The sequence below is a fragment of the Lepisosteus platostomus genome, chromosome 4 (genome assembly GCF_059453375.1).
Source record: "Lepisosteus platostomus isolate fLepPlt1 chromosome 4, fLepPlt1.hap1, whole genome shotgun sequence".
Taxonomy (NCBI): domain Eukaryota; kingdom Metazoa; phylum Chordata; class Actinopteri; order Semionotiformes; family Lepisosteidae; genus Lepisosteus; species Lepisosteus platostomus.
In genome coordinates this window covers 16505657-16649835 of record NC_142614.1, presented here as the reverse complement: position 1 = coordinate 16649835, position 144179 = coordinate 16505657, and the positions used below count along the sequence as shown (strand labels likewise).

Below are 144179 nucleotides of genomic sequence, written 5' to 3'. Positions count from 1 at the left end.
AATCATTTACAATTAATTAACCTCCTGTAGTTTAGTGGGACCATGTAAAAGATGTTCACCTCTCGATTTCTTATAGTTTAGATAATTTGTATGACTAAATTAAATGGATGTGCTGATATCTTTCTGTAGTTCCTGGGCATTTGAGAACATTTGAGAACATGAGAAGTTTTCTGTACAATTTCCCAGCCATAACAGAACTGCTGAACATTAACTCCCTTTTGAAATGGAAGTCAGGGCATCAATGAACAAAATGGATACAACATTTGCAATTGCCCAGTCACTGAGTACACTGAGTACAATTCCTGTTTTTAGCGACACCAGATCCTACTGTAGCTTATGGTTTATACATAAAACTTCTCAGTACTTTTAGAATAATTAGGCAACTTATGCCTGGTCTTATTGTACCCTTAATACTGTACCTAAACCACTTGAGCCTTTTGGGCATTTCGTCAGTATCTGTATAAGTTAAAAAAATAATCAAAATATTTGCCGTAATTTTTTAACATCTAATATTTCCATCACATGTATTTTTGCTATTGTACTGTAATACTCATAAAATTGTTCTGTAGTAGTTGAGACCTCAATATCAATATTCCTTTAGACCTCACGTTTAGCTTTTCTATTGCCTCTTCTATATTGCACTTGCTGGCAAAAGCACTGTTTTATTCTTTATTTCATCTTTGTTACTTTCAGATGCTTGCTTTTGGAGTGTCCTCTTTTCCCTGGTGTTTTTGTTTCTTGAATTAACTGTAAAACAGATCATTCTTTTACTTATTTTGCTGTGTTCCAGTCAATTGCAAAGACTCTTGACAGAGCAATAACAAACCAGGTTCAACAACTGTTAGTTTCTGCTAACATCTGACCTCCTACTCACACCTTCCCAATCTATGTGAGAGAATTCTCCCCTTCTTGTACCATCCTGTATTTTGTTGTATAATAAAACATTTTTCAATGAATTTTGTCTATCACATACTCCTTCATTACTAGACCTTTCAGTTTTTTTCACTAGTTTGACCCATATACTAGATTACTGAGACATTTAATTTTTCAATAAAACTCTTGTGCTTACAGATATTTCTTAGTCTGCACTCCAGCTTTACTTTAGCTTGTTTTTGTCATGATCGGGATCCCTCCTCTTAAGGGTGCTCCGACCCTTTTGGATTTTAATTGATTATGTGCCCCTGCCACCTGTTTTGTGTCTCATTATTTAAGCCTGGCGCTGTTGCTGGCTCAGCATTGGAAGATGGACGCCTGGAAGCCCGCTTACCATCGGGACCAGGAGAGACCCGACGGCACATGCTTCCTCATGGCGTCCTGACCTTCTGAGACCGGGGCTCGGAACGTCTGGCCTTGTTACTTTCTTTTAACTTTTTGTTCCTTGTTCCAGATCCTGTTCCGGATTTTAACCTTGTCTTGGATGGATCACCAAGTTTTTGGACTTTGGACTTTGGACCGCACCCCAGATTTCCCATTTTGGACTTCCCTGGACCAGTTGCCTTCGCCATGCCCCCCGATCACCGGATCACTGTTGTCATGCCCCCCTGTCTGTCAACCTGTCCTATCCTGCTGTATCTTCCCCTGATGTCCTTATCCATTAACGTCTGGATTATACCGTCTGCATAGGGCCCTGAACTCTAGATCTCCAGATCTCTACAGTGGCATCGCTGCCTTATTTATTCTGTTGGTAGAAAGATCAGACATGACTACTGTATGCCATTGAAATAGGACAGCCACTGTTGTACATTCAGTGTGTGTGAAGGGAGCTACAGTACAGTAGTGATGTACTCTGCAGACACTACAGCAACTGAATCAAAATTAGCTCACACAACTGGATCTAATGTCTGTCTCATTGGTCTTTAACGGAAATACTATATACCGACATTATATTTGGCTCTCCATTTGTCAAAGTTAAAAAATCAAAGAAGTTCTAAAACTTTATAGTTGTCAGATAGTGCAGTGGCTTCTAGTTTTCAGATTTTGTCTACAATGCATAAAAGGACTAAAAGGTTTCTATTGAGCTGTTGTTTCTTGTTTTATTTTTTTTATCTTCTTTCTGTTCCTTTTGCCTGTGTGTTTGCATTCCTTTCTCACTCTTCAATATTAATGCTTCTGAATCTTTTCATTTAAATTTATTTTCTGTTCTTTACCATGGAATGTGTTACAGTGCACAAAGAAAATGAACCTGTTTTGGACACACCATGTCCCCAGCCATACACTGGGTCCTGGATTACTGTAGACTGTGTTAATTTGAACCTTTATAATCTTCAATTGAAATTGGTGTGCAAAGGTGGTAGACTTTGTTTCCCAGTAACCACACAAAATAACCCATGATGGTCAACTGCAGAGTTTGTCAGGTTTGAGAATTATGTCTCCTGGAAGATTTGAGGACTCTTTCTCAATGAATCAAGTAATCCAACTAATGCATTACGAATAGTATTTTGAATTAATATGTTCACATTTCTTCCCTATTGTTGGAAATATACTAATATAAAATAGTAAAATACTGCAGCAAATACTGTAAATTTCACCTTTTTTAAAAAAAGAACGTTTATTTATAAAATAATAAAGGTACTTTATGTGGTTGCTTTGTTACGAAAATGCACCAAGGCAATTTAATGTTAATGCAAAATTACAAAATTGCAAAAAAATATAGAACAGAAACACCTCATTGAATTAAATGGATCATTCTCCTCTGATCAAGAAGGGTACAGCATCAGACTAGGTCCTTTAACCATATACTATAAAGTAAGTCTTGCCCTATAGTGGCAGTGCTGTAAGCATGTGTGTAGAATCCAATACAATCATGTGGAGGGTGTTAGTATAATTTCAAGCTGGAACTGCATCAGTGAAGATATTGCATATAGAAGACAGAATTTTAAATCATACATAACTAAAAGAGAAAAACGTCAATTTGATTAAAGCAATTGTTTATCTTAAAACTTTAAAAGTTTTAGCTACAAAATGTACTGTAGCTAATATCCTATGCCTTTTGCTTCTGCTCTGCCCCAGTTATCTGTGATGTACAAGACAATAATGAGCCTAACCTTCCCTTTCCTGCACTCAGTGACTAAATTAAGAGACGTTAAATTAGTTTTAATTATTAAAATAAAAAGAACCATGTAGTTATCAAGTACAAGGAGTGGAAGATCGCTGTCTTGATCTTAATGAAGATTTATGTTAATTGTTTAACTACATTTCACAGATTTCACTCATACACTTTGCCACATGGAACCTTTAAGAATTGCAGTCCAAAAAAAATATGGTTTGAATGTTCATTTTTGAGGCATAATGTACATTGGGAATCTTCGTAGGCTTACCTGTAAACATTGAATATTTTCAGTAATTGAAGCACTGGTATATTAATGCTTCCCAGATTAAGTTCTGCTTAGTTCATTGTAATATTTTAAAACTAACAACCTCTGTGGATAATCTACAGACATTTACATGTACAATCAATGTATAATATGCTTTCATTATCCACATAATGTGTGAACAGTCTGAAATATATGCAAATCCCTGTCATCAGTGTGAGAAACAAATAATAACTTGATGAATTATTGCATGCGCTGTTCTCATTCCAATAATCTACTGCAAGAAGCAATGAAATATGTTTCAGTTACAGCTAAATACAGTCTGCATGATTGGTTCATTTGTTCAGACATTAATGTTTTTTAATATTTGTTTGCCTTACTCAGTTCAGCATTTAATTTTTCAAAGCATTTTCTTTATAGCAGTTTTGCAGTTAAAATTAAAGCAATCAGCATTTATCAGATGCCCAGACGTCCAGTTTATTGATGGCACCATCTATAAAACTTTGGAATTCTACTCCTCATTTACTGCACCTGTCTACCTTGTCTTAGAGCACTGATGTGGTTTTCTCCTTGGAAAGGTAGTGTAGAAATAAAGACAGAGTTGTTTACAAATCTTTGTGCTTTTAATATCTGCTTTAACCATGTGAAAAAAGAATGCCAAAACGGCTTCATCAAGGAATTTTCATATAACTGTGGAAGCAGGAAATCTGAAGTCATTCATATCATTCACAATTCCCATACAGTATATTGTGTGCTTTGTTCCTCACATGCAGCACAATTTCCCTTGGTGACAATTTACCATCATTAGTTAGAAAACCTACATTAGTCTATGCTTGACAAATAAGTTTATACTTCAATCTAGAGATAGATTGGGGATCAGGGAATCTACAGGACTGAAAACATTAACAGCATTATCAGTTGACTTTATCAACAGAGACTAATTAAAGTTCCAATAATTCTAAGCAGCTTAGAGGTTAGATCTCAAATAGCCTATTAAAATTAAATAATCATTAGAGATAGAAAGATAAAATACACTTTTCATCTTATTTACCATAGGTTTTCATGCTGATACAGTAATCTGTTAAAATTAGTTCAGCTATTTTATATTGTGGTTGGTTATTTCCTCTTTAATACCCTCCCATATAAATAGTATAAATGTGTTTATGTATCAATTTTGAATGTTCTGTATATACATATATAAGAGATTATTTTAAATCATGGTGTGGTCACCTTTTAGAGTGAATATTAATTTTGAACCTTTGTCATGTCATTTTTTTTATTGAAAAAGAAACAAAACTGTAAGGAAGTGGCTAATTCGCATTGCAAAATGTTTAGAAAATATCCTCAACCTTCAAATTCAGCTATAAGGAGCAAAACTTGATACTGTAGGTTTGTTAACACACACTGTAACACAAGAGAATCTTAAGAGGCCAGATCATGTTAGAAAATAAATAATGGAAAAATGTGGATCATATCCAATGTTATTTCAAAATCACATGCTTTGATCAGTAAAGCTGAACTCTGTGTGAACTGGTAAGGAGGCAAGCAAACAAGTCACACCTGTCACAGCCTTTCCCTCAGTTTTATACTTGCTTTATATGAAATATACAAAAGAAATGTTTTTAATTACTAGTTGTAGTGATTCTAGTTTTGTTGGGTAAGTCCATCAAGCAAAAGTGTCAGAATATTTCAAAACTGGGAAAAAATGTACATGACGACAGACACTCCAGCTGTACTTCTGCCAATCAACCCCAAAGGTCTGAGAGTACTGTGTCTGTTCACGGGTTGCAGCTGGCTCTTCTAAGATCTCAGTAATATTCACTCCTCCAGCCTGAGCCCTCTGATGACTCGCCATCAGACCTGTTTGAAAGAGACCTAGCGAGCCCTCCTTTGGTTACCCTCCTGGGACTGTCCCCCCACGAGCTGAGTTCCCAGGGGCTTGGGTCAAAGGTGCCTGTTGCTCCCCTCTGCAGATATTTCCCGGTTCATTCGTTGCAGGAGGACAGTGCAATGAAAAGGAACGGCCACCAGGTGGTGATAAATGTTAGCACCATGCTGTCCTGGGTCAGAGGCAGATTTCTTTTACAGACACTGAGAACTTTGCCTGCCTTTTCTGACAACTGTGTGTGAAGAGTGAAGGCTGTGCCACCTTCCACGTACTGTATTTATGCCATTTTCTTTGGTGATTTCAACACCTTTCGTAATATCCTGTCGATGGAAATCGTAATCCTACAGGAGTTAGAGGAGGCTAAGATTTTAGTCTGATGACAGTGAAATTGATATTTTGGCATAAAATATGTCCATAATCTCTATTCTCTACAGGGATTTTTTCTTCTTTTTTCTGTTGAGAGTTAAATGAATGATGTATCTGTTGAGCTGTGACTAACGTAGTTTGGCAAAGTTCATGCGGTGACTGAGATGTGCATCATTATTAGCTGGGCTTTTTAAGGCTGTTAGCATGATAGAAAGAATTGTCTTTTCAGCGTGGAAGATGGCCAAGTTCTGAGCCTCATGAACGCATGAAAAACATGCACCTGATTAATAAGAAAAAATATTTTATATTTAGGAAAAAATATTGGTTCTCAGATAATCAAATTTTTAGATTTTAGGTTCTCTTCCTAATATTTCAAACATATGTAGTCAGAGCAGGATTTTCTAATGAGCTTTTCCTTAGGGAGTGTACTATAGTATGAATAATCTAAAACAGATGTGGACTAAAGAAATAAATTGACAGTCCATTGTACAAGGGCCGGTTGAAAACTTTTGTATTACTTTTCAATACTAATTGAGAAGAATGGATGGAAGTGACTAGAATGTGTACATGCAACAGTTTAAAGAATCAAAAAATATAAACAGCGTTATTATATTTTAGAAATCCCCCCAAAAAGTTATTCTCTGGAAGTTCATTGCCTTCTGCAATTGGATATTTGTATGTGATATCCTAGGGAGTATGAAATAAATGCCTCTAGAAGAAAGATACAGTACATCTTTATTTGCACTGATATTTTGGAATTCCATAATTCCAAGGACTATGACAGTGAAAGGATATGTGTTTGCACTTACTAAACAAGAGACCATGAAGCACAGACCTGGTCAGCCTCTGGACTGATTGTCGTGAGATATTTGGCAACTCTACTTTCAGGAACAAGTAAAGGTTTATTCCTTGCTGAAAAGAGAAGAAAAGAAACACAATGTTTCAGCTGTGGGGACTTCCTCAGGTGTGAAAAAGGCTCCACTGCCAAAATGTTCTATTTCAGCCTACGCATGCTGCCGCAGCTACCTACTTGAAAGTCTACTTTCAGTCAGCTGAAGGTACTTGAGCTGATGATTAGCCAGATCACAATACTGTATATCTTAGTTGACTCACCAATGCACCTATCATTATCTTACATTAATAAAGTACTGCACTTATCCACACTGAAATATGAAACTTGAACACACATGCTTTCAGGATCACATGCTCTAAGGAAGTAAATCGCGATTTGGAAACAGAAAGACATAAGTACCCGCTGACCCTGCCAAGTCCTTCATGAAGTCTAGGAACAGAGCTTGCCAGTCCGAAGCAAATGCAGCAATTTCACTTATTTTTAGCTTTTGCCAGAAATTTCCAGTCAAAAGAGGTTCACGGTTCTGGCACAAATCTGCAATATTTAGGTATGTACAGTTCATCCTGAAAACATTACTTGGCCAGCTATTTGGGACCCACTACATAAAATAGAAATGCCAACACTAATTTGATCACCTCAAAGCTCTCCAAAATTATCCATAACCTAAGAAAATGCAGAAATGAAAAGCAAACCAATTTTGTCCTCCCACAAAAATATGTACCTAGTCCTGGAGAGCCTGTACGGTATGTCTTTGAACTGTGGGAGAAAAGCAGAAAACCTTGAGGAAACCCATGTGTACATGGGGAAACATGCAGTACAAACTCCTCACAGATAGCACCAAGTATGGAACTGAACCTAGATCCCCAGTGCTGCAAGGCAGCAATGCTGTTATTTTTTTAATTGGATCAGTTAGCTGCTTCTCCCAAATGCTCAGGTGCTGGTGCTTTAAAACCCTCAGGATCAGGACTGAGGATCCTGCTACAGACACAAGAAAGGCTGAAAGGGAGATGAAATTAGCAGGTGGGTTAGTTATCTACAGAAGAGACACTCCTGAGGAGTGAGGCAAATGAAGTAAGACCAAGAACTAAAAACTGCTGGGCCCTTTACTTTTTGCTTCTCTGTTTTTCCATGAGTGTGTTTAGATGCAGGTGGCTGTTAGCAATGGGAATAGCAGGGCCCCTGGGTCGACAGGCTAGTATTTATGTGTTGTTGGGTTCTAAGCAACTCGCTAATGATATTGTCAATAGATATGATGGCAGCAGGGAAACACAGCTGGATCACTGTCGCTGAGACATCACCGTTTCTATTTCCACCAAACTTGCATAAACAGAAGACAGACAAGATCCGGGTGAAGAAATATGGATCTGTTCGAGAAATATAAAGGGTTTTTTTTCAAGAAAGTACAATAAATACCTTTGTAATGCTGCTTAAACCTGAGTTCTTTTAGTGCTTTATGCAAGAATAAGAATTGTGTATGAACTGCTGTTTATGACATTGGAAGTATAGAAAAGTCTCCCAGATGAGGTTTTGAAAAAGTCAACAGTGGGAGAACATGATGTGGACAGAACTTTGTATTACCACTTACTTCTGAAATGAAGTATGAAGCAAGCTGTACTTGCTGATAGGTAAGGAGCAGGTATCACACCTGAAGAAGGCTCCACAGCCTTTCTTTACTTTATCTTTCAGCATGGAATGGACCTCTATCTGTTCCTTTGCAGTGTATGCATGCTGAAGGATACTGTACCTAAATGAACAATTCCTAAAATTGAGTCTTGTTCCTGTAGGCTTAAAGTCTTCTGCTATCACAGAATGTTAAAAATATCTTTCTAGGACCTCCAAGGACTACCGCTCTATTTCCATTTTACTTTTCTTTCAAAACATCTACAAGTCTTGATAGCAACTAATTTACAATCTTATCATCTGATATGCTCTTTGAAACTTTTCAGTGAGGGTTTAGACAGAGACACATCATTGAAAAAAGACAGTTAATGATTTGCTAAATGCTTTTGACTCTGGGTCACTTAATATTCTTCATCTTCTGGATTTTGGTTCTGACAAGAGCTTCCTAAAAGATCACATGGATAATGATCTAGAAATTGCTGAGTTTCTTCCTTGTTTTGTTCTTTTCAAATTCCTTATTGGATTCACTTCTTTTTGGTTAAGAGGAGCCAATTTATTAATTTAGGTTTCTAAATCAAATTATAAATCTGATGTTGTATCACTTTCTCTGGGTGTTCCACAGGTTTCTGTGCTTGGACCTTTACTTTTAGGGTACTTACAGTACATTTTGCCCCTTTGTTAGATCTTTCACATGCAGATGCTGATGGACATGCAGATTTGCTTGTTAAGTTGTTTTTGGCTCAGGTGAGGACCCTGTCGATAACATGGGTGGGGTATGTAAACAGAATGTTACATTTTTCCCATGGACATCACATATTTATACATTGTCATTCCCCACAGTCTTACAGCCCTCAAGCACAGTCCAGCGCTGGGCAAACGCACAGTGCTTGATCCACTCACCCACACTCTTGCAGAATTGGACCTCACACTGAATGTATACTCATTTAATAATCTTTTTTTATCAGTAGGTTAGTGGAATCGCCATTGGCACCAGGATGGGGCTATGCTAATATTTTTGTCGGCTGGGTAGAAGAATGCTTCTTCGTTTCCTACACTGGCTTTATCTCTGACCTCTACAGGTGACTGCTTCGGTCCCACCACACGGTCTAATGACCAGCTAGAGCACTTCCTGCATCACTGCACCAACTTCCACTCGTCCCTCAAATATACAGTTAACATATCTTCTACTATTCTTACTACTCCTACAGATTCACACAGGTATCAATTCCAGATCACTCAGATGACATATTTTACTTCCGGCAACCTTATTTACTGCATCTCTTGTAGAAAATGCCCAGCTCTGTACATTGAGGAAACAGGAAGGAGACTCGGAGACCGTTTCAGAGAACATGTTAGGGCTGTTAGGATAAAAGATTTCTCCAAGCCCATAGTTTCTCATTTCACCTCTTACAATAATGATCACAATGATCTTTCCATCTGCGTTCTCAAAGAAACTAGGTCCATATTGTACCTTCTCCCTTCTCTCAACAACAGACTCGTTTCCTTCTAATCCTCTCTATTCTATTCACACTTTTCTTCACTTCTCTCGAATTCCCACCACCTGAGTGCCCACTCTGCCTCCCCCCTGCTCCTGCCTCCTCTACACCCCTGGCTTTTGTTCTCCTATGCTATATTGTCTCTGCTGACTCCCCTGTCTTTCTCACACTTGGAAGAAGGCTCCACAGCCGAAACATTGTGTTTCCTTTCTTATTTTTTCAGCATGGAATAAACCTTTATGTAACAAACAGTTCTTTCCGGACCCTATGCGGATGACACAATCCAAAGAAGTGGGGAAACACTGGGAAAACGTCATGCAGGAATACGGGGCTGAAAACAGGGGGGCGTGTCCAAAGTGCGCTGGTGCACTGGGAAGGTGTGGCCGAGGCAAACAATCCAAAGAATAATCCTTAGAGAGTATCCAAAACACAAGGGTAAGTCCAAAACCAGGAGATCCATCAAAACAAGGAATTAAAACCAGAAACCGGGTCGGAACCGGCGGACAGGGAACAGGAACAGGAACAGGAACAGGAACAGGAACAGGAACAGGAACAGGAACAGAGATCAAAACCTTAACGGGACCAGGCGCTTCCAGGTCCCAGACTCGCACGGTACGGAAACCAGATGCAGAGCCCGGATGAGCGTCAGCGCCTGGCTTTTAAGGTGGGCTGGGAATAGGAATCAGGTGCACAGAATAAAGTCTTAAGTGAAAGGGCTGGAGCACCCTTAAGGAGAGGGGACTATAATCGTGACACTTTACTTGTTCCTTAGTAAAACTTCAGTTGCACTCCAGTGAATTATAAGATTTTCTAGCAAAATGTAGTGCTAATTAATATGCCTTATGAGTTTTTGGTTTTTATGATTGTTTGAACAATTGCAGTGCTGTTTGTAATCCAATTTACTTTAGAAAAGCAAGGAGGCCAGTTTTGGTAAACATACTGATAAATGTACAATTGTTCATCTCTTTATTTTATGATGCATTGTGTTTTACTAATGATTATTTAAGTTAAATGGAGTTCACAGCTTCACCTTGGGAGGCTTCAATTGTCTTATTCACATGCATTTAAGGTAAAATCAGGTAACAATAACAAAACACACTGATATCTCGTATGCTAACTATATACAGTATGCTCACTATAGAAGCAACACTATAAACTGGATTTTTAAAGTTTAATTCTAGTCACATGCAATCCTTAAATGTTTTCCCAAAGTACAGTATATCCTCCCATTCTCTCGCAAATTCCTTTTCTCCTTTGTCTCCCACTGAATTCTATTGCTTTCTGTCTCCATCCCAGTGGTTACCAGATTCTGTCACAAGGCTTGTACAAGTATCATTGTCAGGTGTTAAGAAAAATATATTTAAAGCGTGTAGCTTTTAGTAGAAGTGGTACTAAATATACATTGAAGTCCAGAAGCAAAAGGTTTTCTTGTCACCTAGCTACATACAGTATTTGGATAAAAACCTAGAAACATTGAACATAACTGAAAGAATGGCATCTCAACCATTAAAACTTTTTAAACTCAAACTTTCTGTTTTACCTACAGTATGTGCAAAAGGAGAAGTCCAGAGTGCTCTGGTTTCCTGCCTGCGGTATCCTGTGTAGTTTAATTGGCATTTCTAAAATGGCCTTGTGTGTGTCCTTTGTTGGACTCGTGTCCTGACCAAGATGTTTCCTGCTTTGTGCCCATTTACTGCGCTGTTAGGCTCCAGCTTATTGCAACCCTGTTAAGTGACTTGACAGTTCATGAAAATAGATGAATGGTCAGTGCTATTTAATAGCCAAAGAGCTATGGAGGGAGGGTGTGCTCTCCAGCTCAGTATGTCAAGGACTGCTGTAGAGTATATGAATAGAAAAATGCAAATATGTAATTACTTTTTGTCCAAATGCTGTTGACCTTGTTTAGTTTTCTCAAATAAGAACATATAAATGAAAGGTTATCAATAAGAACAGGTATATGGGACCATCTAGCTCATTGGTTCTCAAACTGTGGTACGCGTACCGGCAGTGGTACGTGGCGTGCCGCCAAGTGGTACGCCAAATGACCCTGGAACTGTGTCGTGTGCGCTGAAAAATCAGGACGGGTTTTCATATTTTGTATTTTAATACGTGTCGAATACGCAGCCTACATACTACGATACAGTGCGCGCTAATAGTTCAGTGGACACAAGAGATACTCTGTAATTCTATACCACTCTATAGGAATGCGTGCTATGGATGCAAATGACCAATTGTATTTAAAAAAAGCTACTGTATCTCCAGCAAATAGGGAGAAAGGAGAATGTGCGTGATTTTGGAACAATGCTAACGTTGTAAACACAGGAATGCATAGAAATACGTGCTACGAACGCAGGTAATCTTGTGAGCACACGAAAGCGTGATAACAGAAAAATATTTAAGAACTGTTTTAATTTGAGAAAAATACACCGAGCGTCTCTGTGTTTCGCTCCCATGCGCATGAAATAAAAACTTTAAATAAATACGGAAATAAAAACGGAAACGCGGAAAAATGCAAGCTTGCGGATTGCTAAAGCAGGTAAGCTACACTATTTTTGAAGAACCTTATTTACCGTTGGCAAAAGAGCTGACACGTATTATGTGTAGAGAAAAAGCTGCTAAACAGCTCGACCTGCTGCCCCCCCCTCCCCCTGAAAGACACAGTCATTCATAGAATTATTGAAATGAAGGACTATATCAAAAGTACACTGATAGAGCGCGTTCAGATGAGCAGATGTTTTTCACTGCAATTAGATGAGTCTGTAGTCGATTTGGCCAATTTGCTCGTTTACGTTAGATACGAGTTTGAGGGCATGTCCCATGAAGACTTTCTGTTCTGTAAACCGCTACCAACAGGAACTACAGGAGAGCACATATTTCAGCTTCTGAATGAATTTATCGAAGAGAATGGCCTCGACTGGATAAAATGCGTCAGAGTTTGTACAGACGGTGCTAGAGCAATGACAAGCCGACATAACGGTGTAGTTGCATGAATTAGATTGGTTGCTCCAGAAATTAATGTACGCATTATGTACGCAACATCCACCGCGAGATCTTTGCCGTCAAGAAAATGCCTGACGATTTAATATCTGTTAGACTCCGTTGTGAATTGTATCAAGGCTCGAAAAATTAATTCACATCTGCTTTGCTCAACTTAACAGGCTCGCCCCTCTCACGGAAATGGTGCTTTTTTATTATTTGTTGTTAATGTTTTTTTTTCTGTAAAACACTTTGAGAAGCGCGCTCATGTTGGTCATTGAGAATTTCTTGGGTTCCTATGAGATGATGACTTGTAGGTGGTACTTGGATGCTTTGGTTGGATTAGGGGTGGTACTTGGTCCAAAAAGTTTGAGAACCACTGATCTAGCTTATTTGGCAACATCATAATGATCTGAGAAATTCAAGAAGGTGTTTGTTAAAGGATCCCACAGAGTTCCAAGCCCCTCAGTGTATAAAGCTGTATCTTTTTATGGAAACATATTCCTAAGAGTATTTTCCATTCATGCCCCTAGATCCTTGTATTGCCTCTGTTCTTGAAAAAGGTCCCATAGAAAACTAGAGAATTCACAGTCTACAATTATGCCGTATCTGTTTCATACTCATTCACAACAGAAGATGTGTCTGGGCAACCAAAGCAAGCAATATTTCTGCTGCTGCAGCTGTCAATCAATCTACACGTATTACCACAACAATGTGAAGTGGCAGGAAATCAGTCCTTCCCGTCCACTATTAAATCAGTACCTACAGTACACTGTGTTTCACACGCAAGATCTGATTTCCCAGTCATCTCTGCTCAGTTTCAGAAGGTCTTTATTCTAGTCTTGGTTTTCATGGTATCTCTTTTGCTATTTTTGTTGTTTTCTGACCTCCACTTGGATTCCACTTTGTACGGACATCTGACTGCCTGACTCCCTGCGTGCTTGCTCTGCCCTGCACCAGGGTTTACCTCACCATGTTAGGACATCTCCTTTTTTAAGGTACCATAAAAAATAATATTAAGGTTCTTCATGTCATTATTTTAAATTAATGAACACATTTTATAGTAGTCTCAGATAGTATGTAATTGTGGATATCTTCTAGTTGATTTCTTTTGTAGCTTCTGCATTTTGACCTTTGCTCCTTTCCTCTCTTTGTGTAAAAAACAGTAATCCTAAAAGGATACCAACTCAGTTTATTTGCTACCAAAAATGAATAATCTATCACTTTTGATAAGGTGCTAAATGAACAGTCATTTGTAAGATTGTATATTAGAAATGTAACCGACAGTACTGAAGATTTCAGTTTTCAAACACAATCATTTTATTTCATGTCATAACACAGGTCAAAATTTCACAATTCTGTGTTTTTCAGACACTGCTTTTTAAACTGTGTGAAATGAAATTTACATGCTCCTGTAAAAACCAAACCAACAACAAATGGCTTTAGAAAGGGGGAAATAAAACTTTAGTTGCTTAAAAAATAAAGTTTTGAAAGACTTTCCCTTCCCTTCCCAGTCTTCAATGTTATTAGACTAAATATTCATCATACAAATCTTTACAGTGTGCAGTGATAGAAAATTGGCTTTTCAACAGAAAAGCCGGTTGCTACGTTCCATCAAGAATGAGATTAATCGCTTCACCTCATTTCAAGTTTCAGCTCTTTCCCAGTGAGCTCATGGTGTGGAATGAAATAAAACAGCCCCCCTCCTACATCCACAATCCACTCAATGGGGCTAGACACAAAATAAATTCCTGTAGCTTGTATCCTGACAGCTCTCTATATTATCTGCTTTAAGAAAATGACATGAGTGTTCGGTATGGCATTTGTGATACTCACAAAACATTATTAATACAGCTAACTGAAAAAAGAAAAACACTATGTAAGATTATCAGTAATGTAACAGTGTTTACAGAGATTGCAATTTATGTGCACAGTGGTTTATAACTTAATATTTGAAGTTTATAAGCTTTGAACTGCTTAAATCACTTAGTTGTTACATATTAGTTACATATTAGCTTTTTGGAAACAATACTGTGAGTGTGCTATGGACAGCTATTATTAGCATATACAGTAAAGAAAAAAAGGTCGTGAAGAACTGATTAGGAAATGGGACAAAGCTATTGCATATGGTTCTGCATTCAACACACATTGTAAGAGGTTAACGACCTCCTGAGCTTTCCAAGAAGACACATGTTGAAGAAAACAGAAAAGTAAATATGGTCATACATGTGACAGTAACAAACAACATACAGTACATACAGTCTCAGTCCAGCTGAGAACTACTGATGCACCACTTAGTTAAAAGGGGATTTTTAATTTCTTAAAAATAAAAAAAGTTCTAAGGAGGTATCAGCATACTTTTAGTTCTAAGGAGTGTCTAAGTTTCTTCAGTTTATGTGTGTCCTAAATCCCCTGTTGAAGGACAGACTGAATGTTATCTGTTGTTCCATAAATACAGAAAAAAGTTCACTTGCAAACTAATACTTCAGTAACTTTCAAGTTTTCAGTTCAATTAATCATTGTAGTGACTTTAAAGGTACTCTTGTCCTCAACTGCAGGCAAAGCACATAAACTAAAACACCTTGAAGCAGTGAAATCCCTGTTTCAGGGAATAAATCCCAGGCTCAAATTCAAGATGCAGAGATTTAGAAGTAAATTGTTGTTGTGATAGCCATCCAAAACATGCTGCACATGATAACAACTGCTTTAAGTCAAACTGTAACAAAAGTGAAGGGAGAGGATATTTTAATTTCCAATTAAGCTGAAATTAAAGCTGAAACCTGAGGTCTCCTACTGCCCTCCTGGCTGTTTTTTTGGGGGGTTAGGCCATGTAGGCAGTTTTTACTATTCAAGAAGGAACTTCATTGACTGTTAGAAAGCGTCTATTAATAAATTACATCAGAGTTGTATCAAATCTAGGTCATCTCAAGTTCAGACTATGAGCAGAGTGAACTTTTTTATGTACAGAATTGATAATAATGAAAGTAATAATATAGCTACTATTTAAAGCACACAATCAAAAAAGGGAGATAAGTATTAGTATGCAGTTTGAGTTAGTCTGACAATTTACTGACTCGTGTAAATAACCAGGTGCTTTATATCTCATATTTATTATCTTCCTATGTTTCTAGAGTCAACTGTCAAGACATATGACATCTAATAATATTTTCATCTTATAATGAACATCAGTAACATTTATTCAAGAGCCTGAAATTCAAAAGCCTGAAATGGGCAGCTTAGTTCAATCATTTTTAATAAGTATTATATGTACAAACTATATACAGTATAACTTTTTTATTTTCTCAGTCTCTGAGTGGTGTTATATGAGCTCAGGGAGTCATTTTGTCTTTGTAAATAAGTGAAAGTTAAAAGGATAAGATTCCATTTAATTTAGACATTTAGATGTTCACAAAAAGATACACTATTTTGACTGGGATTGCTCCCTGTAACTTCTGTTAACACTTCTCAGATAATGCAATGCATTATCATGAAATGGTAACTTAGATGTGAACACAGTATGTAGCCTCCTCATTAAGGAATTAAAAAATGAAAACTGTGTTAGATCTACTGTATAATTTTTCCTGAGGTAAGCAATACTTACAGCATGTTCACAAGAGCTTCAACATTTTAATATCTTGGTAGCAGCAGGAGTTAAAAAGAAACCATTCTTTATGCATCAGGAAGGAATAGATTAGTCAGGCAGGGACAGTAAGGAGAAAGAGTAACAGCAAAACTGTTAAAAAAAGCAGAAAACATAGGTCATATATTCTTGGTAAAAAATGGCTGATAAGCATGACAGGTAAAATATTGACGTAAAGAAATAGGGCCTAATGAAGGCTCAGGAAGGGACTATCTGTTAAAAGCAGTCAACCTTTCACATCAATCTCATTTACCTACCCGTCCGCAATGCATCACTTTCAAATATTGTTTACTGGATATGCAAATGCAAGGAAAGCAAGCGGAATTAAACCTAGATGATTAAAAGCCTTAAAACATGATTAAAACCCCAGGTTAAAAAATGTTTATTACATTGCACCAAATGAAGGGACTCTACTTTACCTCTAAATTGCTCTGAGATTAAATAATGCAGTCTTGTTATCAGATGCCTAAGAAGCTTGAAAGCAATAAGTGCTAATAAGCTATTTCCTGGCAGCAGAGCCAAGGAAGCACTTCTGAGCCTGGGTACCCATTTGGCCCTGTAACCTTCAATATTAGAAACCTGTTCAATTTTCCTCCCCATGGTGTCCAGTCAGAGTGAATGTTCTAAGAGGTTCCTACACATGCACAATGTTTAATACTACAGAGTTTTCAGTTATGCCCTTGCATTTTTTTCACAAGCCATGCAATAAAATTATTTAAATTAATGGCCTGTGTATACCATATGTGGGCAACATTTTGCCAGAAATTAAAAGCACAAGCTCATTTCACTTTTACTGTCAACTCTCTAAGACTTAGTAATGAATACCAAACTGGTAGACCACACCTGCCTCAAGTCCCAGAGGTACCATACAACTGACACCTTATTAAGACCGTAAATAAGCTCAGAAAGAATAAGAAAGAATGAACAAATGCAGCACTTGAGGACTGGAGCACCACAGAGAATATTTAGAGCTCTGGTTGTGTGATGTTGGGACACTGATGTGTTGCTCTATTGCTTGCCGACACCCGAGTGAACAGCTGAACTGGATGGATAGTCTATCACTACCCTAAGTTTAGTCGTTCCAGGGGCTCAAAAGCAATAGGTAGAAAAAAACTGCCACTCGCTTCATATACAGTATATATGAGCTAGCAATGGGAAAAACACTCTCCGATTTCAAATATTACACATAACCAAGGTTTTCTGAATTCCCCGAAACCCCTTGGAAGAATAGAAGGACTCGCTCACTTCAGTGTATGTCCCTTCCAAGAGGACATCTTCCCCACATTCCCTTCATCAGGTGCTAAAGTGCCATGTAGCATTTTCTTTGCTTTATTACTGTATATCTTTGTGTGTGTTTTCTTAATCAGAATTCTTCAAAATGCTGGGACTGAGCCACAGGTGAGACACAAAAGAGGGAGCTCACTGACCAAGGAAATGGCTACAGATGACATGATATTCTGCGCCTAATTTTGCCATCAAGGGTATAAAGTTGATTCACCTCTCAGTGTCACTCCAGAGCTCTATGTACCAGGAAACCTATTAATTTCTACTGTGTTCAATACCCTGGTAGGATAGACTGACATAGTCTGTAGTCCTCATAATATTGCTCACTGGTCCCCTGTTGTCCCTGGGTAATAAGAATTTTCCTGCTGACACTGACTGCTAGATTGGCCCCTTGTCCTGTTCCCCATCTAAACTTTTAGAAATCCATTATTCATCACTTCTGAAACATTTTTGTTTGCTGTCTGTTGCAGATAGGTTGATCTTTCCACTAAATATTATTTGAAATGAGAATAAAAGAAAAAATGGAACACAGCAAAAAAGAAGGCAACAAGCACATTCTTGTATTGCAGTACTTTTAGTATTTTTAATGCAATGCATAGAAATACAGTAACAATGTATAGTTACAATGCAAACTAATTTGGACAAGAAAACACTTAGGAAAAACACAATAACAATTATGATACATGCTGTGTTCACTGATTTATTAATAACATCCTTTATCCTGACTGTTATAACAAATACATTTCTACATCAATAATTACTGTACCATTATTCCATTTACTATTTTCAAACACAATTACAGAGAAAAGAGCTTTGTGAATACGTCACTTTTTAAGTTCAGATATTACAGCAGATTTCTAGTATTTCACTGTGAGAATAAAACATGCCAATAGGATATACTGTGCAGTATGTGTGTCATAATATATTTTCCGTTATTTTCAGACCTATATGAATTACTGTATTTCTGCTACCTTGTGAGCAATCAAAATGTATTTCTTGAAAACTAGTATTTTTCAGCAAATCTAATTTAATATTGGTATAATAAAAATGATATAGATATTGGTGATTTTTAAGTTTTGAGCTTTTATAATGAAACCTAAGGCCAGTCTTGGAAAGGAACTTTCACAGCACCAAACACAAAACAAATAAGAAGGCTTTAGCAGAGAGAATAAGTATTTGAAGCTTGCCCATGAAACTAGAAACACTCAAGTGTGTAAAATGAAAGTGCCCTGTTCCAAACAGAACTGAGAAGATGTGTATGGAGTGTGAACAACAGAATACAAATTTCTCATGACATTCTTTCAATACTAACAGGCCACAAAGAATAAATGGACACAGATGTTCCAGATGTTCTGTATCTGAAAGAATGTGTACAGAAATGTATTCGGGGCATGAAAAGAAATATATCTTATGACTGCAACAAAATAACAAAAAAGTTATCAGGAAAATTTAATTTTTTTGTAATTTTTTAGGGTACATTTTATGCTGATTAACGTTTGTCCTTCAATCAACGTCTACTGTCAAAGTCACAGACTAATAGCATGTATGGGCATTGTTGGAGACAATACAAGCTGTACATCTGTGAAATACACTTTGCAATAGGTTGCAGATATCCTCTTATGGGATTCAATCTGAATCCTTTCACAGTGACTGGACAAGTACAGTAAGTACAGTACATGATTACGAGTCTACAAGTCCTAGAAGCCACAGTTATTAACAAGTGTGTTACAAATCTACCTTTTAGAGGGGATTATGACTTAACGATGTTTAGTCATAATCCCACAGGTGGTAAATTCTACCATTGGCTCCTTAGCCAAGAACAGACACCAAATGTCTTGGAAACTTACAAATATTCAATGGGACACAAATCATAATCAGGGCTATCAAGTTCACATCTCGCAAGACAGCCTCTGTTAAATGAGCAGTCTGAACAATCTTGTCCTGCTGGAATACTGTCACATCAGGATGATCCCAGTGGAAGGGCAGCAGGTGAAGTCTTTGATCAATGTGCAACAGCACCATGCAGTAAGGTTGATATCTGTTATCAGTTGCTATTAGCTATCAAAGATCTCGAATATGGACAATTCCCAAATTGTTGTTGATCATTGACATCCTGGTTTGAAAACCAAGTTCTAGATGATTTTATTTTTCTAAAAACAAATAAATGTTTTTTGATGCTTCAGTGTAATTTGGACAGTTATCTTTTTTTTTTTTAGAAATATACGAAAACTAGAAACTGAAGACATTTTATAAAAGTAGCCAGCATATTAAATCATTTTATTTACTTTAAATGTAAGTTATAAAAATGTATTTGCTCGTTTAACATTTTCTTTAAAATATATTATATAAAAATTACTCTATTCTTCTTCCAATCCACTCTGAAAGATCAGTTTTAAAAGGATGGGTGTGAAGTTGTTCTGAAAATAATAAGCCTTTTGATGCAAAGCAAAGAATCAAAAGAACTTACTACAAAAAAATTCTTAGTAACAAGTACCTTCCACCTTTGTCTCTGTAGAATAAAACACAAAAGAAATAAAAAGATTTACAGTCTATGATCATTCACATGAGAGAGACACACACTCTAAGAGATTAGCATCAACAGACAAGTATATAGTTAAAAGCTTGGTAAGATTGTATCAGAACAAATATTCACAGCCACCATCATTGTTGTATTTACAATTGCACTTAAATCATAAATCAAATTTGGGCATATACAAATTAATTTGAATGTTAAAAGATGAACTCCTAAAAACAGAACATTTTTATCTCACCCTAATGAATGTTCACTATTATGTAAGTGAAAAGTATAAATAAGTAAAACATGGTGAAATCATGGTAAAACAGGCATGTTTCAGAATTTTTCCTTCATATACATCAGATATCATATGTAAATGTATGTTTTGGAATTTTGTCATCATTATGTGGTAAATAGTTCTGATACATTAAAAAGTAAAGATATTTTTTATTAAAAATAATAAAATATTTATTAAAAGCTATATAGCTTGTTAAAAAAAGCACAAAATATAAGAAGAATTCTAGGAGAATGTAAATTAAAACTTCAATCCACCCAAACAGTACAAAATCAATATTTGTACTGTACCGTCCTGTGTCATTTTTTCCAAAGGTGCATTGCTGTTTATTTGATCAAGGAACATCAATGTGTTGTTCTTTTAAAATGTTTATAAAAGCTGACAATATGATTGTACATTTTTACAATTGAGGATTTTGCATAAGACATTGCTGACTTCTTTAAAATAAATGAAAAGGCACTTTTGATTTCTGATGCTATATGAAGCAGTGAGGGACCACTGAAATCTGCTTTAAGGCAAATCTAAATTTGCATCACAAATAATTAAATAAAGAAATTGGTATCAAAGTCATCGTCTCCCTTCCACTTCATAAGAACATTTGAAGAGGATTTTACAACAAAATGAACAAAGATGATGAAATTTCAGAGTGAAATGAAGCCCATCCGTTTCATTCACTGGCCAATTAATTGCTGAATTTGTTTGTTCATCTTAGTTTCACAAATAAAAAATTAACAATTAATAAAAAACAAAGTAAAATAAATCTTCTAAAGCTGACTGTCACGGTTATAGTCCCCCCTCCTTAAGGGTGCTCCAGCCCTTTCACGTGAGACTTTATTCTGTGCACCTGTTTCCTATTCCCAGCCCACCTTAAAAGCCAGGAGCTGACGTTCATCCGGGCTCTGCATCTGATTTCCGTATCGTGCGAGTCCGGGACCTGGAAGCGCCCGGTCCCGGTCCGCCGGTTCCGACCCGGCCTTCGTGTTTTAATTCCGCGTTCTGATGGATCTCCTGGTTTTGGACTTACTCGTGTGTTTTGGATTCTCTCTAAGGACTTCTCTTTTGGATTGTTCGCCTCGGCCACACCTCCCCCGTGCACCAGCGCACCTTGGACACGCCCCCTGTCTTCAGACCCCTATTCCTGCATGACGTTTCCCTAGTGTTCCCCCACTTCGTCGGATTGTGTCGTCCGCATAGGGTCTGGAAAGAACTGTTCGTTACACTGACAAATCACTCTACTGTATGGCTTCTGAATGCAGCAGATCTACCCTCAGTAGGGTGAAGCTCACTCAGAGTACACCACATTAAGGTCTCTTCTCGGAAGCTAGGGTTATAAAGATTTTAATTGCTAAGAATATGACACTTATCAGTGATCAATTCAAGAAACTTTGGCCAGTCTAGACTTAGTAGGACAATAACTTATTGTTAGTTATTTTCACTTCCTATCAGAAGCAAGTTAAAATAAATGTTTAAAAAAACATTGACATTGTTGACCACATAAAATCAGAGGGCTTTGCAGTTCAGGGTATCCAAATAACATCTGGCAGCAGGGATGGGTTCATATACCGACACTCTGTGGTGCAAACCTACCTGACCCCGCCCAAAACGTCCCTGTGAGGAACAGCATGGGAGAGGTGGTGGAGGAAGAAGTGTCTGTCTTTAATAAAATAAGATAAAGTTTTATTTCTGACAGATTGTGTTAACTGATGTGTTTGGGTGTGGTTCTTGGCCCCTTAAATCTCGGATATAACAGTGCGGCTTCTTGGGAGGAGCCACGGCGGACACCAGAAAAGCCAACGACCCATTTGAGGGGGCGGAGGCACGAGTACGAGGTCAGCAAAAGAGGGGAAAAAAAGAAAAATGCGCCACTTGGAATAACAGTGTCTAGACTGGACTGTCCCTATTTAGCGGGGTCCAGACTAGACAAAAAGGAGAACGAGACCCAAAAACACTCAACTTTCCCTGCTGAGGATACATAGCGGGACAGGAGAGGAGACTGTCAGCCAGGGCTGGTGAACTCTCACAGCGGGACAGGAGAGGAGATAAAACTAACAGAAACAAAAGATGGCCTGGCCTTTCTGCAAAATCCTTCCGTGACTGTCTCTATAATCTTCTCTCCTAGCAGAGATCTCAGGACTCGAGTCCTGCTTGCTCGTCCCTCCAGGGGAAGTGCTCAGTGTGTTCTTAAAAGGCCTCCACAGCTGCAGCGCGTTTTAAATTAGCCAGGTCACCTGTGGTGGTTAAGGTAATGCTTCACCCTTAACCTAGGTCTCCGCCTGTCACACTGAAGACTCCCCCGCGTTATGCCACGCTAGTAGCATAGTGGTTAAACCTGAGGTGTACATCAATATTATCTTTTGCACTGTATCTCATAGACTAGTATTATCTATGCAGTCTGTCCAGATCATTGGCAATTCTAAAAGAGGTACAGTATGCACACAATCTGATGGATTACAGACTATGTGAATGTGGTTGCTGTGGTTTGCTGGCAAGACGGCACATAACAATTTGTCTCATGATGTCTCAAGTTCAAAGCATACCATAAAATAATTATATGTGTTCTGCAAAAAAAAAGTATTTTCTCAGCTCCTTTTTAAATGCTGACACTTGCAATTAAAAATCTGGTATTTTGAGCAGTGAGGTGGCTTTCAATAGAAATAAACACAGGTAAGCAGCATGCAGATTTAAATGTTATCATAATCAAACCCTCACTTGAATTATTTTGTTTCCTTAAATGTGGCGTAAGATACAGGCTTTATCTGTGCTACAGTACAATACTGATGCACACTGTTGCATTAACCCATTTCCTACACGAGTAACTCTCCTTTGGGCTCACTCAAATAGTTACTTTCTCTAAGTATGTAATATTCGTGATGCAGATATGCTGTACTGTACAGTATATACCACTGAGCTTAAAACATGATCTAATAAGTATCTGAGTAAATACTTTGACCATATATATATTAGATTTTTTTTTTAGCAATATAAAACAGAAACCGAAACTCTCTCAAAGTACAGTAGTGCTGGGGTCCTAGAGTTATTTCCTAGAGAGTTTAATCAAGCACCTTAAACAAATAACTTTATTAAACTGGCCAAGAATGTCACGCTGAAAGATACAGTGCCTTGCGAAAGTATTCGGTCCCCTTGAACTTTTCAACCTTTTGCCACATTTCAGGCTTCAAACATAAAGATATAAATTTTTTATTTTATGTGAAGAATCACCAACAAGTGGGACACAATTGTGAAGTGGAACGAAATCTATTGGATTTTTGAAACTTTTTTAACTAATAAAAAAATGAAAAGTGGGGCGTGCAAAATTATTCGGCCCCCTTGCATTAATACTTTGTAGAGCCACCTTTTGCTGCGATTACAGCTGCAAGTCGCTTGGGGTATGTCTCTATCAGTTTTGCACATCGAGAGACTGAAATTCTTGCCCATTCTTCCTTGCAAAACAGCTCGAGCTCAGTGAGGTTGGATGGAGAGCGTTTGTGAACAGCAGTTTTCAGCTCTTTCCACAGATTCTCGATTGGATTCAGGTCTGGACTTTGACTTGGCCATTCAAACACCTGGATACGTTTATTTGTGAACCATTCCTTTGTAGATTTTGCTGTATGTTTGGGATCATTGTCTTGTTGGAAGATAAATCTCCGTCCCAGTTTCAGGTCTTTTGCAGACTCCAACAGGTTTTCATCCAGAATGGTCCTGTATTTGGCTGCATCCATCTTCCCCTCAATTTTAACCATCTTCCCTGTCCCTGCTGAAGAAAAGCAGGCCCAAACCATGATGCTGCCACCACCATGTTTGACAGTGGGGATGGTGTGTTGAGGGTGATGAGCTGTGTTGCTTTTACGCCAAACATATCGTTTTGCATTGTGGCCAAAAAGTTCGATTTTGGTTTCATCTGACCAGAGCACCTTCTTCCACATGTTTGGGGTGTCTCCCAGGTGGCTTGTGGCAAACTTTAGACGAGACTTTTTATGGATATCTTTGAGAAATGGCTTTCTTCTTGCCACTCTTCCATAAAGGCCAGATTTGTGCAGTGTAAGACTGATTGTTGTCCTATGGACAGACTCTCCCACCTCAGCTGTAGTTCTCTGCAGTTCATCCAGAGTGATCATGGGCCTCTTGGCTGCATCTCTGATCAGTCTTCTCCTTGTCTGAGCTGAAAGTTTAGAGGGACGGCCAGGTCTTGGTAGATTTGCAGTGGTCTGATACTCCTTCCATTTCAAGATGATCGCTTGCACAGTGCTCCTTGGGATGTTTGAAGCTTGGGAAATCTTTTTGTATCCAAATCCGGCTTTAAACTTCTCCACAACAGTATTACGGACCTGCCTGGTGTGTTCCTTGGTCTTCATGATGCTCTCTGCGCTTTCAACAGAACCTTGAGACTATCACAGAGCAGGTGCATTTATACAGAGACTTGATTACACACAGGTGGATTCTATTTATCACCATCAGTCATTTAGGACAACATTGGATCATTCAGAGATCCTCGCTGAACTTCTGGAGTGAGTTTGCTGCACTGAAAGTAAAGGGGCCGAATAATTTTGCACGCCCCACTTTTCATTTTTTTATTAGTTAAAAAAGTTTCAAAAATCCAATAGATTTCGTTCCACTTCACAATTGTGTCCCACTTGTTGGTGATTCTTCACATAAAATAAAAAATTTATATCTTTATGTTTGAAGCCTGAAATGTGGCAAAAGGTTGAAAAGTTCAAGGGGGCCGAATACTTTCGCAAGGCACTGTATCTATCGCAAAATCTCTGTCTGACAATCTCTGCTGCCTGGTTCCAAACAGGTTTCAACTGGACAGGTGGTTTCCTTTACAATCAAGGTGCAATGCCATAGTCCCCACCTCGCAACCTTCTCTCTTCTAATTCTGGTCTCCTTACTGTCCCCCAAGCCCATCTACATTGTATGGGTGACAGGGCCTTCTCCTGTTACGCCCCCAAGCTCTGGAACTCTCTCCCCAAGGATATCAGAGGGTCACCTTCTCTAAACTCCTTCAAATCCAGACTCAAAACCTTCTTCTTTAGAAGAGCCTTTACTTAACTGGTTCCATTCTTCACCCCTCTGCTTTTCTTAGTACCACCATCCATGGTCTCCTCTGTATATTGTAATTGTGTTTTATTTTGTGTATTCTTTTTATTTATTGTTGTTGTCATTCTGTAAAGCATGTTGAGAAGCCACCTTTAAAGGCGCTATATAAAATAAAGTGTTTTATTATTATACCATTCAGATTTAAAGTAAAGTAAAGTAAAACATTTTTTGAGTAGGCTTGGAGTCTGAAATTGGTTAGGGAACTTGTATCACATTCAAGACAGCTAACAGAACACATAAAGGGAAAATTTCATTTATCTATTTTTTAAACACTTCAGGTTCAAGGGGGAGCTGGAGCCTATCCCAGTTCATCATAGGGAACACACAAACACAGACAGAAACAGACACCCACCCACACCAGGTCCAGTTTTCCCAGAGGACAATGAACCCACCAGTATGTCTTTGGGCTGTGGGAGTAGGGGGAGCACCCTAACGCAAACAGAATTACAGGGAAGGTAATGTAAAAAAAATGAATTCACTACATATTGGTGTAGCAGTCCATATATTCTTTAATTTGTTTAATGTACACCTGATTGCAAAGGTATTTTGGATTTCGGTCCATTTCTATTAAATACCACAAGTTACAAGCAATATAATTTAATGCATGCATTATATTGTTTATAGAAAACTTAACCTGAACTGTACCTTAGATGGTAGAGGACGGCTTTCTTCTCTGTGATCTTTGAAGTTCAGTTGTCTAAGACAGATTCTGTTATCATTTTAGCATTAACTGCTGAGATTCAATTACGGTAGATTCCTTTCTTTCTGTTGGTGTTCATAATAAAGGATAGCATGCTGTATTATCTTTGTGATAGACCAATGAATTCAACCACTTTGGAGTGGAGTTGAAATTTTCCAAGTTAACTATATACCTGATTGAAAAAGTCAGTCAGGCAGTTGTCCCATTACACTTAAAAACTCCATGACAATCTGTAAACTCAAACATTCGTTCATAAAACTACAACCATCCCGTAAAGCACTGGGGCTTGAAAAGGAGGGCATAGCTTCTTTAGTGTGGCTTGTACTAGAGTGTAATGCTTTCACTACCTCAAGAGGGATTTTGCTGCATGCTAATGTTTTCGTGAATGGTTTTTGTTGGACTATTTGTACAATATTCATTTGCAATTTTATAGCAACAACAGCATCGGTAGACATTGCACACTCTAGCCAATATATAGATACCTTTCAAAAACCTTTCGAAAAGGTTTGAATGGGTGCAAGTTGGAGCCCTTTGAAATCCTAAAGATGTCTGAAAATGAAAAAAAACGTTTTATATGTTTTCTGCATCAAAGAGTAGCTTGAGTTTGACTCTGTGTTGTATGGAGGGGAGTGCTTAGGGTTTTGTTTCATGTCTCCTATATACAATATTATAAAACAGGCAGAAAGTTAGATGCTGGTACCATGAGGGTTGTGGGTTGTTGGGAAGGTACTATGCTGTTTTGTTCCTATTTTCTTCTGTTTTTTTTTAAATCCAACTTTAAATTAAAATTACATTGCCAAAAATGACAGTCATTTAAATAACATTAAATCCATTTCTCCTAGACAAATATAAATGAAAAAGAAAATCCAGCTGTTACACTGACAACCGCAAAACACCTCTAAAAGCCAAAAACAATTTGTATTATTCAATAAAATGTAGGATGTTCGCACAGTGAAATTTGTACATTTCATTTGTGTCGTTTATAATCTCCTCAGAACAAAATTACATGACAGCTCATTGCTATTTGCAAGTGTTCACTACACAGGGATACAGCTGCCTGTCCGACAGCCAAAGCAATGGCATTATTTGCTGAAAGCTTCTTTCTGCTATCCAATCCCACCCAGGATCCAGTTCTGTCTTAGTAATCGAACAAAGATTAATTCAGGTTTAGACACCTGAAAAAAGATACAGTATAATGTAGCAACAGAAGCCAAGGGAATTGAAGAAAAATATAATTTTGCAATAATTCCTTCAGCCTGAGAACTGAGTGTACGGGACCCAGATGTACTGGACTTGCTCACAAAAGATAAGTACCTTCCCTTTCTTCATATCACTCAGTTCTTGCTGTTGGAGTTTGGTAATTGTTATTTTCTGTGTTTATTGGACGGAATTTCTACATTACTATTAAACCATTGTGAATGATAATTAATGCATCATGCCTTAATGGAGCTCCCAGGCTCCTGCCTTGCACATGTTCTCACTGATACATTATTGCAAATTAACATGGTGCTCCTCTATCCTCTATCATCTATGAAGAGTAAACATGGTTTTGGAATGAGGAAAGACTTGATTTAAGGAAACGTACTGTAAAACTTTAAGTTTAGATATGATCATTTAGATGAGTTTCTATTATTGCTTTGTGTGAGCTTGACCAGGAATTATTAGCTCTCTGATGATGGGAGTTGAAAACAGAAGATTTATTTCACCTTTGCTTGTGTTTAAACTCTGTACAATAAGTTTAAACACAAGTTTAATTTCACTTAAAATCATAAATCAAGAGATTTCCTTAACGTTCTAGTCTGTAGCTGAGATATGTACAGTAACAATAAAAAAAGTCAAAGCACAATTTTACCTCATAGACATAACCACAAACACTAATCAATTACAACCATATACAAGTCTCAATCCATTCCAGGGTTAATTAATTAATTTAGTGTTCTTTACAGCCAAATGCTACTGCACTCTTGCAAAGCACCCTGGTTGTTAATGATTTAGGTCTAGATTCAATCAGTACTTTGACCCATCCACACACATTACTAACTTCACATGCAGTAATTAATTCTTCTTGTCATTTGATGGATACAATAAGCCCCTAGCAAACAATTGTCATTAAAAAGTCTGGAATTAAAATGACAATGTTAAAAAAAGAGGACTTCACAACAGTGCACACACTCTACCCTTTCTGAGATAGGAATGGAAAACACAATAGCTCACTCTTTGTCGAGATCCTCCTTCGGAATGTCATCTGTATTTGTGACACCTTGGCACAATATTCTTCCTTCAATCTGGGAAATAAGGAAACAATTCAAAACAAACTATATCCTTTCTATGAAATAAAAAATACTTTAAACTAAATCACATGATGATGTGCTTTACTGTATATAACATGACATGACTTACTTGAACATCTGCTAAATTATCAAGAATTTAAATGGGGAATTAGTGTGCTTCAAAGAAAGGGATTAGTGATTTTAATTTACTTGGTAGTAAAAGATTTATTTGAGCCACAATGGAGTTGATCTCGTCAGAGTAAATAAGTTTCTTGACTTACAGTAATGTCATGGGCAAAACAGTATAAAAACAGACTAAAATATGGAGAAAAACTAACAAATACAAAATGTTCTGTCATTTTTATCAATAATGCAATAGCATATCCTGGTTCTGAACTAAATTATGCAGAACATTTTCCTAAAACCTTTTCAAGGCTGAAATATGATTATACTATACTACGTAGTATATAATACAGTATATTATACTATATAGGATCTAATAGGTGTGTTAGCCTTCCTTTCAAACATCCATCACAGATTTTATTTTCAACAAAGCCTTTTTAAAAAAGGTATATTAATTCACAATTCCATGCTGAAAAGAAAAGAGACACTGTACATCTGGAAATAAATTGTGTATCACTTTTCTTTTCAGTATGAGATAGACCTTTACCTGTTCCTTTGCAGCCTACTGTATGCATGCTGATAGAGCTACCTACTTGAACGTCTTTATTCACAATTTGTTTAACTTTCTTAGAGCATCTACAGTACCATAACACATTTGGTTTGACACACAAACTATTTATTAAGGATTTCATTTCTTAATCTTTGTCATCTTATCTTTCAGAAAGCTATTTTAAAGTGCCTGTCATTACACTTGCTTTACAAAATTATTCTCAGTCTCCATCTTTCCAGAAGGAGTAGTATCCATCTGTTCTATTCATTACTAGAAAGATGCTTTTTTTCATGCTGAGGGCTGTGACAGCCCAGAGCCTATTCCTCCAATTCCTGGAGGTTCTGGTATCTTCTGATTTTGTGCCATCCAAATTCTCAGTTACTTAGCTAGTCTAATTATTTAATTAGCTGCATAATGCAATACTTCCAACCAATGTCCAGAGGAATTTAAACATGTGAACATCATGTGTAATCCACTGTAAAAAAATCGTATATGTGTTATTTAGTTGTTTCATTTTTAATGTTTAATTTAGGTTAATTGAATAAGCAGAGTGGAACAAAAACAGGCCTTCTATGTACTTCAGACCTCCAGACTAAATTCTTCAAGATCTATACAGTGACCTAAACACCATCGTAATAGAGACACAGGAAATTGAAATATTTGCATTAAATTATCAGCAATAAGAGGACGTTGGTGTAATGCCAATAATACAGATGGAAACTTTTGTTTTGAAAAAGTGAAGGTTTTTCAATTTGCTGTTGAGAAGCATAAAATAACAAGGCACATTATGTTGAATCCCACATAAACACTGTTATTATGGCCTAATAAAGGCTTTCAGCTACTGTACCATTTTAATGATTTTAACATTTTCTCTGTGTGGTTAAATCCCACAGATTCACAATCATCTAGAAAGCTGTGTTTTTTGGGTGTCTATATTGATCATTTTAAGACCTGGCACATTTTGAGAATTTGCTTGACAAACTCATTGGGCTGATCCTAGTTTTGGGTAGGGCAGGGGGCAGGCACCCTTGTAAGGAGCTGGAACTATCAAAGACATGGAGTGGCTAAATCTTATTTCCTGTTGGCATACAGTATGCAGCCAGGGCTTCTGTGGAAAAACTTCTGTCATTAAATGCCAAATTAAATGCAAATGCCAGACCTTGCTTCTTTTATGGTTTAGTGCAAGAATTTACTGTACAGCTTTCATTTAGGAAATATCGTGGAAATGAGCACCGTAAAGCAGCTTCTCTTCTGGAGATCTACAGGGTCTTCTGATTTGCATTCCAGCTGTCAATTACATAATTGTGCCAATTATTGACTCAATTAGTCATGTTCTATTTTGCCAACATTTAGAGATGTTTATAAAACCTGAGGATCTGTGGATCTCCAGGACTAGGATTAAAGAGCAAGGAGCAAAGAAATTATACTTAAATATTTAAACTATTAACATCCATTGAATAACTCTGTCATTTTTTTCTTACATTTTCTGTTTATGGTCAGAGAGAACAATGGTAGGTAACAACTGTTGCTGTATATTAAATATCTGTAAATAAAATTAAAGAGCTAAATATAACATTTTACTTCAGTTTAAAGGTTTGAGCAAATAAATGACAATGAAAAGAAAATGGAGAGAATATGTTTCATCAAGGACCAGTGAAATCTTGGTAATATAAAATGAAAGACCATTTGTTCATAATTCAGTGATCACTCACACAGTCTTAGCCTTGAAGCCTTGGCACTCTGTCGTGTTATATTGATCTGGTCAGAGAAAGTAACAGAATATAGAAACAGCAGGGTGCCAGAAAGCAGAAAGAAGTAAGATATTAATTAGAAAAAAACATTTGGAGATTGTGTTTCCTTTTTCTCCCATTTCTCTCACAGTGAATGCTCAAAGACTCAAGACATGTTTGAGCCCTCACAACAATGTGAATTAATGACTAGCATTTAATTTATTCATTAAGAAGCAAATAAAAGCTGAAGCATGACCACATTCAAAAAGCTTCCACTGTTCACAACATACAAAAAAGCTGTTAAAAAATCTAAAAAATAAGAAAATATTTGAACTGCTGGGTGGGATTTATAAAACAAGCAAAATAAAAGACAAGAGTGAGACTTTCTGACTTCAGTGTGTGGCTTTCTTTTGTTTGCTTTTGATTTTTTTTTATCAGGCACTTTATTCTAATGGAATAAATGCAAAACCTACAGCACAAAAAGGAAACTTGATTAAGAACAAAAGTCCGAAGGATGGAGCTGAGGTTTTGCCTGACAAGTGGCCATGTAGAGGATATACAGTTAATGTATATATTTGTTAAGAACGTGTTCCAGGAGTGGATACAGAATCCTGAAGATGGAGAAAAGACTGAAATTGAAGATGGCTGTTCGTGTTCTCCAGTCACATTTTGGCCTTGTGCGTTTTGTGTTTTTTCACTATGTCCATATTGTATGTATGGAGGAAGACACTACAGCAGGAATTGCCCGGCCATAAGATCCCGGTTGCCCAGATGTTACCGATGTGGGGAAAAGGAATGCCATAAGACTTTCTAGACTTGCCCAGTCAGGGTAAATGGTCCTGGCTCCCATTAACATGTGAAACCTTTCTTCTCCAGATGTCACTGACCCTCAGGGAATTACAAATGGGAGTGCGACATTGATTCAGGTGTCCAGGCATAGCTGTTTCATGCACAAGAGAAAGGACTGCTGTGTCTGAATCTGTGTATGAAGATCCGGTGTTATCTCTTGTTTTCTGATGTTGCCTTTAAGTTAGAGGCTGCCTGCCATCCTGTTTCAGCTTTTGTGCTGCCTCCTGAAGTATCTTTATTCCTCAGAAGCCATGCTGAAGCGAACGGTTCATTACATGGTGTTAATTCATTTAGACTGTCTTTGTGCAAGGCAGCTTACACTCAAAACACAGCTACAAACCTGTGAAGCAATACACAGTACAATAGCAAAATGTTTAACACCAAACTACTTTCAATATATAGTATTTAATCAAATTTAACATACAAAACGAGAGGAGGCTATTTCAACCATCTAATTTTGTTTTTTGGTAGCTGAAGATCTCATCCAGCTTAATCCTGAAATAATGGTATTAATAATGGTATTGGCTCTGCCATCGTGGCTAGATAACTTATCCCATACTCCCACAACCCTTTGTGTGAAGCAGTGCCTCTTGTGCTCAGTTTTACATGCATTTCTCATTAGGTTGTGTCCTCTGGTTTGTGTTTCTCTGTTGATCAAGAAGACCATAGGGTTAATGTTGTCAGTGTCTTTAAGGATTTTGAATGATTGAATTGGGTCTCTTCAATTATTATCAGCTTAATTATCATTAAGCCTGTCTTTTGTATATGCCTGCTGTTCTCTGGTCTGATCCCAGATCTGCGATATACAGTATAATATATTTTCTGATGAGATGAGTTGAACATAATAAAGGAGGTACTCATTCTTTGTACAATTTTAACATAACATCCCTTGGTAAACGTTCAATGCGTTTAACTATGTATCTTAAGACTGCCTTTTTTCTTGCTTCCCTGCATTGTCTACAGTGAAAAAGGTGCTTCGACATAAACATCAAAGTATTTTTCATATGTGGTTTCTTCAGACTCCTCAGCTGAATGATTGCCAATTGGTCACAGATGTACTGTATCTGTGTTGACTGACAAAAGACTGTTACTGCTTCAAACAATTGCCTCCAAGGCAACAACATATAAAACTGTTTTACTGCTACCTTCCTACAGTGGATGTGGAGACAAGTAGAGATAGTATAGGACAGGGGTGTCAAATCCTGGTCTTGGTGTTCATGTATTTCTGTAGGTTTTCAAGGACTCCTTAAAGTAGCAGCACATGAAGATGTCAGAGAAGCCATTAAATTGGTCCCATTGTGCTAGTAACAAGCCAGTGTTATTCATTAAGTGCCAGGTTGGCATGAAAACTTCAGACATATCAGCCATCCAGGATAAGGACCACACAACCCTGGTATAGGATTTTGTAATGAGTGTAGGAAGACAGGAACAACAACACAGTACTGCCACCTGCTGTACAAGAATAGAAAGGGGCTGAAAAATTTAAAAATACAATAAATCCACAAATGACTGTCACAAGCTACTGTGGAATTGTTTCTCTGTTTTAGATGTAGTCCCATACAGAAAGACGTTTTTGTTGTCATCAGAAGAGAAGAAAACAAGGCCCTTTGAAATATTTTGCTCAAAGCTCGCTCAAACAAAGATACAGACCCACGAAATATTGTACTCTTATATAAAAGGGTTACAAACTTTAAAAAATTCACACAGCTTGGCAATGGTCATTAGAAAAAGCCTTTGATCTGCATGGTTGTATTTTCTTTTTAAATTTCTGTGCTACTGTACATTCTTATTCTTTTTAATTTAATGGGAGCCGCCCAACAGATGTAGCAACACCACTAATGACAGCAATCTGATTTTCATTCAGAGTCTTCAATCCCAGAACTGATTAGACCCAGTTTTGCTTAGCTCCTGAGGACTTGCAAATTGGGCAATATGATGTAAATGCTGCTGTTTAGATACATTTACATACAGTAGGCTGAAAAAGGTAAGAATGCTTTGTGTTACAGACAGTCTTTAAGTGGTTAAAATACTATGTTTCAGTATGCTTTGGGCATACTTGTTTAGTAAGTAAACTTGCTGTTACTGCACTGTGTTTACATTTATATCTACTGTACACAGCTGCAGTACTTTTGCCTGAAATGCTTGGAAACAAATTATTTTTAATCATTTAATCTTATATATAACACAAAAATATTTTTTCAGTAATTTTGTACACTGGAGTTCAACATTCAACAGTTTTGTTGAACAAAAGATGCTTTATTTCAAAAGAGAACTCCATCAACTGATGATTACATTTGTGATCGTCTTAACAAGCACTGCCCTCTAGTGGATATTCCATTTACTTCATATAAAGGTTTTGTAGCAAAACTGGAGAACATTCAGTTGCTCAGAATGGACTGTATGTAACCACCGTGAATTCAGACAGTGCATGAAACAATGGAAAACATCCCACAGTGAACCAAGACTTGGCAGTTAAGAATCAGAAACAATAATGATAAATGATAAACAAAGCACACTGAGCCAGAAACTCAAACAATAGAGATGAATAACTCCCATAATGGCCCCTCTGTCCCATTCAGTTTTAAGATTTCTGTGCATCTAATCCTTCATTGTGCATGTGAATTGCAACAACAGGGACAGATAAGCACTTAAGGATAAAGTAAGCAATTGATATTATAGGATACTTCAAGTGCATATTGAAAAACAAAATGAAAGATATGTATAAGTGGATTCTCACTTCAGATCTGGGGATTTTCAAGAGCATGGAAAGCATTGCATCTCCCTTCTGTGAGCATCCTGTTTTATAACCAGTCAATAAAAGGTCTCTCGAGATGCTCATAGGCAGCTGTCATATCCCTCCTAGGACTTCCACAAATTTACCTCCATATTTTTCCAACCATTCATGCAATAGGAAGGGGTTACTTTAAAAGAAATGAGCTATGGGCACACAATGTTCTCATTCAACATTAAAGTGTACACATACCACAGGAGAAATATACAAAGAATTGCAGGTGTTCTAATAAATGCCAGGAAACTTAAAGATGTGATCCTAAAAATAATTCCTGAAATTCAGATCTTAAGACAGCTGTCAGAACAGAGATGTGTAGCCTAGGATCTGTAAAATAGTGATTAGAATGACATTGAGTAAATTATTATTTCTTTGTCTGATTACTCATTGTTCCTCAATTTGCGACACAAACCAGAAATCCTCTGGTTGCACAAAAAGACGAGCAAGGTACTGTATATAAAACACTAAAAACACTTGAAAAACAGTGAAGGTGTGCTGAAGCATATTGAGATTTAACAAAACCTTTAAATTGTCTTAGTTAACCATGGTAAATGCATAGTATAGGCATTGACTGCTCAGTTTGACTACAGCTATCTTGAGACTTCAAAATAAAGTAATGTCAGTTGGACAGAATGGGTGTAGACTATGCATTATCCTGAAATTGCAAACCTTAGCTACAATATAAACACAGACACAGCAGGTATTTTGCAGGTCTGTATTTTTGTTAGTAAAGGAAGCACCTAGGCTTTAAGCATCAGTCTTGTTTGGTTACTTGGCTTGAGGGCAACCTCTGCCTTTAATGCTTAGCTCCTCACTTCTCTCTGCCAGAGAATGTTTATTTTTGTGGTGGTGGAGTGCTATAGTGTGAGAGGATAGTTAGATAGCTGTGCTACATAATACTGAACTTCACAACTGATGAACAAGGTTAAATATGAGAATGATCTGTGAGCCATTAAGACATTGTTATCTTTTTATTTTGCTCAAAGAGAAATGTTGATTTTGGACAGAATGATCCTACAACAGAGCACCATTTTTGTCTTGTTGTGTTGTTGGTGAGTGTTAGAGAGGGCTGTTCCCTGAGAGCTTTATTGGGGTAATAGCATAAAGGAAAAGGGTTAGGGTTTTAATGGGGTATTCTCTGGAGAAAAGGCAGCTTTCCGTTTAATATACAGTAACTGGCTGGAGCTCCAGCCAAAAGTCTCTGACATACCTGTCTGGTATGTTAAACAGGAAAAAAAGGTATGATTATTTTATTTGCTAGTGGGCTGGGCTTATTCAAGCACACTTCGTCCAATGAAGACTGCTTTGAGCCTGTATTGCGTGCACTTTGTACAGCCCATGTGACCACTCAGAAAAGCAGGCAGTGACAAGTGTATTCCATGTTGATGTAAATTGTCATGGTCTTTGTTTTAAGGGATATTCTTTGCTTCAGAGTAGATGTCATGTACCATGTGCAACGATTGAGAAAGTATTTGAAGAGGTATTGAAATGGCCACATGGTGTACGTTTTGACTAACTTTACAGACACCAAAAACACAACTAAGATCCTGGAACATTAACAATCCCTCCAGGTCCTTTCTCTGTGTTGTATGATGTTTCAAAGGTTGGGGATACCCCATTCTACTCCACAGTATAGATCTAATGACTTTGTTAGAGAACGAGAAATATTTAGATGAGTTTTTAATGCAAATAGTTCTCTGCAATGTTCCAAAAAGGAACATGTTATTCATTCAGATGAATTAAATGGATCTTTTTCTGAGTTATCAGAACACTGTGCTTGCAGAATCACGACAAGGCTTATGCAAGTGACTGAAGCTGATTGCCATTGGTTCAAAAATTCAAAGCAATTTATTTCTGTCCTTAAGCAACCCCTTCATTTGTCTGCTTGAAGGCTCCATGGTTCACGACGCAAAGAATGGAGGCCGTGTTAACCACTGCACCCTGCTGTGTAAAATGAAAATTACTTATGTAATATAATTATGCTAATTCACTTTTTTCAGAAATCATGAACGGCATGTATTGGAATGAGAAAAGATCATGACTAAGCACAGTGGGAACCTTTACTCGATCAAAGGCCTTTGGCAAAATCATAAATTTTATTCTCAGCAAGAGGTAGGCTTTGAGCTATGTCAATCTGTAACAGTATGGCAGACATTCGGGGATTTGGCCAAGAAGCAGAAATGGATGCATGCTAACTCTAATCACTTTAACAAGAGCAGCATTTGCAAGGAGCAGACATATAAGATGGATATTTAATTCATGGTATGTTCATAATAAATTTGTAATGCAATGCAGAGGAAACCTGTTGCAAATGGCTATTACATTTTCTTCCTCTATATTGTAGCTCGAGACTGCAGACTTCAGGAGTGGAGAGAGAACAGAGGAACATTTAATACAGATTAGACCTTAGGGAACTCTAATATTTGTATTTGGACAGTGAGAGGGAACTTGAGTTGAAACCCTCTGTTTCACCACTAGAGTAAGGAACTGTTTGTTTAGCCAGATACAATTCAGGTGCAATCTGCATTACTCTAAACTAATTTTCCGGTTTTTGAGAGCCAATTTTTTTAGACACCAAAACCTACAGTACATGCCAGCATGCAGAGACAGCACACTACATGAATGTGCTATGCTACAAGTCTGTCAACAGTTGATTCTATTCTTAGAATTTCAGGCACCACAGCTGAGCATTAAACATAGGAGTTTTTTACTGATAGCATTACATGTTTACAAGTTCACAGGTATCTGATTAGCTCTGCTCAGGAGTTGCTGTGATGCAGCAAAGAAACTTTAAGCAACTTTGACTCCACACATCCCCTAGTTTTGTGAGTCAACTGTTTGCTAACAACAGGACCGAGATAAGTATAATGATTTCTGGACTATAGGGTTGCTCTTGGAGTTAAAAGCCTTTACTGACCCATTTGGATCTAAAAAATATCTTCTGGAAGGGGAAATGCATTGTGTGGAAATTCAAAGGCAGTAATAAGGTAACTTCACTGAGCTAACAAACCCCACTCCACAGGTAGGCAGTCATCTGTTATTGACTGCTCATAGTGATAAGACTGTGAGTGACTGATCACACCTCTGTGCTAACTTTGAACCACTTAACAAGTGGTGTCTTACTGCCCCTAGATAAAACTGTCCTGTGGGATTGTGTGGTCTTTGATCATTGGATAGTACAAGCTCACACAGGATTTTGCTTTAGATTTGAAAAAAAAAAACAGAGAGGCAGCTGGGATTGCTAGCTGGCTGGCAGCAGACAAAACAGAGTTGTGATAAGATGCTAGGCTTTGAATTTGGCTTGGGTTTCTCTTCGGTCCAGTTTGAGATGAATTGCTGAGCTGAGCATCTGGCCTTGGTCAAAGTGGAAGATTCCACCTAGTGGCAGTGTTGGGGGAGGAATTGACTACTCCTATGGCAAAGAGAAATGGCCAGAGATCCTTGCCACTTCCTGTTATTCACTCAAACAGGTGCATATGTGACAGTGGCAGCAGTGCCCCTGCTGGCATTTACACTGGCTGCCCCTCCCTAGACAGAGGGTAGCTCTGCCACTCCAAAAGACCAGGTCCTCCTGCCATGGTAGAGTTCTACACTGTCTAGACTTCAGAGGGGGTGACATCAGTTCTGTAACTCTGTTCCTTGATCCCCATTACACATAGCCTCTAACCGTCCACAGCTCCTCAGAAAAATCTCTTCAAAATAAAAGCAACCCCATGACCCTTTGATTTCTGAGTAACCAGAGAGCATAAGTAATGGGATTCCATAAAATGAGAAAATGGGGGATGCCAGGGTTTCACATTAAGAGATATTATGTGGGCAGAAACCCACCTGCACTTTATTACTAGGAGTATTGAGACTTATTTTGCTTTTAGTCAAACCATCCTCTGTTGTCAGTGAGAAAGCTGGGCTTTCCAGCATACAAAACAAGAAACAAAAAGACAACAAGCACATGTCCTCCAGGGGGCTCCTGTGCCCGTAGCTTTTTATTCCAGATTGACAGTTAATATCACATTTGGACTAATAAAGATGGAGTTTAATTGATCTTCCCAACTCGTGCAGATTTAAAGAACCCTACAAACCTTCTGGACTGTGGTCTCCAGGACAGAGGAGTTATACTCTACCCAAAAGGATGCATTATAAGACTCTTAGTTTCTTTTCAGTAGACACCCATATCACAAACAACAGGACAAAGGCATCAGGAAGACTAAGGCAACACTCATGGTTGTCCAGTTGGTTACTTGGGTTTCTGATGTGTAAGGTAGCTAGCTGGACAGGTTTGAGCACACTGTTACTTGAGCAAACCCTTAGTTTGTTCATTCACAGTTGGAGAGAAGAAGAGTCCAAACTGAGTACTTCAGCTGTGTGAAGATGCAGTTCTCTTCCAGCACATAAAGAGCTTTGATATCCTTTGGGATGATTCTGTCTCAGTGATAACAGGAATGCAGTGACATTCACGTTTTAATGACAACTCAGTGAAATCGCTAAAACATTCACTAAGGAAAATGCACTGCATAGCTATTTTTTTCTGAGAATTAAACACAGATGTGTCTAAATTACCACGGTTATGAAAAACAAAGAAGCCATACATTCAGTTCATTATCCTGTATTACCAAAATGATTAAAGTTCTGTAAGCAGTGTTAATACTACCCCCTACTGCAACAGAGGGTACTATCCCAGATGAAATATTACAAAGATAAAACAGCCCTACTGCACAAAAAGTACAGTTTTAAAACCCATTTGCATTCATATGAATTTTTATTCACTTACAAAAATTGATAATAAGCATAATATACATGGACTACAATACACTACTAGTTTTTGTCTTTCTCTTTTTATAAATAATGTATGGTTACTAACCAAGTGAAATCTCTTTAGGAGCTATACATTTCATATAAACTTTGTAGATACTCATAAAAATAAGAGACTTTTAGCTAAGCACCAACAGAAAGAATTGATCATGTTTATGCAAAAAGATATGTCTGGGATATCCTAGTAATGTTTTCTTCATTCTGTCCAGGGTCTAATTTACCTTAGCTGTTCGTGGACTGGGAAACGCGTGTGAGAAAGAAGGACAATTAAAGGCAGTGTTAAGGGTCCAAGGGCAGTGCTGGCTGTGCCAATCAGCTGACTTGCATCTGACAGAAATGATTATGGTAAATCTGAAATATTCTGTGCTCGTGAATAAATCCATCAATGCGACTGGACTCAAGAATGCTCACATCAAAGAATGAGGACAGGTCTTTCAGGACAGAAGCTTCCACTCTATAACAGATGCCAGATGCCATATAATGGATGCCAGTGCACACAGTTTACTAACTTACTGTGGGATTGTTCCATATTTTCATGTTATCACATGTCTTTTTAAACCTGCTCTCTTATTGACCGATTTCAGCTTTTCCCACCTCCCTCCAGAGCCCTCTTCCTGTGGTTACTCATTCTCACCTGTGTGCCGGTTCTCACCTGCTCTGTCCTGTGTTCTCCTGTGCTTTGTATTTCGGCCCTCACACCTGAAAGAGGCTCTACATTTTAAACATTGTGTTTCTTCTTTCTACTTTTCAGTGTGTAATTAACCCTTAGTTGTACTTTTATCTTTGACTGCATACACACACATATTTAAGGCCCATGTTTGTGTATTCATTTTCTAGATTTCCTTATAGTTAATAGATTATATTGTAGTTATAGTTATAGACAGTTAATGAGCTAAACACTGTAGAAGCCAAAATAGAAACAACAACCAACGAAACACATAAAACAGCGCATACAAGATGTGAGCTAAAAGGATTGGATTTGGCGATATGAATAGCTCCTTTAATCAACATAATTCTGTAACAGATACACAAATATGGGAGACAAATCCAATCTGTCATTAGGTTTGTATGTTTAGACGTGACAGAAGTGGTCATGTTCAGTATATGTGTGGGTTCAGCCAGACCCCAGATTTGACTCTCCTCCAAACTGAATCAAAGGGGATGTATGATGTAAATTGTATATTTTTCAGAAACTAAAAGCCACAGAGTGATCTTTGGATGTTTTTTTTAAATATACGAGAGTTCAACACTTCCACATCTACCTTCAGCATAATTGTCTGTCACTTCACAAGATACTGCTGTGTTTGTGTCTCCTCAGTAGTGTGTCTGGTGCTGTGCTGCAGATATATTATCACTGTATCAAACTTTCTCAACATGATAGGATCAAGTTTGTTGAGAAATTATAAATTTATCTTTAATGAGACAAATTGAAGAGCATCCATTGTTTAATTTATGTGCGAGGGAATGGTATAAGATAATTAGTGGCTCCAAGATAATTGCACATACTGGATGCTATTTTTAAACGAATGTTTTCTGTTCTTAATTTATTGGCTTCTTTCTCTCCACTACAGAGCCTGAAGTAAGTCTTGCTCCATGAGACTTCAATTGTGATATTTGTAAATCAATGTAAAATGCAAAATAAATTTGAGAAAAACTAAAAATTTAAAATTAGAAAACCAAAGCAAAACTAATGTGAAGCAGACTATGCAAAGAAATAAAAAATATAAATTATATTATGACCACAATGGTACACTATTTGTAGAGATACATAAATTTAAATACTTAATTAGTTTAAATGAAAGTGTTTGAGGCTGTTATCAAAGGATGATTTAAAAAGATCCAGAAGACCTGCTCCCCTGTAAGAAAGGTTCTGGAAGCTGTCACTGTAAACAGACACACTGCTAAGGCCAGGGTAAACAGAACTACTATCTTACCCATACTGTACATACATCACAGCAGTGGGAGATATTCTCTTTTATTTTCTTCATTCGAAGCACTAATTCAGTCTCACAGAATTAACAGACAATTGACTGAGTAAAAGAACAAGAAGAGTTTTAAAATGTGGGCATTCCAAGGTTTCAATAAAGAAACAGAGCTCAGGGATAATTGAATGTCTACAGAGCAGACATCATCTGTTCACCATATCCAGCCATGAATAGATGTTGTAATTGAAAGAAATGATAATCATATTAGGCTGTCTTGGACCAAAACCTCACAATGATGATAAACAGAGCACTGTTCCAAGGGAACATTGTTTGCAGTTCATAGATTAGGGTGGGAACAGATGTCTTGTGAATTGAGGATACATGTGCAAATTTGAAGAGTGATCTTGTCATTGCATATTTGCATTTAGCATTGAGATGCTCTTGCTTCTTGTGGCAGAAGCAAACCCTTCTGGGTTGACTTTGTCAGTGCTTTTGAATGTTTTTTAAACTTGAATCGGGACCCCTCGTAGTCTTCTCTGTTCAAAACTTAAATCGCTCAGTGCCTTCAGCTTGTCAGTGTTGATGGCAATAAGGATGTGATGAGAAAGGACTGAAGGTGAGAAAGAAGCTGTATTGTTACAATTATTATTAAAATCCATTATAACATGTTCTTTTTATATTTTAAACCATAGAAAAAACAGGTATTCACTAAGGATGCACAAAGAACACAAATGAACTAAAATATTATTGTGTTTCCAGAGGGAAATATACTTTGCCTCCTGCAAGCACACTGTGAAACCTCCAAGACATTATTTCACCTTCAAACGATAGTACACCACAGCGTGGGTGATGTAAACCTAACATAGATTGTACAGTATCTTCTGCACGTTTGAACAAACTTCCCTCTCTCCAAAAGCATTTCCCACAGAACAGAAACCGAATGCCAAGTGTAGTTCCCATAACAACAAAATACAGTACATCTGGCAGGATAGCTGTGTTATTTCATAAGGGAGTAGGCTAATTAGATACTTGAGCAAAACACTGTTAGACTTGCAAATAAATGAAGAAGCTGCTCTGACTGACTACCTTCAGCTTTTCGTAACGCTTCAAAGCCTTGACTCATTCAGAAACAAAAATAATAAATAAAACTCTTGTTGCACCACTTCTTTGGAAACAAACTTTGGAGTGTGTGTGTCACAGCGTTGCCCGGGGGCGAGGCGGCTGAGCGGCCAGACCCGTGGACAGGAGTACACCAACACCGCCTGACTGAGCCGCCGCTTTTGCAAAAAACTCGGCTGTGACGAGGGCAGGGGTGACGTCACCCTTTCAACCCAGGGAAACAATCAGAGCGCCCGAGCACTTTCGCAGGCCACTGAATGGGCTGAGCGGACTTAATACATGCGAGAGTGCTTGTCGGTGCTCCCCGAGCTCAAAGGAAAAAAAAGATTGTTTCATTATTATTTTTAAGCCTCGCTCTCTCCTCTTCTTTTATTTTACTCGGGTGAAACTTGGGAACTGTTCAACAGGTTGGCTAATAACGCCTCTCAACTTTTTATGTGGTAAGTCTTCAAAACATTTGGCGAAGTTAAAACATTTTTGAGCGCAGAGCTCGCTGGCTTGACGAATGAGAGACCAGAGGCTGTAGAGGAATGAATAGGGGTTTTGTTTTCGCGGAGCCGGACAGTGCTGGACAGACGGTCATAGAAAAACATAACCTTCACCCCCTTTTAAAAAAGTACATGTGTTTTATTGTCCGGATGGCTCTGTTAAAGTGAAAAGATTGCCAAGTAAAAAATATAAAGGGAGAGTGTACTAAAGCCGTAGAGAGCCTTTTTGTCATGTAATTTGGAGGAAATATGCTGACTACGAAGAGACGTCGCTGCAGATGTGTTTCTATCACAAAAGAAAATTAATTGAAGCAAGGTGAAATTTGAATCTAGATATGATTTATTGTTGTTAAAACATTTTAGCACGTGTAGGAACAATATATAGAGAGAGACCGTAATGCTAGTTACTTTAGACTAACAAAACGAAGAAACTAGCAAATGAACATTTTACGTTTGTTCATCTTTATTAAAAGAGCATAACGGTAATGCCGGTCTTCAATGGGGGCGCATGTGTTGAACAGTATCACTTGTTTGGTCTGCTATGACCGCTTGGGAGAGCACATTACGCCCAGAATGTGTTTTTTCTTTTAAGAGGAGGAGCACTCAAATTGACAATTGTACTTCATTCACACAGGCTTTGTTGACTTCTGTGAAACTGCATGTACAAAAATGAAGAGCCTTAAAGCAAAGTTCAGGAAGAGTGATGTAAGTACAGTTTTTTGTTTCCCGCTGCATGGTTTTGTGCTCACTGTATCTGGCAGAGTTGTCTGTGTTGAGGAACGAGGCGGATGGAAACTGGCCTTGACTCCTGCAAGTTGGAGCCAGGGAAAATGTAATTCTCTGTGATTTCTATTCTGCATGCCAGCACCAGCCACAGCAGTGTAATACAGAACATCTTAATTTCAAGGCTTATGTTTAATAGCATCGCTTGACCCTGTAGATCATGGTGTTAGAATCATCCTGAATTGCCCTGCCTTTTTGAATGTTATGCGTTATGTTTATTGCATACATGATTTGTTTGGTTCACCATTGGTAAGAAATGCATCTGGATGTCGGTTCAGATTATATCTCGTAAGGGGGAATGTTGAACTTGGCCTGACCACAGTGCACCACATGGTTGAGACACAAAACCAGGTAGGTGAAAAGTGAAGTCCTTTCAGATTGAGCTGCAGTACCCAAGTCTGTAGGTTTTGTGATTTCTATAAATTCAACTGAAGCAAGACAACACTGTTGGAATCGTTTTTTTCTTTTGTGGTTGCATGGTCCTTCCTGGTATTGATTGTTTTAGAGAAAAAAAAAACAGATTAGCTTCAGGAGGGGCACCAATGGACCGGGGATTAAATGTTCAAACATATTGCATCCTTCAAATGCAAGGACCTGCTTTCATGGACACGGAGATATTTAGCTTCAAGGAGTGTGGTGGCAAAATGGGTCCTCCTTCTTGGACAATAACGTTCAGTGATATGAAGACAAAGAGCTGACCAGCCTAATGATGACCAAATTTGAGCTAGTTGTTCATCTACAGTAAGTGGTTGGGGTAGAGACAGAGAGGTTTTTTGTTTCCTGGTTTAAGCTAGGACGGAATCACAACTTTGACCCTTTTAACATCTGCAAATTACAAACCCTGTTCTAAAGGAAGCCTCCCATTGGGAAGGGGCAAGTAGAAAGTCCATGAACAGGATTTGCGATTTTACAGTTCACTGGGGAGTCAATTATTTAATTGAATCCCTGCGTGAGCTATTTAAGTCCTAAAAAAACATTGTTTCACTGCAAATAAACTGGAGGATTCCATTTACAGTATGAGTGGGACACTGCTTCTAAATCTACAATATGTCTGTTTATGTACTAACACAAAAGGCACAACTTGTTTGGACAAGTGCTTTTCATCCTAACAAAGGATCCTAACACACTTTTGCAATCCTAATCCAGTTTGTCCATTCATCAGTGCTTCTGCAGAACTTTTCCAGTCTTTACCTCCACTGGTCTTGGTATTGATGCGCTCTACCAAGCTACAATAATGTTTTAATATACTAGTCATAAAATGGCACTGGGACATTCAAAGGATAAATCCAAGTTATTCTGTTGTTTTTTAAAGTATGACTTGCTGGGTGGTAAAGTATGAACATTCTGTGTTTAGACACTCCCTGGCTTGATCCTTGCACTTTTGTACTACAGGCACATTATGCTTTTTTCACCATAGGTCCTTGGGTCATTGTGAGTCGTGGAGTCTTTAATTCTTCTGAGTGTGTGCAAAACTATGGAAGGGGGACTCCTCCCATCAGGGAACTGAGTTTGTTGTGGACCACACAGAAATGTATTAAAGCAAGGGACGGCCTCTTAGGTTTTATTCTGCATTTTCAAAAATAAGATGTGTTCACTGAGTAAAAGTGGGTCCTTTTGTATTTCTGTCCATTGGCAATATCACTAATTGGAGCCAGAACAAGCATTCCAATGAAAACACCTCTTTTAATACAACTGCTTCCACTTGCCCATTCTGCTTTTTCTCCCTTCAGTTATTTTGAGTTCTGTGGTTTCCCTGCACATTCTTTAGATCCTTTTTTAATGTGATTTCAGCAAGTATTTGTAAGCTAGTCTTTATGTTTGGCAGTGATGTAAACTGTTGTTGAATAGAGTTTGAAAACCCATAGTGTTTCCTGGACCTCTGGCAAATTCAGCACGGAAAACAATAGCTGTCCAAGCGCAGAGTTTCATCCTACATGCATGTAGCAGTAGTAAAGCTGAGGCACTTCTCAAGAATGTGAGGTGATACAATCAAACTACTGTATATCTCTGTCGACCCAAGAAATCTGTGTAAAGCACCTTTCCAGGTCTGCATTAGAAGACGCATTCCATAGTTAACCAAGATTTTTGAAAACTGAGGAGACGTCTTAATGTTTCTTGTTTTTCAGCCAGGTTTATTGTTTGAGCTTTTTGGAGTTGCCAATTATTTAAATTACCCCTGTGCAATTTAAAATCATCATTTGTTAACCATTTCACCTTTAATTCCGAGACATAGATGCCACCAAAGGAAGGGATAAGAATCGTGTAAGCTGTCTTATGAAAGGTGCACTGTCAGAGCCATCCCCTTCTTAATCACTTTGCGAGTCACACGGCATGTATACAAGAATTAGCAGTGATTGAGAAGTGATGTTGAAAGAAATGGGACAATACAGCAGTCCAGTAACCTGAAAAAGGTTACTGTTACTGTAAACTCAACATATCGTTGTTGACACAAGTCCATGTAGCCATGATTGACTTTTTTGTACAATGTGAGGCTCTGCTTGAAGAGCTGAAACCACAGTAAACTAATGATAGCCCAAACTCGAACCAGCGATGACTTGTCTGCTGCATGGGTTCTTTTTTAACATGTTATCAAAGTTTTAAATGATTGTTCCAGAAACAGCTATAAGACCTGCAGGAGAATAGTCCTGTGTGCTTAAATCTGCTCAACTCTTACAGTAGTCTAGCAATTTACGTATTTTATAGATAAAAATAAAACTATTTCTCAACAGAGAATATTTCTATATACTTTATGCATCAGGTTAGAGACAAGGAGTGTTAGCTGCTCCTTTTTTATTTATTAGATACTGTATGGATAAAGTTACCTGCTAAGGCTTCTAGCACAATTTGCTTTGTTAGATTTGAAAGGTAAATTAAATATTTAAATATTACAGGCTGGGAATTTAAGATTAGACACCTTTTATATTGAAAAGGCCTAACTATTAAATGTGTTTTGCATGTTTTTCTTACACAACATTTTCATCTTTCTCACAGAATTCAGCCTAAATCTCAAAATTAATGGAATTATTTTGTGTACCAGAAAACAACATGGTTGGATTCTGGTCTGAGTAAAGCACACATTATGTCAATTTCTTTAGGTATCAAGGCATGAGTAAGGTCAGAAAAAGCTTAGTGAACACCATCTAGTGAACACATCTTCTCAGCCATCCTGCTGAAGGTGGTACCATCACTCCTTTCAAAGCTTGACTGAATGAAATCCTCAGACCAGTTAGGTACTGGAAGAGCAGATAAACTAAATGGGCCAAATGGCCTAGTCATGTTGAAGTTTCTGTTCTAAAATTGCTCTGTATTTGTTTTACTAGATAAACAATAACAAGTTTCACTCTGTGCAAAACACCTTAATTGTCCTGTTTATTGGTCATTAAGGAGGGTGTAGTGGATACATTGTTATTCCTGGTGATTTTACAAAATATTTTTTTTGTTTCTGCTCATTTGCTGTAAAGCATATACAACAAATCTCACAGTGGAGATACTCATCCTTATATCTTTATTTTACAAAATGAACTTGAAAAACCCTGTGATGTCAGTGATATAGTCAAAAGCTCCTTATCAGATTTCCCTGAAGAGAAAATGCTTTGGTGCCACATTAGCAAAGTATTTTGGTAGAGCCTTATCCTTTCCTTGCCTTGAAAACAGGTGCTGTTGGGTGATAATGCTTCAATCTTTGATAGCCAGAGTATCCATATAATCCAGTCTCTGCCACCCCTAGAGGAGTCACTCTGAGCTACACAATTTCAGCACTGATTTTGAAAACATGCAGGTGGTGGAGTCAATTGTAGAAGTTGGCTTTATTCCTTCCACCGACTGTGGATTAAAAAATAATATAAATGCGACACAGAGGCATTTTGGATTAAATCATAAATGTTCTACTGTACATTGACATTGGGAGTTTCCAGAAACTCTGAGGAAGTGACTCGTTTCCACTAGAATGACTCTTCATGCTAGGCATTAAGTCACAAGACGGAGAAGAAGGGAGTTGCCTTCACATGTGTCTACAGCACATAAAGTTACGTTAATAAGTATTTCTGTACTGTATGTTAAATCTAAGCCCTTAATAAATAGAATAGATTTGAGAACAAAGGCAGAGAATTAAAAACATATAGGACATGTGGCTGTTTTGCAACTGCTACATACACTGCTACTGGTAAAGTGTAGACTACAGCATACAGTGATGCCGGTAAACACCTTGTGTGCATACATGTATTAGAGTCTTTGACTATTCACTGATTCACTTGAATCTCATGTAACTATAGTGCTGTACCTCATTCATATTCAGAATCTCTGAAACCAGATACAGTACTGTAGTTAAAAGTACATTGAATTAATATTTTCTGTGTAATTACTAAGAAAAAAAGGGGGTTTAACTGTTTCTTTTATTGTCATAATGGTTTTATGATGGAAGCTCTGGAGTTCAATGTGTGTGCTATTTGCCATTATGTATTGGGGTCACTGGGTGTGGTGAGAGGAATTGACACAAGCCAGATCTCCTTGTTTTTGTCTCTCTTGTGTGGGTTGATGCTTTCTTCATGTTTCTTAGCTGTAAGGGACAGCTGAGGTAACTACCTCATTGCTCCACATACAGAGTCATCAGAGATGTTTTTCTTTTGGGATTCACAGCTATGCTTGTTATAATAATAAGCTTTACGTTTAATGTGTATTCAAAGTCTGTTATGGATTGCTTGTAGGTTTAGACAGCAGAAGTACACAGATTTATGTTTGTGTGAATATTGATGTCAGAAGTGTGGAGCTGCATGGAGTGAGTTGCTGTACAGATTGAATGACACCCTGTCTCTTGCACAGTGAGCTCCCAACACAGTTAAAGTGAAGTACCGCTTTACCACTGTGTACAGAGCGCAGATTGATAGTGCTCAAGTAGTCAGCTCTGGTTAGGAGAAGGGTAAGGTTAGTTAATGTTGTGCCCATTTTCTTCCTACATTAAAATGAAAAGTAAATGAAGGAAGGTGAGAAAAATGCCAGATGTTATTGGGAAATACCTGTTTAAAGGTCTTTGTAAACAAGACAGTAAGATGTGACACATACAGTCTTAGATTTCTCAAGTTTCTTCTAAGAGGTTGTTGTTTTATTTAAATGGTGTTGATGATGCAATAATTTAGCTTAATCATATAGTGATGACTGTATGACGGTTGTCTAACCATGATCCTGATTAGAATATAAAACATTTACTCACCTTCAAGCTGACCATAACCATCAGGTTTGGGGTTCGGAATTGTTGATTTGCTTGGTTGGCTGAATCTTTAAAGCTCATCTGTGCTTATGTATCTGTAGATGAACGTTTGTTTCCTAGTGTGAGGCTAGCAGGATGTTTCTGATGTGGATGATGCAGTTTTCCATGCCTGTTATTACCCAGCAAAAGTAAAAGAACACAAATGGACCCTCTGCCTAATTTACTTTTGTATAGCTGGTCTTATAAGTAATACGTTTCTGTTTGTCTTTTCTGTCAAAGCAGAGCAGACAAGCATACCAAGGCATGGATCTCATTCAGTGCTTCCTGAATAGCTCATATTCTTTGAGTAAATAAATCGTAGTTTATTCTAAAGTCTTGGCAGACTACTGATTTAAGTGTCATAACCTTGAAATTCATTACTTACTGTAGACCTACACCTTGAGACACGAGAGACAGAGAGACAGTTTAAATCCGTGGGCGTGTGGGAAACTTTTTTGTTTCAAGACTACAGATTATCTGTAATATTATGTTGAGAATAAAGTGAGCAGTCCGGCTGTTTTAGAGGAATTGTGTAAACCAGTTGTGAAATTTAGCAAATCCGCCCCCACAGAATTATTTCCGAGAGCTCTATTGTTCAAACATCAATTTGTAAGAAAACAGTGAGGGGAACTAAAACATAATTAATACATAATACAAGAGAAAAAGTGCAGTTCTTCCAAATATTTATCAAAAGATCTATTTACTCCTCCTTTGCTGCCTTGTTTAATCAAATTAAATTATTTTTGAGGCTTTTTAGGAGAGCTGAGAGCTACAGCACTTTGACGTCCATGATTGACTTAAATTTTTAGCTTGAACCGTGAATTAAATAAAAGAATACAGAGAAGCAAAATATGTAAATCTCGATACGCCCAATATAAGCTGTCCTAGTTCTCTCTACTGAATATGAACGGATATTTCGATTATTCGGGAATGCTACATGAGCGAAGTGAGCCTTGAAACTTGATACTGGTAAGAATATGGTACCTTGATCCAATGTTGTTGTATTTCCAAGCTCCAAATTGATTGCTGTATTATAGATCTTAATAGCTGTTTCCAGTACAAAAAAGTGTAATCCAAGGATAAGACCACACACCAGAAACGTTAATGGTAGTGTGAGACCATGTGTTGTTCTGATAGGATAACTATTTAAAACTTTATGAACATTCTTCTTGCCCTCATAAAAGCTGTCTTTATTACACTGAGAGTGTTTTACAACTTCTTAGATTTACTCATACAACACAAATTTGTGCTTTATTAATACCAACATTGCAGTAAATGTTTTTTATTAGTTTGTGCCTATACTCCTGATGGGTGCTATATGTACAGATTGAGATACAGAGTGGTGCAGTTTATAAGATACTCTTGCCTTTTGGAGTGTTAAAATGACGGTTTCTGTGTGATTAACAGAGGCAATCCATTTAAATAATTATCATTTGTTTGTCAGGTCACAGAAGTCTGTCTCTTAAATGTTAAAAAAATGAGTGACTTTACTTAATTGTTGAATGCTTCTTATGTGCCATTCGCCTTCGATTTGAAAGACCTATATCAGCTGTCAAAGGTCATTGTGACAAAACTGGGGAAAACAAAATGTAGTTTTGCTTTCCATCAAAATCTGTGGATACATTTCTTTAGCAAGAGAATATTTTAAAATACAAAATCGACTACATTTAAATAGACTGTGTTGGTCTGAAATATCTTTTCCCTTTTGGAACCCAGAAACACATTTGACCATTGGTTTAATTTGCAAAAGCATCCCTCCCAGTTGAATAATCATATTGTAGTACAGTATGTTACTCTGTCTGGAAAGAAAATAAGAAGCTTCTTGCCGTCTATAAAACCAATTTCTTTATGAACTTAAACAAGGTAGTGTTGAATTAAAGTGAATAGGAGTTATAGAAGGCCTATGCCCCATAATAAAGGAATGTTATTACTTTGCTCTTAATCATTTGTAGGCTTTTCCAGTAAGGTTAGCTCACTTTGTCAGCAGAGCTCTCTGGGCTCTGACATGGCTGTGGTGATGTATAACACTACTCCAAAACAGTGGATTTAGGGCCCAACCTGAAATCAGCAGCACAAAGATAAAATAAATCCTAACAATTTATCAGTTTACATAGAGATTAAAGCTTTCTGCCAAACCAAGAACCTGAGTTATATCAGATTAGGCAGTAATTTAAGCATGCTATCCAATTTGAACACAGTGTCCTTTAGCAATACGAGTAACAAATTCCAGGCTGTCTTTGCTTTATAAACTTGAACAAAACAGAATACTTACTGGTTTTGTTGGTATTTGAATAGGATTTAAGACAGATTCACTTCAGTCAATTATACCTCTAAAAAGTTGTTTTCAAGTTTTATTTGTTTCAAAACCACCTTTCCAGTTTTTCTTGTAGGTATCAAATTGCAACTGTGGTGAGGACAGTGGCTCTAGACACTACAGTAGCTTGGTGCAGACAGGAAGTGACCTCGTCTGTGACCTCTTTCCCAAAGGGAAACTAATCATTCATAAAAGAATTTTATAAGAAATACAGAAAGCGACTCATAACTAAGTCAGAAAAGAAATTTGGGCAAGCAGAGCCCCAGCTTTAGTCTATAAATATTCAGACTAACATGCCTTTTGATTGTACCAATAACGTTCCTCCTCATTTTTTTTCATATGAAAGGGTGGTTAGATGTGTTGTAAAACTCCAGCTGTTCAAAGGTTTTAAAGACAAAAACCGTCTGATGCTGTGCCAGCATTTGTCTCATTTCTCTTATTGATTTTTTTTCCCGCATTTTCTTAGAAAGACTCATATTTCAAGTATGCAGTGTTTGCAGCTCATGTAACTTTGTGGGCATATTTGTGTTCTTTGCCATACCAGGGCTGCTTTTAAATAGAGGTAATCGAGAAGAAATATCCTCTTGATTCTATTTTAGGACATCTTGTGTTAGGGAGCAGTCAGCCTAAATTGAACTGAAATTTGTCATGATGCCAATGTCTCATAGTTTTGTGAAACCTGGGAAAAAGAACGCCAATTAAAATAGTTTTGTAAACCCAGTATATTACCCAGTTGATTTTTACAATGTTAAAAATGTTGCAGTCTTTTTAAATAATAAATGTATCTGTATTAGCTGGTAAATTAAAGTTTGCATTCCTTTTTCTCACCTAATACTTTTTTTCTTTCCTGATTGAAGGTTGAAAATCTTCAGTTGACTGGTATCGGTCAACAGAATGTTTCTGTCAGCTTAATTAATGAGGCTGAGTTATCTATTTATCTTGTGTCAGCTAACATGGCCCGATGGCAGACACTAAATGATCACTCCCTGGCACCTCGAAATATCCCTCCTGGCCCTTTGGGATTAGGGCGTGATTTTATCATGGGTCCACATTTGCCATGGGCAACCTTCAAAAATCACATCTCCCAGAATACTTTTGCATGGCTTCTTGATCTTCTGTTGAGGCCTGCTGTTCAGTTCAGTCCAATAGCCATTTAATGTCTGAAATTCCCAACAAGAGGTGTGACAAATCATCCATGTTCTGCCCTGCAGGATTGTATGTCCAAAAGAATTCCGGACAACATCCTGTAAGCTTCCTTGATTCGGCGAATGTCTGCATTGTTCTTCCTTGACTGCAGGGGGAGGTCTCAAGGTTAATCAGGATGTCCTTGGTGTGAGTGTGTGTGTACTTTCCAGTCATAAGACCTGAGTCCATAATACACAGGGGCGAGTCAGGAATTTCAAAGAACTGCTCTAAACACTTTCTCCTCAGTAAAAAAAAAAATCCAGGATATTGCAAATGCAAACGTGATTGTTTCTAAAAAAAAAAAACATACTTTTTAAGTATGACAAAGGGGTTCAAAAGTGTTAAGAAGACAAAGGTTGCCAGAACTCTTACCAATCTGTAATAGGTATTAAAAGAAAACAAATGTAAAGATTGATTTAAAAAATCTATTTTAACATCATTAAAATCTGCTGGATCTATATCAATATTTGTGTTCTAGTAAATAAGTAGCAAATAAAGATGTCCATCTAAAGAGTTAGCAAAATGAGTCGAAATATCATTTAACATCTGTTTTCTAATTGTTTTTCCAATGTATAACTGTCTTACTGAATGTTGCCCTACACAGCAGTAACTTAAGCTTATTTCTAGTGTCAGATCCTGTCCCAGTCTTGGTGGAATGCTGAGAGACCAATGTATCTTGCATCCTGTTATCCCTTTTCCTTTGGAACCTCTGACATGTACAGTACAGTATCGCCCAACCTTAAGAGGAGTGGCGTACGTTCTGGTCATCCTCTCCGCCTCACAAGCAGTTATAATAATGTTACAAGTAATAAAAAAAACGTCTAAAAACTGTTGCAGTATTATGGTGTCATATGCCATCTATATCATCTTAAGTGTCATAGCATATAGTTGCAGTGTATTGCTTGTAAACTCCAGTATTTTTTTCAGATCATTTGTCAGAGGTTGCAGTTCAGTTTTAGACAGTTTAGTTCAAAGGTGTTCTGTGTGGGGTGAGATGCCTTACAATATTACTATGTGTATATTTGAGTCATTACCCTCTTTTTTGCATGACTGAGTGTGAAATAAACAAAGTCTCCAGAAAGGATATTGAAGAAGATATGCTTAAGTGAGCAGTGTGGCTTGTTCTTCAGCACAGGAGACAAGTGAAAAAAAGTGCTGATAAACATGAGAATCTTATATTAAAATATTCTGCTTTGCGTGCTTTGTCTGTATAATCTGTATATTTTAGAATGTTTGGTATTTCAGTGGACCAGCTGTCTTAACCCCATGAGAGTATTTATTGTTTACAGTACTGTAATTAGCAGCATTGATAATTCAGATCTAACATGCCGTACAATTCTTTATACAATCTTGCATGCATTGCAAGCACATGAACTGTGCTTTTGTTGGATAAATATTGTAAGGTCTTAACAAGTAGAAAGAGAGGACTATCAGTCTGTATGGTAAATATAACTGTTTGACATGCTGAATAAATTGGCGCATAAGATGATAATGTCACATTATTGTGGTTTGTTACTTCCTTGGCACACATTTTCTCTCTGATGATAATTGGAGTGCTTCAAATTATACACTTAAAGACAGCTCCCTGTTTCATGCTTATTGTTGGAATATTGTTGGAACTGACTAATCTTTTCTGTTTTATTATTAGTTTACTGACAGATTACTGTGATATTGCCTTTGCCCGTTTTCAGCACTTTGGTTATGCTGTGTAATGATCCCAATGCCATATGTGTCTGATTTCATTAGTACAGCATTACATTATTGTGTAATATTACATAATTCCAGTTTAAGCACAAAATGCATCTTAAATGTATATTGTAGCCCTCTGCAGCACTCTCATTCGCCAGCAACTTTTATGACTGAGAACAGCTTTATGCACAGTCAACCTACCACATGTAATGTGGTAATTACTTATGTTCAGTGACTGTAAATTGGGCAAGTGTGTCTGGGATTAGAAGGGGTTAAGGCAGGTTAACACCAGTGTTTAGCTTGCTTGGCCTCTCTGTTTTGCATAGAAACTAGTGGTGTGAATGGGGAGGATGGTTGGAGTACAAGTTGGTGTTATCTGAGCTCCGAGGCAGTGATTAGATACTAATGCATGGTTGAGGACAATAATAATAATTGCTTACACTTATATAGCGCTTTTCTGGACACTCCACTCATTTTAACCAGTCGATCTGTATAGATTTTAAAACTGGGTTTAGAAATCTTTGTGTCCTGATTGGTTAATAGAGGGTTATATTGGTGCACATTTACATGCAACCAACAGTCCAAAACAAGTCTCTCTAATCGCTTTTTTTCAGAAATTATTGCACCAATGGTGTTCATCGACATGAAAGCCACAGAATGCCCCATTTCCAAAATGTATGCTGTGCATCAAATGCAATTTACCACAACTTTTTTCCCACAATTGCCACAATTTTCACAGTTATCATCATGTACTGTAAATAGCCATCTTTTGTAGTAAGTGCACTTTGTTTTATTACCCAAAGGTGATGATTAATGTGAACATTCTAGTTTTGTTACATCCTTTTCACTCAAAAGAAACATTTGAATGGGAAGTAGATTGTTAATGTGTTGAGCTGGAAAGAAGCTTCATTTTGGTGTTCTTTTTGTAAACAAAGTGAAGCTTGTGGAGGGCAGATCTGTACCATAACAGGTTATTATTAGCTTCTTTTATCCAAGGAAGAATTTGTGGCGTCCGCTTTTTTTTAAAGAACTTAGAACAAGCTTTCCTCCTTTGGGCTTAATGGTATTCTGGTTTGTGTGATCTGGTCATGTGAAATTAACTGTGAAGTCTGACTGTCATCCAAGCTCGCAGGTTATGAAACGTCACATGGAAGCCAAGAATCCAGTCCACTTCAGCTGGCACTGAGTCCTCAAGGATTAATTGATTTATGTCTATCATTTGTTTTGGTCCAAATGTCTGTGAATTTAAGGAATTCTTGCTGATAAAAATATAGAATCACTTATGTGGCCTTTAATCACCAAGACTGTAAGATTTAAGACTTAAAAAGATTAACTTTGGAGATGAATTGTGTTCTCCTGATCATACTGTACAGTGTTAAAGGGACATTGTGTGTACAGTATGAAATACTTTGAACTACAACAGCATTTGGTTACTGCTTCCAGAAAGGCTCTGCACTTATACATGCATGTGCCCATCTGCCAGGTAATAACAGAGTGGTGTTTGCACTGCGAGTAGTTCTGATTGATCGTGGTTGTAGTGATCATACCATCCCTTTTTTCCCCCATTTGTCACTTGTAAGAATCCCGTGTCCCGAAGACACCTTGATAAATGAAATCTTGGAACAGCATCTACAGTGTGTATTTTCTTTGTATCACATTCTTATTTACTGTAGTACATTAGTTTCAGGTTGCACATGAATCTTAAAAGAAAGGAAATTGAGTATTTTTCTGAAAGTCATATATGAAAATAAAGTTTGAAAATAAGAAGTATTTTGGTATCTGGTATAACAGGCTTTATTCACATCCTAGTATAGAGCTGTTTTGGCAGTGTTTTCTGGTATCCAGATTTGGATCTCTCTCAGAAAAGGATATTATTTCTAGAAGTGAAGAAATAATGAAAAATGGTCCTTTAAGAAAGTCATACACGGTTCACTAAGCATTTACATTAATAGACCGAGCTGTCAGGCAAACCCATATCAGGTCAGAGTCAGTCAGCGGTTAGTATGTCGGTCACCCGGTCATTCTTTACAAATGATGTGCTGAAGAACGTTGAACCTTAACACTCCAGCATTAAAAGGAACAACTTTCCATTTTTATACAGAACCTATTTGTGATATTTGCTTGTGCATTCTAGCCTTGTCGAATACGAATCCCTACATTTGACATCAATATAGAAAGCAGTGAGGTAAATGTGGTGGTCACAGATTTTTTTTCTGCTTGGTATAATGTGCAGTCCAATATCTAATCATCATAATTCGGTGCCTCAGATCTCACATACAAATGATTTCATACAGGCTGTGCAGCAATATCCCCTTAATGTTCAGCCTGCTATAGAATTCTCCCTTAAGCCCTCAGAATCAGACTACAACTATTTTGCTTTCAAACACAAATTTAATTGTAATTCCTGGTGATATAAAATACATTTTGAGGAACATGAGTGAAGTGAACCTAATATTACGAAATAGTAACAAGAGCTGAACAAATGAATATGCTCAGAGGTGCCGAACAGGATGAGACTTCTTTCTTTCCCTGTTATTAAAATACAAAATGAAAGTGCAGCTAAATAGGTTAAACAAACAAAAGACCTAAATAAATCCCCTCTCAGTAAATCCTTTGGCGTCAGGCCAGCAAGTTCCTTGGGTAGACCTGATTGTCTCGGTGCAAGAGCCAATCTGGTGCCTGCTCGTCCACAGAACAAAGGCGATAAGGGCTGGACCCAGCATGCCTCCTCACAAAGAAGAGAGAGCCACTGTATCTCCTGGGACCAGCTACAAGAGGGATTGAATGAGTAATCCTAAACCACAGGGAGTCCCGATAGACCCCACATTCATATACAATTCTCCCTTTAATTTGTATAGCCCGAGTTGTGCATTTCAGTAGGTGTGAAGCCGGAGGCCTCAGCTACATTGAAAGAGGATAGAAACATAAGCTATCAGTCATTTATGTGCCATTGAAATAGCTTTGATTATGATGCCTGCTTTACTGTTTGACCATCTTAATAGTACAAACAGTAAAGCTCTTATTATTTATCTAATGTAATTGGGGCTGGTGGGACTGAGGAAGGAAGGGGTAATCAAACAATTGAACTGTTGGGTGAGTGGAGAAAGATCTCTTCATCCTTTATTTTCAGTTGAGAACCTGCTTTTAAATTCCCAGAAAATCATTAAAAATCCCCTCTACCTAACAGTAACTGTTTTGTACTTGGCAAAAATAAAATGATAATTCTGTTAAAGACGATAGGCGATGCAGAAACAATAAAATCAAGTATTAAAACAGTCCCCTTCTTGACAATGCATGTAAACAGGCACTGTTCACAAACTAGTTTTTACAATTGCTGAAGTGGTTGCTACAACAGCACCAGCAATGGAAGCAACAGTAACAATTTGGAGTAGATCTGAAGTAAGGTGCTTATTCAACATCAGTTCAGTAGGGTTGGTCTCAAAGCTTTCTCCCATAAGTGAAGGGATAGGTTTCCTGTAGCATTAAAAAAAAAAAACATTCTGTCACTCTTTGTCACTTCTGTCACAGAATCTTGACTGTTAGCATGTAGTACAGTCAGTGTGTTTTCAGCATCAACCAGAATTTACGATCGCTACAGTCATTACAATAATTTTAATAGCCAATATTACAGCATCTTTTGGTAAATAGGATTATTATTATTTATATACTTCAACTTCTCTTAATCAAGGACAACCGTGGATGAGGTCAACAAATGCTTATAACCCTGTAAACATTCTTTCCTTTAATGAAAAGTTCTTACATGAACTACCAACAATTCATAAAATTATTGTAAGGAAAATTACACTTTTTTGTCGCAAGCATGCCGATAGTTTTCATGTATGTCAAGACTAGAAGCTCTAGGAAGCAGAACAAGCTGAACATCAGTAACAGATGCTTTGTACCACGTTGCTGTTGCAGTCTTATGGGGTTCTGTTCCCGTTTCCTCTTAAAGAGCCTGGACAAGCACATACCTGTTCACTGGTATCTGAACCCTAGAAGCCACCTCTCAACTCATCCCACAGATGTACAGTGGGGCTCGGCTCAGGTTTGGAGAGAAGGACATTCACAGCATAACTGTCACATCCTCATTTCACAAGAAAGCTTTTGTTATATGAGGGTGTGGAATATGTTAGAATGAACCAGCAGGAAGGGCATCAGGTGAGATCCTAGGACTGGATCAAGAACTGGGAAGTCAGGAGTCAGCCAGCAGTCATTATGAAGGGAGCTACTGTATGTAGCAACTTGACACCCCTCCCCCAGCCATCATACTTGAGCTTGATCTTTAAAATTCCTGACCAAATGTTGTGACTCTTGGTCTCCCAGAGTGTGGCCAATAATTGTGGGACTGTGTTTGGTGATAACATGCTCAGGGTTTATGAGCAAATAAAGCAGGGTAGTATGAGCAGGGTATCCGACAAAATGAAGAGCTGATAACAATAAGTAAAATACATATGAAGTTGTTATAGCTGGTTTAACAGGTCTCATAAGCCTAAGAAAAATGGAAATTAAAAGCCCCATCAAGGTTTTTAATCAGCAGCAGCTTTGGGAAGAATCTGTGTAACAAAAATAAGATGTGGTTCTTGATAAACATTTATTTTGCAGCATAAGCAGGTTCCTATCTTCATTACTGTATATGTTCAGTTCTCTTTTCCTTCATTGCCTGAGCTGCCTGCTGTAACAGGATCACATGACGCATAGAATTGTGAGCTTCACTGAATACTGGTAACCCTACAAAATAAACACTAGCATATTCTCAATCAGATTTTGTTTTGAAAATAAAATGAAAAGGAATTAGGTGTTCATATCATTACATCTCATTTGTTTTACTACAGCAGTGAAAATTGAGGGCAGGGCTGAAAACCCAATAGGCCTCCCTAGTGTTTTCTCCCCCCATAGAACTTTTAAAAGAAATATGACATTTCCCTTCAGGCTTTCCAGGAGAAATGTAACAAAAGAATATATGGCAAAGAATGGAATTTATTGCAACACTAAAATGTCTAATGAATGCCCATTGGAAATGCATTAAAATAAACATCCATAAAAACCATAGGTACTAGAGCCCTTGGTAGGGCTGCCCACATGATCAAGGGCAATGAAGTAATCATGACAGATGACCTGTCAAAGATAATGGAATATGTGGCGTAGAAGCAGCATGATTGTAAATTGAGGAGATGAATAAGAGATCTCTGCGTTTATAGAAGACATACCAAGAATGTCAAATGTACTTATACAAACAAGTATATATTTTAAGTCATGATGCTACATAATGTACAAGCTCATTACAGTGTGCAGATGGTGTACTTCATAATTTGTGATTCTACACCCAGTTTGGAAAGAATTCAGCACCAGAGCTTTTTTGTAGTGTAATCCATTTTTTTCACAGGCAGACTAATTATACTTCAGAGTGAGTTTGAATTGTACATAGAAAAGGCAGTTTTATTAGAACCAGGAGGTTACCTTGCTTTTCAGCAGCTCATGTTTTGCCACCACTCTACAGCAGAAGGCTTTCTGGTGGGGTTGGAATTCTTGGGTCAGGAACACTGCCCGAAAACGAACATATGGCATTTGTTTGTTAACCCCGATTTTAATGGTTTAGAATTTCTTCTGAGCCGAAGTCTTTTGTTAAGAATTCATAGTAATGTATACATTTAGAATTCATGCCCAGTTAAAAAAAAATCAGCCGGAACTGCGCTTAGAAAGATGATTTTTTTTTTCTTTTGTAGTTGCTGGAGGGAAAGGTTTTTATTTCATGTTGTTGGTTGTTTTTGCATTGTTAACCAAACGCACCTGAAGTAAATTTCCCTTTAGCAACATCAAATGTAACTTGCAGGGCAAAGAAAGAATGCAATAATGCAAATTTGAATCATGTTTTAGACACATTTTTTAATTTGAGCAAAACTGAGACTATAAAATCTTGTGACTATAAGATCTGTTACATGAAGGAAAGCCGATCGAAATTAATTTATTTAAAAGGGAATAGTAGAGCACTCTGCTGCAGCAGGTTCAACATTGCATGTTAATGGCTTAGCTAAACTGCTAGTTTTTGTCACATGCAGTAGGGAATTGGCTCATTTTGCTGATCATCCCCACAGTGCCATGCCTCTCTTCCTAGGAGACATTTTGAGGACTTGGTTTTCTTGTAGTCAAATTATGCTTATTTTTGGCACAGGAAAGGCTATTTCTGAACAAGGAAGTAGTATTACAGAATCTAATTTTACAGAACCTTCTTAAGGCAATAAAGTTCTGCTATGTCTTAGTTGAACAGAAGCATGAATATTTATGGAAATTCACTGGTGCAGTGGATATTTATTGACATTATACAACATGGTCTCAGATGTCAAACCAACAAGAACTTTTCTTTTAGTGCTGAAAAATGTTTTCTCTTTTCTGTTCTCTCCTTGGAAAAAAATAAATCATACCTAATGTCATGTGCTCTACTGAAAATGTTATATTTTCTTCCTCTCTTAAATACACCACTTAACATCAGAAAAGCAAATGTTTGCACTATGTAAAATGTTTAACCACCTCTATCGTTGAAGCTGGAAGCAAAAAATCTCAGAAATAAATACATGGGAAAAATACATTTTTAAAACTAAATGTTTCCTGTATTTTGTTCACCTTGATGTTTTCTTATAACTTTCTGCTCTTAAGCAACATTATATCATTGGGATGGTCCTAGTTTGTGCTCTAGTAATTGCAGGTGTTTCCTGGGAACATGCAGAATGTGGTACATCTCCGCTCCTCTGTATGTAGAATTTGTCCGAGGCATCAAATCAAGGCTTTCTTCGACTTGTTGGGTGACTTCTACTGTACCTGGCCAGCTCCCTCAAGTTGTTGCAAGTCATGCAAGTTAAGCTGAGACCCATGCTTGTCATCTGGTTGCTCACAGTTCAGCCAGGTTTATATGTTGCTGATCTAACCTGGGGTGAACTATTTGTAAGGTTAAAAAATGAGGACAGAGAAGAGTGCAGACCCAGCCAGTTCAATAAAAAAAAGGATACCTCTACACTCGTTCCTGTTTTTATATCTACAGTACAACAGAATTTATCTCTCTCAAGATCCAACCTAGTGATATGAATTAGTTTTTCTTAGAAAAAGAAGTTGTCTCAGTTTCTCTTTTTGAAATACTAGATGTAGTGAAGCTCTCGGACTCGGGGGACTGAAGTCATTTTAACAGCTGCTGTTTGTCTTTGCCAGTTCTCTCTCTAGGCGCATGTTTTTCACATAAATCTGCGCAGTACGTCTGGTATCGGCCAAGGCGCAGATAAGGTACGTTTTCAAGAAGTGGGGTTTTACTGTACACGGTAGTTCCGGACAGTCTTTTTTTAAAAAAGAATGATGTGTCTGTAATTTACTGTAGTTTGAGGAGTAACGTCTATTAAAGGTACAAATTCATACTCCTGCTTTGGTTTGTTCTTGTCTGATCCACTCTAAAGTGCTGTGATATACAGAATTACTCTGGTGCAAATCTGTTAATTGTACTAAGAGATTAGGATCTTAACTGACTTTCACCATTTAAAAGTCATCCCTCTAATGGAATAGCTGTAATGTCTCTGTGGAACATGATATTACATGCTGTGTGCTATGAAGCCAATCCTCCTTTGTTTCAGAAGAATTATATCTGAACAGAAGCTACTATTGAATCAGTGCACTAATTTAGAAGGCTGATCTTATATTAGATACAGTATATCTGCACAGTGTTGTTGAATTCATTGCTTATGCCATAATGTACCAGGGCTTAAATATCACAACTGCAGGTGACCTTTTTGACGCCAGTTAAAGATGGCTCATCTTGCACTTGGTGTCTTCTGCATCTCTGAAAGCTGCACATGGTAAATGTGTTAAACCTAATTGGCAGTCATCATGTAGTCATCAGTGTGTGCAAGATCTATACAGTTTGATGGAAATGTCAGATAACCCATTAGATCAGCTGAAGCAGAGGCAACATGATATGTGGTTCTCTTCTCACAGCATGATGCGTATATTCTTTCAAGCTGTAGATCTTCAAGCCTCTGAAACACTAGATGGAGTTTGCAGAGAAGTGCAGTGGATGTTTTTGTGCATTATAGCAGCCCTATACCTTCATTATAGTACTGTCATTCAGTTTATTTTGAAAGCAGAAAGTGAGCCAAAATATTTGAGCCTATGATAGTTTGATTTTTTTTTTCATATGTAGCTGCCATTTTAATGTCAAGTTCAAATTGAAGACAAATATATTTGACACTTATTATTAATTCTTATATTTTGTTTAGGGTTTGGCCTGACAAAGTACTTCCAGCTAGGACCACATTCATTTTTATTCGTAAAAGAAATCGTTTTTAGTATAAATATCAGTCTGCTGCAGTATTCCAGGTGAATTATTTTAGATGTAAAAAAATATAAGAGAAACATAAGCAATGAGAACCTTGACAAGACGTTTCTTTAAAGCCTCTGATCTCCTCAGTTTCATGCATTGCTAAATTTCAGATGGGGAAAAAAAAGAATAAAAAAATCCCAGCTGGACAGCTGGGTTATCTGAGTAGAGTGTCACTTCCCTAAAATATTTTATACCAGAAAATCAGTATGGTAACAGTTAAAACACAGAAAAGTAAAACATTTTTAAAAATGTCTAAAAAAGACCTAAGGAAAAGCCTCAGTTTACCTAGTGTATGGAAGTGAGATTTTTTTTTGTTTCCACAGAGCGTCAATAATGAACCAAACTTACAAGCTGGGAGAGAATTGGCTGATTTTGTGGAAGGGAAATACAGATACTAGTATGCTTTTTCACTTTCAGTTTTAAGTATTCCACAAACTAATAGTTTCAGCATTTTCTGATTAAAATGTCTTGAAAAATTATGTAGAAATATGTTTTCCCTTCTGCCTTTCAGACTAAAAGTTGAAAAAGAGCTACTAATGTGAGGTGAAACTGAGCAGAAGCATTTATTTTATCTGTATGACCTAGTAGACTGGAAAGGCATAACTTGTTGGGCGGTCAGTTGATGCAAGGTTTTCATCGAGCTGTTTCTTGAAAGAAGTCGGGGTATGGTTGGGGAGATTGTCCCCTGATCATTTGGGTAAACAAAAAATGGCAGTGACTGATCCTTTCTTAGTACTTGACACTGACAACATACTGTACAAACTGGAATTGGTCTGTAGCTACCGTATGTTCTTTGTTTACACTATATGGTTGTAAGGCAAGTTATTTTTAATTTTTGTTTTGAAAATTGCCTATTGCAAAAATGGAAAAAAAAAAGATTTAAGGAACTCATATCTCCAATTAGTTGTTTTTTTTAGTTTCCACCCTGTTTTGGAATCGCCATGTGTGATTTGTTCAAGTCTTTGTTTGGAACTATGAACCCCGCAACCACACACAGGAGAATGAAGAAATGTAGATAGACTCCTTTGAGCCACTTGTCTTCTAACATGGGGTACGCACCACAGCCTAGTGCTGCTGGTTTAGATCTTGTTGAAGGATAACCACCTCAGCAGCAGCACAGCATGCCTGCAAGTACCAGGGAGGCTGCTGGGGTGAGATAACCATGGTCGGCCAATCCCACCCTACCTACAGCATGGCCCAGGCTCGGACCTGGGACATAGAGCTCAGCTGGAGCTCTTGACACAACATCAGTCTGAGCTGTGGTCTTCAGTTGCTTTGGAATGGTGCTTTAAAGCTCTGATGTACTGTGAGTTTACGTGGAGTTAAATTATTACAGACTAAAAGCTGGAATGGTTAGAAAGGTCTGGCAGAGCCGCTCGTACTGTAAAAGAGTAAAGATCTTTCCCGTTACAGTTGTTGTAAATAATATTTGGTCTCTAAGGACTCCCTTCAGCCTCTCCTGTCTCTTTTTTCACACTGTCAAGCTAACTTATTAACTTCTTAACTTATTTAAAAACATATATTTTTCTCTGTAGCATTCACACAAATACACAAAGCTTTTTTTTTGACAGCGCAGACCTATCCTAGCTCAGCTTAACACAATGCTTCTGAATTTCTTTTGTCTCACAAGTTTCAGAGGTTTGTAGGCCATTTTATGTGCCTTAGTGTGGCTAGATGATGAAACTTGCCACTACACAGTCCGAGGAGTTTTCTGGTAAGAAAAAGTTTTCACTTCCTCCTATCCTGAAAAAGGGAAACACAATCACAGATCTCTACAAGTGCATTCCTCATATATGCACATTAGAAACATTTTTCAATTTTGTTTTTAAACCTGTGTCCCAAAGGTTTAGAAAATGCTGTAATGCTGTTGCATTGGTAGATGGTTTTAGGTGAATTTAGATTCCCTATGCTCTTTCAAGTGGCGTGATCATTTGGAATTTGTGTCACATTAATATGCCAGGAATGAAGAGAGGTTAATTTTCCTATATGAAAAGTGATGTAGCCTGCTACACATAATGTCCGATTTGTGAGAGGTGCAAGGCAAAAGATGAAAACAGAAACCTTTTCTGGAATTTTTCTTGTCCTATTGTGCTTTCACTGTTTTGGATTTTGCCAGAGCTTTATTTCTGGTTTCAGTTGAAATTGAAATAAATGCCTCTATATGGTAGCCAAGGTAGCTGTGTGTCTTACAATGCGAAAATAGTGTGCCCTAGCTTTTATGGACAAGAGAAAACTGAATTTGATTACTCCAGAGAGGAATATGGCCCCGTATCATGCATTTACTGTAACTCTACTTGACTGAGATGTGTCTGACTGGAGAATTACCCATGCATTCCTGTGTCTGCAGTGGCCGCCAGCCAGACGTCTAAAATTAAGAAGATTAGGGGTCCAACACCTCTCAGCAAAAGGAATAGGATTAGCAGTTTTTAAATAGTTATTTAGCAAATTTTGAAATGGCTACCTTGTTTCTGTTAAACATACTTAAAAGACTTCGGAACATGAGTTAATGGATCTTGTTTGTATGTGAGAATTCTGAAAGCTGGACATGCTCCGTAGCTGTAATACTATGATCATAGACTGCATGGACTACATGTGTCATTGTCTCCCCTTTCCACATTGCGAGTGTCCCAGTGCACCACAAAATCCATGACAGTTTTAAGTCGGTATCTTGCTAACCCGGTGATTGTGTCCCGAGCATTGTGCTTGCAGATCCCTCTAGTTAAGTGCCAGAGTCAGTTGATTTAAGCAATTTAGAGTAGAGGGGTAATATCTGTTTTGAAGGAGAAGCAAAAACCTTTTTTTAAAAAAAACTAAAATATCTTCTCTCCCAGTAAAAGCTTCTAATTTCACTGAGAAACCTTTTATATTCTACTCAAAATACAATGCGAAACTTTGCCTCAAGCTTGAGAATATCATGTGAACAATATGAATTATTGTTGCATTAAGTGAGATATGCATGGCTATTGCCGATTCTACTCTTTATGCGTTAGTATAAAATCTCTAGTCCAAACATTTCCTTTGTATTGTACTTCTTTCACTCCATATCCTTTCTTAATTGCTGATACTATCAGCAACTGACAGTGTTTTTTTTCTTAGCGTAGTGCTTAATGTTTAACTATATCTGGCAGCCACCGCCAGGCTGGGGCAAATTGATCATGTTCTTTACCAAGGAGTGCATAGCTTTCAATTGCAGGAAACTGATAAGGTTACTGCCTATTTTTAAAATAAGCATGAGTTTGCAGGGCCACATTTTTCAGTCAACGGGGTAATTGTGTAAGAACAACACTGAGACTCCCAAAGACAACAGGAAGGCATAGCTGGAATAACTTTCTTCTTTAGCTCTCCCCACATTCTTCCGTGTTAATGACTTGTTTTATGAAGATTTGGATAACAGGTCACTGCTATTGGTTTTCTTGAAATTAGAGACAATTAGTACGAGTTCCAAAAACTGAATAAAATAACATTCTTCCAACTCTAGACTTGTATGTTCAGAAAGATTATGGTTTAGTGGGATAAATATGGCTTTCTCCTTTATGATGGTACACCATTTTTCTGAAAAAAAGTGCCTGGGTATGAACAGCAATACAGCAGATTTGTTTCAGAAGGTTCACAGTGCAAGTATGTGAACTGAAGATAGTTATTAGTGGAACTAGCAAAACATACTGGTTTCTGTTCTATTAACATTGCCAGCTGAATTATGAATGTTGTGCATTTGACCTGTATTATACATAGTTTTATTATTATAATAGTTTTTATATATTATTTAATATAGTTGCTGCGCTTGTCAAGTGTGTGATCTTGATGTAACAGTATGTGGTGTATCCTTTCATTATAGCACTGTAGTTTAATATTGACATAATTGACAAGTATTTATGTTTGACCCTTGAGCATTAAGGGTATTGCTAATAGTTAATCTGCTTTTACAAAGATCTAATGAAAGTTTCTTATACTACACAGCCATTTGCAAATGGTATCATTCAATACTGTCAATCACTGCCTTTGTATCATACTGGTTGTCCTGGTTATTTTTTGTCCTCTTCTACACTTTTCAGGGCGTTCCCTATCTTATGGATCTTGCGAAGATGCATGTTACAATTACTGTTCATCTTGAGAGAATGATGAGGTAGCCCTCTGTATTGGGTTCCTCCATAGCGCTCCAGAAGTGAGCAAAGTCATAGCGCCTTTTGTATTTAAGTTTTCATAAGTAGTAAGGAATCGCTAGACAAAACAAAAACCTCAAATCTACGCCATGTAAGTGGTATTCAAGTCAATTTCCTGTCACAAATAATCTTTCACCAGTCCAATGCCTGTATGTTGACATGGATATTTAAAAAGCAAGTGTTTCAGTTATTATTTTTCAAAATATCGGCATTTCTTTTTTTGTCAAATCCCGATCTTGATAAGAATGGAATGTTTACTCATATGAAAGGGAGGTGGTGGCATTGTTAGATGTTTTTCTTTGCCAGACAGTTGTTTAGCTGAGCAAGTCCCCTCAAGATAATGCTAAGTGTTTCCTGTTGTTGCAAGGACTGCAGCAGCATGAGTGTTGATGTCCTTTAATGGTGTTTAGTGGTATCCTCTTGGTGCGTTGTGCAGCACAGTCCACAGTGAGATGTGTAATGCTACAGTATTAGACACACTGTACTGCCAAGTAAAGCTGTGGTATAGCTATTAAAAGCTTAAAAGGCTGACAAAAATAAGTATGTTAATCAAATAACAGCTTTTTACACTGCTGAGCATAGGCGCCACATATTGGGAGTGTTCCTACCAGTCTTATGATATGGTAGCCAAAGTAGTTCAGCTCAAATAGAGAGACATGAGTGGAACTATACTGTGTGGAATGAGCACATTTCATTTGGCACTTCATTCTTTTAAAGTACAGTAAATATTTATTGGCAAACAAATGTATGCAGTGGAAAAGTATTGCGGCGGCGGAGTTTACAAATGGAAAACTTTTGCTTAGTTGGCATTTCTAGCTCTAGCCAAGCAGATTTTGGGTTTGGTGTCTAGTGATAGGCACTGCACTCACAATTCTGCCAGTCCCACAGTCTCGCACTGCTTCATTAACTGCTAGCAGAGCTGTGCTGTTATAGGAGGAACAGTCAAAGAATTCTTTACCATGGATTATAACACCTCTAAGGGCTGTTTCTACAAACCGTTGGCTGAAATTGCAGATTCATACCCCAGCTGGGATATTCCTTTGAGCCAAGACCTATCTGTCAAGTTGCTCCAGTAACACCTTGCTGTATAAAGGAGGCTCTAGGCTGGTGCTATAAATGTGAATATTTTATCAATTGATTTAAAATAAAGGAATAAGAAAAATAGAACTCTGCCTAAAAACATGCTAAGGTCACACAGATAGGAGTTTAATTCTTGTTTTCTGTAGATTCTGGGGCAATCTGCAGGTTTTGGCAACCATGATGTTACTTGTTGTAATGGACACTGGAGGCTTTGTGTACTGTACATGCTCATTTACTGACTTCATCCCACGTGCTTCTCTGAGAATGAGAGTAATTTTTTGTTCTTCGCGTTATGAACTGTTGGCCTACATCTGACAAAAGCTGAGATTTACGGAAGTAATGCAGAGACAGTCACCATAAATAAAATGCTTCCATTTACCTCAACTTAAAAGCTAAAGTATGAGATATTATGCAAATAATCTCAGTTATTCATCTTATTATAATTTGTATAATACCATCACAAAACAGAAGACTGGCTTTGCTTTATTTTTGCCCTTCTTTCACCTTAATGTTACTTCAATTACAGACTGCATTTTTCCAAATGTGGAAGTTCAGACATGGAAATTTGATCTTGAAAGGAGGAGAATAAAGTAATTTCAAGATCACAAACGCAATTATGAAACATATCCATCCGCCCTAAGAAATAATACCTGTTGAATTTATGTTTTTTATAAATGTAGAGTTGCCAGACTGGATCAGATGTAGCGAGATGATCCGGAGTCAAAGCTGTGTTCACAAAGCTCAGCCTGTGATCAGGCACGTGTTTGCATATTTTTGGACTTAACTTGTTCGATGTGAGGAACAGAGGTTGGACATGAGGATGGGACTGTCATGACTCAGCCCCACAAACACAAACACAAACAATGGGTTTTGCTCCAAAGGTTTAGATAACAGGGTTAGTACATTGCTGAGCACCAGACACTAGTAATTAAAGTCTAACAGGGAATTGCGTGAGGTTTGTCTTTTTCCTAAACTACTGTACATTACTGCAGAATATACTACATTGATAAAACGGTAAAATGGGTAATAATGATAAGATTTTAAAATAGATGTGCAGTTCATGAGATAATGGTATGATCAGTTGTTCAAGGTTATGACCAGAAGAAGCTGTATTCAGTTTTTAAGTCTTTTTTTAAGGCTGAACTGCACTGATCTCTGCATCCATGTGTTCTCCAGTCTGTCGTTGAGATTGTTGTCCTTCCTGGATAAAGCTGTACAGCATGTAAAGAGGAAATGACTTCCAGATTGTTGGATCACCTTCCTCATATTTCCCATTAGCAAAAAGTGGAGTGAATGACTTATTGTAAATGAAACAGCACAGAGTAAGTTTGAAATTCGGAAGGTACGGGGCTGGTGTCAACACAGGCTGTCCTGGATCGTTTCCTGCTTTGCCCTCTTGTTCGTCACGGTACTGGCACAGAATCAGTCACAGGGGGGAAAATGCTAATTAAACATAACTGATGAGTACTGGAAAGATTTTACCTTGCAAAGATTTCTCTCATTTCCTTTTGGATTTCCAAAAAACGGGGAGTTTTCCTGTTTCTTACAAGTGTTTTATAAACACGTCATAGCTGTTATACATCCTGTGCATTGTACTGCATATGACCTCTTTTTTTGCATGCTGAAATGTCTGCTTTAAACACGCTTTTCCATGGGTCTCTGCCATCTCAGTGTTTCAGCTGTAGGCCCAGGCCATGTCATGTTGTTGGAAGAAATCACTGTGCAGTATTTTGTGGTACTTAGAAGTGTGAAATTTCCCGTGTGGTTGCAGCATTTCGACTCCATGTGCGGGTTTTATGTTGTTGTCAAATCAGCTGGTGTTTAATCACGCTCGTCTTTTAAGCTGTGAACGAGCGGGTTTGCTGTTTTGCTAAGTGCAGATCCTCGTATCCTTGTACCTTTCAGCTTGTTTTTAGTGACAAATAAGGGTTAAAGACCATCTTGTGTCTCTTGGAACTAGCATACATATCTTTTCATCTAATTTGTCTGTGTAATTTTATAATTAATAGTGCTAACATTTTAGTAGCGTACTTAGAGGTTATTACAAATTTTTAAATAAAAGTAAATGATTTCCATCAGGGTCCAATGATAACACTGCTTGCAATAACAGTACTTTAAAAGCATTACTGTATCCACATTTGCATCTGTGTGTGCTGAATAGGAGATATTAAACATATGGTGCAACAACATTAAGTCAGTCTCATACATTTCTGGAACAACTCATAACTAAGGTCAGTTACTTACAAGCCGTACAAATGATAGCTTCAGGTCGTCTCACAGCAATTGCTTTCATATGTGCAGGTAATAACATAGCAGTTAACATAGTAGTTTCAAAAGTGTTGCTTGTCTCATACCCTGTACCTGCTCTTTGTGATCCCTTGTTAAAATATACAGTATGTGGTCATGATTACATAATCTTTATCTGTGCAGCAGACACAAATCTCAGATTGTATCTTGGTTTAGCGAAATCTGTTATGATTTGTTCTTAATCTTGATACAAATGTTTTTGGAGGAAGAACAGTTTTGCAACTTTAAGAGCCCTGGAAGGTACTGTATCTGTTGCAAAACTAGCAATTTGTTCTCAAGACTTTCACTTCTTTCCTCCATTGAGACATTGCTATGTCAGCACTGATGAGATTCTAACATACAGCAGATGCACAAACTAAATGAGTCTTATCTAACATAGTGTTTCCAAAATTTCTAACACATTCTGCTAGTGTTTTCTTTTCTAATTAAACCTGAAAACTGTGACTAAAACCATGTGTGTTTGTCATTTTTTTTAAGTGGATGGACATTAAGGGCTACCAGATGTAGTTCACTGGGTTATAACACAGAATTGTGAGAATCAACGATTAGAAATATGAAAATAGCACTTAATGTTTCAAGATATACATGGAGCCTCTTTTCTGACCTGCTGGATGTCTCTGCAAGTAAAATTTAAATTGTTTAAAAAGAACTGTATTTTCAGTGCGTTCAGCATTTGGATCCACGTACCTCTATGAACAAGTATTTTCACACTGGTCACTTTTCAGCTGGTCTTGGAGCTGCTAAATAACAAGTAAAGCCTGTGTACTGCTTTGACTGTCAAAAACAGTCCTTGGGCATTGGGACACTCAATAAGGGCATCGATCACACTGAACTGGTAAGGGTCTTGCTTTTAAATGAAGCTTCTTAACGCTTTAGACAAGTTTAATATTAACACACATAGCAAAACGTTACAAATTTTTACAATGACTTGGCAGAGGACTTCTTGTTGGCTTGTTAGCCTGTTGTGCAGGGTGATTTCTTCTTCTCGGCTATTGTACATCTCAGGTGCTTATCTGTAATCCCCTGTTTACTGTGACATTCCAGGAGTGCAGGCGGGTAGTTCAGCTGCACAGGCCACCACAGTGATGCATGTGTGTGTGTTTTATGACTTGAGTTTCGCCTGGCCAGCAGAATGTTAAGCGCAGGCTGAATTGGCAGGTGACAGAAATAGGTTTGCCTTAAAGGCCACCTTGGAGTGATTTCCAGCCCCAGTCCAAAAATAGGGACAAGCTGCCTGACCTCTGGCTCCTAAGAGTGTGTGATCCTTAAATCTCCATTGATTTATTTTGGGGAATCCAGGGATCCATGCTTTGTCTGCACTGAGTGTTTTTGACTTTGGAATTGCTTTTCTCTTAAAAACGTAAAGAGCACTTATATAAATATACAGAATTTAACTTAAAGAATATTGATTAAAATCCTATACTCCCTTCCCTTATAAAATGTTTATTCTATTCACATGCTTCATTAGGTCGTTTTTCTCTTAATTTATTTTTTCTCAAGCAAAACAAAATAATAAACTCAAAATGTTTTGCTTTGTTAGTGGTTTGAGAACTAGAAACGCATTAGCTTTTGAAATTTGAAGGTAGCTTTCATTGGTTTCATTAGTAGAGATTGTAACTTGTATACCTAAATATATATATATATGCGTTTATATCTGTATATTGTGTATGTCATCTATGTGTATGTAATTATGATTATTAAGTTCACCACAAGAAAACCAGCAAAGAATTATATTATGTATATAATGCTAAAACAGTGCTTTACAGTTCTGGTAGCACAGTGTCAGACATAAGCCTTCTACTAGGCAGAGTGTAAGGAGTGAGATAGTAGGCTTCAGTGTCTTCCACAGTGGCAAAAGGCCAACTATTAATTACATTAAGTGCTTTATTTATTTTGTCTTGGGATCTTCATCAGCTTATATCTAGGATGCACATTATGGTATTTTACACAATAAGAGGTGATGCGGTCTCCTTCATCCAGCGTCCGTCTGGCCTGTTTATTTTAGGAGCTGCGTACATGTATCTTCTGGTGGTATGTATTAAAGTTGCTGTATTGCCTCCAATGTGAAATCTGTGCACCACATTATTTTCTATCAACTCTCGCATTACTGTTTTCAGGGACTTTCAAATATCTTTTGAGATGTTTTTTAGCAGGTGACAATACTGCGCTGCACACTACAGAAAATACAGCGGGCCTCACCCTTACTGTGTTGTGATGGTCTATGCAACGGCAAGCAAAAATATCGCTGCACAACAAATTGAAGGTGTCATTTAATTTTCAGTACCGAACCCATTGTGCTGAGGTCTTCATCTTTTCCAGACAACTTCATCACACGTCTTTCAGTATATCCCACCTCTATTGTCATCTTTTTTTGCTCACTTTTACATCTCTGTGCATCTGCAGTCAAACATTTCTGAGGTCTCGGCGCTTCTGTCCTGTTAAACCATAGAAAGGTTTGGCTGCTCTCCAGCGGATGACCTACATGTGCAATGAGGGGGAGACCTCATGAATCTGCCATCCATGCAGAGGGAGGGCTGCTTCCAGCCCTGGAGGGGTGAGGCAGGCCTTGGCCGGGCCCTGCTGATAGATGGTGTGTTTCTGCTGTGTAGCCATTGAGAGCTCTTTGCTCGTATTGTTAGCTGACTTCATCGGCAATTTGTAACTGTTATCTGGATTCTGTTACTCACTCTTCTGGCTGAGCTTAATGTAGGAGGCTCTTAAGGTTCCAGTTTACTGTTTTATGATCAGACTTTTATAAGGATCTCTGGACAAAAGCACATCTGTTCTCTTCTTTGTGTGTTCTGGGCTGTGAGTAACTCTTCGTAGTGCACTTCTCACTGTACTGATTGTATTGTATGTATTGTATTATTATTATTGTATCATTCGTTACACTGTTGCTGTGTTTTCTGTGTTAAGCTGCTGTTGCACTTCAATGTCCCTCACGGGATCAATAAATTATCCATCTCGGGCAATTCAGTATCAACCCTTTATTTTGATAGTGCTAAAATGTTTTCATGGCTGCTAATATTGATGACTCAGGACTGCTGTTAAAAATAGTCCTTCATATTTACTTATTTGGTGTTACGACCCCAAGTGTCTAGGGGTAAAGGGCTGTAACATTTAGGATAATTTTTGGATGCAGGTGGGACTAGTGACTAGTTCTGGTGAGGGACTAGGAAGCGTGATAACAAGTGCTGTTGGAAAAGTGATGATTTTAAGGTGAATAAGTGACTGGTACATAATAAGACACAATAACACACAGTGAAAAGGAACTAGAGTGGTGCAAAAGAAAAGAAAACAACAAACAAAATGGAACTGGCTAAGAAAGTGAGGGAAACTGACCTAACTACAAAAGAAAACCCGAAACACACGGACTTTGGCGTCTTCAAACACCCTAGCTAACCTTCACTAACTACCCAAAACCATACAAGACAAACGGCACTCACCAGTACTAACTAGTGTTACTAATACAAAATCAACTACGTGTGCAAAATGTACCCAACAACCTAAACTAACCCTTAACACAAAAGTTCACACAAATACACAAGTGAACTAGGAATACAAATAAGGGAAAACGAGAGTAATCAACAGGAACAGAGTACAAAAGGTTGAACATAACACATTAGGGCAAGGTTATGGCAAAACAAGGATAAACACACAAACGAACGATAGGAGACGAACAGAAACCAACAAAAGCCGAAGCTATACGAAAACACACACATACAAAGCAAAACAACAAACCAACAAAGCCGAAGCAATAACCAAAAGTGAAATGAAGCAAAGCAAAACCAAGCGGGACCAAAGTCAAACAAAAGGCCTCTTCCTTCTGTAAACCTCCATGTTATATACTGAATAAGATGAGTTCTGATTGGTCGAGAAGCTGATTGAAAATGATGTCACAGAAACAATGATATTATGATGGGCCAATGGGGGAGGGAGAACAATAAAAGTCAGGAAGTGTGGAACAGCAACAAAACACACTGGGACACATTTGGCATTTTCTATAAGGTACTCGTCTTTTTCACAAACGGTATATGTAATGTTTAAAGATTTGTCCTTGTGCTTGCCACCTGAAAATCATTCAACCCTGTGAAGATTTTGAATTCTGCTACTATATTTCAGTTATTTTTTTTTTATTTTGACTTAATCATTCTTCTGCCACACATTAGAAATTAAGGTAGTTCTTCCATCAAGAGGGACGCTTCACCTGAATGCATCTTGCTTACATTGTATGCTTAAGAACGTGATTAAGTTGACAGTCCAAAGATTTCTTAAAGAGGATAATAATGCTTATCTACGATTAAACTGGATTAGCCCGTTCTAAAAGTCACAAGCAGGAGTGGTGTTCAAACTTGCAAGCTTTTCATGTGTAAAGAATTCAGCTGTTTCTCAGGACTGTATTGCTCTATTTTACTTTTTGGGATTTAGTATGTACAGTATGTGCCTATGTTGTGTCAGTGTTGTCATGACAAAATATTTTATCTGATGTACTGTAGATGTTTCACCTGCAAGTACAGAAAACGGATCAGAAATAAAATGATGGTGCAAATAAAAATTCATTCTGTAGTGCTCCCAGAGGAGCTCTGGACAAATTGCATACTGGTCATGCACTAGAGAATCAGTTACATGTGAACTGTCACTTTGGACAAAAGTGGATCCCATCTGTTCAAGTGGAGAATACATAGTAAACGTTCTGTCTGGTTTAAAATGTTTGGGTAGAATTCTGTACATCTTTTACAGGCAGGAGATGGAAAATCAGAATGTATTAGAATGATTAGATATAATATCAGACAGCAGATGAGTTATAATCATCATGGTTCTTCAATCAGTGCAGCATCTTCCCTTGAGCACAGAGGCTCGGATCCTCTATGGAACATTTTTCACTTTTTAATGCTCGAGGCAGCTGCAGCCAGCTGCATACAGCTGTTACTGTATGCCTACACAAAACTTAGTGTAGTCTGAATCTTAGAAATTACACAATGGACTAGGTTTTGGAGGGTTTGAAACTATTCTTAGATAGGTCTGTATCTGTGTCTTCACGTGCCTTTCGCAACATCCTTCATCTGTGTAGGCTTTCAGACAGTAGGCTGGGGCTTAATGACGTATATGCTACTGTTTGATTTTTATTGGTTAAACTGTGGCATTGAAGAGTACAAGTTTGTGCACAGATGGCTGATGTAGCAACATGTACATATCAACCTGCAAATATGACAACTCTGTAAATTTATTTTAAAAGATTGCTCCACTTCAAGTCATGCTTGAAGCAAAGTGTTTTGGTGCTGAGTACCAAAGCACCTCATGTCCTCCTGAAGGAAGTGTGTGGCCCTCTGGATGGCAATGATGCGTGCTTCATGGCTGCTCTGTGCTTCTCCTCGCAGGGTCATGAGTGGAATAAGAATGATGACCGCCTCCTGAATGCTGTGGAACATGGGGAGGTGGACAAGGTCACCTCCCTGCTGGGCAAGAAGGGAGTCAATGCTGTAAAACTGGACAGCGAGGGAAAGTCAGCGTGAGTATTGTTCTGCTGCTTCTACTCTGTAGGCATTACATAGGCTTTAAAGCACTACAAGAAAGTCTACAACAAAATACTATAAGAAAGGCTATGATCAGTTTTTGGCCTCCCTAGTATATTCAAATCGAGATTCATTGAATATCAGATTCACATTTGTCTTTCGAGCAAAACTGCAGCTTAAGTCTTCTTAAGTCATACTGTATCTTCCAATTGGATATTGTACTGAATGGTTGGAAAAACTCCACATTAAAATCTAAATTACTCATTTCATTTCTGCGAACGATTAACAAGCACCACAAAGACTCTTGATGAAAGGGTTAGCCATGCTAACAGTTCCTGGACTATTACTATGCAAGATCACAGCTCTGCTGTTAGTTGCTCTTCCATAGCTAGAGATATGACATTTATCCATAACTGGAAAAACAAGCAAAGGGGTCAAGGCCAGGGATTTCAATCTTAGTTCCTGGGAGGCCCCGTGTCTTGTGGTTGTCATCCAGCCCTGGCCTGATGAATCCCAAGGCTCAAGTAAGGAAATCACATTGTAAAAGGATAACCTTTGTAAAACCCCTGACATATTGTGAATATGTTGCATGACTGGGTTTTATTTGATGCACTTGCTTATCAGAAATACACGGGGGATTAATCTTGCTGTGCATGAGCATTATATATGGTTTAGTGAAAAATGGTTATTTTGGTGCCAGATTTTCAATAACCATTCCAGGCTGTCAGATCTTGAATTGGATGTCCACATGCTTGTTGGACATTTTCCATTTAGAGAAGTCAAGGCCCACGTAAAAGATTTATAGATAAAAGTCTGGTTTGAAAAGTTGTTTGAAAAAATGCATGGATTTTATTGGTAATGTATCCTTCCTGTACCAGTTGCTTTCCGGGATAGGCTCCTTACTAATCTAAATTGGATAAACCGGCTAGAAAGTAGATGGAAGGATGATTTTAATAATTTTGTCGGTTAGATCAGAGGGGATAAAGGGGAAATGCAGCGCTATTTTTACATTTCAGGGTTATAAAGAATCGGCATTGATGACTGCTTTTCAAACCATAATGAAAGTACAAAGTGCACAGTAAAGTACAGAACCTCCAATTTCCATTAAAAAACACATGAAATTTCCAGGTACATGTCGTGCCATATTGACGCCGTTGTCTACAGTTTAGAATGAGGCAACAAAACCTCTGGTGACGTGAAGCAGCCGTATTACATGGTAATCGATCGTGCCCGTGCATATATCTCTTTGAATCGGATAGAAATATTGCTCTTAGTCATAAACATATTTAATGCACATCTTTACTTAGGTCTTAAACATAATTATGATAAAAAGGACCAGGTACATTTTTTTCCATTTTTCTATTAAGGACTGATACCCTCTCATACGTTCTTTCATCAGTTGCTTGTAATGGGCAAAAATGGTAGGAATGGCTCCCGGTTCGAGCACAATCTTTGGTTTAGTATCTGAACTGAGAATATATTTCATATTATAAACTGTCAGGCTTCAAAGTCATGTTGAATCCAAAGCAGAGAAAATTTTAATACTCATGACTTATTCCAGATTGACAATATTTGAAAATTGTTCTATTTCTGTTGCAATAAAGCTAATGCTTTAGACCAAGTAAATTTTGCTACTGTATTAATTTATGTATAATTTTATTAAACTGATCCATACAAGGCAACATGATTTTTAGATACTTTATCTACACTGAAGATTTGAATGAGTGCAATTGAATTGAATTCAATATATTGACTGAGACGACTTTGCCAATACCATTTGCTAACTCACACTGAAATAATTCTGCGGTGAAATGTCTGCTGCAAAACCTGTACTTATCCGCTTAAACAGTACATTGTGCTGAATCTTGTCTTGTTGGCAGGACCAACATCAGTGCCCACGTTTATCTCCCATCACTTGACTAGTTGAATATTTTCCTTAAAATATTTCTTATTTTTCTTGAAACATTTTTACTTTCTGCTGATCCAATTCTCTGTTTTGTGTGACCACTATTGTTATGCACAGCCAAATGCTTGACAGTGAAGCATCGTTTAAAATATATACGCAAGTTGAGAAAGCCAAAAAAAGTTTAACATTGTTTGTAGCCAAAGTTTTCCTTTTTGCTTACAGGGACAAGTGAGCTTTGCGGCACAATTCACATGAACTCTTGTTCTCACCTGTGGTGAGACCAGTGCTTTACAACAACATAGCGACCATACAGTACTTTCACAAAGTTCCCGATTTTGTGCTTAGTTAATAATTAATGGTGTAGCTAAAATGTAAAAAATGTGGCTATCAATGAATTTATTTTGTTCATGCCAGGTCTGAAAAATTGGAACTGTAATTGCCCTTGAATGTGAATAATCTCGAGAGATTTCTTGCTATTTTGTTATCTATCTGGTGTGGAGGGATCCAAAGTTGTGTTATTTTAACAATATTAATTTATTTTCCAGATATTTGCCAGTAAGAAATGTAAAACTGTATGTATAGTATTTCCATTTTGTACACAGAAGTGAATTTCAAATGTACTCAAGCAGATGCTGACAACTTTCTACTGAAAAATCAATTAAAACCACAAAAGCATTAAGTTGCTATAGGGCAAGGAAATACCTTCTGAAATGATAACATATTGCACATATGGATAATTTGTCCTTTTCTATAAGCTGCAAGCGAATAAAATGAGAACTATGTATTGTTGACTTGTGTATACCGTCTCATAGATCTTCATATTTCTGAGGACAGAATCCAGTGATCTATATCATTTAGCCCCTGAGTAGATAGCTGTCTTTGAAACTGCTTTACAAATATTGATGAGAAGGTTTTCTCTTAATTGTGATGTCAGCCCCAGTTGTTCTCCTTAGGAAAACTGTACAAACAGGCAGGACGTCTACAGAATGTCACTTTATATAGCACATCATGTTAGGATACACTTGAATCTCCTTAGCTTTGGGAAATATTACACTCCAGAGCTTTTACACTAATCTAAAGAAAGTAACTGTGCATATATTAATTTATTTTTTTTATTTAACTTGAATAATTAAGATATTCTATAGTTATTAATGGTAATATTGGCATGACAGCATAAATGTATTTCTTAGGTTAAGTGATTTCCCACATTTTCACCCTTCAGTGTAAAGTTTTATTTTTTTAAAGAGCATGAAATTGTTACTCAAAGTAGAATGATCATATGAGCAACAAATGTTCTTTGCCCCCTTTGTGGTGAAGATTATAGGTTTCTTCATCCCCTGGAAGCATGAAGAGTTCTTTATATTATTCAATCACATGAACTTTAATATAAAAGAAGAGAAAAAATAGCACACCTTGATATCATGGCAAAGTTCTTTTGTTACCATACAGAAGCTGCTGTGTCTTTTCTTCACTCCTGTTCAAACAGGATACAGGATGTAGCTGTGTGAAAAGAAATCAAACCTGCCTGCTGGATCTTTTTTAAGGGATTTGTCTGAACAGAACAGAATGAACTGGCACTGAAGAAAATAAAAAGCATGATTTTGTGATGATTGGTTTGTGACGAATTCCCTTTTCACTGGGCAGCTTATTGATTTTTAGGAGCTCATTATTAAATGAAAACCTTGAAGGTTCTGATTTTTTAGAATATGAAGTGGCCTGCCCGAAGTAAATAAGCAAGGCTCTGAAGGTAATATTTTGATCATTATATGATGAGGACCCTAATGATCACATTTCTAAAGTGTTTCCTGCATTGCTACATTTTACATACTTGTTTGAAAAAAGGAAAAACAGGTAAAACATAAATTCATACTCCTTAAATTGGCATCCTTCGATATTTGTGGCACTTAACAGTATTACAGTTTTAAATAAAAAAAACAGACATTAGCTTAGCACACTGTCATTATTATAAACATGACCAAATAAAGTTGTGGTCTCTCTGAACCTGAAATGTGTATAAGCATTTTTTAGTTATGTCCTATTGTAATTACTTTATGTCCAGCAGGTAATCAGATTTATGGATTATATACATAGTGACTTCTTTGCACGCTTAGTATCCCTTAATTCTGAGGTAAACAAATGGTCTTGGAGTAAAACAGACTCTTTGCATTTGTGTTAAAATAGAAATGGCCATTTTTATGATGAAGATCTCCAAGAAATTTGCATTTATAACAAGTGGACAGTAAAACAATGCAATAATGATATACCTCAAGGAAGCTTAACAGCTGGAACATTACCTTTCCTTTTCATTTTCTGCTTTTCGCATGAAATTCACCTCTGCTGGCTCCCTTGGCAGCTTTTACGCTGACATAGCTCCCTGCTCTTACCTCTGCAAAAGATCATATTCCTCTTTGAGAGTGCTGAGCCAAAACACGCTGGGCCTTGTGATTGCATTAATGAGACGATGCCTAAGATGGCCATAGACATGAAACTTTGGCTAGAAGTATAAAAGTTAGTCAGGTTCCACCACTGAATATTGAAAGCAAATTGCAATTATAAACAATATTGCAAGAGTTGCTGATAAATGTACAGTTGGACACATTGGAAAACATACAGCAAATGCACCCCTTTGGAAAAGTGGGGTTACATCTCATTAAAAGGGATTAACATAACCACATGGCACAGCTTTTTTGTTCACTTACACTGCCTGTGAATACAAATATACAGTAAGTTGAAGTTTGGAAAAAATGCCCTTTTTCATAACCATTGTCTCTTGTTAGATAAAGGCAAGAAATCCTCTACACTCTTTTGTTATTGCACTTCATGAATCTCAGACCCAGGGTTAGGGTTTAATTATGTCTACCTGAAGAGCATGTTCCAGCCTAAAATTGTAAATTCGGAGCTGAGTCATTATTCCTTAATTTGTAAAGTGAAACCATGAGTGTAGCTTGTTTGATGTGTTGTGACCTGCTGAATTTCCATTCATTCTGATAAAGTACATACTGTGCAATACAAGAGTGATGGTTTTTTGGTTATGACAAAGATCCTGTGCAGTATCAGTCTAGTCTCCTAATTGTATTTTTTAATCCACTTGTATACTTTTCAAACTCTAACTCAAAATTGCAAAATTAAGATACAGATATTGCCAGCATCAGACAATGTTTCGTTGGATCACACTCAGCTTTATGCCATATAGAGCAGATGCTAAAAGAAAAATACTGTGTTACCAGGGGAAGCTCACCCTGTATATGTGGCTATCCTTTCTGCTCTAATTTGTGTTTATACCTAGACACCTTTAAAACATCTGTCAATCTGGCCTTTGTTTCTTGTGAATCCCTTGTGATGTGCACAGGGCAGATATAAAAATATGTTTTTAATGAGTGTGTCATTTTTAAGAGACTGAGCTGTATATGAGCTTTGTTTTGATTTAATTTTATATAAATCTATTCTATAAAATTTAATTTTATATCCTGGGGGTTGGCATCGTTGTTAGTGAAGCTGCCTCATAGTTCTTAGGTTTTGGGTTCAGTTCCAGACTGTTCATGATCTCACTGAGTGCACATGGGTTTTTTGCATGTGCTCCAATATCATCCTACTATTGAAGGACATGCTAGCCAAGTTAGTTGGTATCCCAAAACTGTCCCTGGCAGTGGACTTGTCCTATGCTTTCTGGATAGGATTTGAATTGCTGGGACCCTCAACAAGAATAGGCAGCTTTCTGATCATGGACGTATATCCTGGGATTTGGAAGGGTCAGTGATATTTTTAGATTGTTAATGAACTGAAAAAGGAGATCTGAAGAAAAAAATCTGCTTATTATTCTTTCAGCTGAGAAAATGGGGTTTTGGATAACCCCTTAAACGTATATATTTGGAGGGATTTATTTATTACACTGTTTGTGAAACTTGTTTGTGACTGTCCATGTCTATGGATCTTTTAGCTTTGGAATTGAGAAATTTCTAATCCGTTTTTTCAAAGTTTCAAATGTTATTTAATAATATCATTAGTTGCAACATGTATTGTACTTTTCATTTAATTGATTTGATTTAAATGAATCCTGAGCGTATTGAGGTAAATGTAGCCCTTTTTTTTTTAGCCTGCACTGGGCAGCAGCTAAGGGGCAGGTGGAGTGTCTTGGGGCGATTCTTGCACATGGAGCTGATGCCTCGGTCCCGGACGCTTCAGGTGTGTCTCAGCTCTTCCTGACCGTTCGTTGTCTGTTACCTGAAGCATTTGCATCTATTACTTCTAGCAGGGGCTGTATTTTTCCCATGTCAAACATTTTTTTAAATCTTTTTAATATACACTGGAAGCCGTTTAATGAAATCTGCCTCTGTGTGTTTTCTTCTTTCTAAATGTTTAGATTTTTGTAATATAACGCTAAGACGATAACTGTGCTGACTGACAGTGTTATCTAGCATGAAGACGTGGAGTGAAAAAACTTGCTGTTAATACAAGTTTCACTTAATCAAGTAAAAGCATGTTTAGAGTATCTGTAACGTTAATATCTAAATGTATACTTGATAGCATTATACTGTAATCATAAATGTGGTATTTGTGATTTTGGTTTGGGCTTTATAAATGACTTGTAATTTTTGTCATTTTTTTAGGTTCAAGTCCTTTACACCTTGCAGCCAAAAACAACCACCAGGAATGTGCCCTAAAACTGATTCAGGTAATCAGTCCTCTGTTAACTGCCTGGAGCTGGAAGGTAGAGCCAGGAAATGTTTTGTCAAATCACATATATGAGGTTTTGTGGGATCTGAAGGAATTGCAAATTAAACCTTAAGCATGTCACTGTTCGATCGTATTATCTTTGTTCTCCATTTGATATTTCGAGGTACTTTATTATGCACAGAGTGAGGGAAGCAGTTCTGCTTGAAGTTGTCATTTTGCATCATTCTCTACCGTTTGCATGTTATTTCGCAGTCACAGTCAAAGGTTAGCACATCTTTTTGCATTTGCATAATGTGATGTAGCTTGTCCATGCATGTATGATTGTGTCTCCATCATAATAATTTCACACTAAGTAAAAAAGAAAACATCTTCCACAAATTTAGTTTTATATGACCATTTTGTATTACAACCGGATTTGCTTAGCATAATCTGGTATCTTCTCATGAACCTAAGACTGATCCCAGTTCAGCTGGGTGTCTGTACAATCCTGGCCCTTTTTAGTCTTCAACAAAGAAGACTATGTAGAAATCCGATTCAGGTATCCAAAAGAGAAGGCAAGCGTGCCTTTACTCAAAGAATTGGGGAGGATTGAGTGAGCGACTTTACCATGTTGTCAAAGCTGAAACCTTGCCTTCTTTCAAAAACCAAATGGATGAGATCCATGGATCAATTAGCTTCTAACTAACAAATGGGCTCCCCTCATTTGTAACCTTCCATATGCTCTTAAAAGAATGACCAGATATATTCTCAGGCTTAAACAAATCTCATCCCAATGGATGAGATCCCTGAATCGATAAGTTACTTAAAACCCAATGAGCTAGATGAGCCAAATGGCATAATGCCATTTGAAACCCTTATGTTCTGTAAATATAACTCACTTGTCTAGTAGAGGCTTTCCATGTTTTTGCAGTTTTGAAAACTCCCCATCAGCCAGGTGCTTAGTAATTACAACAGCTGACTTCTCTTTCTTGAGGGACTGCAGAAACCCTTTTGATTGATGTTAGTGATCAGTTTGATTGAGTTAATTTTGTGCACATTCAAAAGTGTAGATAAGAGTGTAAACATACAGCAAAAACAACTGCTGATTTCATTTGAGATTGAGATGGCTTTCCTCATCATGTAGAAACTCAATATTTTTGATGGATCATTTTCAAAAGCAAACTCTAATCCAATATTAAAAGAAAAAGGTCAGTTTTTCTTAAGGCAGTTTTTTCATTTCTTTAAACAGAGCAAATGTGTGATAGAGGCTCTTGACAGTACCGGGAAGACAGCTCTTCATCATGCAGGTAATTTCAAGTGACGCTAATCTTTGTACATCTTTCATTGTTGTAGAGAGGGAGTGTCTGGCATTCATGCATATTTAATTTCACTTTATATTTTGTGGTTTTTCAAATTGAGTATAGTTTGACCCAGTCTACTCCTATTAATTTAGTTCACCTTTGTTGTCTACACATCCATCCATTATAAGAAAGATGTTCCTTGAAAGGTTCACAGCAGTCCAGAGCTTTTTCTGGGAGCACAGGGTGTAAGGAGATAGTCCCTCCTGCATCAGCTGCCTGTCAGAGGTAGGGTACATAGGTAGACACACAAGAACAGCATTTTAGTGGAAGGTAGGAGGAAACCCAGGTAAAACTGATTAGAACACGGCGAAAATGAATGAACACATCAGTAAATGTGATAGGATTGACTATTACATTGCTTTATTTGCTCAGGCTTTTGAAAAATCTGAAGAACCTGTGCCAAGACCTTTTGGACAAACATTGTCTGCCAAGGGTTTGTTCTGCCAAGAAGCTCAGGCTTGGCTGAAAATGGACATCTCATGTCAAATGTTTGACTCTTATAGAGCATATTTCCAGATTGGTAAAGAAATGGTTAAAACTACACAAAACATTCTCTGCTGGCCATTGGTATCTCCAGGCCTAGTCATCAAATTCAAGAAGGCATATCACAAATGGAAGCCAAAGGGTCTGAATTTTAACCCAGCAGTTTTCTTAGGAATGAAAAACTATCAAACTATCGGACACTATGGGCCGAATGATCTCATTTCATTTGTTACGTACTTATGTTCTTACCCTGACTAGTGGAATGGGAAGACATTTCCCCTCTAATTGTGCCAGAACCTCATAGCACTCTCTAGGAGTGTATTTTATTTATTTTGGCTTTTAATTATGATTATGATATGACTTTGCTCTGTTAACATTGTGGTATAATATTTATAATTTGCAGTAAAACACTGAATCTGATCAGTAAATCTTTCAGTTATATGACTTTATTTGCTTCTTTTTCACAAGTTGGTCATTATTTTAGATATTATAGAGATATTATATGAACCTTAACTCTTAATGAATATATAGAATGAATATCCTAAACAAAGACTTCCCACACATAAAAAGGGATTTGAACTCATAAATTATTAGACTGTGATATTTAACAAATCACCAGATATTCTTGTGTGCAAAAGTAAATGAGTAAAGTTCAGTCAGTAACTTGTGGCACCTCCTTTAGTAGCAATAACTTCACACAGTCGCCCCAATTATCAGTCTCTGACATCTTGCTGGAGGGATTTTTTTTCCCACTCCTCTTTACAAAACTCCGCAAGCTCTGTGAAGTTTGAAGGATCTCTTGCATGAACAGCCCTCTTCAGGTCCTGCCACAGCATTTCAATAGGATTCAGGTCAGGGGTTTGGCTTGGCCATTCCAGGACACGGAACCTCTTCTTCCAAAGCCATTCTTTAGTGGACTTACTTGAATGTTTAGGATCTTTATCTTATTGAAAAATCCACTTTGTGCCCAGCTTGAGTTTTTGAACTGAAAGCCAGACATTCTTCTCAAGAATTCCTTGATATTTCTCAGAATTCATGATTCCCTCAATGATGTCAAGTTGCCCAGAGCCAGAGTAAGAAAAACAGCCCCATACAAGGACACTCCCACCACCATGCTTGACAATAGGGATAAGGTTTTGATGGTGGTAGGCTGTGTTGGCTCTTCGCCAAACATGGACCTTCTTGTTGTGCTCATATAGTTCAATTATGGACTCATCTGTCCAGAGAACAGACTTCCGGACCTCTTCAGGCCTGTCACTTATTATTTCTGTATACTGTGTGTATTATTTTTCTGCATGGACATTTTCTTTCAAAACACTCAAATTGGTTAATAATTATACTTTATTAAAATTATGATTAAATATGCATTCTGTGGTTAAAAAAAAAAAACAAAAATCTCAAATTATGCAATGGGTTCACAAACTTTCAAGCATGATTGTATCTAAATGTCAAAATCCAGACTTTCAAACTGCGACGATAGATTAGGATGTCAGGGAGGCTGTACTTACTCCCGAGTGCCAAGAAGCCATGTGAATCCCAAATAAACCAGTTTTGTCTTATTAGAAGGATCAAAGTTCCAGCCAGCTGGAGCAAAGCCTTAGTACTGAACTCCTAAAAGACATAATTATAGGAAAAAAAATACACAAAATTTAAATGAAATGTTACAGTCAAATAATTTTTATTTTGATTACATGTTGCTGTTTTTTTACTGAATAAGCACATTATTCCTTTTAATTTTAGATGGAGCTTGTGATGGTTTGAAATTTTGTATCTTATGATTTCGAAAATAGTTTATGGAAGGAAAATAGTGGAAAGGCTGTCCACTAGAACAAGACAGACGTTTTACTTCTCTAGACGTGACATTGTTGCTTTAAGGAGAATATTTTTTTGGGATAGAGCAAAAAAAAAAATTCCAAACAGTATATTAAAAAGCAAACACAGAAAATATGAAGTTATGTAAAAAAGAAATTGACTCATTCAAGGCAGGAGTTTGCTGATTCTTGAAAAGAGTGTGAATACATTGAATGATTCTTTAGTTACAGTAGGTTAGTTACATGAGAGGCTTTTGACCATCACAGTAGTTTTAAGACTTGGTGTGCACAAATGCATCTTACTTCCCTTTCTACATGTCCGTGTTTTCTTTAGGATTCATATCATTATCACCTGGAAAGCAAAAGTTCCCCATCATTCCCATTTCAGATTTTGCAGACAACCGAAGCGCCGCAAAAGCTTTTGACCTGGACAAAAGAGAATTCTTTGGAAGTTATTGCAAAGGAGAGTGTGATCTAGATTATCTTACCTGTTGAGTGAAGTTTTGTATAGTTTAGGTTGCATTAATCTGAACGTTCATTTTGATTCCTTTGAAAATGCAAGCTGAGTTCTTTTCTCTTCTGGTAACTTCATCACGTCATCATTAGTTTGCGGGTTAGTCAAGTCTTAGTCAAAAAATTGTGTTTGGGCTCCAGAGGAAGGAAGTTATTGGCATCTGTGGATTTAAAGGGGATGAGTAGATGCTTCACATCTGGCCAGAGACAGAACTATTGATGATGCACCATAGTGTCAAAATGGAAACATCGGTCAAGTAAGGTATTGCAAAATGGGGATGAGCAACCACAAGGAAGTTTTAGTTCCACAATAGTGTGACTCAGAGCTCTCCAGGTATTTGACAAAATTGCTCTCCAATCCTATCTAGCGAAAAACTAATTGTCCTTCCTTAATAAACCCCCCTCCTCCCCTATACACATCAAAGGACTTGAAGTTCGGGAAGATGCATTGTGACTTCCAGGTTCCACGCTTCTTTAATCTGGCAGTTTGCACGGTGTGTGAAAGAAAACGCACTTTTGGAGTAAAGCAATTTTAAATTCTGAGCTATAATGAGTGGTACATTCCAAAGACGGAATCTCAGTTCCCTGTTGTGGTGTTTTCCCAACAGTAAGCCTGGAGGGCATCGGTAATGTACTGTTTACTCTGAAAAAAGGTTTTCAATGTCTTCTGCTGTGGGGGTATTAAATAAAATTAAACAAAATTTACACTGTTCCTTGATGTATGCAAGTGTCTTTTCTGTTGTTGTTCTTCTAAATGTATATCTCCCTGTGTAAGTTATGAATGTGAAAAAAAGAAAATAAGTGGATATCTAAGATAGCTTTATTGGCCATATACAATTTCAGATTTTAGGAATTTCTTTTTTTTCGCATACCCCAACTTGCTCTCCATGAGACACACAGACGGAGAGAAGCTTGCGGTCAGAGTGCAGGGTCAGCCATTTATGTGGCGCCCCTGGAGCAGTTGGGGTTAAGGGCTTTGCTCAGGGGCACAACGGAGTAGGATTCCTCTGCCTGCCGTGAGATACAAACCGGCAACCTTCCAGCCACAGGCGCAGATCCTTAGCCACAGAGCCACCGCACCGCTCTGTATATATCTGTATAACGTTGTAATGTTTTCCCTTGAGATCTTAACACTAAAACATAAAACAAAATAACACTAGTTCCACACCTTGTGTATCTTGCAGATCTACTAGAAAATCCAACGGTCTTTGCAAAAAGTGCTTGCCTTGTAAAATGTATTTAAGGTGTGGTAAAAAAGCATACCCATAAAAATTCTGCTTTTCGTTTATTTTTTGCCAGAAACTGCTGCCCCAATAAAGAAATACAAAAAAAGGCAATGGCACAGCTTTCCACAGCAATGCTGTGTCACAGACTGCTATGTGTCGTGATTCTAAATGGAATGATAACCTGAATAGCCATTTGTTTTACTTAAAGACAGAATCCTCAAGGGTTAAAGAGGAATAAATCTAAAAATGTGACTGCTATATACTGTATTGTCTATTTTTCCTTGTTCCACTTAAATTCACTAAAATAAGGAATATTCTTTTTCAGCTGCGATTGGAAGTGTACCAATTGTCCAACTGCTGTGTGAGCACAAGTGTCCTGTAAACATCAAAGATGTGGTATGTATAATTTTATTGGATGTATAAAGTGCAGTTACATTGTAGGAACTTAAATATCACAAGATCATGTGCAGGCAGGTTTTGCTATTGTGCGTCAAAAGCAATTCTTACCTGTTAATCATAATAACGATTGCAAACAAGAGGTGAGCATTAGGCCTGTCCTGTTTGTTAGGTAGTTTAGTAGCACAAGTATGAGTTGCATAGCTTCTCTTGTTCATTTCTTATCCTTTAAGATAGTGATTATATGTTATTTTTGTTGATCTAAAACTACATGCAATTAAAACTTCTTAAAAATATGCTACATTTCAAATTAAGCTGACACAAAGTTTATGCATTTTCTAATTATGTCTGTGGTTTGCTTGGGCTTGTGTGCTGCAATGTTCAACATGCCTGCTTTCTCAGTCTTGTTATTCAGCTTTGAATCGTGCATCTCTTAAAGTGATAGGCTATGTTTCACATGCTTTTGTATTGATAGAATATATCGCTGAAGTGTTGTTTATGTCAACTGTTTTTGTCTTGAATCCCTCATGATAAATGTATTAGTTCTTGAATGCAAGAAATATAATCTATGAACTGAAGGAAAATGATGTCATCATAGTTGAGCATATACTGTAGCATAATTCATAAAGCTGGAGTTCTTATTACTAATCGATCACCCTTTAAAAGTTATTACGTGGAAAACTGTGATGGATTAAAACAGTGGAACATTCATGCCATTTATTAAAAGGACAAAACTGCTGTGAAAGTCATTTGACTTAAAGCCATTTCTTTTTCCTTCAGAACCATTATTTGTAAGCGTCAGCTTTGGAGAGGCTATAGGCTGTACTCATTGCCAACAATGTATTGATTGTTGTGATGTTTAAACCTATTTCTAGCAGACGATTAAATAAATTGCTGTTCTGTCTGCATATACTGTATCACTCTCTTTAAGTCATAGCATGTGTATAGTGAGTTTGGTGTCCTTAAGGGATCAGTTACCTCATATGGGCAGTGTTGTTCTCTTGCTTGCAATGCATGTCTGTATCGGTTCATTTCATTCATTTAGTCTTTAAAGTAGTACTGTAGTTCATCACAATCAGTCCATATCATGCAGTCCTTTTAAAACCATTGTTTAATATCTGGGGAACCATTTTTTTTCTAATGTCAGTGCACTTTACTGTTACCTTGGAGAACAAGTGAAATACCATGCGATGCTGCTTTGGTAATACATTAAAATCAGACCGAACATTTCCCATATCATGTGCAACCAAGCACCAGTTACTGTATATATAAACAAGGCAAAATGCTATACCAGAAGGGCCAGTCTGTGTAGAATAATCATAGTCTAAACCCAATTTACTTTTCTTGTCTTTCTAGTCATGGATTTTTGTAGCAAGACAAAAGTATTTGTGGCCTTTTAGGATGTATTTTTTAAGTGGCACAGGACAAGGCCCTGGGGATACCTTGGACCTCAAGGTTTTAAGTATCCAGTTTTAAAAGCTAAAATAGTCATCAACTGTACTGTATGTAAAGCTACTGTATATTCAGTTAGCTATTGTACATGTATTTTTTGCTTTGCTGTGCTTTGTAGTAGTTCTGCATCAGTATATACCGTACGTGTAAGCCTTTGAGCATTTAATGCCGGGCTTTTCCTATTGGCATTTCCTTCTGCAGAGAGATGTGCGTCAGGTCACAGCTCTGTCATTGGCAGGTTCCCTGTCCAATGAGCTGCAGTCCAGATGGCAAGGAAGGCCTGTGCCGCCTGGTCTGATAATCCTCTTTATGCCCTGGCAGGAGAGAGGTTGTTAAAGCGGGGCATCTTTCCCATAGCCATGGCAGAGGGTACTGCCTTGCGGAGGGTTTTATGGTAACAGCACTGTAGGTCTCCGCAGGATTAGGGGAGCCAAGCTCAAAAAGGGATTATTGCATTTAAAAAAGAACATTCCTTGTAACTGAACAGTGTATGGCTGGCAGGGAGCTCAGTGGTTTAAAGCTGTGGTTCCTTATATATGTTGGAAATATCCTGGAACGATATAAAGAAGGAGGAGGTCTGTAAAGATGAGCAGACAACAAAACCAGTATCATAAAAAATCATTTGAATCCAGAACATTAAAATGCATAGATTTCTGTGCCATTTCTATGCCAACGTATTATGCATCTCAATACTAGTTAAAACTAAATACTGTACCTTTGGCGTTGGCTATTTGACAGCATCCTGATGTCTCTTCGCAGGGTATTGCAACGATTCAATTGTATGAATTAAACATCATAGTTATTATCTCTGACTTAAAACTTATTTTCTATTCCGTTCTTACTGATTAATCGAAAACGTTCTCGAGATGTTTTTTTCTCTCTCCCAAACATTCTTTAAAGTTTTGCTGGCAGCAGATTTCTCTCAAAATGGTTGAATGACAGCTATTAAGTTGTTGTGTTGCTGTTTAAATTTAGGAGCTCTTAAACAGTCCATTATGTAGATCTTCGAGCTATTAGTCTGTCAGCTTTTACAACAAAACAAGTTTTATTAACTCCCTTTGCATTTGGTTTCAGATGCGTTTTGAATAGTTCTCTTGCACGTTTGACAGTGATTCCAGTAATTCCGTCAGTTAATCATGACAGTGGGAGAGTGCACATCTGGAATTCATTGAAAGTCCTGGTTTCAAAGAAGAAAAGTTCTCTCTGCCAGTGTTTGACATGCCATTTGATAATATATGCATATACATTATAAAAAATTGTACAAATGTTATTAAAAATAAATGTAATGCGTTCTAAAATGTTTTACAGGAGAAAAAATAGTTATGTTTCCATGCTGTGTTTTCCACCACGGGGTATGAAAACTTTGTCCAAATACTTGGGTAATTCTAGTTTGCCAACAGCCATAATTCACAATTTTTATCTGTTGAAATGTGTGCTATATTTGGGAATGTTTCTTCAAACTGTACAGTGAGGGCTTTAGCCTTACAGTACGTCTTGTGTCTATGAAATGCAATAATTGAATGAACCAGTATTTTTTACATTCTGCATTTATTAGTGATCACTTTATTATGATTTGAACTATCTGTTGGCAATATAAGGAACACATGTTGGCTTTGTTACTCCAGTGTGAGAACCACGAGAGTCTTGATGGCCTTGTTAATTATTAGTAACAGTGAGCCTTTATGCACAAGGATTACAAATGATTAGTATTGTAGATCTTTATACTGTATGCTTGCCAGGCCCGGCTCCAGCTTCCTGCGACCCTGAACTAGGTGAAGGAGTTAGAAGATGAATGGATAGATGGATGCTATTTTATGTTACTTGAAAAAGCAATGAGATACTGAGATTATTTTTGTACTCAATATACATACCCATGCAAATAGCACATCTATCCATCCTTTATCAGAAAGACAAGTATATTTCTCTGAATGGTCATCGCAATACAGTATATACGTCCGGCATATGTAGTTTTAAGACATTTGTATTAGGTATTTATTACTAATTTGTCAGCTACAGTAGGTACTCTAACCATGTTATACTCACTGAATAAGGCTGTGTAGGATAGCTACACTTTCCCCAGTAGTGAATCAATTGTTAATTGAATAATGAAAAGGCCTTGAACATCTCCTTCTGAAATTAATATTATTCATGACTTAATGACTACTTGTTAATATTAAGCCTTTGGTAAGAAACAGCTATCCTCAGTCTCAATGCAGTACAAAATGCAATGTAACTTATATTTCTAAACTGCTCTGAGGGGATTGCTAGGCACTAAAAGAAGAATTCTTAATTGAAAGATTAATTAATATTAGTAGAGACCTTTTTTGGGTAATTGGTCCTTGATATAGGTTTCTATTTTTTTCAGAATTTCAGAATCCAATTCTATATTCATCCAACAAGCACCTAATACAGGTACACGTGGGAATAGGTATCCTTATGTAATAGGTATAATAGTCTAAAAAATTGTGAGTACTGTAAGTACTTATAAATTCTTTATTTGGACCCTGTTACAAGTAAATACATAAATGTTTAATAGGTAATACTTAAAAGTCACCTAGAGGCACAACACGTGTATACTGTATATAAAGCCTTAATCCAGGTGCCATTTGTTGAAATGTCCCACATCGTTTCTCCTTCTGCAGTGGCATTAGCAACGAGAGTTGCTCTGCTGGTACTTTGGAAACCTTGAATTCTACACACATTTAAGTTGTTAAATATGCATCTGAGAGCAGGGCATGGGGTGTCTGGAATGTATTTGGAAAACATTTGGTCTGACCTATGGAACATGTTTTCTGTCTAATAACCTGGAAATGGCACTAGACAAACACATTCTCCAGAAACAGCATATTACTTTAAATAATAGTCTCTGGCACATACAGCACCAACATTATAAATTGCTGCAATTTGTTGAATTAAGGGATTTACACACAGCATGTGTTAGAAAGACGCCATGGTGGCAATTTATGTTTGTATTTTCTGTGGTGGAGAATAGCTTCTTATGACTATTTTCCTAGGAAAGCACAACACTGGCATTTACTTTTATGCCAGATTATTGCTATTTAAAAGCTTTCCAACAACTGGCTTCAACTTGAACATAGCTAGCAAATAAAAAAATGTAATTATTTACAGTGCCACCTCATTACAATGCGACTTGTTACATTGTGGAATCACTTACAATGCTGTGGAGTCATGGTTCCCATTTCTTACATGATTCAGTTCCAGCTAAGCAATAAGAGGCATGGCAGTCAGCAGAACCTAAAATGCCTTTACTAAAATAAACAGTACTGCTTTATTTGAGTGTTGCAGCATAATGGCTTGATAATCCCTTCAGAACTGCTACACAAGACATTATAATCACATGTATAATACCTTAAAGGGACATGCGCAAATGACTTATCATGTGCTTAAGAGGTCATAACATATGTTTAAGCTTCAAGCGCTATAAATTATGCAAAAAAAAATGTCATGACCTCTTAAGCGCGTTATTTTTTAAAGTGGTGTTAATGAGCACAAAGTCACTCGAGCCAGAAAAATATATTTCTAGTTTCAGAATTGTGCCACTGAATGTGAAAACATAACCAGGGGGTTGAAAACAAAAATGAACAGTATTGCTCAAGAACCTTTTATTTTTTTTATATACCCAGTAAGACCTTTAACGTGGATGTAATTCTGCAGTCTATGGCCTGATTACTTTTACTACAGACATTTGTTTTGAGCTTGTAAGCGTTTATGGGAACAGGCTGTGTCTTGAGTAATGCGAGGGGATTTTCGTCTTCAATTGAGATGCATGTTTGTAAATGAATTATGTGATGTTCAGTATTTTCACTATTTGATTTCCCTCAGGATGGGTGCACACCCCTCCTCCTGTCTGCCAGACACGCTCACACTGAAGTGTGCAGGAGCCTGATAGACCACAGGGCTGATATCAACACATGTGACAAGAATGGAAGGTAATTTTGCATTTGCCACTAAATATGAAATATTCAGTATAATGCAAGTTGTGAGAATTCAAAATAAAATATTTTTCTTTCATATGTGCATTTTAACTTTCTTGAAATGACTCATTAACTTTCATGTTTATGTGTTGTTTGACATGTTCAACAACATTCGTGATCTATGTTTTTAAACTGGTTTCAAGTAGGTAGAAGGTGGACAAGCTTGGGTTTTGTCCCTTGAACAAGACCACGGCTTGCAGATCTGTTCCAGCAGCACAGCCAGTTTTCCTTCTGGAACCCACACAATTATCCTGATGACCCTTTCAAGTAAAGACACAGGTATCAGGTTACAGTGTAGCTGAAGTCATGCCTGGTGGACAGATGGGATACATTGACTGGCAGTAGGCTGAAGCCATAATTTGTAACATACAGTATATTACATATTGTGGAGAACTCCAAATGTGGTGTGAAAAGAATGCCCATGTAGATGAAAGCACTTTAGCAATCATCTGGGATTTGTTTCTCTGTATAATTCATGTAGAGAAAAACCCTCATAGGACGGATCAGATGTCTCCCTTGGTCTGTACTAGGGGGGTTATGAGTTAGCTTGTTATTCCTTCTCCCTTCCAATTCAATTTTAGACACATGACAGCGAAGCAAGTTTCTTCACATAGGATGTAATCTGATCTTTTCTAGTTGTGCCTCATAAGTTATTCATCATCATTCTTAGAGAGGATTGGAATTTTCTTTCTTTGTTCTTGTTTTTATAGACTATTCGGCCTATTTCCTAATCTTTGGTCTATATAAAGCCAAAATTGTAAACTGATTACAAAATTTAAACCAGTGTAATTCCATATGTATTGTACTACTGTCCACTTAATAAAGAGCATTTTTAATAAATTTTCACAGGAGCAATAACTCTCAGCAGTCCATCCAAACAATATTACATATAATACCACCCTATATTCTCTATGAATTCTGTTCTATACTTTTTCTCTGTCCATTATCATTATTATCCACATTACATTATCCACTGACTAGATCAAGTGCCAAGATTATTCCCTGCTTGGAGTCTTTGCTCTGGCTTCTTGTCTCGTTTCAAGTCCTCCAGGTTGCTTTCACAGCTCTACATGACAGTGCTGGCTGACATTTAACTGACATCCAAGTTTTTTGATCCATAAAAGTGTTCAATTTGAGCAGTCAAATTTTGATTAAAATTGTTCAGTTAAAATGGTTTTTCATTTGTATTTTCATTTAAAAGGAACATTAATGAGAAATGGTGCTAACATGTTTGCAAGGCACTATATATACAGTAGCTAATATGTACCTATGTCCCTCCATGTGATCTTCACTCAGCTGATTCTTGTTGCCTTTTGATTTTATGCCCTTAAGGTCTGAAAAAAAAGACAAGGGAGATGTTTTTAAATCTGTCCTGAAAAGCTCCTTTTTTAGATTTGAGCTTTTTTGTTTTATCTTTTTTTATTGCTTTGTTTTCAGAGGCAGCTTTATAATTTTTAGTTTGGTTTTTATTGTTCTGCTTTTTATGTACGGTATTGTTAAGTGGGGGTGACCAGATTCGACCAGATTTTGAAATACATCTCTTACTTTATATCAATAGGACATTTGGGTTTTAAAATGGTCTCTACATTAGATGTAGATTATTTAGTAATCACCAGTCTGAGCAGTTGTGGAATGTTTTGTTAAATTGTGAGGGGAAAGCTTTTGGTAATTATGAATGATTTTTGAGAAATGAATTGTGGGGCAATGCTAATTGACTGTTAAATAGGGTTATGACAAATTAACCTCAGCTGCCAGGTAATGGATTAAACCAGTTAAAATGGTAGGTCTGTGTGAATTAACATATTTTTCTTTTCAGCAAGTAATACAATGAAGAACAGCTGTAGGTCCAACACGTTCCTCATTAGGGTTTAACTGTAATCTTAATGTCTCTGCCAGTTCTCTGAGAGTCATACTTTGCTAGGTTAATGCCCTGACCGTCCACCAGCAATCATGGAAATGGAGACATCATGCTGGGATTGTTCTGTGGGAAGCACACCGTTATTGAGATGAAAGGTCACTGTGAATAACATCTCACCCTCTCTGTGATCATCCAATGTGCAGGACAGCTGTGATGCTAGCAAGTGAGAGCAGCAGTCGGCCCACAGTGGAGGTCCTAATTCAGAAGGGTGCTGACCTCAGGCTGGTGGACACGCTCGGCCATGATGTGCTGCACTATGCGAAGCTGTCTGGGAACGCAGAGGTTGTTAACCTGCTGCAGGCTGCCCTCAGTAAATTATCCCCAGATTGTGGTACGTGCCTGGAATTCCTGTCATTTATGTGTTTGGTTTTATATGATGTTACCATGAAAAAAATATTTTCATTCCTTTGGTTTTTTAGGTATTTAGGATTTTTTCAACATCAGTGTCAAAGCCAGGTCTTGAGCTTTTAGAGGTGCTTTCCAGATTTTCCAGTATTGATTGAAACAATAAAATATCAGACATGAATGAATTCCTTATACAGTGTGTGTGTAACAAACTGTAGTACAACTTCATATCTGGTATTTGGTGACATGTAATAGTATATACAGTATTTTATTGAAAATATTCACATGCTTTTTTAAAATAAAATATGGAAGCACATTAAGAAGACATGCCTGAAAATTCTGAAGTACACAGATACTGCTAATTTGTATTTTTTCTTGATCACTCTTACCTTCTCTTTAACATCTTGCATTTGAAAAATAAAAATATTTAAGAATATGAAATCCTGCATCATACGCTATGTAAGGAAAAGGGAAAATTGCTGTGTTTGTTAATATCATCATGCTATGTTAACAAACATAATTTGTGACTGCAAAGAGATTCTTTTGTCCACTTTTTTAGCCTGGTGTTAAAAAGCAGTATCAATAGCCATAAAGAGTGATTTGCTTTCACCTAGTGGCAAGAATTATTTTAACTCTCAAAAATGACCTTCTGCAACTTAAGTACATTTTTAGAGGAACACTGACATCTGCTGACTTGTTTAGAATTGCTGCAGTAGTCTATCTTCAGGAAAACATCGTCATTTATTTTCAATGAATGATTCAGTCCCACTACAAAAAACTACTCAATCCAGAGATCACAGCTGAAGGTCATTTAAAGCTACTGTAGTTTTACCTAAGTCAATTTTTTGTGTTGTAAAAGTATTATATTAAAGTTATACTTAAGCATGAAAGTACTGTAAATCATTCTTTAACACACGAGTTTTGAATCCTTAATAATTCTCAGCCGCTTTTAAGTACATTAAAATAAAAATGTTGTAATGCATTGTAACAGTTACATATCAGCGTTTTATGCCATAACACCATTGTATCTGTACAAACGATAGCATAATTTTCCTAGCTTTCCTGTGTTATGTCACCTTATAATTTTTATAATCTCCTATTATTTTTGGAACAGATAAGAAGACACCAAAGCAACTTCAGGTATTGTTTTCTTTCATGTGTGTTTTACGTTTCTCCTCTTTTTGTAACTGAACTAAGTATTCTGTCCACTTTAAAAAGACTGCTCATATCTCAGCACCCTTTGGAAAATCTTTAAGCACATACAGTATGCACTGTATGAGATTAATTCCATGCTGAAAAGAAAAAAGAAATTCATTCTTTTTTATTTTCATTTTGGGACAGCATTCATACAGTGAAGCAGCTGTCCACTTGAACCTCACAAGTTGAATTTGTTTTCCATAAATAGTGATAGAAGAAAGTGAGGCAGTTTGAATTGCCATTATTTGCACAAAGATATTTTTATGTAAACAAAAATACCCATACGTATGTACTTGCATTGATGCATGATGTGTGATTTACTGGCAGACCAAAGCATTATTCTTTAATAAATAAACATAGTTCAGTAATAAGTGATCAGTGTTATATTGTTCAAGTTTATTGAACAGTGCTGGTGTGGTGGGCCTTTCGAGCTACAGTTAAAAATCAGTATGAACAATGGACAATAAAAAGGTCTAAGTAATTAATTTAGTTTGGGTTGCAACTAAATAAATAAGATCACAGCTGTAGTGGGAGCCAAGTTTTTCACTAAATTGTCACAAGGACCAATGGAATGCTAAGGCATGCTTTAGTGTCCTAGAGGGAGCTATTTGTTTTTTTATAGAAACGTGTTTAAAATAAAACGATTAAATTAACCTCAATTGAAGAGGTTTTTGAGATGGATAAAACTATGCCATATATGCAGTGAGTCACTGTATCGATTTTTTTGGTTTTCACCAAATAAGAATTTCACTATTTTCTAAAGCATCCTTTCTTCCTTAGCTCTGACTTTGCCATTAGTCTGCTTACTGTATACTTAACTACACCTCCACTTTGCAGTGCATGTTCTCTACCCTAACTTGTGAATGTTAAAAAAAGGAATTAAATTACACCTTTCGAAATCATTGCAAAAAATGTTCTTGAGTTTCATCTTTGTACTAACCAAACTAAACGTTCCTGGATTTTTTTTTTTATCGTCACTAAATTTCAGCATGATCAAGTCACTAGGTTAAATGAGGAAAGAGGCACAACTCCCAAAAAAAGAAAAGCTCCACCTCCACCTATTAGTCCTCTGCAGGTAATTGCATGTCTCTGTATTTTCAAGCTGGTGTGATGTTCTACCCCCTTCTGGAATTAATCCCTGTGAGGCTACAACGCTAAGATATACACCTTGAGCTGCAGGCTGTTCTTTTCATGTCCATTTTAAATCAATATATTACTAAACTACTTCAGATACTGTAAGTGAACTCTGTAGAACAACTGCAGTTAGGGTTCTATGCATTGTGTTGGTTTAACAAACATCTTGATCACATGAAGAATCCTAGTAGTGTAGTAGTAGTAGTATAATATCTTTAACCCCACTGAGGAGGATGCGTCTTGTAAAAACAGTATACAGTGCATTGTGTTTACAGTCATGGACAGGCCCTTGTTTGTCCTTTTGGAAATAGTACATTAGAATTCTTAGAAATTTCTCACTAATAGGGTTAAAAACAGTAATATACTTACACATTGAGCTAAAATCAAAAGGTTTGTACAAGCTGTTGTTTATATGTTTATGCTGTCTGTTTTTTTTTTTTACAATCATGTGCTTTAGATATTATAGCCTCATTATCAAAGCAGGGAGCCCTGTTCATTCGTGGCTTGTTCCCCAGACGTATACTGTGTGTGCACTAATGATTTTTTGGTTTTGCATAATGTTGTTGTTCTACTTGTGGTATCAATACATCAGATAGAGACCTCATCTTGATGTCATCATTAATTCAACTGTAAATGCTTGCAAATTGCTGACCTTCGGTCTTAACAAGTGGTAAAAATAATGTGTTTGAACTTTTTAACTTGGCATGGACTTGCTAATGTTCTCAAATGCATCTGGCATCTTTGTTGTCAAATAAGGGGTTTCCATTGTTTGAGGCTATTTTTAATTTCTCTATTGCAATAATAAACTGCCAGCCTTTTTAAAGATTCATGATTATTATAATTATTATTCATGATTATTCTAGGGCTGTGCAGAATTAAAGTCTAATATTATGGGTGCATGATGTATCGGAGGCCGATATATTATTCTCCAATAAATAGGAAAATTTAATTATTATTATCGTTCCGATACTGGAATTACAGCTGATAATTACAACAGATAATGTGCCCTATTTCTGTTTGCGCAACTAGTTTTTTTATGTGCACACACACTGACGCACTAGATTGGGTACAGTACTTTTTCAGCAGAGGACAACAGAATTGCAATTTGCAATGTTCAGCCGAAGTCCAGCGAGGAAGAAACAGAGTAAAGAATTCCAATACCACTGATCTAATTACTCATTTGAAAAACCGTCATTCCAATGATTTATTTAAAGAATATGAGGCAGCTAGCATTAACAAGAAAACAAAAACAGTAGCAGGTGCAGCGACGCCTATCCAGCAGGCATTTGAAAATTGCAGAAAATTTGCCAAGGACAGTCTGAAGGCTAAAGCAATCACAGACAAAATCATGGAGTTTATGGCACTTGATGAACAACCCTTTTTGATTGTGGAGGATCAAGGATCCGTCAACTAATTGAGCATTTGGAACCCCGTTATACTCTTCCAAGCCGCCGCGACTTGTCTGATGTTGCCTTGCCGGCTCTGTATGATGTTTTCGCCACAACATCATCAGTGTCTGTCTCGCCGCAACAAGCAGTTAATTATCGGTAATCATTATCGGCCCAGAAATTCCATATCGGTGCATCCCTACCTAATATTTCTGATTGTTTCCTGCTTGATGGAGTGGTGGACTGCTACAATGTGCAGTTAATCAGGGGCTTTGTAGCAGCCTTTTAGTGTCACCAAAAATTGAGTTATTTTTTACACTTTTGATTGTTTATACAATAATGAATAGTAGGAGTAGTACAGTAGGTAGGGTAGTAGGACTCACCTGTGGGTTCCAATCCCAGGTACGACATTGTTTTTGTACCCTTGGACAAGTTACTTCACCCTTATTGTGCCAGTAAACTCCCAGTATACTCCCAGCTGTATACAGAAAATGGGTGTAACTGTAACTTGCTTCAGTAAAATATAGAACTATCCTTGAGCTAAGCATCATTGAGGATCAGGTCTCTGTGTTAAATAATATGCTCTACAGTATGTTAATGAATGTATGAGGTTTGTTGTGGCAGGACTCTTCAGGTCCTGAACTTTGAACTTTGGTGGCATAGATATGACCTTTGGTCTGTAAAGCTAAATAAGTAAAGGGAACAAAGCAGACTGCCATCCTGCAGACCAGATATACAGTATGTCCAGAGTGTTGGTCTATCTCCAGTCAATTCCTATTGCAGCCTTACGATGAATATTTACCATTAAATATTGTTCAATTCAGAGATTAAGATGGATAGATTGAAAGCTGTGGACATCATGAATGCAGTACAATAGTAATTAATATTTTCTTTCTTTACAGAATTTCCAGCCATGTGATTTTTCTTCCCCACCTTTTGTGACTCCATCACAGACCCCTTTCATGAGTAATGATGATTCATTCACAGAACTGCACATGAAGGTAATCTTAATTCCATACCCAGCTGCTTTCAATTCTGTGGTTAAAACAAATGTTTGTAGTTTTTTCAAACAAATTTTATAATTCAATAGAATGCCTGTTACAGGACAGGAGTTCTTGTTTTGCCAGTAAGTATACTATAAACAAACTAAGTAATTTAGCACCTGAAATAGTGTAATATGACTGATTGCCTGCAAGTTAGTTCAGTGTGTCTGCCTGAATAAGAATTGTTACTTTTAGTATGTAAAACTTGTAATGATGAAGCAAAAGCTGTGATTTAAGCAATACAAGCAGAAAGTAATAAGGAGTACACCCCATGATATTCTACTCTTCTGTTATTCGTTGTTAAATCATGGACTTTGGGCTATTTATTTTATACAGTTGTATTTATACAGTATTTTATCATTGAAGCAAGGTGAACTGAAAAACACTGTGCTTGAAGGAGAGATTGAGAAGTTGCAGGAAGAGAGGAATATGCTGTTACAGACTATTCAGGATTTGAATGTAATTCTTAACCACAACCAGGCAAGTACCTTTCTTTTGCATTAATGTTTAAGCATTAAACAAAATTGCACAAAGGGGCATTTTGCTTGAACATGTTTGACTTCTGTCCATAGAAAGCTTCTTAAGTCAAAGAGAAGTCAAAGAAGATACCAGCAGCACTGCACACTGAACTGCTTTTAATGTCATTTGCCTTCCAATGAACAAACTGGTTTCTTTTTCCAGTTTATCCATCACTGAAAATAACTCTCTCACCCTGAGTAAGATTAAATATCTAATTGTTGCTGGGAACTAATGTTTCTTACACCTATCACATATTGTCCCAAGGTGTTTTTTGATCTCAGTGTAAAGAAACTCTCTTAATGAATCTTAAGGCTTGGTGTGATTGCTATGAAAACATTAGAGAAAGCATCTAATACAGTAAGTTTATCTATGAGGCATGTTTTTTAATTATTTTTAAAGAAATGGTACAGGTTTTAATGATCAGGAAAATATTTTGTTGTTGTGCTGTATAAAGTAAGCCTATAACAGTGATTATTTTATATTTTACCAAATAACTAAATCTGTGTTTTAACGGTAGTCCTCTGAAAGAAAAAGACTTATGGACAGTTAAACCCCCAAAATCACACAAATACTTATGTTTTAAATATAGTATATGAGGTCTTTTTAAAGTGTTAAAACAATGGACAATGCTACAAAAACCTACGTTTAGCCAATACAGAAGCAGAAATGTCATCGATTAAAGGATGTGAAACTTCAGTGCCTGCTTTTGCATCACAACGTTCTGTGTTTATGCAATTTTAAATCTCTGCAACTCTTTTTAGTTCACAGTAGCGTTTAGATAATATAGCATAAGAAGTGGGTTTTTTTTGCATGATTCTATAGCTATTGAATAAAATATATTCAGTGGTAACAAGAAGTAAGCAACAGACAGAATACAAAGAGACATTTCTTAATGTCTGCTGGTGCAAAAACATTATAATTACAATTAAACATATTTTTTAGATCTGCGTCAGCATTGGAAGTTGAAAAAAGAGAAGCTAGTAACTATCTGGGTTGAAAGCACTGAGAGGCTTTTCTGTATTGTTAAAAAGTAACTTTTCAGTTGCCTATGTAATAAGCAAGACCTGTTTTTACTTCTCCTTGTTCACATAGGCGGAACTAAATGGAAATGAAGAAGGGAATCTAGTAGCAGTATTACAAGCAAAGATTGCTTCTCTTTCACTGGAACATCAGCAGGTGGAAAACATTTTAAAGGTAGGCTTATCAATAATTGCAAGGTTTTGCTTGGTAAATATTGCAATTTGATTTGTAAAGTGTTTACAGATGTACAAGTGTACAAGATCTTTTGTAGGCCAACAGTTTTTCACTGCATGCAGCAACTTTGATACTGTTAAGGGAATGAAAATACAAATGGTGGCAATCTATTTTTTGCTCCTGGTTTGTCCACAGCATAGCACCATATGTTATCAAATGAGATTGGATGTTCACTCCGTATTATTTAAAAAAAGTATAAAATGGGGCTGTATTTTGGCTACAGGACTTTCGTTGTTTAAGAGATTGGGTCCACACAATTAAAATGTTGAATACTTGATTCAGTTAATCATAGAACTGACTCAAAATTTTTCTAAAGTTTGAAATTATTTCATGCTCAGGTGTCATTCAAAAATGCCACAAACAATGCTACTGTAAAATAAAGAAAAATACTTAAGCTTATTTATAATTATTTACATTTAAATCTGTTTATGTATTCATTACCATTTTAATGTTCAAGACATAACAGTCCTTTAAAAAATAAATTCTTCTAAAATCTCTTCTGTTTGGCTCTCCAAGAGGCCGACCCATCAGAGTGAGGAAGACAGTCAACACGGTGAACAGGAAGGCTCTCGTCCCAATAGCTTTGACTCGAATGCTTCCTACCACTCCACAAAGGATGATTTTGACCAGTCTATGGAAGCTCATGACATGCCAGCAAAAGAAGATGAAGAAACTGTTTCTGAAGAGCCTGCCTTAGGTCCTAGCTCTACTGTAGAACAGGAAGATCCAGGGAAGTCAGTGAAAATGGAGAGTGAAGAAGAGATTAAAGTTCTTCGGGAGGCCTTGCAGCGCCTCCAGTTAAAACTTAGTGAGTCTGAGCTGGAGAAAAAAACTCTACAGGCCAAACTGTTACCTGGCTCTGCAGATGTTCTCCAGCACAGTCCAGACGAAGTGTCTGAATATGTCTCTGAACTTAGGGACAAAATAAAAGAGACACAGAGCAAATACGAGGATGCAATGAAAGAAGTGTTAGCTCTTCGCGATGAAATGAAGTCAGAAGCAGTTGTTTCTGAAGAAGACAAAGCTGTTCCCAACATGCAAGAATTGAAAGAGCTATATGAAAGTGAAATTAAACATCTGAAGGACAAACTTTCGACAGCTTTGCAAGAGCAGGAAAGGGATGCCAACATGATAAAGCAGTTGGAAAGCAACGTGGAGTCAATGGGTAATAGGTTATCGGCAGAAGAATGCGAAGAAATGAAAAATTCATATAGCATGCTCATAGAGAACATAAAACAAGAGAAGGCCCTGCTTCTTGAGAAATATAAAGAAGCACAAGAAGAAAATAAAATGTTACAGGATGCCCTGAGAGGTACAGTACCTGTGGAATCAGCTGCCAAAGATTTTGACGATATGAAAGCAGAAATGAGCCGGACTATTGATGGGCTGCAGAGACGTCTGCTTGAGCTATCACATTCGTACAGTGAAGCAAAGAGTGAGCTGAGCATTGCTCGAAATAAACTCGCCACCTGTGAGAAGGAATCTGGGCTTAATGAACAGAAGCTTGAAGAATACGTGACAAAGGAGCACCATGAGAACTTAATGTTGGATTTTACTCAAAAAATACAGAAGATGCAAGACAGTCTGGCAGAAACAGAGGCCAAGTACCGTGAAGCATTGAAAGAAAATACAGTACTTAAGGAAGAGGCTGAAAGTGAAAAGCAACATTCCGTGAGCCTCAGCGACCATACGCAAGTAGTTTCTTCTCTTGGAAACGCCATCAAAGAGTTAGAAGCCCAGGTGGACAAGCTAAAAGAGCAGCTTTCTCAGAAGGCACTTCAGATTGACGCATTACAAAAGCAGCTCTCTGAGAAGAACAGTCTACAGGAAGACTTGGTACCCAGAAGTACACATGAGGGGCTGAAGAATACCCTTGAGAGTGAGATAAAACAGCTAATGCTAGACCTACAGGAGGCCTTGAAGAAGCAGGAGGTGCTGAATAGAGAAGTTTCCCAAGCAAGGCAAGAAGTTAAGGAAGCCAGGAATGAAAAGCAGACCATTCAGGGAATAGTAGCATCTAAAGATGAAGAGTGTGATGAGCTGCGGACCAGGTGTAGGGAGGCCCAAGAACTAATTTATGATTTGAAGAAACGTGTTGAGTGTCTCTCTAGCCTTGAACAAGACAAAGATAAAAAGGTAAATAGTTATTTTATATTTTATTGCCTAGGGCTAAGCCATGTAGGAAATGCAGTAAGATCCAACTGGAATCCTCTGATGTGAGATGCTTAGTCTTCTCTGTCATTCAGTCTTGCAGCAAAGTCTGTTGTTGTAGATATGTAGACTTAAATAGTCCAACAGTTCTTTTGCTAGTCTTGTAATATACTTTATCATGCTATTCTAGTGGTCCACAGACACGTACTTTCATCTGCTTTCATTTAGCATTATTGAAAGACTTGCTGTTTTGCACAGATTGAGGAGTTGACTAAGGAAGTCAGCAAACTAAAGGATGCGTTGAACAGTCTCTCCCAGCTGTCCTACACAACAGGAACCCCAAAGAGACAGAACCAGCAGATGGAGTCTCTTCAACAACAAGTGAAGCAGCTGCAGTTCCAGCTTGCTGTAAGTGTTTTGAAATTTATAAGATGTTTGTTTTATCCATAATGTGAATCTTCTACTAATATTGGTGTTAGCAGCCCTGGTTGTGGAGAGCCAAAGTCTTTTAGGTGCTACAAGAAGCTTAAAATGATCAATGAGTAAATCCCCAGAAATTACCTTAGCTTTTGCTAAATAAGTAAATAAAGCAATTATTGAAGTTTAATCCATCAGACAACAGTGAGAATTGGTAACCAGAGGATAACTTGGGTGCAGAGCCCTCAATTACAATGTTCTGAAGATCAGGTTTACCACAGATGTTTCATTTTCTCCTTTGTAGCAGTAGTGAGCAGACTGTTACATACAGTTGTGGAAAACATTGTTCTTGATGCAACAGAGCAACAGCATTGAGAGACCTTTCTTGTACTATTTTCGTAAGATCAAAGTGTCGGAAATCAAAACAAGGGCTCAGTGCATGATCTGTGCAATTTAATTTTTAGGTTAACCATGTTCTTTTTCAATGATTATTTTGAGAAGCATAGAAATTCCTGTAACCAGAAAATGCTCAATGTCTTTGTTCTTTTAAGTGGGCTCTCATATCTGTTAATAGCATAGATGAATGATTCCCCCCTTTTAATGTGTTAAATTTAAATTATTTTTCTTTTCATTTACAGGAGTCTAAAAAGCAACACCAGGAGATTGTGTCTGTTTATAGGATGCACCTTCTGTATGCTGTCCAGGTTAGACTTCATTTTTACATTAATTTACACAGAGATGCATTCTCCATTCTCTTCTTCTACTGCCAGTGTTTGTGCCTAGGAATAGCCCTTTTGTAATGTCAAGTTCTGTCAGGTATTATAGAAGCTAAGCTCACCCCAAATGTTATTCAGTCCCTATCCTGCTTTTTGATTTGTTCCAGTCTGCCTTTTAAAACATGCATATGCTGATATACAAGCAACAGTGTGGTGCAGTGGTCAGGGTTAAATGTATGACACTGCTGTTGTACCTTTGAGCAAGGCACCTCACTCAGGTTTTTCCAGTAAAAACCCTTACTATATACTGTAAATGGTTAAAATTGTAAGTTGCGTTGGATAACTGCATTTTCCCATTAAAAAGTAACGATGAGTATTTTTTTAGATTATAGTGGTTGGTGTGTAGGAGATTTAATTAGTATTGTGCTGTATGAAATCCGTGGCATCTTCATCAAGATATTGAGTTCCTATTCCAACTAACACTATTCCAATAAAGAACTCTGGAGTCTTTATTTTATGTGCCGGACATTATTAGTTATTCAAGTACATGGAATTGAAAGCTCATGCGACAAAAAAATGCTGCTGAAGGTGGTTACTTTTTTTTAATTATGACTGTTTTTCATGTCTGTTCATAGGGTCAGATGGATGAAGACGTCCAGAAGGCTCTGAAACAGATATTAATGATGTGCAAGCTGCCGGCAGAGACAAAGTGAGGCTGCTAAAACCAAACCAGGAGTTACACTAGACTCTGGGACTCATGAGACCATCCAACAGACAAGCACATCTTCTGTTTCTGAGTCAAGCGAGACTGTCACTGTGTGGTTTTAAATCCGTCCTCTATAAAGTGCAGCACATTTGTGATGTGCATATAAGAAACACAAACCTGGGTATTACAGACAGACAGAACTCTAAATTTGTTAAGATTCTAAACTACTTAGACTTAAAGAGTCTAAACTACTATGAATTTCAATTCATTCTCTGACATACAAGTAGGTAAAAAGGTAAAATAAAACTACATCCCTTGCCCATGTTCTGATTCATAACACATACCAAAATATTTGACAGATGAAGCTCTTCTGAGGAAGCCCTTTAAGATCTAATTAGAATATTATATTTTCTTTGTGTAATAGGAATTTGCAGTATTAATTGGTCAACTGTACAAATATCCTTTTTATCATTTAACAGATATTTTCGTTAGAAAATATTGTAATTTATTTTTGACATTTCAAGAGTGCTGTAATGGCTTCCATAAAAGCAAACAGGCACATTAAAAGGTTAAGGCTAAAATGAAGACCTGTCTCTATGAACCACATTTTTCTTAAGAAAGCAGTATTTTCTGGAAATTAGCATGTTCTAAAGTTATTCTGCTTCTCTCGTGAATGCTAACAAGGAATTACCACAGTGATACTTTCAGACCGAAAGGTCTGTAATTGTTTTGTCATATTTTAATGCCATTCTCTACCTAGCGTTGTTGGCCCCCTTGAACAAAATAGCATGCTGTGAAAGTTATTTTTTATATTCTGATTTGTGATACCTTCAGTGTGTATCATGTTTTATAATACCTTTTGAAACAACATGCAATAACAGAATTTTGACATTGATATTTGTGTAAAATCTGATGAATTAACTATTTATTATCGTGTACTTGAATAACTACCTACAAGCATATTGTACTCTTTGTAGAAAATGGTGACCTTATTGTACAACTTAATTGTTGTAGAATTTCTTAAGATATTGATCAAGGCATACAGTATGAATTCTTGTTACAGCACTACACTGAGATGTTTTTCATTTATTGGATATTTTTGTTCATACCTACAATATATGAACAGTATGTATTTGTCCACATACCATCATTCTTTAATTAATTGGCTTAAGACACCAAATCCGAGCTACGAAAATATTCTTTATTGATATTTTCTGTTACTGGTCGAACATTTCGTGATCGTGTTTTTTTTAATTAACCATTAAAATGCATCATGACAGCATTGCTTGTCAAACATAAAGCTCTAAATTAAGATCTTTATTCAGACAATGTTGCATGTTTATAGAGCCAAAATTTTATTTTTGATACATTTAATGATTGATATAAGTGCTAAATATGTTGAAGAAGAAAATGGTATTTCTCCATATTTTTTTTTTCAACGTGTATTATCTTTGCACTTTTTTTCCCCGTTTCAAGTTTCATTTAAGGAACATAATAATATGTTTACATGCATACCTGCAGTCAAATTGGATGATGGAAAGACATATTGATGTCATATTGGCCTCAGATTTGATGATCCTGGAACAGCATTGCTAAATGCGTAAGGAATTTGTTTTTGTAAACTGCCACTGGGATTTCTTTTTTAATAAAATATATAGCACTTAAGGCATTTGCTTTAGTTAATATTACAGTAGTCTATGTATTTGATACAGTATGTTTTGAAGCAGGAATTTTGTCATGCAGATTTTTGAACATTTCAGCACGTTTTTACTGTTTTTTATAATGCCAAAACTTGCTCCTGCGTTTTTTTTTCCCCGATAAGATATGACTGCTTCTTCTGATAGGAGGTACACAAAACTCTGAACGCTTAAATTTCCCAAATCAGTTTTCCTACAGGCTGTCATTCTGCAGAGTATCTCTGTCTGGAATTAATAATGCCATCTTAATAAAGCTTACAAAGGAAAGGTTTCCTTGCATAGCAAACCTTTTTTGCCTTAAATTTATGCATGCATTCCATTCTGAGATGTAGCGCAGAATGTTCTAGTGTGACCGAGGTGCTTAAATGACTGGTCATGTGACTGCTGCCTCTGAAGACAGCAGAAGTGCTCACTGCTTTAAGTTTGTTTACAAGTGTTTGCCATGGACAAAATAGCTCTCCCACTTCGTGGTTATATAAAGTACAAGAACTACAGTACATTGTATTGGTATTTCAAAAGAAGGGATTGGTCCTTTTACTACTTCCTATTTTTATGGTATTGTAATAGAAACAAAATCTGATATTTTTGTCAAACGTCTTTCTTAACCTGCCAAGGATTTTCTGCTAAATAAAATTTGGTAAATTTGATTTTGTTTTTTTCTTTGGTATTGAATGTACTGCATATGGGTATTCTTTGGGAGCTTTCTTAAATGAGGGAAAGCCATTCAGGTTATCTAGATTGGATACAATCTCAAATGCATGTCCTTTTGGTTTCCTTTTGTGTTTCACTTTTGATTCTGACATAGTCCACTGATTGCACTTTGCCAATATGTTTTGAGAATTTAGAAATGTTTGAATCAAGTCCACATGTTATCTTCTCACATCAAAAAAGATCAGCGTCTTCTTTTAGTCTGTCACTGTAGGAAGTATTTTTAAGGACCGGTATAATTTTAAGTGCTGGCTAAAAATGTGTGGTATAAATAACATTAAAAATAAATTATTCAGGTAACGGAGTCTAATGGATTGTTAGTGAGTTACACAAATGTAGTGCAGCACAAGAGAAAGCACTATTTTACTGTGTGGAGACTGAATAGTAAAAAGGTTTGAATCCACATATCATATGTTAAGTGTTGGAGTATATTCACACAGTAAGGCATTACAATAACCTGGAGGTTGACTGTTCATTGCTTTATGCATGAGGTACAGAACTTTAAGGGATTGTCTACAGTACATTTCAAAGGGAGCAAGTGCAATTTACAGAGTATTGGAGTTATGTGCTGATACAGATTAGTATTAATTAGCATCCATGTTGTAGAAATCTGTCCATGCTAAAGTCTATCAAGTCTCTTAGTAAGTACACCAGTAAGAAAGGAATTATAGTAGTATATGGCTGATACTGTACAATAAATGCACACATCAATATTTATCTGTCAGATAAGAGTAAGGACTATAATCAAGCAATGTAATGCTGACATTCCCAACATGAACTTCAAATGGCAAAACTGAGTCAAAAGTAACACCAAGATTTCTGTCAAAAGTTTAATTTCAGCACTATTGACAGCAGCACTGACTGCTAAATTGCTAAGCAATGTTGGTAACCTGTAAGCAGAATTTCAAACCTGTCAAAATGTTTGTTGTGAAACAAACCATGGAAGGGACAGTTGCCCTATCATGCATTACAATCAACACAGGAAAGAGTACTGAATTGAAATACCATAGCAATTCATAGGTGCAGGTTTAAGGTTTATATATATTTTTTGTTTCTTGCAATTAGCTTTGAAGATGTCAAGAAATCCCTGTCTTGTTGCTGCATTTACAAATTTTGTACATAAGTTTACTATTCTTACGCAGCACAGTTTTCTTTATAAAGCAGCATATACTGCGAAATATCAATGTCTTGTACTTGAACATTCTGAACGTTTTGGATGAGAATAATGGTTGGCCTTTAGCCTGATGTAACAAGCAATGGCTTTTTTCATATTCTGGAACACTGCAGCAAACAGAAATTAGACACTTCCTGCTGTGTCCAAATTGAACTGGATAGGGCCATGTGAAACACAGCTTTTCAACCTTCAAATTGGTAATTTAATCTCTGTTTGATCTACGTAACTGTTGTCTGCTGTATCTAAGAAAAATTTTGACAAGCAAAATAACAGATGCCTCTTAACTTCTAGTATTCTGAAGCATTAATTATTTTTATTATATGCCTTCAGAAATACCCTTTAATTCCAACTAAATACTACCACCTGCATGTGTTTTGTTCCTGAATCTCATCTGTGTCCTCTTGCATGGTTTCCTTCAGCCCATCTTTGCGCTCAAAACCCTATCAACGGAGATGCTTCTTCAATTTGAGAAGCAGGTGAAAGTCATTTTGTAGCAGCAGGGAAGAAAAGGCAAAATAATTATGTTCTTTGAAGTGGTATGCTTTGACAGCAGAGTTTCTAGAGCATCCACATGTTCTAAAATCCTGAAGTAAAGAGTGATAGGCTTTGAAAGACTTTAAATGAAAGGAGTAATCTTAAGATTACATATTGTGCTGCATTTAATTTTGTTTTCCACTCTTAAAATGTGTAAAAGGAATTTAATAAGTATTAGTTTAAAGGAACTGAATCTCTGCAGTTACAAGCAACAAAAAAAAGTTCAAATTCCTTTAATGTTTTGACTAAAGTCAACCTAATGGTTTACTTGATTCTTTAAATTAAAACAAAAACATAAGAGCACAAATGAATTTGAAGAGGAAGTGTATTTGGAAATGATAACAGGAGGCTTTTTTCACACAAAGGGTGATGTGTGTGAAGCATGAAAGTGTGCCAGTCTCCTGGGAACCATTTTCTAAAGATGCTGGTTGAGATTGTTGGATAAATAAGCTCCTGACTCCACACAGAAATAATGGCCTGACGATGGGTGAGTCATGATGGGTGACTCTTGTTATTGCTTTAATAGCAGTGAAGATCTTGTTTTTTTGAATGTAGAATGTCGGTCACAGATTAAATCTAAAATCCCTCAGAACTTGTTTACACTTGCGAAAATAATAATAGCAAGCAAAAGTCAACAAATGATTCATTAGCAATGGTATAGAGTCCTCGGTCCTGTATCAGTTATTTCTACATTGAATTAGTTAAAATTTAATTAATAAGAGACTGCTCTCTATTGGTTCATTGCTCTCTGTTGTCCAGAAATTAATGAAAAAACTGTTTTTTTTTATTTTTTGAATCACCCAATAGCCAAGTGGTTTGTCTAAGTAGTACAAAGCATAAAATAGCAATCTAGAATGTGTTTGCCTGACTGATTGATAACTTTTGGGTCCTGAATTTGACTAAGCCCTGAGACACCTTCGCCCCTTGTCTGTATGAAGTTTTTTCCAGGTGCTTGAGTCTCAGGATCTGTTGTCTATGCTAATCATGATCTCTAAATCGTCCTTGATGTGTGTGTCCTGTAAAGGATACATCCAGAGTATAATTAATCCTGACCTTGTGTCCATTGCCTGCTGTGTTAAGCTTTAACTCAATACAGTCTGGACTAAGTGGTTACTGAAGGTGGATGGATGAATTCTCTCACAATCTGATAAGATTTGGGGATGCTAAAATGTTTAATGATTTCACTTTTTTGTTGGTGTTATTACTAGGAAAGGGCCTCTTTTGTGTAATTTCTTCAGAAAAGCTATTTTTTTCTCTTTTCCCGTTAGCATGATGAATTCCCTAATGTAGCAGATGTTACTGGCATAAGGATCTCATATTCAGGTTAGCATAGAAGGTAGCCATCTATTATGTGAAAACATTAAATGAAAAAACGATTCACTCCAGACAATGGTATGCAAGTGCTTCAAGGCTGTAATAAATAAAGATCAATTAGTGTGACAGGGCAAGCTCTGCCAAATCATAAGGAATTATGAGGATCTAATTACAACTGTATAATTCCCACCTGCCCTTTCTTTTAGACAGGTGGAAGTCATTAAAGCACAAAGGAAGTAAAATGGAGTCTGGAGCAATGACATAGAGTAACACAGTCAGTCCAAATATAATCAGCTTGAAAAACAGTTGCTCATGTCATTGGGGAATTTTTAGCTTGTATTGAAAGTGATTAGATATACAGCTTAGGTTTGAGCAAAATATGCATCAGGTACAAGAGCTCTATAAGTTGAAATAAAAGATATCTAAGTGAAATATATCTTAAAGGTGGAAAACCTCCCTGCGCGACCTGTAATGTAGTGTTTGGCTAGGAATCCATCTCCGTGTTTCTCTGATTCAGCAGAGATGCCCAGAATCTTGGCAAGGAGTTGTCCTCACAGAACAATAGCAGGTAATCAATATAACACTGAAAACACAGTAGGTATGCAGAACTGTGTGCACAGTCTTTCCTGAGACCATTTACAGTACAGCTGTCTTGAAGCAAAAATCAGTTATCTTCAAGTTAAATTTATACTAATTTCTAAATTAAGTTAATTTATAATCTTTTATTCCATTGATTTAAAATCACTAAATTTTTTAAAACATTTGTCAATAGACTTGGGTTCATAGAAGTCAAGGGTAACAGAAACTTGTGTATTTTTTCTAGAGTTGTGCTTGCCTTGCAAGAAAACATTTATTAGTGTTTAAAAATTAATGGAGAGGTCACTTAAATGTAAGCTTGTGAACTTTGACACTCTTACTTTTCAAGTGGTATGTATTTTCTGTTCAATTCACACACATCAGTTATTTCAAGCCACACTGAATGGATTGTTGCTTTTGGAAACAGGGATATTTCAATCTATATTTCTGGAACAAAAAATCACTGTTCCACGCTATTCAACCTGGAGGTACTATCTGCTTCTAACTTAAAAACACATTTCAGTAAACTCCAAAGAAAATTACAGTTAAAAAAACCTGCATGGTTTTCCTGTTTCCATCAGTTGGAAACATCTCTACAACTCCCCTTACAAACAAATTCTGCTTATAAGACAGCATAATTGATGATCTTCAGTTATTTGACTATTTGATCTGACTGCAGTAACTGAATCAATGACTGTTGATAAGTAACCAGCTTCTCTCCAGAGCCTCAGGATTTAAAATAAGAAATTCTCTTTGCAAATTTCAGAGGGAAAACACAAGAAAAACTTTTTGAAGTACAGTAAAATACACTATAAAATGATGAATATCATTGGCTTTCTCAATCCACGTTGTCCTGCTAATGGCTGATATGTCAAGATGGCAACCCAGAGTATAATAATAATAATTGCTTACACTTATATAGCGCTTTTTCTGGACACTCCACTCAAAGCGCTTTACAGGTAATGGGGACTCCCCTCCACCAATGTGCAGCATCCACCTGGATGATGCGACGGCAGCCATAGTGCGCCAGAACGCTCACCACACATCAGCTATCAGTGGGGAGGAGAGCAGAGTAATGTAGCCAATTCATAGAGGGGGATTATTAGGAGGCCATGATTAGTAAGGGATTTTTAATGACCACAGAGAGTCAGGACCTCGGTTTTACGTCTCATCCGAAGGACGGCGCCTGTTTACAGTATAGTGTCCCCGTCACTATACTGGGGCATTAGGACCCTCATGGACCGCAGGGTGAGCGCCCCCCGCTGGCCCCACTAACACCTGTTCCGGCAGCAACCTTAGTTTTTCCCAGGAGGTCTCCCATCCATGTACTGACCAGGCTCACACCTGCTTAGCTTCAGTGGGTTGCCAGTTGTGAGTTGCAGGGTGATATGGCTGCTGGCTGCTTTGCTCATACTGCTGCTGGCAGTATGAGCAAAGATCACAAAAGTAGGCCAAGAAGTGTTGTCTTTCTATTCTCTCTGCATTTACTTTTTATCTATTCTAGACATTATCTTGTTCTGCAGTATTTCAGAATGGTTTTGAAAGATAAAGAACATTTCCATTTTGTCTTTAAGCATATGTTAGCTAAAATCTCCTACTAAATGGACTGTCTAGATTTATTACAAAGGAATAAAAACAGATTTTGCCATAATAGAGGAGTCTCATTTGAAACAACTCATTTACTAATAAATATTACTACATGTACAGTATGTGGCAGTCTCTTCTGCTGCAGAGAACAACCACAGGGTGCTATTTTATTTTTATTTCTGTTTTAGGGCCATGGAGTGACAATCTATTATAAACTAGCATTTCAGATAAAAAAAAATATTTCATTTACTGTATTTCAATAAGATGCTTGAACCAGATCCTGGCTAAATCCTGATAGAACTCTCCAATTTTGGTATTATTCTGAGTGCACATACAGTATTAATGTCATCATAGATCATAAGCTTCACAGATAGAAATAAAAGCAGGCAAATTCCCAATTCTGAAATCACGTGTCTGATCAGCGTGCAATGGTGCAGATTAATACATATGATTCAAATATTACACGGTAACCCTGCAGTAATGAAATAATTAACGCTCTTTTTCTTTTGTTTATTCTGTCTTTGGAACCACTTGTCAATCTATGAATTCTACCTCTATTTGTGTTAGCAATACTCAATAGTGTATATCACCCTATGTTAATACATGATTAGCTGCATTATGTACATTAGTAATGTACATTATTAATACATAAAATACATACATTACTACAGAATATGTACACAATGTCTCCCAAACCGTGCTTGATCTACAATTTCTGATGACTGCAGTGTTCAGAGTCACTGAGAATCAGAGTGTCATCGTTGCAATGGACAACACCAGCTTGTCTCTAATTCTTGAATAAAAAAGCTGTTGATGAACTATCATCACAGTTGCATGTCAGCTGAAGGTCAATGTGTTGCAGAAAAGATGGGTGGGTCGCTGAGCACACCCTTTGGATTTTATTATTATGATTTAGGCCAGTGGGGTTTGCCAGACTAAATCTAATTTGCATGTTATTTTCCGAACAAAAGACCGAAAACACACCAAGAAAAAGAAAATCAACAAATTGAAGAGAAATATTTTCATATTATTGATGGGGCTGTTTAGTTCTGTTTTCTAAAATAAATGAAAGAACCATTTCTGGATGCATATCTGTGCTATGTAACAGTGAATATGAAATATGAACAGTGAAACACAAAACAGGATACAATTGGAAGCTGAAACCCTGGCTTCTTTTAATAGATGACTGCATGAGATGCTCTGGATCACTTGGCTTCTAACTGACAAACAGGCAAGATACTGTAGGCCTCTCATTTTATAACCTTTATAATTTTATGTAATTTTACACTGGTTTGGCAGTAATACGATAATTTATTGGATGCAATATAGTTAAATATTTTACTGTAAAATAGTCAGATCTGGCCAGTTGAGTTTAAAAGACAACTGGCATTAATTTTTAGGTCACGATCATGTCTCATAAAAGTTATACGCGTCTTTTTTTTTAAAGAGGTTAAGTCTGTGAGAATTCATATGAGCCAGCAGGGCAGGTTGCATTGATTATCTCATAAAACATGTTTTCATTATAATTTAGAAAATTTAAAATAACTTTTTTTGCTTCAATAAAAAATGCCATTTTCAGTTTTATAAGCAATAAATTAAATGATTGTGTAACAGCTTTGCAAATGCAAAGCTGATTGCTGATTCTAAACTGACTTGTATTTTTTCCTGTGTAAACGCTGTTACAATGATTTACAGAAAGGTTAATAAAAGACTGAACACATATTAAGGGCATATGTACAGTCCGGTATGAGAATGGAAGTTTTGTTAAAATACATTTTCGGGAACGTCAATAACTCTTTCCTTGTTGAGTGTGAGTGAACACACAGCTGATATGCTTTATTCTGGACTTGAACTGTTGTAGAAGTGATGCCTAAAACTGTTTTGACAATTAGTTTTTTCATTTAGCCAGACCCTATAACATCAAACATAATAGTGCATTATTGTTGCTCCCCATATACATTTGAACTTTGATTCTTCTGTAAAATCCAAAACTACACTGCCCAGCTTAGGATTTGACACACTGTACTGCAAAAAAACATTAACTATTAATAGTAATGCATGAAGTTAATTGAATTCATACAGTGGGTGTAGACTGCATTGGTATTAGGTTGTATCACGCTGTGATCTCCTTCAAAGAGATAGTGTTGAGGAATTCTCTCAGAGTTTGTCAGGTTTGCTGCTTGTGGACTTGCATAGTTGCCATTCAGCATCAGTTACCAGGATGTCAATAACAGGCCGGCCTTTCTCCTTCTCGGTGTCTCTCAACCAGGGTCACTTACATTCCACACATGGTATAATTTATACACAGCAGAGCCTGCCCGTAGGCAATTTCTTTTGGTCCGACATTGGTGAGTATGGATTAGAGGTATCTTGAAATGCAGCTAACCTCGGCTTTCTGAAATATTTATTATTAATTTGCTGTCTTAGATGTTTTGCCAAACATACTTCTCTCAGATTCTGTTGTGTGCCTTTCCCTTCTCGGTAGTTTGAGCGTTCGGCTTTCCTGGGGATGAAAGTGAGGGTAGGCACATCATTTCATGATGTATCCACAGTACACAGGTTAGCAATTCATCTGAAGCTCAGCTTTAAAGTGCTGGCAATGTGACCCTGTTTGGAGAGAAAAAATTGATCAAAGTGGCAGGGCCTGTAGAAATCCGAGGTAAATCTTTACCTTTGTCTGTATTTACACTTTGTCGCATGTGTGCTTGAAAAAGCACAAGGTAGTTTTTAGAATTACTGTATATGTGTACTGTACTTAAACATGACTACAAATACCAATACGATTTTTAATTCATCATTGAGTTATAGAATACAATACTTGTTTCATTAAATAAAATGAACTTTGTTTTTCAGGTTCATGGATTCGCATTTGGATAAGAGGAAAACCAGAGCTGCGCTTACAGTGATTACTTGAAGCGCATTCAACAAGCATGCAAGTTCTGTGCTATGTTGAACAGAAGGTTTAATCCCTGTCAGCGCCCTGTAGAAACTGACCTACAGTATCTCCCTTTCCACATCATAATTACACTTCTCTTCTTCCTTTGATTAAGCCATACTGTATATATAATATAACTCACAACCAATCATGTGCCATGGTGGTGGCGGGGGGGAGTCCCCATTACCTGTAAAGCGCTTTGAGTGGAGTGTCCAGAAAAAGCGCTATATAAGTGTAAGCAATTATTATTATTATTATTATTATGGAGTACAAAGCCAGTGTTTTCAAAGAGGGAAGTATTTTATGACCTTGTTCTATCAGAGAAAGAAGTGATTTAACATAGCAATGAAGCATTCAACAAATTCTATGAGGCAGATGATGGTTGTACACACCTTGTTATTTAAAGGTTATTTAAAACAATTACTGGTGTCACTTACTGTACAGTCGGTTGATTTTATTGTTCTAACGCCTGAGCTTCCCAGCTGGAAGCATTAGGTAGATACACGTATCGGACGCTAGATGGCACTGTTGGTCTACAAACCACAAAACTCAAAGACGGCCGCTCCTCTCTCGTCATGTATTGCCCCAGCTAAAGGAGCACCGTTTAATAAAATAAATAACAACTGCCTTAAAGGCACTAACATATGGGAATAGTTTGTTCCATTACATTATTAATGGGTTTATGGTGAAGGTAAATGAGATGCACTTTTCAGTGCATCACCATGGACTCTACAGTCCCAAGTAGAAATAAACATATCTACAGTAAATGCAATGGTAATGTAGCACTCCAGTTGCTACTGCGATTGTCTTTACTAATACTATTTTACTACAATTTGAAATTAATGTCATTATTTTTTTAAAGAAAATGTTTCCTAAATGGTAAAAAAAAAAAAGTATCAGTCATAAAGTTAGAGCCGTCACGACAATTACAAAATGAAGGTAGTGGAATTCTAAATCAAATACAACCATCCATCTTACAGTGCAGTATAAGAGTATACAAGTAAGGTTACAACATGAGATATTCAATTTTCTTCTATTTTAGCAAACTTGGACTGGGGTACAAGAGTATCCTTAGTGTAATAACAATTTGAATTTTACTCCTTAATTCCTTCTATTTATAGCAGTGCCAATTTCATAAACCCTTATCAGGTCTTAAATAGTGTACAGCACTGGATGAAACAGGACACTGGGTGGAAATCCATCAGTAGCAGTAGTGTTCATTAGCAAAACGTTGATTTCTACTCTCTTGTCTTTTGATATTTCCTTCCCAGGATTCAATAAAAATTAAATAAAAAATAAATAAAATTTCCACAGCAGTATCACTGCATGTACATTTGCAGGCCTTTCTGGAATGTTTGACAACCATTGATATAACATACCAATGTGATACTGTATTAGGTAGCATTTCATTTATTTAAAAAAACTTAGCAATCTACTATGTATAGAGATAGCAAAATATGAGCCAATATGTATAAATATTTCCCTTGTTCCTGTAACTATTTCCAGTACTGTATATCCACAAAACCACCACCAATCAATGTTTATTCCTCATATGACACATACTGAACTATTTAAAAAGATGGTACAGATTCTGGAGAGATCCATCGACTGGTATTTACTTTATTTAAAAACTTTAGGCAAGATCAGATTCCACATGTGCAATGTAAGCATAGTTTGATGACCACTTTCCACTTCATTTTTCTGTGAGTTCCATGATTTTACAGGTGATGAGAGGGAGGCTCGTATGGCTCTCATTGTACAATGAAAAGACCTTTAAGTGGTGAAGAGTGAGATTTATACTGTATAATGATGGATATATTTTAGCAGCTTTTAAAAAAATTATGAAGTGCCCGCTGGGCAGGTGCCTTTTCTATTAGCTACAACTATACACCAGATATCCACTGCTAAGTCTTACAAACCTTTTAAGACTTCTCCTGGCTTTCTGCTTTTAATTTTATTACCTCCGATACATACATCTATATATAGTGTGTCAGCACGAACAGTTAAGGAACATGCCTGTCACTGTTCTCTAAAGGTTTCACCAGAGATCAGACATGATGTTCCCATGAGTGTAACCTAAAACAGATGCATACGTTTTATTTCAAAACAGATGGGATCACAATATTAATGACACAATATGTAAGCTACAAAATCCCCTCCCTTAAGACCAGGATTACAAATAACTCCTGCTGAAGAACGTACAATAAAGGTTTAGTTCCCCATTCCTGTCTAATGTCCGTCCTCTTACGCCAAGCAATCCTGCAAATGCATTTTCTCTTTGTGTTGTCTGTCAAGTTTATCCTTTAAAATGTAGCTAACGTAAAACATTTATAATTTCATAGTGTCATGCCGACCGGTTACTTTGCAAAATAATCCCACATAATCTAACAAGGCAAAGGTCAATACAAAGGAACCCCATGGTTCATTCAGGTACCTGCCAAACGACTGAAAAATTACAAATATTGGTTCCTATTTAAGATCAAGAAGTGGGAATGTGTAAGGCTGACATACTGTGCAAAGTGCGGCAGCTGTACTCTTATAGGTAAGTTAAATATTGTTTCTGAAATGTTAAAAATTTTCTTTTAGTAATAGAATATTTTTAACAAAGATTAGAATATTAAAACAGAGTTAAGATTGTCAGTTTAACAAAATGTAAGAGATTCCGAACCATCTACTATGCAGAAGTAAAATCTTCATCAGACCTAAAACTGGGATAAAACAATCACCTTTCAGCAGGACCAAAACACAAAGCCAACGCTACACTGAACTGGCTTAAAAATAAGAAAGTGAATGTCCTCAGGTGGTCCAGTCAAAATATAGACTATGTGAAAATAATTGAAAATTGGTACAACTTAAACGAATCTGCCGAGAACAATGGACATCATGATGGTGTGCAAAGTTGGTAAAGACTTACGGAAACAGATTTATCGCAGTAATTTTCTGTTTTGCCAGGCCAAATTTCAGGTCTGGGCATTTAAGAAAGGGAAACAAATTTTAATGTGTCCATATATCCAACGGACTCATCTGTGAATTGACAAAAGACATTCTACAGATTTTCAATACAATACATTTTTGGGTGCATGTACAATATTTATGATACAGTCAACCTTTATTCATGTTACTTCTTTTATTCATCACAAATTATTTGTGCAAGGCTGATTATGCAGTGTTATCAAAAAACCAAAGTCTGAAACAAATGTCTTTAAAAAAGATTTGACTTATACTGTATATGTTACATACTGTATACAGAAAAAATATATTTTATTTCTCAATACAGCTGCCTCCAGCACTGATATGACAGTAGGAAATTACAGAGATAGCCAGCGTACTGGGACTACTCATCCTTTTTGTTCCATGAAGATGAAAATAAAGTGGAGCAGAAAATTAAAAAGCACTGAACATATCTCTCTTCAGTAGGCCGGATGCTCTTGTCCCTACTTGGTTGGGTTCTTCCGTTATCCTCTCTCTGATTTGCAGTTCCATCTGCCCCATATGGAAACCAGAAAGACTGAAACAGCTCCAGAACACATAATGGTCTGCTTTAAGGTACAAAAGTCGGGTCCAACAGAGATCAGCTGTTCAATGCTTATTTATTTGCAGCTGAGACTTCAGGGTAATGCAATCCATATGGCTTTTTCATATGGTCCAGAAGGCACAATAATAATTAGCCATACAGATTATTTCTACTTACTCAAGCAGATTCAGTGGAATAAGAAATACAAAAGAAATACTCATCTGGATCATTGTAGCATCAGACAGCATGGGTGCTTAAACACCATTCCATTTTGCCACCCTGTCTCAGAGGCACACTAAAGAATTTCAGTCCAAATAAAGCTCCACACTCATGAGAGCAACAGCAGCCCCTGCAGTAGTGACTTGAACCCAAATCCCACTGGTTAATGGGATCAGTAAGGGTATGGCTTATTTTGTTTCACTATACTAAGACTAAATAAAAATATTGCCCTGTGATGCCTTGCAATGCAGAGCAGAAAATGAAGCCAAAGAAGAACAAAATGAGAGACACAGGGGGAGTGAAATTTCTAGCAAGTACTATTAAAGTATTATTTATTGTATTTTGTAAGTGGTGTACATTTCCTTCTACTTACACACTACTTAACTGCTCTGCTCTTAGGTGCTTGGTTCTGTTAAGATCCAATAGATTTCCCAGCCTTAGCAATATTTAAAGTGGCTTTCACTACAAATATAAATGTTTTTTGATAATTAAATGTGCAGCTTTAGCCAAATGGTACCCAACTGCAGACTAAACATACTGTACATATTAAAACGAGTCAAGAGTGCATAATTTCATATCAGACATATTTCTCAATACAGCTGCCTGTATCTTGAGGTTGTGATTGCCTAGTCTTAATCCTTTCAAGCTCTTGTCTACCTTTTATCTTTCCTTAGCAGCTCTCTACTCTCAGGCTAGGTTCCTTCTGCTTTAAACCATCTGCATTTCACATTCCTTACAAACACCCCCCTTGATCCATCATCCCTTCAGAACTATCATCCCATCTCCCTTCTCTTGCTCTCTAAAACCCTTGAGTGGGCAGCATACCACCCAATTTCCATTTTCGCACTGCTTCAGGCTCTTCAGTGTGTGTGTCAAGCTCCACTGAAACTGCTTTCCTTCCTGTTGTAGATTTTCTTCAGGCTCATGCTGCCTCCACACCTCTCCTCTTGATGACCCGTAAAGTTTTTTGAAACATCGCTGTGTGTTGACTGGTTCAGATCCTTGAAGATTGCCTTTAGCAATGTTGAACATTTGTCCTGAGAAAGGACATATGTTTTAAGCCCACTGAACATTAACAAAATTCTGTCCACCTAGAACCTGTCCAGAGGTCCTAGTGAAAGAAATTAGTAACTACACTGCAAAGATCAATTGGGACTGACGTCTGTCAGCTTTTCAACAAGCACAATGTAAATATGGAAATGTTCATTAACCTTTACAGCAAAGCTACTGTAAAGGAACAAGTTAAAGGTTTATTCCATGCTGAAAAGAGAAGAAAGGAAACACAACGTTTCAGCTGTAGAGCCTTCTTCGGGGGTGAGCCAAAATGTTGTGTTTCCTTTCTTCCCTTTTCAGCATGGAATAAACCTTTAACTTGTTCCTTTGCAGTCTGCGCATGCTGACGCAGCTACCTACTAAAGCTACTGTAAGTACACTGGAAGAAAGTGAACTGTGGTCAACTTAAGCCATGTTGTTGAAGCCAATACTTTCAAGCAGGTTTGTTTCAAGAATTGGCTGGATGAGATCCTTGGATCAATTAAATACTAACTACCACACTGGACAGATGGGCAGATTGAGCACCTAGCATTTTTAACCTTTTTTACTGTATGTTTCTATGTTCTAAGCCACAGGTTGTTTTTTCAAGTGCCACGGTACTAAGAAAGTAGTAATCAGTTGGACACTGCGAAACACAAAGTGTAGTGAGAGAGCAGGATGCTTGATTATTTTTGTGTACACTTCTCTAGGTGGAAGACAATACTGTTAAAGAATGGAAAATAGCTTTTGCTTCTTTATGTTTGATGCATATACAAGATATAATTAACAAGTACATTTCCAAATCACAAAGTACTTCTTCTTTTGATAAAGAGGTGAAAAGAACACTCTTAGACTGTGCAGTTAAAAAAAAAACTTAGATCAGGGGAGTTCCTTAACTAATTGTGATGTACAGTCAGTCGATAACTCATAACTTTGATCCCCTTCTGTGTTTGGCTTCACAAAAGTTTTGAGCTATGAGCAACAAAGTGCTTTGAGTTAACTCTTACTAATTTCAGACTCCTCATGTTTGTTCTTTTGTTCAGAGGTGCTGAGTAATGTCACAGCAGCCGCAGTGAGTGACTGAAAAGTACACACGGCATATCTGGCACACAACCTGGCTGTTGTTAACTGCTGCCGTGCGTTTTTTTAACTTGAATTGCTGTTGTTGGCTTTCACTGAAGGAGGTTGCACTGCCCTGCTATGTCATGACCACCCATCCTACAGTAAACCAAATAGTGAAATGCTTTGATGTTGAAAATGTAATATCATACAATAAATGCTTTAATATTACAACTATGTAATACATCCACAGGCAAAGGCAAAATGGAACAAATTGCCAATTTTGTAATAGAAACACCTGGCATAGTGTTTTCATTCCTGGAAACGTCCCAAGAAAAAGAAGACATTTGGTCATCTTCACTGTATTGCAATGGTCTTAATTCTCAAACTGCTAATTGTTCTCATTCACTGTAAAAATGGAAAACATCCCAACCAGGTGTTTACTTAACCTTTTTTTTTTCTTTAGTCTCTCCACATTGTTTTAGATTTGCATGGTACCCTTTTCCAAATTCCAGTATAAATAATAGGCCTTGATTTTTATTTTAATTTACTTGCATCATCCTATTTATTGTACTTGTGACCAAGACACGTGACCAATTGGACTTAAGCGGCTGGAGGAACCCTCACGTCCTGAGGCCGTGTCTGATATGATGTCTTTCTCAGCTGTCAGTCCATCAAAACCTGGTTGCTTGTTAAGAGCCTTTTAGTCAGAAAATAAGGGGGATAATGTGCTGGTTAAAATTGTATCTGGTTCTGTATGTCTTGCAGTCTAAACAAACAAGCAGATCAGTTAAGGCACTAATTATTGATTAGTGATTCGTGATTAAGGGCTCAGCTGGAATGAAATCCAGAAGACACAGGTGTCACTCACAATGGAGACCCACTGGTGAAGAGAGTGGTGTGCACGCATCTCTCTTTGATTCCTTCTGCAAGTAGAAGTTCTATGTTTTCCATTTCTGTGTGAAACCTTTTGTCAATGTTGCTGTTACCAGCTCTGAGAATAAAACACAGTCATAAGTCACAGCAATTGATGTAATTTTTTATATTATACTTTTTCTTATGTGTCAAGGGACACTCTAAATCTCACATTCCATGACTGAAACACTGCATAGTGTGTGAGCGAAGACATCGAAAATGAACTTCGTAAGTTTACTGCAAAATGTTTTTTTAACACCCCCCTACTTAATAGTTGCCAAGGAGAGGAGCTCAGTGTAGCCTAAAAATTTGTCAGCGTTTCTGTGATACCAATACACTCAGCTTAAGGTGCAGCATTTTTCGAATTCAGTAATTTGAAGATTTGTTTTGGAGTATAAGAAAAGAGCTTTTGTCAAAACAAAATGTGAAACAACTGTCCTAGCAGTAAACATTTTTATTTTTACTGGAAACATTAACTGAGGTTAATGCAGGCTTAATAAATTGTTCCACTTCAAAGAGACACAGAAACATTCTATATATCTGGACTGTATGTTTGCAGAACCCCATGCCTATTTGTACCTTAGGGCTATGTTTACTGGGTCCCATTAAAAATGGTGTGCATGCCCTGCATTTAATAAAAATACTTGGATAGGAAAGGGAGCAACATGCCAGTTTTATAGTCCCAAGACTCTGATGGAACCCAGATGACTGTAGCTATCTTGCAAACCATGCTTTAAATTTATTTGAATAAATATTTAGGAATATATATATACAAATAATTATTTCACTGTTAAACAAATGGAAGAATTGAGATATTTTATTGTAAAGAAACGGTCACTTTACTTTCTTGTCTTCAATACAGAAAATTGCTATCTTCAATAAATAAAGAGGTTACAGCAGAGAGTCATCTTGTTTTTGAAGTCGTTTTCATAATGGCATAATTGTTTGTCAAATTCTATCATTCAGACAGAGGTGAGTCTGGCATAAAACAAAAGCCCTTAATATGTGATATTTTTTCTTTGACAGGTGATATACTTCATACACTATTTACTGTACTGATCTGTCAAGTGAGCTACAAAAAGTGAGGTGAAAATATCAAGCCCAGAAGAAATACCCACAACCACGACTGCACCACATTTGTCCCCTTCCCCATTCACCCTCAGACCCTCTTTTCTGATTTTCCACAGGTTGTAAAGCAATAATTTTCCACTGATTACTAGCTAATCTACATAATGATGAAGAGATCATCTTTGTCTTGTCTGGGTCATGTAGGGTCAAATGTGGAAGCTGCATACAGTAGCAAGAACTTCTTTAATGCTATCTTCAATTAAATAAATCCAGCTGCCTATATTTTTTTCAATCCGATTTCATGGCAGAACAGATAACCTGTACAAATGATGTGTAAGGTTGATCTCTGAAATGAAGCAGTTCATTCTTCAAGTATTCTAAGACAAAAAATTCAAAATCCTGCCATTCTGCTTTAAGCTTACAGTATGTTGGTGGTTTGTCACTCTTACAACTTTTTTACTTTTCGCCTGTTTTCATCTGCTTGTGATTAATCTTTCTGGTTTTCATGCTGACCTTGAAACTGAGTTGTTTTATTTGTCGGAAAGATGGCTCTCTACAGTTATTAATGTTAGGCTGTAAGAGACTTTGACTAAAATCTGAAAATGATTAAACCCAAATTATTTGTAAAACTTGGCAAATGCATAGAGCTTCATTCAGATTTCCCCATTAAATGAGATGTCTTCATCACAGATGCAAAGAGAAAATTAAGCTTTTGGAAAATAATGATAATAAAAATATAGGATACTGGGTGATCATCCACTTTAAAGCTTATCATACTTTATTGATGATCAGACATCTGCTGCCTTCTACAATGCATGGTTTCTTATCTTCAGCCTAAGAACTGCAACTTTATCCATGGTACTGGTGCAGAGATTGTGAAGTCCTACAAGTTCCTTGGTGTACATCTGGATAAGAAAAAGGACTGGGCATCAATTTTGTTTGTAAGAATGGCTAGTCAAAGCTTTTTTTTCTTAGGAAGCTTCAGGCTTTTAATGTTTGTGGTAGAATGCTGGCTATGTTTTATCATAGTGTGGTGGCTAGTATGGTCTTTTATCCATCTGTGTGTTTGGGGGGGGGGGGTAACATACAGAAGACAGCCTCTATCTGATTTAATAGATTTATTTAAGAAGATGGGTGCAATTGTTGGGACACAGCTGCAGTTTGTGGAGGACATTGTATAAAAACGGATCCTGAGGAAGGCCACATTTACAGTGGGAAATGTGTGGCATCCTCTCCACACAGTGATTTTGGATCAAAAAAGCCTCTTCAGTGGTTGCTTTTTAGTTCCCCGATGCACCACAGAGAGGTTTAGGAGATCCTTTTTACCCATGGCCATCCATGTACTGAAAAGCTTTAAAGATTTTAAAGATTTTTTATCTTGGACTTTTACTGTTTTTTTTTACTGGCCATGTTTTAAGAATAGTGAACTGTACAGTTTGATCAATTGTGTTAACGTGCTGTGTGAAAGTACTGTACAGTATATGTCTGTTTTTGGAACAATTGTCTTGTCTGTGTAGTGCTTGTATGCTCTTTTTTGTCTCTGAACTGTTTTGGCAATTGAATTTCTCCCCTTGGAGGTTAATAAAGTATATCATATTTTAACAGTCAATTTGTGTCATGGCACTTACAGGTGCAATCTTATGTAAAAGACTAGCAACAGGGAGTAATAGGATCTTCTGTTCCACTCTCCTGTTCACAGTCACTGCACTGATTGGGGCAAAAAAGATGTTGCCACTAACTCTCTGCAGTGTTCCCTCCCTCACACAACCAAAAATTGTATTTGGTGTCTCTTCAAAGACACCAAGCCAAACCCTGGAGAAGCTCTTCACTTTGCCTATGCCAAACTACTGAAGAAAAACAAGATACTGTACTGTATGTGTTGGAGATGAAGGGGAGTAGGGAGTTGCAAAGGAAAGGAACATACCCTTTCCTCCTATACACTTGTTATTATAAAATAACAACGCTGGCCTCAGTCCATAACCACAATATTGTTTTCCATTAATATAGTTCTTGCAGCGATAAGTAAACTGCATAATATGTATTCACAATACAGGACTAACAAACATGTGTGCTTACACTTGAAGGCCTGGAGGAACTCAGCCTAATATTATGAGGAAGGTTCATTTCCATGGTAACTACATTGCACTTTGCTGTTCTTCTATATGGGCCTCTTTTTCTTGATATTTCTGGACTATTTCAAGTGTCCTAAATGCTGGAAGTCTGTGATCCTGGTTTGAAATATAAGCACACAAAAAAAACCCTGAAACCATACATGTTGTGCTTCTATAGGCAGAACTTTTACTATTGTTTACTTGCAAAAGGGTGAATATAAGAACAACTCAATGCTTTAGATATACAGTACTGTAAACCTGATGAAGACATGAACACAAGGGAATGGGTATGACAATCCCTAATTTTGACAGACTAAGCTTTGCAGGAAGTGATCATAGATAAAGATACAGTAGGTAGAGACTGACAACCAAATGTCAGGAGACTTGAGGAATGTCTTAATAAATATTTAATAAGACAGCACCACACATATAGCATTTTGTGAGCAATATATACTTAATTAACTTACAGTATGTGACTTGTGAGCAGTACACTTCATGAGATTCTGACACGACTTTGTCTTGCAAGTCACTTATTATTGCTAACACATCTGTAGTAACTGATTAGAGCTGCAGTGTTTGCTGAAGGAAATTGCAAGTGTTCCAAGATCAAACTATGGATCAACAATGGTTGTGCAGGTGTGTCAGCCCTTTAAGAGAAAGGCATATCTGGTGAAAGTACTGTATGTCACACATAACTGAAGTCACTCAACTCTGTTTGCCAGCTTTACTGGACCCATGCCAATTTAAAACTAAGCACAAGGTTCAGACCTGTGCAGAGGGCAGGCCTGTCCAGCGGTTGAATGGGCTTGGCTCTGGGTCCTTTGACATGTTGAAAAACGAGATGTCAATCAACAGCAAATGGAATGGAATAAGAAGAGGTAATGATGGGCTGAGACACCTTGTGTGCCATTTTGAAAGTCACCTTCATTCTGACACTCCCCAGAGATGGCATCCCACAAAACAAAGGACTTTATTTCAACACTCTTTCAAGAAAGAAGGCATCATTAAAACACTGCCATTTTCTCACACAACTGTCTGCCCCTATGTTTAATTATGTACAATATATAGCATTCTTTCATTGCTAAAGAGCTTTGCCCACCACTACCCTGCAAGTCTGCCAATGATGTTATAATAGTTTAAGTACAGTAGGTAGCTGCGTCAGCACATGTAGGCTGCAATGGAACAAGTAAAGGTGTATTCCATGCTGATTCCAGTCTGATTAATAATCCATACAAGTATCCACATCCTCTTTTTCACATTTTGTTAGTTATATTCATCTTTCCTTCTATTTGTGTATCATAGCTTCAATTTAATCAGCAGGATTGCTTTCAATTAAATCAGTAGGATACAATGGATTCCTTCTTTTGTAATTACACTGGCACAAATTATACACTTTTGCCAAAATGTGTCAGCAAACTTGTTCTTTTTTAAAATGTTTTGATACATTTAGTAATATGGAAACAAAATCGAGAATATGGCCCATATGTGGTGTAGCTGAATGTCTAGACCTCCTATTGTCAATTCTAATAAAAATAGTTTCCAAAAAAGCTCTTTTCTAGGCAGGTGTGTAGGGCAAGGGTATTAAACCAGTGGGGGGCTGTGAAGCTCACTGATGAAACACTGTAGTCAGTTTGGCCTGATCAGCACTTCTATACTGTTACCTTTACTCTGCTTCAACAACTGCTGAAGATAAAGTAGCAACATCAACCTCTTCTTCAGGGAGTCATTAGCTTACAGTAAATGGGATGACAGGCAAAATACAGACTGTATAAACCAACACTTTAAGAGTTCCAATCCAGCTTCCAAACCTTTGAATCTGCATCAAAGGCGTAAAATATTCTCTCAGGCTCTGGTTCCCCTTTTGTAGTGGCTAACTGGGCTCACGACGGTCATTAAAGATAAGCAACAATGGCACAATGGTCAATCCCTTGTGTCTTTTTTGTTTGTTGTGTTTTTTTCCCTCCTGCAAAGCTGTCGTTTTTTTTTTGCTCTGCTTCCAAACCAGATGCAGCAGGCAACTTCTGTGAACATCCTTCGCAGCTGCTTGTCATGGCAAATGACAAAGGCACATTAATCCCTCAGATAAGGAGCTGTTTAAGGAAGGCCCTGCCTGAGCAAGCGCTCCCCGATCTGCCAGAACCTATTTTCAAACCATTTTGAAACATTCCAGCATGCCCTCTCCTGTGTATCAGGAGGTCGTACTATCTCCGCTTCTGAGTGGAGTTATTTTACAGTCTTCAAAGTGCAAGCATTTTCTTTCTGCTGTTCTTATTCAGGGGTGATTTAGAAAAGGTGATGGCTAATTCGTTTCTAACTATATTGGTCCCAACCACCCATTCTGATACTCTGATAAGGCCATTTCCTTACTGATATTTTGAAAGCTTCAGATTCTTGCTCTGAACAGAATAAGTAATTTGAAACTTTACCCTACCCTAAAGGGGTAACAGTTCCATAGTATATAGTTTATTCACCTCTTTATTTTCAGCCTGATTCCTTTGCTGCTGTGTGTGTATTTAGACTATGTGGAGTCCATAAACAAGAAATACACTGTCTCTGGGTTAAGGTCCCAGCCTTTGTTTCTGCCGATTACCCCACTCATACTCCTCCTACTTTTGTTTTTGGGACTGGCTGGTTGATAAATAACTCTGCTGTGCTACTGCAATCCTGATGTCAACATGTGAAGCATGAGAGCCCTGTATTGTATGCTTTCACCTAATGGATGAAATATAAAATATTAATAGTCTGAGCTATTCCTCTTGGTTACTGTCTGAGACATTCCTCGTGAGCCCCACAGTGCTTAGAAACAGCAAAACAAACAAAAATGCCAAAACATATTAACTTCAAAGAATAATACACAAATTGAGAAAGTTTTAGTAGAGATGGAGAGATACTGTAGTGACTATTATCTTCAAGCAGTATCGCAAGCTAATTTGTTCCACTAAGACTTGCTAATGGTAATAGAAGGGAATGCAGAATTTCATTTGAAGAATTTCCCAGCATTTGTCTGGAGTGAATTTGAAGATATTTTTGCATCTTTAGGTCCTAGCATTTTCAGAAGTTAGAGAGTCAAGAGTTTAGGGGTTTTAGGTCCTAGATATTTCAAATTGAATATCTTCAAGGTGTGTCTAAGGCTTCAGATAATTAATTAGCCAAAATAGTTCACCTACTGTAGCAAATATTTGAAACAATGAAACCAACCCTATTAAAAAACATAACTATACAGTACATCAACCATCTGAAGCACCTTGAGCAGAGCAAACTTTTTTAGTACTAATGTAAACTCTTCCGAAAGAGGATTAATAAATTATTAGGGATAACTTGTTAGGGATTAAAAAGCCTGTTGTTTGATCCTATAGCATATAATATACTAAAATTCTATTGCACAGAACTGTACTACAAAACTGTACTGATTTCTGACCATCGTCAGTGTCTGACTAGTATCTGTGAAACATTAGAGTTGTTTTCTGTAAAAACAAATGCTTTATGTCCTGGTTAACACAGAACAACTGTGGGGCCCTTCCAAAGCACTCCAAGAATACCATGCAGGGTATCCCTGAGAGAAGGAAGTACTCAACATCATCATCTCGCCCTATTTGTTTACAGAAGATCTTAATGACTGTCCCCCTGGGAATCAGGAGATTCCAAGTCTTCCTCACTTGTTGACATACACAGAACCACAGGAATTTTGTCTTGTCTGTTTAACTGCAGCATTTAACTCCTAGCAGACACACTCAAGCCCTCTTATCTCTCCGAAAGGTAACCAGACTCTAACCTCCCCCCATTTCCAATAGACCACCTAATAAAATAAATGAAATCCTAAATTTCTAAAACTTGAATAAAATTTTCACTTTTTGTCGTTTAAAGGGTTGTTTTTATTTTTAAATTAATTTAGCAATTTGCTTTGTAATGAATGGTTTAATTCAGAGATCTCTGACCTTGGTCCTTCAGAGCCCTAGTCCATCTGAATTTGTAGATAACCCATTATATTACCAGATCTTAAAATTATGGAACATTTCCATTCTGATCAAATAAACAGATGGTTTCTAAAGATACATTACAGATTATTTAGTACTAAAATCTACAATTATGTACTCTTCACCCTATTGAACCAGAGTTTTCTCATAACTGAACACATTACTTGATTCATCATTAGCTTGCAGGTATTACCAATCTTGGATTGAGGCTCAATGGAGACCCCTGCCCTGGTTTCATTTATGGATGGTTTAACATCAGTCCTCAAGGGATATAAGGCAAATGTCCTTAACTTTGTTCAAAACATTTGAATTTTGCTAATTCCAGCATGAATTTCAAATTTGAAAGCAACCACAGAAATTTATTTCTGTTACATGAGCCAATGGGAAAATGCTTTTATGCCCAAAAAAACTAAGGAGGTTTTAGTTGTTGGTAGTGTTTTTTTGTTGTCCAAAAGACTTTGAAAAGCCACTGAAACACCCTGCATCGGCATGTTGGGTTTGGGCAATTCAAAGCTGAGTGAACTGCTCTCATTAGGACAATACTTCCCAAAAGGTGAATCACACTGTTTATTGTCATAGAGCCGGTTTCCGCATTTTATGTCTTCAGGGGGAATAGGGATCTTCTGTTTTTTTTTTTATTGTAGCAGAGCTTTTAATTACTGTAGATTATTGAACTTATCATTCACTTAACTCAGTTTACATACTGTAACTCAAAAAAAACTAAAAAACATGATAGGTCATGGCCTTAAAGGCTGTTGTTGAAGAACATTGTAGCATTAAGTTTTTTTTTCACAGTTTTTAGTTGTCATTTTTATATCCTCCCAATTTGGAATCATTAATTGTTTCTGTTGCATCTCAGCTCGTGGCAACAGTGCCTGTAGCTTGCCGGAAGAATGAGGGAGAGCTGACACACTTCTCTGAGAAGCATGCACATTGAGTCATTCTTCTTTTGATGCACTGTAGGTACATAAGTTCAGAAGTGGTGTGTGCCTCACCTCACTATAAGCCTGCAGGAGCTTGGGAAAGTTGCAGGAGTCACTTTTATTTGCCCGGCGAGCCCCTGGCTGCACTCTGCTAACTGAGTTCACCATGTGTGAATCACAGTCACAGTCGGCTAGTGACACGACTCAAGACTGCACACACAATGAACAGGCCTCACTTTCCTGTGTCTGAAGCAAGTGCCTTCACTGATTGAAGTAGTCAAGAGTTCCTAGAGCCGAATGTTTTGACATTAGTAAGTAAACAATGAAAAGAATAATACTAATATCAAAAAAGCAAGATTCGTCCCATTCGGTAGCTAGCTACCAGGCAAGTTGCAGAAGTGTTTTGCTCTTTGTTGTATTGGCAGAAAAAGAAAAAATGAAGTTATTTTTGCAACACAAATTAAATTGTTTAGGTTTGAAAAGTACAAACACAAGGAAGTAAGAGTAACTGACAGTGTGAGCTGCGGTACTTCAGGCTAAATAACATGGTGGAGGCAGTATGAGTACAGCTGTGTAAGGCCTAGAGCAGTGTTACACCATCGTGAATTCTGCTTCGATCAGAAAGAAGATGAAACCTAACATGAATTGAAGACAGGGACCCTTTGTTCTGTACAAGTTTACTTCTGGGCCTTTTCAGAGATGGCATGTGGGAAATGTTAACATTTTTACCAGGATGTTCAAGAATAGCAGTGGCCTGCTGTGATGCTTGGGTCTCACGGTGTCCTCTGGCTTTCTGGCTTGCTCTTTCAGTATTTTAATAAGGCATGGACAGTATAGGTGTTTAAAATACATGGCTGTTATAGTAACTGAAGTGAAACGGTATAATATGCAACTTTAATAATCTACAACTTTGTCAGGTATTACAGGTGAAAATAAATGCAGGAGAAACAGATGCCGGAGACAGCAGCACCAGGGAATGCTTGGATTTAACGTTACGCCCTACCTGTGATGTTTGATACACAGGGGCTCATTTTTCCCCGCCCTGGAGTCTCAGTGATTTCATACCCTATTTTCTTATTAGACACAGACATTACTTAAACTGTGATTAAGTGAGCTTTTGTGATCATGCTTTTTGATCCATTCAAGTTTGACTGAATAAAAGGATTTTTGGTCACCCAAAGAATCCTCAAAGCAAAAGAGATCACAGGAAGGATTACAAATGAAAGAAGCTGTACAATACACCTCAGCATTTAAGGTGGAGGGAGAAACATATAGCCAGCAGCTACTGTATATCACCCTGCCACTCACAACTGGCAATCCACTGAAGATGAGCAGGTGTGAGCCTGGTCAGTAACTGGATGGGAATGCTGAGGTTGCTGCTGGAAGAGGTGTTAGTAGAGACCTCCTAATAAGCCCCATCTATGAGTTGGCTTCATTACTCTGTTCTCCTCCCCACTAATAGCTGATGTGTGGTGAGCATACTGGTGCACTATGGCTGTCGTTTGCATCATCCAGGTGGGGCTGCACACTGGTGGTGGTGGAGGGGAGTCCCCATTATCTGTCTTTGAGTGGAATGTCCAGAAAAAGCATCATATACTGTTAGTGTAAGGAATGATTATAAATAATATTTTTAGCTTATCAATTCCATTATTTCCAATGATAAGTGCAACTTATTTGTCCACCGTTATCACTTCCAGAAGCAGCCTACTGGAGTGTCCTCAGAGGACACTCTACCAAACACTGACCAAACTCTTTCTTTTTGTGCAAAAAAGTATCCTGTTGTGTTTCTTAGTTCTGCATCTTGGTACACTTACTTTTTATTTTTCTTTTCTATTCCTGGTCTTTGCTGACAACTGAACACAATATACCAGTCACCTGCTTTCAGTTTGACTAAACATTCTTTAGTGCTGTTGATAAATCTAGTCTGTGGATACAATTTCTCAGTAAAGGATTTATGAATTGCATCAACATTAAAAACATGATAACTATTAAGAAATAATACGTATTGTGCTAAAAGTGAAATAAATAAATATTGTAAAAATATCATGTGTTGAAGTTGAATGCTTCTCAGTATAACAATTTTTTTTTAATCATAGCTGCCTCTTTTCTCCTGTCCTGTTTTAATTTCTTGATGGGTGGACTGGTAGACTTTTTAATATAGTCTATGCCTTGTTAATGAAGACAAATAAATTGATTCAAAACATAATCTGCTCACAGAACTAAATGTGGCTCAAACCATTACACTCATAATTGCTTATAATTACAATGGTGCTGTATAAAAAAAGTATTGTAATTATAGTATAATGTTTATATTGTTTATAATTATATCCAACAAATCCAAATCAGTTGATTGTGTGTTTTCTTTTACTGAGTATCTTTTTTTGCAGAGTAGTTAGCCATATCATACGGGTTTCAAATGAAGAGCCACAATACCTGTGTGTTCTAAATACGAAAAAAGCAGTAGATTAAAGAACATCAAAGCCAAATGAAATGTCTCTGTGCAAAAGTCAACAGCAAACCAATGTTATTGTAAAAAAATTGCAAAAGACAGAGATGGCACCATGAAAAAAAGATAACAAATGGAAGGATACAATTATTTAATGGCTTTTAAGGGCTCTGGTCATTGTTTTGTAGAAAAGTCCATAACAACCATTGACAGAGTCAGTTCATGTGGAATGTGACAGGAAGGCCAGCTTTGAGTCAATGTCGTGCTCAAGATGTATTTGAAAGAAAGGGTCATTTAGATTATTTAGATAAACAAACAGTTGTTTTTATTCTGTTAATTGTAGACTTAAGTTTAGTGTCAAGCCTCTTTGCTTAATAACCTAGGATTTGTAAGTACCAGTATCAACCGGAACACTTCTGTAGTCTTTGTAAAAAAAAGTTCCTGAAATTCCAGAGAGGGAGTAAGTCTAATGCGGTCGACTTTTACAATTTCAAATTTGGAGAGATCAGGGAAAAACAAGATGTGTATTGAAAAGTCATTCTCATAATTGGAAGAAATTATTAACACAGATTACAGTGGCTATAGAATATTTATAGCCAGCAGCTATATCACCCTGCATTCGTGTTTGAATAAAAGGGATTTTTGGTCACCCAAAGAATCCTCAAAGCAAAAGAAATCACAGGAAGGATTACAAATGAAAGAAGCTGTACAATACACCTTAGCATTTAAGGTGGAGGAAAAAACATATAGCCAGCAGCTACTGTATATCACCCTGCAACTCACAACTGGCAATCCATTGAAGTTGAGCAGGTGTGAGCCTGGCCAGTGTCTGGATGGGAGACCTCCTGGGAAAGCTAAGGTTGCTGCTGGAAGAGGTGTTGGTGGATAGTGCGGACCCTACCGTCTATGTGGGTCCTCATGCCCCAGTAGAGTGATGGGGACACAATACTGTAAAAAAAGGCACCATCCTTTGGTTGAGATGTAAAAACAGGGTCCTGACTCTCTGTGGCCTTTAAAGATCCCAGGGTGTTTCTTGGAAATAGTAGAGGTGTTTACCCCGGTGTCCTGGCCAAATTCCCCCCTGGCTTTTACTAATCATAGTCTTCTAAAACTCCCATCTATGAATTGACATCAATATTCTGTTCTCCTTCTCACTCATAACTGATGTCTGAGGAGCGGACGGGCCCACTTTGACTGCCATCGCATCATCTGGGTGTGTGCTGTGTGTGACCTGTTAAGCTCTTTGAATAGAGTGTCCAGAGAAGTTTATATAGCTATAAGGATAATTTATTTATCTTTTTGCATTTTTGATCTGAGCTATCTTATTATAGCAGATGAAATTATTACTGATCAGTGTATTGATGTTTTATTATGCAGATATTGGACTGTTTAGTTAAAAAAAATAAAACTAGTGGAAGATTTGATCAAGATATGAAACTGCTAAAAAAGACGGGTAAACAGATACTTACAAACCAAGGGGTTCCCACGTGATCCCTGAGTTCTGGAATAAAGCAGTTTTTTTGTCTCTCACAAACTGCTCCATCTGTGGTAGAAGGATTAAACAGATACAAATAAAGCTTATTACTATATTTTTTTAGGGATCAGTTTTTCCTTTACACAGCCTTAAACGGTTGATGACTTACAGACCCAGAAAACCTGTTGGATCCAGAACCAATGGAGAATCCACACAGGGTAAATGGCTATTCAGCAGCTCGGTCTTGCAGATCCCCTTAATAGGTAGCATAGTGGAGAACCTGTACATAGAACTGTGGATTTAGAAAAGGAGTTTGTAACAATACTGTACCTGCCCCGTCCATTTCAAAGCTTGCCAAACTCCCACTTAAAAATATACAGTAAGTAACAGCGGAAGATTTTCTCTTGGCTGAACCCATTTGGCCAGTCCACTTAAAACCATCTTTGTTCATACCAGTGGGCTGGTATTGAAGCCATCTTAAGCTGTTGTTGACAATTCTCTGGATATGTATTTTAACCTATCCTGTAAGTTTTAAATCCTTTCCAAATCATCGCAACTGATCTCACCCTGAGACTTCGGGTCACAACGTTAGGCAGACTGTGTGGGTCTGAACACACAACCCCTGTCTAATGGCTTTGTATAGGGCCACAGTGTTCAGGAGCTGCTGACTTCTTGATTTCCTTGTGAGAATGTCGAAATCTCCTGTTCTGGGAGTGTCTCATCATTGCGCTCTGGTGGCTGTGCCCCATTTTTACACTCCTAATTCAACTGCCCTGTCACACTCAGTTAAATCCTCACAAATGAGTGAAAGAGACACAATATGCAGAGTATATTTGGTGTAGCTTGCCTTTGCTGAGGGAATGTGGCAGTCTCAATGAAAGGATGAGGCTCCCCAACCCCCACCCTCCCATATTGTAAGGGTTGAGCAAGGGAGCGGCAGCAGGGGTACAGATGGTGTAGGAGGAGGGATACGAGAGAGAGGCACTACTGGAAGTCCCGGGAGCAAGACAGGTGAGTGGATGTGTGAGAGATTAGGACTACTTTTCCTCCAGAAATTGTATTATAACTTTGTTATATTTCAGTTTCTCTAATTCATTTGAGTCCCTCCTCATGTTTAATACTCCAACCATTACAAAAAGTCTATAAAGTCAGTGTGTCACTCAGCTTTTACAGTTAAAGTTCTTGTTCTTCTCATTGTTTTCCTTTTTATGTTGTCACCCACCAAACCAAACAGTAAAAACATGTTTGTGCCACATACAGTACACACACACAAAGGCTTTCCTTCCAGCATGGTCACACATGGCCAACGAGAAACAAAGCAACCACCAAAAAAAGCATTCTCCTCCTACAGTTCTCTCGTAGGCTGCGTCAAGTGAAGACGGGGCATTTTGGCATGTCTTGGGTTTACACAAACACCATAGGAATTATAAGAGGCACTGAACATTACTGCTGCAAACTCTCATCATTGAAAATTTTGATGATATAGCCTTAAAATTTGTTTGCTCACACATTGTCTATAAGGTGTAAAAGATGTGATAACATTAACACCCAATTGTTTTTCATAAGTAGACCTAAGAGCTCAGACTTTCAGATTATGTTTTTACTATCTGTATGTAACACATTGCACTTGTCTACATTAAATGTCAGCTGCTTACATTGTATTAACAGTATTTTTTAAATTTAATTGGCTGCTTCTACAATGTTTGTGATCTGTTAATTTTGTACTATTCTTTGGCACTTTTCTTCTAATTTGGTATCAGCAGTCTTGGCTAGTTTATTAACTATTCTGGAACCTAAATCATTGATAGATTAAGAGGAGTAGCAGTTATAGTACAGATCCCTGTGACAATCCTGCGGTACTGTTCAGATTTGGACACTTACAGTACATCACTTTAATTTAAGTCTTCACTCACTAAAACCTTTTTCTATTTACTTTGTTAAAGTTATCAGCTTATTTCTAATTAACCTAAAACAAAAATGTGTACATTTACCACTGTGCTAAAATTTTTATGCTTTTCTCTATCCAAAATATAAAGAATTGACTGGAAGATGATGAAAATGAATGTCATGCTGGACCACAATGCGAAAATGAAATTATGTTGTGCCATGCATACAGGTACATGAAAGATCGAATTGAAACCAGAGGAATTCATAAACAAAAACAATGACCTTCTTACATTTTTGCAGAACTGTAGGAAATCAGAAAAAAACAATTTCAGAAAGCAATAAGATGATAAAAAGACTCACTAAAAATCTGTAGTTTTAAACACAGCATTTTTTAACCTAACAAATGTGGTAATAATCATCATTATTGCATATAGAGCTTTTCGTGACATTACCTTTTAAGGTACTCTGCAACTAAATTAAGCAAATGTAAAAAAAACATTAGGACCACAAATTATTAGAATAAATGAAACAAATATACAAACTAGGGTCTGTGTCCCATCCAGATTAGTGTCTCATACTCTGAAGTCCATAAAATGCTACAGAACCAAGGTTGAGCTCTGGCCCAATGTGCTTCTGTGGTTCTGGTATGGACTTTACTTTCACCTACAAACCAGAGTATTCAAGCAATTTTTCATATCTAGCTCTGATATAAGAATAATAAAAATAATATCATAGGTAATAATAATGTAATTAGCAATGTAATTATACAGGTTTAAAGATGATTACTTAACCTTGAAACCAGATGTAGAACAGAAAGTGTGTTCTCCCAAAGACCTGAGTCTGGTTTTGGGAGCGGAAAGCAACCCAGAGTCTAGAGGGCACAAATGATGTTTAGGTGTGTGGGGAATTAACAGTTTACCGATTCAGTCAATATGTAAACCGTTCAAGGCCTTACAGGTAAGAAGATGTATTCTGAAACCCACAGTGATTCAACACATGAAAGCTACATACAGAAGATGTATGCTCATGCATTTTAGTTTAGATACCAGAGTTAGTAAGGAGAGACAGCAAGCGAATATAACTCAGAATAACATTTTGTGGACTACTGGATGATCTCAGGTCATATACTGTACAGTCCTTTTTCTTCTTAGGTCTGTAATCAGAGCAATTTGTGTAAATTTGTACCAGATACATTGTCTTGAAAAGCAGATTTACAGCATGTCCTGTAACATCATAACATACAGTTTCTCTCAATGCTTCTTTAAACATGATTGTTGTTTTTGTGCAATTTATACCTTCATTGATTTGTTTTGGGCTCCAATTCTTGTGTATTTACATACCATAATGATATAATCCCTTAATCCCCTCCTAATTTAATTACATTATTTGAGCATTAAGAGTGATTAAAGATTCCTAAATCTCTTTTTCCATAAAGCTTCCAAATGACATGCTGGAAGAAGCAGGTCTGGTCTGCAGAATGCCATTTTTTTTTCTGAAACCAGCCTCCTGCTAGTAAATTTTAATCATTAGTCCTCATAGCAATAATAAATGGGGGTATGTTTTATACCATGATGTGATACATTTCCATATCTATATTACTGATGCCAACATTCATCAATTGCAGATTATTTAGTTATTTGCTGGCTGCTCAATCTATTTCCACAGAGCAGGGGAGAGCAGCCTGTAAAAGATACACAGCCCCCAGAGACAAAAGCAGCAAAGATGAACAAATTCAGAACCCATGTGCTGTTGTGAGTTCTTGTTAATTGAAGTCCTTATAGCTGTATCAGCATCACACATGCAGCCCTTAGCAAAGGATAATGTATGTGTGGATCTTATGTGGAGTATGGACAAGATCCATGGATATGTACAGCTGTATCTTTTGTTTTCATCATTTATGAATTCTAATCATGCCATTCAGTGACTTTCTGTTCCCTAGAAGTTAACAGTGTGTACTCCATGGAAGGCCAGCCAAGTACTGTATCTAGAATTTGTGAACGGTGGTGGGTCTAAGTTTTCTTTCAAATTGGACCTACTGTCACAGGCTACATGTGTGCATACTGATTGAAGACCCGCAAAGGGCCCAAATGGTTTATGATGAGCAAAACGTTCATAAAATTTCAGCATTGGCAAAATGGATGTTTATAGAATTCCAGATTTGTTGCTCTTTATATATCTGAGGGCAATTTGATCCACAGGCCTTACTTTGGGTTGTCTAGGTAACTACTGCTTTAAAGCCTACTTGGCCTGGTTGCTTTTTTAAGTGTGTCTTTTATTCATTTAAAACCATTTTCAAATCCATTGTTAAGATAAAATGGCAGTGCAATGAAGTTGATTAATACAAGGAAAGGAATTACTTTAAAGCTAAAGCAAGGCTAAATATAAACAATGTGCTGGGACATTTTGTAATGATCTATTGCAACATAATGTTTAGTTTTAGTTGCATCATAAATAAATTTCTATCCTTGTCCCATTGTGGTTTTGTGTTTTTGGCTCATCCTTTATGGTGGCTTGAAGATTTTCCAAAATATTGCTGTGCTTTTTTCAACTGATGTTCTGTAACATACCTTCTCCATTGATAGTATTCTAGGCAGAACAGTTGGAACATTCCATTAATATCCATTTGTTCTTGTTTAAAGGAAAAAATATGTTGATTTTTTGAAAGCAATCTATGCTGTTAATTCAATTTCCCTTTAAAATAAAGTCGTTTTTCACTTTGCGAGTGTCTATGTGAGTGCGGGTGCCAACAAGATGAATCCTAAGGATTACAAAATGGATCTTTAAAAAACTGTAAGAAAATACAGACTTGAAATATTTACCAGAGTTTCTATACTGCACAAGAGAACTGGATTGGATGTGGAAACTATTCTCTGAAATCTGAAGTTGGTGAAATTCAAATCACTAGACATTCTGTCATTGTCACTACAAAAGTGCTACTTTGTGCAAAAGTGCAATGATTTGGCAAAAATTAGCTACTATATATTTTTTCTTTTTATTGGTGTGTGGACAAAAATAATTCTAGACAGACCAACATAATTATTCTATTCTCTTTGCTATGTTTAGACAAGTAAAAAATTTCAGTAAAAAAATGATACCAAATATTCACAATTTTTTACACTTAGCATACATAAAATACCCACTGTTCATTTGTTTCTGACATGTTTTTCTGTTTAGTGAAACTTTTTCTTGTGGCATCCCACAATGGACTCCTTGAGTCACAGAAAGCAAAATAAAAGCAGGAAATCTGCAGTTCTCGACCAATTTTCTTACTAACTTAAAGCATTTCAACACAAAGTCTTGAACGCTGAAAATAGAAACACTTCTGAAAAAAGGTGAGTCATTTCTTATTTCTATTTTTGTTTTCTTTTGAAGTAACACTAATTATTTTTTCAATGTATTCTTTTATTTTGTTTTTATTTTAGTAGCATCTGTTTCACAAAGTAAAGGCTAATACTATAAACTACTTGTACAGTACATCACATTTTCTGTGTGATTTTGAATGCTTTCTGCTACAAAGTAAAAGTTGCTGTCCCTTTCTAAAAAGTAACTGTTTGTACTGAGGGTGTAGGTTAACAATGAATGCAGTTCTAAAAAAACCAGAAAGGAAATATTTTTGTGCTTAACTATTGTTTGGTAAAGTGACCTGGTGGAAAGAGAAAAACTAGAGATTTTCCACTATAGTGAAAAGCTCTGAAAGTTTACCTGTTTTTATTCATTTTACAATATGGTGTATTGTGGCAAAAAAAGAATGCTTGGTCTACCTCTAGTTCTTGATTAGTTGTGAATCTCAGAAGCATTAAAAAGAATAAGTATTTATTGATTATTAATGATTTAATGGTAGAAAAATAGGTAAACTCAACTACTGTAGGTTCTGCCCTCTGTGTCTACAGGACCTGGCTTGAGAAATACGGAAATGGATTAACATTAATCAGTTCTGAATTAGTTAGCATTCCTCTGCCTTCATTTGGAAATGGGTGCTGTCCCTGAAGGCATGTATTTTAAGTTGAATTCATGGTTAAAATGGAATCTGAAGCAAAGAAAGAAATTAAGTTTAGTTTATGTATGCAACTATTTTCTTAATGCATATACTTTCCGCTCCTTTACAACCAACAGTATCTAGTATCCTATTCCAAATGGTAGCCCCAGGTGTAACTACTGCTCTAGAGATTTTTTTAACATAAAATTGAGCTTTATCTTTATCAGTAAAAAAAACAAAGGCAGACTGAAAAGACCTTTAGGATTGCCCTGGAGTTTAACCGATTATATCTACAGCAGTGTGCTGCTGGCTGTGATTGCAACGTGCTTTTTTTTTCAAACGAATTTAACATTTTTACCACGATATCTGCTAGACACAAAACAACTGGAAAAGTAATTAAGCCTCCAGCATGTCTCCAACACCGTGCATTTTGAAAGATTATTCAACAGGTCCTTTAAATGTCATCCAACTCATACCTGTTCCATTTGGTGCTAGTTGTTGGCTCGTAAAGTCTCCATCTTACAATGTAAAAGATATAATAATAGTTGAAATAGCATCTAATTTTGTTCTATAAAAAAATCCCACAAATGTATTTAATTTTAATGTGATCCATAACTCGGTATGACATTAGGAATTCTAAACTACATATATTACCAGTTTTATATCATTTTTTCTCGATATTGTGTTACATTAGCTCTAATTCATTTTGGCTTTAGTTTTCATTTTTCGAACAATCATCATCCATCAGATCTATTCAGTTTGCCAACTAGCCTTTCATTAGTTGGAAAGAACTGTGTAGAAGAAAGATGTTACAGTACAGAACACCACATGAAACCATAACAAGTGTTTATATAATGTTCCGTGAACAGCAACCAGTTTCCACGCAATAATGCATCAATCAAGTCAAAAATGGCGTTTCCTATCACTGTTAGGAAACAAGAAGGGCAACCCTCTCTCAGACTTGATGTGATTTTTACTTCGTCAGTTTTTTAAGCATTTTAAAGAATCTGACATCGGTTGGAACTCATCCTTTTTTCCATCTTAGAAAAAGTTACGGTATCGTTGTTCAGAAGTTTATGACTTTAGAATATTTCCCCTGAAGGGAAATGAATTGTTAGAGAAAGGACGGCTCGTTTTATAAACAATCCTGTGCTTTGGCACTAGGGCCCGTGATATGCCTAAAATAAACGTTAGTATCTAATAGAAAACTAGTTTTCAAGCCTACACTTGTCAGTTAAGCAATCATAATATTGCAAGGAATTTTCTTTTTTTATTAACTGGGGTTTGGGGACTTTGCATAATGACTACAGTATGTCCATAAAGAAACCAACTCTTCTACTCTCCTGGTAATATTGCAAACGATGAGCCCATGTGGCAATTTTCCTAATGGCAATAATACTTAACAATAACACTGAAACAAAAATTCAGTCTAAGAGGCAATAGAAACTGAAACAGGAGAAAAGCTACACTACAGTATGCCACTCAGCTGCCTGATGTTGGTTAAACATAAACAGGTTTTTTTACGTTACTGATATGTCATTCTCTTGATCACTTGGGAAGCTGACAACTATAATTAGTAAGTACAGTACAATGCTTGAAGACATTTTCTACAGTACATATATTGCAGAACCCGTATCAAATGGAAGGACCATCAGAACCTGGATCTGAACTGCTGTCTCAGGTGGATCATTTATATGATATTCTATTCGATCTACAGTAGGTCACAGCATGTCAGACCCCTGGTTCAGATCACACTTATGATGGTCCAGGAGAGAGATGTAACTGTGAAATGCTTGTTAAATCTTATCATCCCTGTTGCACTTGCTGCAGTTAGACTGCTAATTTCTTAATCATCCTTTGGCTCAAATTACTATGGTAACTTAACCCAGTTAATTGCATGACTTGCCTGCCACCAATACCACTGGGAGTAAAGGAACCGAACAGGTATTCAAATATTTTTCATAGTTCAGTTTTAATGCATAGCTAAAATTATGTTTAATACAGTATTTCCTACCTGTAATAAAACTCTAATAAAAAAATGGTGGCACTGTGGCTAAGGATCTGCACCTGTGGCTGGAAGGTTACCGGTTCAAATCCTGTGGCTGGCAGAAGAATCCTACTCTGTGGGACCTGTGTGCAAGGCCCTTAACCCCAACTGTTCTGGTGGTGCTGTACAATGACTAACCCTGTGCTCTGACCCCCAGCTTCTCTCCGTGTCTTTGTCTCATGGAGAGCAAGCTGGGGTATGAATTCCTAATGCAAGAGATTGTATATGGCTAATAAAGTGATCTTATACAGTAAAGTTAAAAATAATCGATTCATCCATATTCCAACTGCTTTATCCAAATTTATTTTCTCCCTATAAAAATGCTGTGTAATGGGAGAGTTATTAACTCTTCATGGATTGTGACAAATTTTGGCCTTGATGAGCTTCCTAAGACACTATCCAGGGTGATGAGATGTGTTAACAGTGAAAGGGGAAAACCAAGAAAGACATTTACTTGAATTAAAAAATCTATTACTTCAATCCTCAGCATTAGCATTTCGGTGTGGTTTTTCACTTAAACAAAGCTACATTACATTTATCTCTATAGGTGATATTTAGATGTCCCTATACAGTTTTATATGTCCGTATTTTCAAGATAATGCATATTGATTGAAAAAAGATTGCTAGCACTTGTACAGGTACAGTTAAAAAGAAACGTAATGTCATGAATCTTGTACATGAATATGTATATCTAACAGTAGTTGTTAAACAGAGGTTTGGGAGGCGGTCACATTGTAATCTTGCACTTCCACTCTTTCTGTATGAATACTCACCTCTTTGCCAGCATCATTTCTTGGGTCCCTCCTTGCACCTCATTTTCACCCTTGTAGTAGGATCCCTGGATCATTCCTCACAAGTGAGGGGGATTTTGGTAGACTTGATCTAAAGGGCAAGGTTGTCATTTCCTCAGCCAGACGAGTTAATGCCAGACACTAAAATATTAAGTACACTATTCATTTACATTCATCAACTCGTCTTGTCGATGAACTAGAACTGGACTGAACTACTTACATTTTGTGCAGCAAAAGTGACCCATTCCCATGTCAACACCATTACCATGGAATCAGCATCACCCTTCTAACTGATGCTCAATCTCATCGAGAC

At 37.2% G+C, this 144179-nt stretch overlaps 1 protein-coding gene and 1 long non-coding RNA gene across 3 annotated transcripts; both read left to right on the top strand.

The window, feature by feature from the left end:
• Positions 1-42402: 42402 nt before the first annotated feature.
• On the top strand, positions 42403-108249 carry rai14 (retinoic acid induced 14). Of its 2 annotated transcripts, XM_088628769.1 has the most exons (18): positions 42413-42644; positions 43327-43397; positions 75187-75317; positions 81321-81409; positions 81835-81899; positions 83130-83187; positions 87600-87670; positions 92966-93072; positions 95179-95366; positions 96495-96520; positions 97566-97652; positions 100002-100100; positions 100509-100622; positions 101754-101855; positions 102432-104051; positions 104325-104474; positions 105122-105187; positions 105835-108249. In XM_088628769.1, the coding sequence occupies exons 2-18, from the start codon at positions 43362-43364 to the stop codon at positions 105910-105912; spliced, it is 3087 nt and encodes a 1028-aa protein (XP_088484895.1). In that variant the 5' UTR covers positions 42413-42644; positions 43327-43361; the 3' UTR covers positions 105913-108249. The 2 variants fall into 2 exon arrangements, with proteins under 2 accessions (XP_088484894.1, XP_088484895.1); XM_088628768.1 differs by lacking the exon at positions 97566-97652 and having other exon boundaries at positions 42403-42644.
• Positions 108250-119661: 11412 nt separating this feature from the next.
• Positions 119662-125846, top strand: LOC148672809 (uncharacterized). The gene is made up of 3 exons (XR_015935880.1): positions 119662-123397; positions 124032-124141; positions 125071-125846. It is a non-coding gene; the product is annotated as an uncharacterized LOC148672809 (long non-coding RNA).
• Positions 125847-144179: the final 18333 nt, after the last annotated feature.

Bases quoted from the DNA above. Each gene is read 5' to 3' on its own strand.
- rai14 (XM_088628769.1), top strand. From the start codon at position 43,362: ATGAAGAGCCTTAAAGCAAAGTTCAGGAAGAGTGAT. The intron at 100,623-101,753 runs GCAAGTACCTTT...TTGTTCACATAG, and splicing joins TAATTCTTAACCACAACCAG to GCGGAACTAAATGGAAATGA. The intron at 105,188-105,834 runs GTTAGACTTCAT...GTCTGTTCATAG, and splicing joins ACCTTCTGTATGCTGTCCAG to GGTCAGATGGATGAAGACGT.